This window comes from Peromyscus maniculatus, chromosome 13, assembly GCF_049852395.1.
Source record: "Peromyscus maniculatus bairdii isolate BWxNUB_F1_BW_parent chromosome 13, HU_Pman_BW_mat_3.1, whole genome shotgun sequence".
Lineage (NCBI taxonomy): Eukaryota > Metazoa > Chordata > Mammalia > Rodentia > Cricetidae > Peromyscus > Peromyscus maniculatus.
Window position 1 is genome coordinate 47,224,539 of NC_134864.1, and position 144,179 is coordinate 47,368,717.

Below are 144,179 nucleotides of genomic sequence, written 5' to 3' on the forward strand. Positions count from 1 at the left end.
GAATTAGTAAAAAGTAGTTGATTAATAAGAAGTACTAGATTATGTGGCTATAGGATAGTAAGCATCCTACATAAAATACTTTGGAAACTCACTAAATATTTTTAGACAAATGAATGATTGGTTGTTGCATAGTTACAAGATCACAGAAATAAAGTATGAAGGCCTCATTCACAGTTTCAGGGACAAGAGAAAATGAATCTGAAACACTCTCTTGTAGATGAAAAGCAGTAATCAATTGACTCTAGAATGAAAGAAAAGATATAAATTGGTCATGGTATCATCATCCCAGAGCCTTCACAAAGCTATATTTTAGGTTGTGAGACTGAGTTTGAACATCATTGTGCCCATCAGTACTGTTTTCATCAGCTAAGCGTAGGTCGACCTCTCTTGTAGTAAGACAGGCCGTAGGCTCAGACCAGTTGCCGAAACATGCACATAACATACTTCCTTATGAGCCTACCTGGAGTCTGCCTGAAGGCCTAGTAACAGGCACTCTCAGAGTTCCTGGTTGCTGTCATAGTTTCTAATTGTGTGGAGTCTGCCTGAGGGCCTATTATCAGGTGCTGTCAAAGTTTCTGGTCTCTGTCAGAGTTCCTCATCATGCCCAGCCAATGAGGTATGACCATGCAATGCCACCAGATTGTAACATAAACTGAGTGCTGGGAGGAGGGTACATAAGTCCTTCCCCATTACTGAATAAATGAGTTTATTGTTTGCCTTCAACTAGTTCCTATAATGTCTGTGCCATTGATGCTGCACCTTCTCATGCCCTCCCACAAGGCAGCCTTTAGGATGGAGCAATACTCTGTAATCAGTTACTATTCTCTGTGTTGTAGACAATTTTAAAGCTTAGCATAGGGCTTTGGATGTAACTCAGTGGTAGAGCACTTGCTAAGCATGAGACACTGTGTTCTACCAAACACTTTAGGGCATCGTTACATGTTTATGACAATATTTAGTATCAGACTACAGCCTTACATTTTAAAGGTTTCAAACCAAAAGCACATAGAACCACATAAGCAAACTATAAATTTTATATTGATACTTAGAGCAAGAAATGGACAGTAGAAAAGGGTGTGGTTATAACTACAGATTATTTTGCATTAATATGTTTGTAACCTATACGAAGTCATGTAAGAATAAATAAGCAATAGTATCCTGGCCCCAGACACCTTTTATCATAGAAATGCAGATTTTTCTGTGTCAATATTAATAAATAAATGCAAAAGTTCAACTGATTTTTGTAAACTGTCTTTCTTATGTTTAGGCATGTTCCTTGTGTCCCTAATCTCTCCAGGACTTTTACCATGAAGCAATGTTAGATTTTGTCAAAGGCTTTTTCTGCATCTAGTGAGATGATCATGTCATTTTTCCTTTCAGGTTGTGTATATAGTGAATGATGTGACTGTAAATGTAAACATAACTTATGGTTGTTTGCTGAACCATCCCTGTCTCTCTGGTATGGATCCTCCTTGATCATGGTGGATGTTCTTTTTCCTATGTTCTTGGATTCCATTTGCAAATATTTTACTGAGTATTTTTTACATCTATATTCATAAGCAAAATTGGTCTGTAATTCTCTTCCTGTGTTGAGTCTTTATGTGGTATAAGTATCAGGGTAACTGTGGCCTCATAAAATGAGTTGTACAATGTTCCTTCTGTTTCTATGTTGTGGAGCAATTTGAGGAGTGCTGGCATTAACTTTTCTCTGAAAGTCTGGTAGAATTCTGAGCTGAAATCATTGGCCCTGGGCTTTTTTTCTATTTATATATACTTCTATATAAATATAATATATTTTATAGTCTTATAAATAGACTACTTCTATTTCACTAGGTCTGTTTAAACTGATTATCCACATCCACATCCAATAGAAGACTAATATTCAAAATATATAAAGCACTCAAGAAACAAGATTTCAAAAAAAAACACAGATAATCTAATTTTATAAATGGGTACATATCCAAATAAAGAATTTTCAGTAGAAGAAGCCAAGATGGCTGAGAAACACTTAAAGAGATGTTCAACATCTTTAACCATCAGGCAAATGAAAATCAAAATTACTTTGAGATTTCATCTTACACCTGTCACAATGGCTAAGATCAATAACACAAGTGACAGCTAATGCTAGTAAAGATGTGGAATAAGGGAAATACCCCTCCATTGTTGTTGGGAGTACAAACTTGTACAGCCATTATGGAAATCAATGTGTCAGTTTTTCAGAAAGACAGAAATGGAGCTACCTCAAAATCCAGCTATATTACTCATGGGCATATACCCAAAGGATGTTACATTCTATGATAAGGACATTTGCTCAACCATGTTTATGTCAACTATATTCACAATAGCCAGAAATTTGAAACAACCTAAACTTCAGTCCTCAACAAAAGAATGGATAAAGAAAATGTGGTGCATTTACACAATGGAGCATTATGTAGCTGTTAAAAAAATGTGTGGCTGAAGTTTTTCTGTGTCCCACTCAGTCCACAGCCACTCAGACCCAAGTAAACACACAGAGGCTTATATTAATTAAAACTGCTCACCCATTAGCTGAGGCTTACTACTGACTAGCTCCTACACTTAAACTCAGCCCATTTCTATTCATCTATACATTGCCACATGTTCCATGGCTTTACCTGTGTGCTATTACATACTGCTCCCTGGACAGCAGGCTGGTATCTCCTGACTCAGCTTCCTTTACCAAGAATTCTCCTTGTCTGCTTCTTTGATAAAAATCTGAAGTGCTTTCTGTTCAGCAGATCATGAACAGGAAATCACCTTAGTCATCTGAAGTCAGGGAGGTGATGGGGAGATTATCACATATTTCCTAATGATCTGAGCTTCTGTTAAATTTTACACCTTCAAAGTTGAGCTCTATGCATTAAACAGACACTAGATGTGTAAAATCAGCAAATGTGTCAAAGCTTAGAATATCTGGTTGTGTCCTGTTTAAGGAAGCCACAAACAAACCTGTAGCATTAAAGCCAGACCTCAGTTCTGTTAATAATTCACTGTATTTTGTGGTGAGTAGATCTAGCACAAACTAGAACTGAAGTTTTCTAGAATTACCATTTATTGGAAAAGCCCAACTTTAGAAGTTTGGTAAGCAGAACCAGACAAGCCCAGCTGGCACAGTTTGACAAAGGCCTTCTCTTTTACTGGACTAAGGGAGATGCTCAGGATATGGCTGCTCCAGCACACGACTAGCCCTGTTCTCAGGATGGGCCGAGTTTAAGTGTAAAAGCTAGTCAGTAGTAAACCTGAGCTAATGGCTGAGCAGCTTTAATTAATATAAGCCTCTGTGTATTTACTTGGGTCTAAGTGGCTGTGGACCAGGTGGGACACAGAAAAAACTTCAACTACAAAAATGTCATCATAAAATCTGCAGGCAAATAGACAGAGCTATAAAAAAAATCATCCTAAGATTATACAGACCCATAAACATAAATATAGCATGTATTCCCTTATATGTAGCTATAAGTTTCTAAGTAAATTATAACCAAGCCACAATATGAAGACTCAGAAAGATTAGGTGTAGAGGAAGGCACTAGGATCTTCCTGGAATGGGGAAATAGAACAAATTTTACGGGTGGACTGGTGATGGGGTATAGATTGGGAGGGTGAGTCGGGGAGGGCGGGGGAATGTGGGGAGAGACAGCTAGAACTAAGGGGCATTTGAAAGGTGGTGTAGATACCTAGTGCAATGGAAACTTCCTAAAATATGTGAAGGAAATCCTAATGAAGTCTCCAAATAATGGGAGAGACAGAGTCCCAGCTGGCCAGTTCTTGTCACAAAATGAAGCTTCCAGTACTAGGAGGAGGGTACATTCAAATGAGTTGTTGGCCACATGGGTTTCATGGAAATCCCCAAACAACCCAAGCTTTTGCCAAGACAGTGCTTTACTCTCCACAAACTGAAGGAAAGCCTCCACTGCTGAAGCCAGGACCCACACAACTTATTGAACATGGAGAGGTTGAGCTGGTACCTGCATAGACCCTACATCCCTGTGTTCTAGTGTCCTTCATAAGGGAAATAACTATGCAGGCTACAAAGAAGGAGAGAGAGAGAAAGAGGGAGGGAGAGAGAGAGAGAGAGAGAGAGAGAGAGAGAGAGAGAGAGAGAGACCAACCCAACCACAAACCCTTTGATCTGCAAATGCTGTCCTGCCTGGAAAATACACTAGTGCAATGGTGGCACAGAGCTTGTTGGAGTAACCAACCAATGTCTGATTTGAATTGGGGCCCACTCCATGAGATGGGACCCATATTCAACACTGCTTGTGTGACCAAGAACCAAAAACTAAATAGCCCGGAGACCTAGGGTTAAGACAAATACTATTGGTCTAACATAAATAGATAGATAGATAGATAGATAGATAGATAGATAGATAGATAGATAGATAGATAGATAGATAGATAAAACAACTCCTAATTATATTCTGCTATACTCATAGATCAGTTGTTTGCTCAGCCATCATTAGAGAAGTTCCTTCCTACAGCAAATGGGAACCAATATAGAGAATTACAGCCAGACTTTACACACACACACACACACACACACACACACACACACACACACACACACATACAGAGAGGGGGGATAGAGGGAGGCATTGGAATACACAGCTCTAAATAGGATGTCTCCATCAAATCCCTCCCCTCAGAGCTCAGGGAGCCCCATGGAAGAGGTGGGGGAAAGGGTGTAAGAGCTAGAGGGGATAGAGGACACCAGAACAAGACCCTCTAAATCAACTGAGTAAGGCTTATACGAACTCATAGAGACTGAAGCAGCAAGTACAGGGCCTACATGGGTCTGTACCAGGTCCTCTGCATATATTATGGCTTTCAGCTTAGTATTTTCATTGGACTCCTAAATGTCTAAATGAGTGTGACTCTGATTCATGTGCTCTTTTCCTTCCCTTGGTTTGTCTTGTTCAACTTCAATGTGATCCACTTTGTTTTATTGTATTATATTTTATTTTTTAAATAAAAATAATTCAACTGAATTTCACTTAATAGTATTTTATTTAAAAGTTCACAATTAAAGCACTGTAATAACCAAAACACTTAAAAGCAACAAAGGCTACCCTGAAAGAAAAGAAATCTTGTATGTAAAGGAATGGGGGTCCCATGTTTAATATGTGTGGAATACAGAATGCAGGGTGAGACTCAGCTGATCCCCAGAATCCATCATACAAAAGGAATAGAGACTTCTAAAGTGTTCCAAAATTTAACCGGAGGGTGAATGTCATAACTCTGTGGACATTCCACTTTGCTTATATTAAAATCCAGCAAGACTATCAGAAATATAACTCCCTTTGTGTTCTCTGCCAACTGCCGACATCCTCCAAAACTCCAAGCAAGTATCCATCGAAGAAATCCAATCTCACATTGTGTATCATGGGGAGAAGAAACGATATTCCTAGATTGGCTAAATAAGTGAGAATCATTGTCAAAAAAGAAACACTACACAAACATGATGCCATTCATAAATTAAATCCAAATTTCACATTAACAAATTTTCATGGTAATCTGCCCTGTTGGTGGACTCTGGGTGTGGCAGACATTGCTTTAGAAACAAGAGTATGTTTAGGGTATAGAGTTAAGGAGATAGGGCAACATCTTTTTCTGCTTTGATCACTATTAATCAGCACCATGAAATGTTAAAAGTAAGTCCACAAAAAAAAAAAAAAACAAGGCATGAATGGTTGAATTCCTTGTGAAGAACAAGTGACTAGGGAGGACTTGGTGGCTTTGAAACAGTGACTGACAACAATGTAATGGTCAAAGATACAGACTATCAAGACAGGGGAACCCAAAATAAAGTTTGGCAGCAGCATCCATTTCTGGGGATAGGCTGGGGACGGTCCTTTTGGAGCGGGGTGGCCCGTGCCGACACAAGGATGAATTCACTGCTCTAGGCTGCCTTTCCAGCACCGTGCTGTCTGTAGTGGAACAGACTCTTGGAGTCCACAGTGCGAGACTTCTGCACAGCTTCCGCAAAAAGTTTGGTCACCTGCAAGAGAAGGTCAAGAATGTGAGCGGCCTACAAGAGATGAAAGAGAATGGAGAACAGATCAGAAGTGAAAACCCAAGGATCTGCTCCCTATTTTCAAAGGGTGATGGAATGAAAGATGTGATTATTTTTTCCTCAGGGACTTTCCCCCTGTCTCAGACTCACCATGAATAAACTTACCCCACCCCCAATAAGGATTCAAACTAACTTAGGAGGGAAAAAAAGGACACACAGATCATGAGTGAATGTCAGATATATAACTCCTTCTGTGATGACTGGTGGCTCATAGCCTAATGAAATTGAATGTGCTTCATACAGTCTTTTTTTGTGTGTGTGATGTGGTCCAGCATGTGTGTTACATCTGCACCTTTGATCAATAAACTATTGCTTTCATGCAGTGGCTTTCACTTGGAGACGAGGAGACAGAACTCCCAATCTTCGCTCCCTTCTATACTGTGTCTTTGTACTCACAGGATGATTGAACGGGTCACAAAAGAAACGGTCCTGTTCCTGGCTTTTGATTTTACCAATTGTTTAATCTCCACCTCTTCAAGTAGGCCACCATCTATCGTATTAACACTATTGTTTTAGATCCTATTAAAAATTCCTCTGTTCTGAATGCTCCACAGAAAGCGAGTGAGAGAGAAAGAGAGAGGGGAGGGGAGGGGGGAGGGATACAGAGAGTGATTAACACACATGAAGGGAGACCCAGAAATAAAACCTTCACATGGCTCATATTTAAAGGGAAAAACATACCTGGAAATTAGTGAGGAGAGCAATCCCACTGTCTACTGCTGTCCTCCGAATCACGTAATTATCATGGACAAATTTGGTGTTGTTGTTGGGGAGGTTAATCACAAGGTCAATGCTTCCATCTCTAATCAATCTAAAAAGAAATAAATGAAAACTTACAGTTGACAACGTCTATTTTATAATTAGTTTCAAAATGACTAACACGAATTCCTCTCTCTGCCTTTTAAACCAACGCTATTACTGAGCCACCTGCGGCCTGCTCTTTTCTACTTCTAAGTTGATGTTCAAGTTGCACTCACTGGGGAATTATAATTTTTTATTGTGGTTTTGGAAGAACTCTGGTAAAAAGTCTAACAGGATGCAAAGTATTGTTTTCTCTTGACGATACCACCCAACATAGCAAGAATGGACAATTTGATAGATAGTCACTTTGTTTTTATAGAGAGGTGATCCCTCCAGCGTTGAAGCCCCTCCAGGCTTCTTTCCACACTCTGCATCTATCTCTGCTTGCTTCCCACTGCCTGGCAGAAGAGAGCAGGAGATTACCTGGTTGTGAATTAACCTGTGTCACATTCTGCTGTTGGACTGACTCAACATTCCCTAAGAAACCTTCAAATGCCAAAAGCATGAATTTGATCCGGTTATCATTTTATAAAACTCTTAAGCAGGGTGCTCATAGCATCAGTGGAAAGTTTCTAAGGTCTGTATGGGATGACATTCTTCCCTTCATTTCATAATGATTTCTGAACAACTTTTAATAAATAGCATACTGCAGAGGATTTGGCAGGTTGTAACTATTGTGTAAACTAGAACATTCAAGAGTAACTGAGAAGGATCCACTGTGCATTCATCCCACGTAGCTTTGTACCAACAGACACCCTGCAGTTCCTGAAGCCTCACAGAGTAGGTCTTACAAAAATCAGGTAGTGATGGCCTAAGAAAGAACCATTTAGTTAAAAACATTATCAAAATGTTTTCTCTATGCAGCAAGTGCTCAATAAATTTGACGGACCCAATGATGCACATCCTCAGTGAAATGTAGATGATTAATCAAGTATATAGGAATACACAAACTTTGTGTGTATACATATATGACATCATATAGGAAGCACTGCATTAAATTCTCCATAGTTTTATTTTATCTGTCAAGCACTTTTAACAGAAATATCTGAGAGGTGTTTTTGAACATGTGGACAGGTGCACACATGTGGTAATTCACTTTTTATAAGAATGAAACTATCACCCATAAGTGTGTTCATTTGTAAATTTGTTAACCAACCTTTAGAAAAGATTTGAAAACAAATGAGGTATAAGCTTCATACTGTACTAGCTCCCACCATTTATCTTCTGCTTTTCTTTTAGTTTTTGTTTTTTTTCCCCCAATTCAGAAAAGAGACTATTCAGTTCTTACTTTCTGATGGAAGAGAGGCTGGGATTCTGTCCTTCCTGAGATGGCCATGCCACAGGGGTGGCAGGGACATTGTTGGCGTTGAGCCAATCTGATGTGGCTTCTGTGGCAAACAGCTGCGTTTAGAATAGAAAACTCGGTTAAAATATAAAGGAGAAGCCTTTGTTAATGAAGAGGCATAGGAATCACTTACAACAGAAGGAAGAGGAAGGAACATGGAAGAAGCATGGTGCCAAGGGTAGCCATTCAAACTCAGAATCTAGGGCAGAGGTACCTCAAATGTCTTTAAATCTTTTCAGTGAGGAAACACTTCAGAGCCTCTGCTGTAACGGCTTTTGTAAAAGAATTAGTCATAGCTTAGAAATTATTTTTATGAGGTCAACAAAGTCCATGGCCACAGGCCCAATCTGAGCTGTGGGAGTAACTTTATTTTTTTTCTGAACTAGGCTGTGTGCAGAGCAATTTGCTACAAAGACACTTTGCCTGTAACTGTAACAGCTGGAAACTATGACCTCATACAGAATCAAGAAGAGGAAAAGAGTCAGAAATACACTGCAGAGCATCCTAATTATGCTTCAACTATAGTTTCCAAGATTTTAAGCTACCTACTATTGATTTTGTAGTTACTTTGTTAAACCTAGTCTTCCTAATTATTTTATTCTGTGTAAAGCTTATTTTTTTTAACTTCCATGGTTTGACAGGTTCAAGTGTTTATATAACCAATTTTCATTGTTTTCACCCCCGTTCCTCTCTCTGCTCCTCCGCTCTCCCGCTAGAGCCCTTCTTCTCAACAAATTGTCATGTCTTCTTCTGCGTGTGACCCACTGAATTTAGAGCTTCTTTGCTGCAGGGTGAATGGAAGGTGTTTACTATAGACAGGACAGCTTACCAGCAGCTACAATACTGAAGTAAGGGACACTCTCCTCCCCCAACGACCATATACTACCAATAATCCTCTGGGGAAGTTTTGAAATGATCAAGTTAGTTAGGCCTTCCAAATTAAAAAGGCAGGTGTCCTGTTTGTGCAGTATTTGTTTCATGGACAAATTTGCATGCTGAAAGAAAGCTACTTAAAAAAAGAAGAAGAACTGAGAGAGTATACCTTGAATCCCTCATTATGTAACTGCTCAGCCACACCAAGGAATCTTGGACGGAATGATTGCTGAAAAAGAATGTAACAGAATTCACTTTCTAGATACACATTGTCTCTGTTTAGATGCATTCAATATGATGTCCCACCCACCTTTGCAAAAGAAAATCCTGTATGTTCTTTTTTACTTAATATGTTGTTTATTCTCCAATATAGATGAAATTCCATTTATGTTATTTTGTTTTCTGCCTTCTACCCATCTCTAAGACCTTTCATTCACATTGAGCCCATTGTTTAGATCCACACTGTTTCTTTGTGTGCATGGTTTCTTTGCCTGATTAGGGAGACACTAAGGCTGAGATCAGAACATCAAGTCAACCTTGTTGGCACCTGGCTGTTTTGCTATTCCAAACAATCTGCTCTTGTTGGCCAGTTCTAATTTTTCACTACCTTTAATAACTCACTCACGGTCCTAGAAGGTCATTTGCTAAGAATCCCTAGAGTATTAAGTTCCTTTGCAAATCCTAGCTTTATCATTCACGAGAAGTATATGCTCAGAAAACTTAATACCCTTGGCCTCACTTCTTCACTTCTAAACGAGAGATGATAATGCTCCTGCCTCTTGAGGCTTCACAGCTCACTAGTTTGTGTTTTCCCAGGTGATTTAGTTTTTCTCTGAGGTAGTCTCTTCACCCCTTCAGTGCAGTGGTAATGATACTTGTGGTATTGGGTCATTGTGATTGTCCAGTAGGTTAATTTATTTGCAATCACTACAGAGGTTACTACTCCAGATCAGCAGTTTCTGGGCTAATAACAGTTCTCAAGAAATATTGATTAGTATCATTAAGACAGGTGCTGGTTTTTTTTCCAGCTTCCCAGACACTAGATTCCTGTCCCTGTAACCCAGTATTGAATCCTGGGTTATTCTACCATTTATTATAATTCAAACCATCTTTCTCAGTATTTACACCCATTTCCATACAGTTTTTTTTTTAAATGTCCTCACTCCTTTTTCAGACAGTTTCTATCAGTCTGTTGTTGTACACTTCCTAGGACCCCAGCTGGACCTGATTTCCCTGGATTCCTGCCCATTGTCATCAGGGGTTCAGCACTTCTAAAGATTCCCTGTGTTTAAGAGCTTTGTGTTTTCAAGACAATGTTCAGGAAGACACACAACAAAGATGAGTGATCTGACCAAAGATTAAATTCTCCCTTTGACCTTATTATCATGAATGTCTAAGTCCCTAAGCCATTTAAAGTCATATATGCTTAAAAGCATATCTGTTCTCCTTTAAATGAGATCATTTTGCTGGACTTTCCTCTAAAAGGTTTTGTTCAACTGATGATATAATGTGGTTGTTTCTATAAATGTCCTGTGATTGATTTGGAAATCACACTGGTGATGTTTGAAAAAAAAACATGAATATGATCTTGTTTCTTGTCCCCAAACTAAGAATTGTGATCAAAAACATATCCAGATCCTTGTACAATTTTTATAATGCTTGGCCCCCATAAAGTTTCCTAATATTTACATGCAAAGGTTCTCTGAGAACAGATCTAAATCCTAAGCAATGACTCCAAAGACTGTGTTCAAATATAAACTCTTTTTAAATTCTGGCCCTCTCAATCCTAGAACTTCAGTTTTATGAGAGGAAAACACTGGCAAATAGAAAAGATAAATGCAATGGGATAAATCTGAGCCAAGGCAGGCACAGGGCCTATTCAAGACAGCCTGCTATAACATGAATTGTAAGCTCCCCAGGGTAGTAGCCTTCTATTTCCACTCAGGACTAAACAGGAATAAATGATTTTAGATATCATCAGTTTATGACTCTAAATAATATTATAAACTATAATACAGAAAACAGAATAATTATTACTCACTGACATTAGGAGAATTTAAAGCAGTTTGCAGCAATGTCTTAACATATACACCAGGCAGAATAGGACACTAATATTCTTAAGTGTGATGCTGCTTAGGAAGCAAGGGGCCAGATGAGATAACCCATTATATTTGCCTCATAGCTGAAGGTTCCTTGATAAGAAACATGCATGAAACATGCAAAATGAATCTCTGCATTTTGTTAAATCCCCCTCAGATGAAACATTACATTTGGACTTTCTGATAAACACAGAACAGACTTAGGTTTGTACTAAATGACAGGAGAGGTCTCAGTTAATGCCTGGATAATTGGTGCATTAGTCACGCACTTAACTAATGACTCTCAATCTCTTAAACATCACTTTAGCAAGAAGTCACTGAGGACATGGTGATAATGAACTACCACAAGTAAGGTGTTCCCAGATGTCCCAAAGCAATAGCATCAGCATCATCTGAACTTACTAAACGTAGGAAACTTTAGGCTGCACCCAGATGGATTGCATCAGGTGGGTATCCCAGTCATATATAGTTTTAAAACCCTCAGGTCCTTCTGATGGACACTCAGTTTAGAAATGGAAATGAATGAGGCTGGAAGAGCTATCCTTCACTCATTTTGCAATTTGAGGTCAAGATGTATTAACCTTGACCAAAGTCACAATGAAAAATGTTGAGGGAGGAGTACCATAATGCAATTTTTTTCTTTGCCATTTTAAAATAAAATAAGTCAGCGAGTCCTCTAAGACCTGGAGATACCAGGCAGAACCTTATTACGGAGCTGTTTCACTGCTCTCCCCCAAGTGGAAAAGATAAATATCCAACATGACAGTATTGGCAATTCCCAGCTAGGGAACCACGCTGCCTTCTGGTGTGGGGTGTTGGCTTCCATAGACACATTATAAACTTCTATCAAACATGTATTGAACACTTGTGACACATAAAACAGCCTCTCTACAAAAAGAAATTACCGCTGTCAGCTCGCATCTGAGTAACCTCAGATTTAAAAGCCGATTGAAAAGACCTGTATAAGAATCCATTCCTTAGTAGTAGAGGTGAAAAGTACAAGTTAGTTTATGCTCTGGGAAATGTTTATAAGGGGGGGGAAGTTCTTTTAAAAGTGGAATAAATATCTATTTCCTTCAGTGATCTTTTTCACACTAAGCCAACTTCCGGCTGCAGAAGAGAAAGCCAAGTTAACACTAAGTGATGTCTGAGGATGCTCCAGGGTCGCCTGGATTGACAACTGTGTGGTTGTTCCTAATGATGCCCCTTTGAAGATAAAAGGTTATTCATGTCACTTGGCGTCGTCTCTTCAAATAAACGCTTGCTTTGTGTTTCTGAGCAATGCTGAAGGCCAGATGTCAGGCTGGTGCCTGCCACTTCACCAGGATCACTGAATAGCCCAATCAGAGGGGAAAACACAGAGAGTGCTCTCCATCTCCTCTAGAGTAAATCACTCATTGTTAAAGGGTGTTCTAGAAAACCTCAAAACAAGGCAGATTGCCTTCTCATAGCAACTAAAAATACATCCTGACAGGATGAAAGGTGGCTGGAACGACGGCAGGGAAATCAAGGGTGATTCTGTTGCCTCATAAACCCATATTATGCTTCTTACATTACAAACGCCCTACACTGTGGAAGGCTTCTTGGTAAAGACGCAGTACACATGGCAATTAAGCTAACAAAGGTGCTTTGTTAAAATCTGGATCCTGGCTCTTCCTCTCTCCTAAGTCCTGGGTACACAAGATTGATGGTACAAATATTTCAAACTTCCTGAGTGATTTGGCTCTGGGATCTGACATAAGAAGTGCACATAAGGAAAGGATTACAATGGGGATGAGAAACACAGGTTTAGCCAGAAAGCCACATACAGGCAAGCATGTGCATGTGAACACACACAAACTTTCTACATATTAAAAAAAAAAAAACCTGCTGGTAATAAATGCTTATTTTCAGCCTGTGACACTAAGTGAAGAAGTTTTCCAGCTCAGAGTCACCTTGTCCTCTACTCCGTGTCTCTCTGTTCCCTCAGTTTTTCTCTTGGAACCTGTTGTGCCAGATGAATGAGTCTAAGTGTCTTCATTAAATCTTTCTACTCAGAGCATGTACTTAACTCAGGGAATGTGGAGAAGGGGGACGAAGACTGTCACTACAAATAGGGTGGATACTGAGCCTCCTCTCCATTGCTCCAGGAAGGAATTATAGAGGAATTTCACGGTAATGATACGACTCTCAGGGTTCTAGATAGCCTATGGCAGCATCATACGATGTGGATGACCACCGTAAGAAGCTAAGATACAAATGTGAACTCCTCTCTCATAACTTGATTAAATAACTCCCCCAACCAGATAGATGCTTTCAGACATAGTTTCTAGCGCTGGCCTTCATTTCTATATTAGTCCTCTGTTAAGTCCCTTTCAATTCTGATTATATGTTTAAAGGAGTTATGATGAATCCTTCTGACCCAGTGATAGCATGTACTTTCTCAAAGTATGTACTGCAATACAGAAACACAGTTGACGTCATCTACGCTGCTGTGAATGCTGGGTAAAAAGATGACTGCATCCAGACTACTGTGAATGCTGGGTAAAAAGATGACTTCATCCACGCTTCTGTGAATGCTGGGTAAAAGGATGACTTTATGCTGCTGTGAATTCTGGGTAAAAGATGACATCATCCACGCTGCTGTGAATGCTGGGTAATAAGATGACTGCATCCAGACTACTGAGAATGCTGGGTAAAAAGATGACGTCATCCATGCTGCTGTTAATCTGGGTGAAAACTGAGGTTAGAATGGATCCTTTTCTAGATGAGATAGAGCCTCCAAGACTTAAAGCTATTGACCCTCTACCTAGTCTACCCCGTCATAACTTCAGCATAAGTTATCAGACTAAGCACTTTTTAAAATTAGAATGAATGGAATGGAGAGAGTATATAAACATTAAATGTTGGGAATGGCAGGTGTTCTTTGCCTTATATAAAATAAGTCCTAAATTATATTCCTTCTGTTTCTAGAGGCTTACAATTCTACTGATCAATTTTCCTGAGTTGTAGATATGTCAGTAACTATAACTTTATTAATAATTTTAAACTACATTTAACATTGTATTAAAAATATTTTTAAATCACTAATGATTGCCACTCATATATACACAATATATTTTTGCAACAACTCATGTAACTGCCGAAAGATTGTTTTAAAAATAATGCATTCAAAGGTAGAATTTTAACTGATAAAAGCTCGTTGCTTTGAAAATATTGTTCCCCAATCCATAAGGTCTCCTTTTTCCCTACAAAGCAAAATTCTGTTCACTGATGCCCAAATCCCACAAATATTTCATAGGAACAAATTAATTTTGTGGCACATTTCCCTGCAGCACTGGAACCAAACAAGCCACAATTTTATACATCACTGCCTTCTTAAACTGCTATTTGAAAATGTTAGCAGTGTTTTGATTAGTTGTGAAGATGAGGGCTAAGGGCATGGTCTCCTCTGAATGTCCCCAGGTCTCACATTAAACTTTAAGCCGTCACTGGAAGATGGGCCAATATTCTCCTGGTTGGGACTTAATAATACTTAGTACCCATTTGTAACGTGATGAGTCACTCATATGATGTGATTTGTCTCTAAACTGCCATTAAGCCTCGTGTAGCAAGCCATCTTGTTAGCCTTTGCTCTAAATCCTTACCATCGCCCTTCTGCCACCTTCATAAAGCAAAACCTCAAGTTACTCTTTCCAGAAACTTCTTCAAAGTGACTACCTGTCCAGTCTCTGGAGCCTAATTTGCTAATATTGAGACACCCTAATGAGGCAGCATTTATAATAATCACCCACTGGCTTGAGAATACCTGATTCTCTTCTAATTATGTTTTTATTGATTTTTGTGAAGACATGCAGGGTTTGAGCTTATTAAAGTCACAGTGGGGGGGGCTATATATGACCACTCATTGTTTTTAAAGGATATAAGAATCGCTAATCTCAAGTCAAAATGAATGACCATTTGAGAAGCATATACAATTATTTTTCAGGAAATTAGAAACAAAACATGTATGCACTGTTACAACAATTATTTCAAGGAGTTAAAGACATTTTATGTCCAAAACTTTACCCTAAGATTTATTTACTTGCAACAATAAACCAATCATGTTCTTTTTCTTGTGGTAATATTGATTTATAGTCATCTCATCTTACTTTGGTCTATATACATAAAAAGGATGCACAAGGCTTGTACAAGCTCAAGCCAGACAAAATCCCAACATGAAGAAAGGAAATAGGCATGAAGCCCCAACCCTAGCTAAAAAAATTAATGGTAACTCTTAGCTGGAAAAGAGTGCTAATTTGCTGGAAGAATGCAGTTGGGTTGGGTTGACCACCATCAAGTGAAGGCCACACATCTATGAGTATGTGGACAGCACAAACAGTGGATTTAAAAAGATACAGGACATCAAGTTAGGTGGGTAGAAAAGGAGGGATGGATCTGGAAGGAGAGGGGGTAGATGATATGCTCCATTGAAGCACATTGTAGAAAATTCTAAATAAATTTTAAAAATGAGAAAAATGTATAGAAAAGGTCTAATCAAGGAATAGAGAGCATTGCTTTTCTAAAATAGTCCCTTTAAAAACAAATAGTCTCTCAATAGAGACTTTTCTTTTTCTTTCTTTTTTACTTATGTGTTTGCTGCTGCAGCAGCAGAAGACTAAGGGAGCAATCAGAATGTACCGTGGCCATTCTCATAAATTACCATTTTCCAAGGCATGCAACCAATCCCCCTCTCTTCTACACCACAGTGGACATCCTGGCCACTAACAGTGTGCTACCCGAGAATGTGCATAGCCCCATGCCACTCACCTGGATTCCAATCAGAATGCCTTTCTGTGGTATCTTAAACCCTGTGGACAGCATTGCCTTTAGGAAGGCTGTGTGAATACCCTCACCAAAGCACGCCACCTGTTTAGGATTAAATGAAAAATATAAAATCAAGGAAGGGAAGAATAGTCAAATACACTTACACAAAAAAAAGGGGGGAGAAAGGGAAAAAATGGAGAGCAATATACTAATAAACTCTTTCCCTAGATTTTATCAGTATTTCCCAAAGACCAAGCCATCTGAATCCAAGGATTAAATGGCTGGCCAGGACAGATGTGTCTTATGTTTTTAATTAAGCATAATGAATGAATAAGCAATTTCTTCTCTACTCAACAACACTCAGTGGTACGACATACTGGATTGTGCTGCACGTTATTTGGATACAAATCACAGCTTCTGGTGTGTCATGTGGTGAATTTCCAAAAATTAGTATGAGTTAATGTTTAAATCACGGTATACATCATGTGTACCATGCAGTAGTGCATGAAATCCAGGGTGGGGAGCGATTAAAAAAAATGACAAACTGCTGACCCGCTCGTTCTAAATCCTCTCAGCCCCCTTTAAGACAAGGCTGCCTAAGAGGTGCCAATAAGTACGTGAAAAACCTCAAAAGAGTTTATTCCCTTTTATCAATTTTAGAAACTGAACCAAAACATTCTGCCACTCACCCTGGAAACCCAAGCCATGTATAAAAGAAGGGGGGGGGGGAGGAAAGATGCCAAGCTAACACAAATTGGTAGGGTCTATGGAGATTTCCTCTAGGGTAACTGCTGCACACTGTAATTACAAGTCAAACAGCCACCATTACTGGAGGACAAGTGGTGTATTTTAACACGATAGAAGTCAGTTCTGCACATCATCATCTGGCACACGTTCAGAGTCACCATTATAGTAAATAATGCTGACGCCTGAATTCATTCTTTAAGCAAATGACTCTCTCTCTAGCTGGCCAAGGAAAGTTCTTGTGAGTGTAACCTTCAGCTGACCACAAGTACAGGCCTGCTTTTCACTCCACAGTTGAACATTCTAATCAGTTAAATACTGGCCAATCAACTTGAGCAATGTCAACAGAAGTTAATGAGTCTCACTTCCACTGAAAGGAACCCTGCAGTCTGATCAGAAATGCAGGTACCCAAAAGAGGTCCCAACAATTTTCTGCCTGGCCATTAAAAACAAAACAAAACAAAAAATAACCAAATAGTTCTGTACATATGAGGATGACATCCTCACTTGACTGATGTAAAATAAAATTCCCCTGAATTAGATAAGAAGCGAGGTGCTTACACAGCCCTACAACAAGCCACTTAAACACTGTAAAAGTCGCTTTGAAGCGTAGTTGAGATTTCTAAACTGGATTTATTATTCTGATTTCAGTTGTGAAACAGAATTTAAAACATCATACTTAATGACACTTGGAAATATGACTTTAATACTAGAAGAACTCTTCCTTTTTATAGTTTAGAAAAGGAGACAACCATTAGGAGCAACTTCTAAGTTGTTCATATTATCATCGCTGTGTGAAACAAAGAGGACTAGACTCTGAAAACAACTTGCCACGCTAGAGAAGCAGTTTAAGAGAAAGAGGCCGCTCCCTGATCCACACGACTCTTGGCCAGCTGAAAACAGAATCCTGGAATGGGGATGAGCCTGAAGACAGCATCCTTTAACTAGGAATAATATAGCTCCCATCGTTCACAGCGAGGCTTGCTTTCCAACTAAATCAAAAGAAGCAGCAGAAGGGTCAAGAGCCACTTTCTACAAGTGCAACTCCAACACCAGAGTCGTTTGTTCCTCACCGCCTGCATCCCAGTCTCTGCTGGCTTCTCATCAGAGCTCACGCTTGTAACCAAGCAACCATATAAAACTCCACGTAGTCGCTGCAATTAAATATTCTCCTCTGTAGATTTTTTCCTTAATACCAAGAGAGACAATGATGCCTTACAGTCTGATGTTGCCACTCCAGTGTGCACTGATGAGGATCTGAAGGTTGTAGCGAGTATGTCTGTCAAGGGCTAGGTGATTCATAAAATGTCCTGACACTGACATGTAGAGAACTTTCTAGAATCTGACAGCTCTCTATGAGAAAACACATTTCGCATTCTTAAAGAAACCTTCACTTGACACAATTCCAACACAAGAGAAGAGGGACATCCAGTGGCCAGTCCCATTATCGTTTTCAGATCAGCCTCAAGAGGTGCAAGCTGCCTCAGAAGTGGGCTTGGGATTTCTTACATATTTGTGGTTTCCACTGTTCTTATCTATGACCTTTTTAATGCTGTCATTCTACATATTTCTGGTAAAGATGGGCAGATCTGCTTCAATCATAGCAAAGCAGGGAATGAATTGTTTTTACTGGAGTATGTGAGAGCCTTAAAAAGATTGACACAGGACATACTCAGATGTCTTCAGAAATATATGACTGTTGTTCACGGTGGGTAATGTGCTACAAAAAGAGGTAGAAGATTTTTCTTTAATTCAAACTTCCTAAAACTTTGAGATCCCCTTGGAAAGGAAAAGCTTGTGAAGTTTGAGTTTCTCTACCCACTTACTACTTTATGTACAAGACCATATTCAGATCATAGAACCATAGACTTCCAAGTAAATTTAACCAAAGTATTCATGTATCGTTAACTACTTACCTCACCAGTGGAAGCCATCTCACACCTCAGAATAGGATCAGCATCCCTCAGTCTGGGCCAGGAAAACATTGGAGCCTGTCCGATGTAATAGGGAGGGAAAACGTGAGATAAAGGATAAAAAGAGAAGAGAGGTAAGCACACTTGATGAATCACCTCCCACAGGGTTCATTAGGCCGTGGTGAACAGAAAACAATAAATTCTCTCTGGCCCAAAACTCTGACTTGAAAAATGGCTTTCAAATTCTGTTCCAAGAATATGTTGTACTCCTGGTCCAAAAGTTGGGTTAAGTAATCACAAATGATTTCTGTAAATAGATCCCATGTGACCAGTCTAGACCAGTACTTCTAATCTGGCCTGCACATATTCTTATTGGAGTTATTTCAAACAACATCTAATGGGCATTAGTCTTCCAAACACAGAGTTCAAACACATTTTCCCCTTGATAGGCTTTTGGAACATTCCTCTTCTTGTTCTGTTCATTTGAACTTGCAGCAAGCCACCTTGCCAGACATGGCTGTCTGTAAGCTGACTTCTGAGACATTAGAGTGTTGTTGACACCTCTTAAAAGCTTTGGAAAACATTCTGCTTGGAAACATTTTTCCTGTCTTTTTTCATACCAGCAGGAACACTGCAGTGCTTCCTTTTTCAATTATTTTATCAGCGTGACTCATAAGGACCCAGTTCTTCTTTCTTACATATGCCTATTCATCTGGTCTAGACGGCCCTTCCACTGATACTGGCACTTCTAAGTTATGGGAAAAAGAGCTCATGGTCATTTTATTGGGTTGTGTTAATGATGTTATCATGTGCTCCTGTCCTCCAGCTTTCCTGTTCTGCTGTCTGCTCTTTCCCATCAGCCATACTAGGTCTTCTCAAATTGACAACAAATAGGTACCTTGAAAAAAATTAATATTCATATCATATATAGTGACAATTATGAAGGGAAGATGTAAAATTCAGTGAATTTTGAGATTTACATTTAGTCAGAATTATAACACATTTATATATATATATATATATGTAAATTTGTAAAAATAAATGCATTTCTTATGTTTATTTATAAAAGAATTTAAAATATCTACTGCTGGGTTGCCTTGTCCAGCCTTGATATGAGGGTTTGTGTCTTGTTTTATTGCATCTGGTTATGCCATGATCTATTGTTGTCACTGGGAGGCCTGCTGTTTAGTGAAGGGAAACAGAGGAGCAGTGGGTCTGGGAAAGGGTATGGGGGGAACTGGGAGAAGTGGGGGCAAGGGATCTGTGGCTGGGATCTATTGTATGAGAGAAGAATTAATAATAATAATAATAATAATAATAATAATAATAATAATAAATAGTGTCTACAGTGGAAACATTTTTGTTGACTATTGCCTTCTGATATAATGTGTGTTCTATATCTGCAACCATTAAAAAAATTAAAAATGAAAAAAATAAGATTCTGTCCCAACACACTAAACAATCTAAGGAATCCTAAGTTATTGGCTTTACATTTTTGAATCCTAGGTACTACTTAAACACCTACAACAAAAGTCAGGAGTCGGAATCTCACAGAAGCAGATTTATGGTTGGAGCCACCAGTACCTATAAGAACAGAATCCTTTTAAAGCAGTGGTTCTCCCTAATGCTGGGACCCTTTAATGCAGTTCCTCATGTTGTGGTGACCCCAACCATAAAATTATTTTCATTGCTACTTCATAACCATAATTTGCTACTGTAATGAATTGTAACATGAATATCTGATATGTGGGATATCTGATATGCAATCACTATGAAAGAGTAATTCGACCCACAAAGGGATTGCAACCCATAGGTTGAGAACCACTGTTTTAAAGACATCCAAACAATGTCAGTGTTACATAACTGTATTGCACAATATAAATTAACGTCACTGTCTGTGCTTCATCTAAGAAATTCAAATGTATTTGTATTCTTCATGAATGTTCATGTCTGTCCATTAAAGTGGTTCATGGTCATATTATTGAGTATACTCAGTTTCCACTAGAGGACTATAGTGGCTTTATGATTAATGTACTATTAAAATATAATTTCAATTCCATCAGCCTTGTGGCTCCACTACAAACTATTATTTTAATTTTTCGAATGGAAAATCTGTGCCATGGAAGAAAATACACACTAAGCAAAAGCAGCTAGGGTGGCAAGAATTTAACCAGCCCCTCAGGGTAACCACTTTTATGAGACTCGTGAATTCCTAGAGACTTTTCCCAGCTCAGCTTTGTCCTAAACAAGATTGCCCAGAATTTTAATTTTCTAACTAAACCAGCACCATGTGTCAGCTGCAGAAACATGGGTTATAATTCACTGGGCTAGCTGATGTTGAGGTCAGGTTATCCTTGATGGCTGTCAATGTTTCTGCAAATGCAAATAGTTCACATGAGGTTGCTTGCTGCATGAACTCAGCACGTTCTAAAAGGAAGATGATCATCAGTCCAGCAGGTCTGTTAAGTCCCAGAAATTTTGTGGCAATGGTTTCCTTTCATTTCATCTCTGCTCATAAAATGACACATATTGTAAAATGTTACCTTAATGGCAACATAGTCAGCAGGGATGATGGGCTGCTCCAGTGTGGGAAGACGCCGCTCATCAATGTTCTCTCCAATCATCACCTTTGTAGCCACATCGATGAAGTCCACCCCAAGAGTCTTAGAAACAAAGGGGAAGGATCGAGATGCTCTCAGGTTGCACTCAATCACCTAGAAAGATAAGTCCGAAAGGGGAGAGATGATGAGTGCCAGTAACAACAATCCTCATGTTCATTTTGTCCCTTGGTTTTCTTCTGTTATTTGTTCATTTCCTAATCCCATCCCTTTATCTCCACTGCTTAGATTTTTGACTAACTGGCTTCTTTGAGGACATTATCTTTGAACTTGACCTCTTTTCCATCCCATTTCCCCAGTTCAATCCCTGCATATTTCTGATACATTTCAGTTAATGCAGATTTTGGATAATGTCGCACCCCTAACTGAGAAGTCCCCACTGGAATCCTGGTGGCTTCATATTAAAACCTGGCTGGTGGAAACCTTCTGCCTTCCTGCTTCAATGCATATCTCTCTTATCTGATACCAATTTACTGGCCCAAATTCTACTTTCCAAGATTCAGTTCCAGTCCTCATTCAGAAAAGAAATACTTTCTCTAAACATAAAGATAATGAATTCATATCTCCCCAAATGTACTAGTTATTCCCTGTTGTAGATGATCTTATAACTATGTGTAACACCCTCTCTACCTTCAACCTACCAAAATCCCAGATATTCTGTAAATTCTAATTCACAATATAAAATTTTTCTTGAAGCCTTTCATTATTTTCTCCAGACAAGACATGATATTCAAATATGTGTTCAATATAAATATATATATGTGTGTGTGTGTGTGTGTAAATATACTCATACATATGTGTATGTATATGTGTATACATATGTGTATATGTTTATACATGTGTGTGTGCATCCTGGCAAATATGATCTTCCTGTTCAACTCCAAAGACATCTGCATACCATCTAGTAACTACTAAAGCTATGAATACACTTCTAGGTAGCTGAGTTCATTTTCCTCTCAGTCCTCATTAAGTGAGAGTATCTGCAGGTGGAAAATATGCCTCATACATCATTGTAATCACCACTTGACTCCATCATTAATAGTGAACAGATTTGGGTTACTAATAGTTTGAATAAAATAAAATAAGTAAAAACAATCTAATTGATCTAAATTATATTTTGTCTTTTCAAGATGGTTGCAAAACAACTTGTTCTCTAGGTAAGAAACAAGTCAACCTTCAAGGAAGGAACTTATAAATGCACATGCTGTTCACTGTAAGATATGCACACATTCATCTGTACTTCACTGTGAATGGAATAGGGTGATCTTTCAGTTCATCAAGTACTTCATAATGTTGTGAGTGACATATCAGTGCCACCGAGAGCCCTTGCCTTCAAACAGGAGAGACATTACACACTGCAACATCCCTCTTAGAAGTAGCTGTCAGGTCACAGAGATTACCAGGGTGAGGCACAAGCCAACATGACCCAACATAACCATACAAGATGGCAAAGTCCTCTAAGGTCATTTAGTATTTCTTACCAAGACATCATTTCCTTTGACAAGGAACTGGACATTGAAAGGTCCAGAGATGGCAAAAGCCTTCGCAATCTTTCGGGTTGCATCCTTCACCTAGAGCAAAAAAGACAAAGTCACTGTGATAAAGAGCATCGTGGTGGTTTAAAGAGATGCAGAATTCTATCTAGAGGGCCTTAATTTCTCTTTGTAGAAATCTGTATCTCTATTAACAATGCTAGTCAATAGCAATAATGGGTAATATTAAGCATCAAGAAACAGATAATTTTACAAGAGAATCTGTCATCCATAAAGCACTATCTCTTACAATTATGTACTCTGTTCTTACACTGAAGGCTAAATGAATTCTTTCCTGTCTTCTTCCTCCAGCACCAGAAACTGTAGTTCAAACCATACATTAATCTAATGACCTACTAGCAGAGAAGGGCAGGCTCCTCAAACACATGGCCCTTCAAAGCAGCCAGGGATATTTATTTTATGTTGCTTTTCTGTTACCCTAAACTCTACAAGAGTAGATAGTATGGGCAGAAAGAAATAAAGCTTGCCTGCAGGGAAGCTTTGTATATCTGTATGTCACAGGTTGGAACCCCCATACTTAGCAAGAAACAGGTTCCCATGTCAAGAGGGGCAATGATGACAGGAAGCAAGAACTACCCACGCATCACAGGTACAAGAGTGGGTCAACAACTTAATTGGGTATGAAAGGAAGCACAGTCTATGGCCATGGTTCTCAACCCTCCTAATGCTGTGACCCTTTAATATAGTTCCTCACATTGTGGTGACCCCCAATCATAAAAATATTTTCATTGCTACTTCATAACTGTAATTTTGCTACTGTTAGGAATCATATTGTAAATATCTGTGTATTCTTATGGCCTTAGGTGATCCCTGTGAAATGGTCATTTGACCTCCAAGGGGGTCACAACCCACAAATTGAGAACCACTGGTCTTTGGCATGTCCATTCTGAAAGACTTCAGAAAATCTGCGATTTGTGTTTATTTACCCTGACATGAGAAAATGAGTCATATGTTAAATCTAGGAACTTTTTGAACTTCTATGCTGTTGCTAGTATAAGCATTCTATTGCCTCCATAATCTAGAGCAAAAAATCTTCAGAATACACCCAAAGCAAATGTACAGGCCAGCACAAATTCTTATGGCAGAATAGCAGGAAAAGCTTCCTTTACAGGCCAAGTCAACTTGACCTCACTTAAGTTGTCAAGAGTGACTAAGACAGCAGGCTCTACATGGATACCCTGTCACGCACGTGGGGTGCTGAGGCAGTCATAGTGTGTATTCTTTACAGGAACTGCTCTCAAAGAGTGGTCAAGAGAAATAGCACCAAGTTCTGGCTTGGAGTGGGACTCAGAGTGAAGAGTGAAAGCTCAGGTTCCAGAGGTTGCCAAGTGGCTGCGGCACACCTACTTCTACGCTGCTCAAAAGCGTCACTTCGTGGGGTTCTTAATAAGTGGCTCTCGGCTATGAGAATCACCAATGGCATCCACTCTCCCCACCTGGTCCCCAGACTAGTGGTACTAGTAACTCTAGAAGATTTGCTCAAACTAAAGGTTCAGGGAGGTTTCCAGAATCATGACATCAGAAACTTAGAGTGGAGGCCGGTATTTTAGCAGGTATTTCACCTGCATGGTCTAGATGTACATTAAAAAGTTGAACCAAGCACATAACCAATAAGGCTCTAACCACAGTGAAAGAGAACATCTCCAAGACACTCAGCTGATTAAGGGCAAGGATGTTCCTTGTTAAATTTAAGCTGGAGTATGCCTTACATCACTACCTAGTGTTTTTGAAAATCTAAGGAATTTTCTATCGATATGGTGGTAGTTTTCATCTTTTGCCATTTCCTTTCTGCTTCCATTTATAAATGCTGACCTTTTCAATGGCTCCTTGGCTGATGGTTTGTGTAGGCAGCATCAGTGTGGCATCCCCTGAGTGGACACCTGCATCTTCAACATGTTCGGAGATGGCATGGGAGATGACCTGTCAAAAGAAGATTTTTTTTTTAAAGTTGTGAGACACCTATTTCCAGGCACCACTCCATCACCTACCCCCTTTGACGCTTAACCATTCTGGAACCAGTAGTGGATTACTCTGCTAAACTCCCATTAAGAGCAGGAGAAAGAACTGCCCTACTGTCTGGGCATCAATGTAAGGTGATAAGTAGCCTCTAGAGGGAACAGAAAGGGACAAAGGGACTGTTATTTTTTTCCTCTCCACTGATTACCAAGGGTGTCAACAGAAGAAGACTAAGTAAGCTCACACTAACTAGTGAGATGGGGATAGTCAACTACAGTGGAAGCAGATTTATCTTTTAGACACTGGAAAAGAAGACAAGAGAGGTGAATGTGAGGTGAATGCCATCATACATCACATATCACACACCCACGAATTTTGGTGGATTAGAGAGAAAGATTGAAGATTTGATGCAGAGATCTTTAAAGTGAAGTTTGAGAGACAAGAAAAAATTCTTGTCCTTCTCTATAATAAGGAAGCAAAGGGAATGTAAGGAGGAATGACCAAGTTTGTGTCACAGTGAGATTGATAGAAACTCAAACCCTTGACTGTCAGATTCTGAGGTCTATAACCTCAATCACTTTAGTCTATATGTTAACAGGATATATTGCTCAGGAACTTATGAGGCTTAGTGTGAGGAGAATACTTCCATGGCTATATAATAAGACTGTGGTAAAGCACATAGATTTATTTACTCATCACATTTATAAAAGGCTGAAATACGAGTGACATGGAGTTTCCATTCTTCTGATGTCACTTTTCAACTCTGGGACCTAGGCAAGGCTGTGTGGCATTGGTTTCTAATGAAAGGGAACTAACAATTATGCTTATCTTCACAGAAGCCTTGTAAAACAAAGAATACATATGAATGAGCTCAAAAGTGTGTGCATCTTTGTGTGTATAAGTCTATGTGTGAAAGGGTATTGTGTTAGTATGGGTATGTGAATGCACAGATGCACATGTTTGAAAGAGGCGGGATTATCTAGGAAACAGGAGCAATCATCTGACTGAAGTGAGGAACATTACGATAAATCTGAGTGATATGTCCATTTCAGGGAATAAATGTTAAAGTTGTGTGAGTGACCTGAAATATTTCCAAAAGACAGATTATGGCACAATGTGCAATGTGTTGCAGGGAAAAACCTAGTACACATCCCAGACCCCAGAGCAAACCAAGCCAATGAGCTAGCATGGGCTCCATTGGGAGCACAGTAAAGGAACAAGTGCTCCTGTTTCCAGGACAGTCCCCATTCTCCACTTCCATAGGTGTACAATCATGTATCTCCTGCTTTCTATCTCTAGCTTCAAATATTAAAGGTGGAAAGAAAGCGAAATCTACTAAAACAGGAGATTAGGCCTGAGAGTTCTAGGAAAATAAAGATTATCTCAAGATGGATGATTTGTGAGATGTTCTTCCTCAAACAAAAAGACTCCAATGCAGAAGCTAACAGTTCTGAGGGTGTGGCTTGGTGGCAGAGCATTTGCCTAGCATCTTCCAGGTCCTAAGATCTGAATAAAAATGAAGGAAAAAACCATATGTAATATTAAAGGAATCTGTGCTCCTTGTCAACAATGAGTTAAAAGAACCAGATGAACACCCTCTGAAGATGTTTCAGCCAAAATTTCTGTCCTTGCAGACAGGAGACTGGAAATGTTATCTCTGAATGCTTCAAATCAGGATTATGAGATTCTATGGTTATTAGAAACTATTATGAGTTTAAAAGAAAATTTAAAAAACCTCTACTCTGGACTGCTAATCTGTTAGGGAAAAAAACGATTTGATGTATTTGGCAGTGTTTTGAATTATTTGCAAAACAAAAGATGAAGGCCAATTTTTTTACTTTATCCTTGAGGCAAATAAAATGACATGCCCTCTCTAAAACATAAAGTACTACAATTCAAGATAAATCACAAATGCTTTATTAAGACAACCAGCAAATTGAAGTGAAACCCTCTTCCAGTTCCCTTTCTTGAAGACAGAGGCATTCAGTGTTGCAGCTATTCCAGATGTGATATGGTAATCTAATTTTATGTTATTGTTCAGCCTACAAAATTCTGTTTGGTTGCCCTTATTAATCCAAAGAAAGGGGGGGGGAGAAGAGTGGGAAATAAGAGAAGAAAATCAGAGATTCAATTATAAATTTTAGAAAGAAAAGTATTTGGGTGTTTTTATATAACACTCATTGAAACATAAAAGGAATGTCACAGACAAAAGAAAATGAGAATGAAAGATCTATTCAAAAAGAATGATAAGTGTGGGATGATAATTGATACTGAATATCATCAAAGAGAAATGCTAACAGTTTGAAATTCGAGGAAGGAGAGACCTATGACACTTCCACTCAGTCTTCAGGGACTTCAAGAGTTGGCTTTTAGGGCTGGTTTTTGTTGTTGTTGTTGTTATTAGGGAGGTGGGTGGTGGGGATGAGGTAGTGTGGTGGTGGTGGTGGTGGTGGTGGTGGTGGTGGTGGTGGTGGTGGTGGTGGTGGTGGTGGTGGTGGTGGTTTTGATTGAACAGCTTCCCCACTATGTTCAGACATATGACTTTTAGAATTCTAACCTGTGAATGTTTCAAGATGAAAAGACGAAGACAGGGAAAGGGAGAGGGAGTACCTACCCGTCCTTCTTTGCCAACGGCATCCATCTCCACTTCCCGGGCCCCCTCAACAAACTTAGTCAACACCACTGGGTGCTCCTGTCAACAACAACAGCAACAAATAAATAAAAAAACAGAATCAAAACCTTGAGTACAAATTCCATGCATCGTATCAGGTATCTGTGTAGCTTGAGTAAATAACAAGGCAGTACTTGCAGAAAACTTAAGGCCAAACATACAACAGAAGCTCATTAGCCAGTCTGTTTTGTAAGAACGAGGTCATGTTCTGCTTACAGTAGGAGCAAATGTTTTTCTGCAACTCTGAGGGCACAACAAACTGAAAACGAATCCTGAAATCCCACATATTGGTTTCTGAGCCAGTTTGAGAAAAGAGGATGAGACAAATGTAGCAACTTTCCCTTCTATGAGAATCATCAGTACACATCTACTTATTCTGTACCTGTAGGTTATTATTGGGTTAGATTCTTTCTGTCCTTATTTGTTTCTGCAATGCTACAACTTCCTAGTCAAAATGTGAATTAAATGTTTAAGAAATGCGAATAAACTTAAAAGAGAGTAACAACGTTCAGTTTTGTTTGTTGGTTTGTTTTTAGCGTGAAGATGAAATCCTTTGTCTGAAGTTGAAAAGTCTCATCCTGCTTTTAGAGTGTGACTATGGCAACTGGATATCAAATCAAATCTACTTCTTTATTAACCTTAGCATGTGCTTCTTTGGGCAGTATTTTGGACTGCTTTTCAATCTTGAGTTGCTTCCTGTACCCCGTTGCCCCAGGACAATGCTGAGGTGCCCCTGCATATCCAGATTGTCACTGCTTCCTCCCCACTCAATGAAGAGGATGCCCGATTACCTTGCCAATCTATGTGTCTCCTCCCCTATGCTCTGGGATTCTGCATTCTGGACCACTTGTTGCATTTACCTGTCTCCATGCCTATCTTCCCTATGTGCCCTTCATCTTTCCTCCTCAATGTCATCTCTCATATGTCAGCACACCTTCAAAGCCTAGGCCAGATGCTACCTTCTTGAAGATTTCTTTCGGCCCTTCTGGCCACTATGCTAAAATTCATCATCGTATGCATGTGTTAAATTTGATGTAGCTCCTTGAACACTGTAAATAGAATTTAAATTTTAAGGTACCTTTCACACTTCTTTCCCCGGGGCTTCTCATCATCCCTTATTTTCCACTAAGCCCTAGAATGCTGGTACCCATCTAGTGTCCGTCTTAGCTGCCCCCATCTCCTGTACTTACTCTATCAGTGATTGTCTCCATTTCCAAAGCCTCACTTTAAAGGATAAGCTATTAATTTCAAAGTCAATACTTATATCTCTATGTCTGCCATGTCTACCCATCCTCTTTCCTTTAAATTTTACCTTATATTAATATGTGTATGTATGTGGGTCTGTGTGGGGGTATGTGCATAAAATAGTCATGCCTGTGGAGGCCAAAGGTGATGGATCCCTATGAAGCTCCCCAACATGGATGCGGGAAACCAAACTCAAGTCTTCCTGAAGAGCATTATATATATATATATATATATATATATATATATATATATATATATATATATACACATACATACATACATATTCTTTATCACTAAGCCATCTCTCAGGCCTCACTAACCCATCTCCTCATCCTCAGTTCTAAATATGCACTTCTCTCTGCCCTCACATGATCACCATCTGGGTTCCTCTCAGGCTGTCCCATTCAAATGCTCTACCATGAAATACATTTCTTCTACTAAGCTGTCTCCTTCTCTAGCATTTGTTATCTCAGCCATGTTACGGTTCTCTATCCCTGTTGTCGGGGTCAGAAACTCTGTATTCCCATACCCTTTCAACACTACCCTCTGTCCATTCACCAATTCTCTTCAATGAATACCTTCAATATTATTCTCCATGTCATTCCAAAGCACTGCCATCTCCACCCTGAACTGCCAGAGCAGCTCGCTAACCCTTTTCCATGAATTCAGTTTTGCTCTGTAATTCATCCTTTCCGTACTACAGCAGTACAGTCGGTGCCATATTTTATGTCCTAGATATGTAATGAATGCTTTATCCATATTTTATAAAACCTATGGTCTTTCTCACCTTCAACCTTTTACATATGCTGTCTCTTTCTACTCACACAACAGACTTTAACCCGATTAACTCCGAATCAGTCATCAGACATTAGCTTTAAAAATCCCTCCTCAAGAATTGAACAGCAAAATTTTTACAGTCTCCCTCAGCATCCCACCTCTTCTCTATTGCAATGCTTGTATCAAATTATAATTATTTCATACTTTGATGTTACAAGCAAAGATATGGTGTATGTGTTTATATGTGTATATGTATACATATATGTGTAAATATGTGGAGATAAATACAGATGAATTATTAGATTATCTCTACATGAGAATATTCTTTGATAGTGAGAACAAAACAATATCTTTTAGCTACTACATATGAATGAGTAAACAAATAAAGAAATAATGTATAGCATTAATTTTACTCTAAATATGTAGAGTTGAATATCATGGGTTCTGTTGTAACATGATGGAGAGCCTTGAACTAGAATAGATTCCATAAGGACATCTCTATTACAAAACTGTGGCCCTGTTTGGGTTCATTTGACATGTTGACAGAAAAATAAAATTAAGTCTTCTACTGAGTGGCAGTCCTCTGAGGCTGAAATATTCCTGGCAGAGAAAAAAAAAAGAACCTTAGCCCATTCCTCAAATATAGGTTGTAGTTGCTGGCCTCTCTGAAAAGGAATATAGTGGGATCTTGGACAGATATTAAAGTATAAAAGTTAGTTAACTGACCCATTGCCGAGATATCCTTAAGATACTGACTTCCATACAAATGTAAGTTCTAACACCATTGATTTCCTTTCTTTAGAATTTACCTTTTCTCACTCATTATCTTTCTCTACATTCTCCATGGCCAGGCATGCTTGATGAACAGCTATCACAGAGGAAAAGGGCCCAGGTTCTTGGGTTCAGAACAATCTATGCTCTTTTCCCACTTTGAAATGCCTCTGACTTCATTCTTCAGCTCCCTTCAAATTCCACTTGCCTAACATCAAACTCACCTCTGAATTGTTCTTTTTTTTTTTTAACCCAACTAGACTTTGAAAGCTTTTTAAAGGAAAACATTACTTTCATCCTCCATGGTGCAAGGTCTGCAAATCAATAAACCCTGCTGGGTAAATCTTAAATGCAGCACACCAAAGGAGGGAGTAAAAGCTTGGGGCAGTTAAGAAAGGTGTCTCAGTCACTACAAAATTATAAACATTTTCATTAACTCACAGATGCAGTGTGCTAGAATGGAAGAAGAAATCAATAGGTGAGCGAGAGGACTTACTAATAAAGTTGAATGGTTGATTAAGGCCAATCCCCAGGTGTGAGAATTAAAATCCAAGGAATCTTTCACCAGATAATGGTAAACATATCTGTATAGTCCTGGAGACTGGGAGTTCCAGGAATAACTTGACCAGCTTGAAACTCACAAAAAAGACAAGATACCTATTAAGCATCCAGCATGGGTGCTCAGCCATTCACACTCTCAGAGTCTCCAAACAAATTAATCTGCGTGATCAAAGACTCACAGGTCTTCCTTTTATCCACTCATTCTAAGAATTGAGTCATCACCTAAAGCCTTTTTTTTTCCTTTTTAGTTTTTCATTCGTATGTGTAAGAAACAAGTACACAGAGAGGAGAAGAATGGAAAGTGACCTTACCAACTTCGTGTGAACACAAAATCTGTGTAGAAAACTATGCACCAATTGGTCAGAGTCAGTGAGAGGAAATGGGACAGTACCTGAGAGACTCGAGTGGCTTCCTCAAGGAATCTTTTCATCTCATCCTCAGAGAACACCACATTCATGGCAGACCCACTGGGAAGAGTGGAGAGAAAGGCAGGTGAGTTTTCTTTACCAGTTCAAAAGTAAGGTATATTACAGTTTATTGAACAAGTCCAAGAAATGTCTAATTCCAATATGGTAGAAGAAAGAAAGATATCTTTTTTCTAAACTGAGTTTTTATTCCATGTAATCACATGCTCAATAAATCAAAGTAAAAAGTCAAAGAACTTTTGGAGTGCCCCCTCCAAACCCTGCTGCTCCTAGCAGGTGTAAAGCATCAGAATTATACTGCCTGATTCACAGAGTCAATAATTTCCTAGTTCCAGGTAGACCTTGATGATTAACAGGATTCAGTCAAGAACACAATTTCTCTCACCCTGTTTCTTCTGTGGTTTTGATCCACAGCTAATCTTAACCTATTGGCACTCTGCAAGGCAGGTCATTTTTTAGCCTCTGTAACAATAGAACCAATTCTTCAGTAACATTTGCAAAAACAATATGCAATCTCTGACTGAAATGTATTCACGTGTGTCCTTCCTTCTACATAGCTAAGAGACAATGCTATCATAAATAGATTTACTCTGAAATTTTGACACTTTCAAAATGAGATGGAAAAGGAGGAAAGAACAAGCATTGGAGTAGGGGAGAAAAATGACTTCCCTCCTCCTTGAAAAGGTAATGTTTTCTTTCTCTTTTCTAATTACTATAAAGTTCCACACGAAGCCATTGCGCTATGGCTTGTGCGGGGTTGGGTAAAGCAATTGAGGCTGAGGACTTCAGCACAGGAAAGTGGAAGACAAAGACAGATATGACGTGCAATATTCAAAGACTTTCTTCCAACCCTCTTTAAACACATGCCTGTTGTTTAAATTAAATTACATTAATTCTTCAAAGTAGTATTATTAAACTGGTTTACACAAAATGTCATTTCAATAAAAGGGCACTTTTCCTCTTCTTTTGAAACTTTTCATTATTTGAAAGGATCCCATCTGAAATTCCATTCACACTTCCAAATTGTGCACAGCAAATTGTGTTTCTCTTATTATCCCCTGTTCAGAGAAGTGATTCCTTACATGTGGTAACATCTGAAGAGACTAAGTGATAATTCACAACTTTCCCTTTGATGATAGAACTTAGCTTCAACGTTTAATATAAAGGATCCTCACTGCCCATGTTCCTCGCCATCATAATTCATCTATTAGAAAAACCTGATCTCAAAAAACTCAAAAAATTCAAAACAAAGGCACTATCCAAAGGTGATGATGACAGTAAAAAATGCTATCCATTCTGACTACCAAAAATAGATGATGCCAAGAGATGTCCCAGTATGTGTTTTAATATTTTCTAAGTAAAACTAACCCTTTTTAGTTTGGGAAGGAAATGCTTTTAGCTGTGCTGCTTCTAGATGAAGATGGTAGTGTCTCTTTGTTTTCAATCCCTGAAGAAACGTTAAGCTGAAAAACTGAAACATTTGTCCTCACACTTTCTGTGTTGCTTTAGAGATTGTGGCTGGATTAACAAATTACTGCACACCAAAGCCTAATATTCTTAGCATGCAGCATGCATTTCTCTATCTCCCAGTTTTTGAATCACTGTTCGGGAAAACAATATATTACCTCAAAACATAGGAAGGTCTCAGTAAGCAGGGATAACCCACAGAGTTTGCAAATTCCAGTGCTTCGTTCTAATTCATAGGGAAAAAAAACAACACAGAGGGTATGAATAGTTTAAAATATGCAATAAAAATGCAGACTTGTATCATTAGATCAAGGGGTAACCTAACTCTTTTTATTCCTCCTCTCAAAAGACTCCATTAAAATGTAAATTGGACACCGAGATACATAAAATTCCTAGTTTCTCATTCTAAATATCAAATCTAGTTCAAAAATAGTTTGAACTCCTTTTCATTGTCTGAATCTTAATGAGAATGCTGCTGTCTATTTATAATCAGCATTTAAGTGCAATCATGGAAACACAGCTACTTTACAGTAAGTTCACTAAGCCTGGCGCGCATTCCACCCGCCCTCTAGTTAACTTCGCTAGGTAGTTAACACTCAGGTTAGGACTCTTCGAAAGAGAACATTAAAATGAGACATTGTTCCCCTCCTTACCAATGTGTTAACAGCTTTCCATGGAGCCTGGGCCACCTTTAGCTCATCCAAGACAGCTGAGAAGATGGAGCGGTCCTCAGCCCTATCGATCTGCAGAGGGCTGGTGCCCATGATCTTGACACCATTCTTGTACAGGGGGACCGCCAAGTTGTTTGGAATCTGGCCTCCGACGGATATGATGCAGCCATTACATGCCTGGAAGAGACAATCCACAGTACCGGCCACTGGTTAACCTGAGCAGGAATGGACAGCTGTGCTAATAATATTGACAGCATTTCCTCACTAAAATATTTATCACAATGGTGAGAGTCTCATCCAGTTTACCAGGGGAGAAGAATATTATAGATTCTAACACAATGGATAAGTATAACTTCTTTTGACTTTGCAGAAATTTGCAGCCTAAAATTTATGCAAAAGCTCCACAGAACTATACACGAATATCACGTGAGACATTTACATGGACATTCTTTTAATCAAATAGATGAGCTGCATCATGCGCTTGTCACTATTATCCATGGACAACTAATAATCCACTATAATCCATGATTTCCTGGGACACTCTTGCCATTCCCTAAATAAATACCTATTTTTCAATTTACTCCTTTACTCAGAGTTCTTGCAAAGCTCCCTATACCTAGAGAATAAAGGACACACTCCTACCATTTAATACTTCCCACTCTTACCCATCATTGGTCCACTCAACCCAGTGAGATTACTCTATTCATTATCTACAACTATGTATGTTACTACTAACAAATTCTTGACACCACCAAAATCTCTCAGGCTGTTGGTCTCTTTTTATGCCCTCAGTTATTTAGCCTCTAACCAACTCTATGTTCAAGTCCATCTACTTCTCACCTCTCCTCTGACATCCTAAAGACCATCTCCTTTCTTTGGCTGATACCTTGACATCTCTTCCCTGTACTCAACAAAGCATTTTAGTTCCAATTTTCTGCCTACCTGCTTTATAAGCACATGCATATGTATAGATATATATCTCACTAATTCTTAAGGCTTCCTAACACTGTTGTTGGACTGGTGAGAAAGAGCCGAGGTGTGATAGGTAACAGAGAACTAGACTTGCAGGTAACAGTTCATTTCTATATCATTGCATCCAGTGTACTGATCTCTTATCCTGAGGTTTAGTCATTTTGCCTGTGACGTTGTACCGTAACATCACTATGATTCACATAGGTGGTATGTGGATTAAATAAGATGATAAACCCTCAAAATCCTGTACACCTTGTAAGTTTATAAATAAATAAGGTATTAATATAAAAAATATGACAGCCAATAAGTATTAGGCTTAACATAATTAATATTTGCCCTAATGACCTACCAATGAATATTGATGGAATTGTTGAAGTGATTAATTCATGCCAAATTATTTTATCATGATTTGAAATTGCTTTTGAATTATTCCTATAAGGAATGAAGATAATATATCTCTAGTGACAATAATTTCAGTATTGCCTAAACAAACACACTGCAAGTAAATTTTTTTTTTTTTTTTTTTTTTTGGTTTTTCGAGACAGAGTTTCTCTGTGTAGCTTTGCACCTTTCTTGGAACTCACTTGGTAGCCCAGGCTGGCCTCAAACTCACAGAGATCTGCCTGGCTCTGCCTCCTGAGTGCTGGGATTAAAGGCGTGAGCCACCACCGCCCAGCGAATTCTTAAAGGCATTGTAAATGGTATTGAAAATAATAACCAACCATTCTGTGTATTTATAAGTGTTCACATCTTTCTTTACCACCTTTAAAAAATTCATTCAACAACCATCTTTGCAAAGCCTTTTAAAAAAATTATTCTCTTTACTATCATAATCCTTGCTTCTCAGTATTGTGGGTTTATTGGGAATGCTGTTAAGATATTGAGGCTTAAAAACAAATTTCCCATTAAGCATACACAAAAGTTTCCATGTGAAAGACTTCAAAGAAATTAAAAACGGGATCCATTTTGACTAAAGTAGAGCTTAAAGTTGAACAAAATTGTTTGAATAAATATATCAATATTTTAATTTTTTTATTAAACTCATTTCTCTTTTTCTAAGAAATTAACAACTTTCAAAGCAAGAATAAGATGGGAGCTACTATGCTTATCCCTTAACTGTGTATTCTGAAATGTCATTTTATCTTCACAGTATTCTCATGGGATAGTTGTTACCAACACTCTTGTGTAGCTAAAGAAACTGAGACTCACTGAAAACCAAGTCTCTCTCTCTCTCTCTCTCTCTCTCTCTCTCTCTCTCTCTCTCTCTCTCTCTCTCTCTCTCTCTCTCTCTTGTTTTTTGAGACATAGTTTCTCTGTGTAGTCCTGGCTGTCCTGAAACCTGGCTGTCCTGAAACTCACTTTGTAGACCAGGCTGGCCTCAAATTCAGAGATCAGAGATCCTCCTGCTTCTGCACCCCAATGCTGGGATTAAAAGTATGCACCACCATTGCCAGGCATTCAAGTGTGTCTTATTTGGCTAACTCAGAGCTGACATATGGATTCAATGCTGTAGACTGTGAAGGAGCTACACTCGTGTAATATACCAAATATCGAAATGCTAGACTGACTATACTAGTTGTTTTCAGACATGGTTGACATTAGAAGTTAAGAGAACTACTTGTAAAACATTCTTTTGGAAGATGGTAGACAAAACAAAATCTTTCATTACCAAACCAAATTCTCATCATTCGTCACAGGGAAGTTGACTCATGTCCACAAGAGGACTACAGAGCAAAAATGTGGGGTCTGTGCAGGGCTGGCCCATGCAGCAAGAGGAATTCAATGTGAGAGCATATTTGTTGAGCAAAGCTGATATAGAACCATTTCACAGGCGACACTAATCTTAGATGAGTGGTTTCTCAACCTGTGGGCCGCAACCCCTTTCGGAGTTGAATAATGCTTTCACGGGAGTTGCTTATCAGATACCCTGCCTATCAGATATTCATATAACAATCCATAATAGTAACAAAATTAAAGTTCTGAAGTAGCAATAAAACTATATGGTTGGGGGTCTCTACGAGATGAGGAAGTGTATTAAAAAGTCACAGCATTAGGAAAGTTGACACCCACTGTCTTAGATCATTCCTGACTCTAAGTGCAGGAATTGTAGATATAGACATAGAATCATGGCACTCTACACAGGTCAGCCATCATCTTCTTCATGGTCACTTTTACCTAAATACCCACAAATAATATCCTGGAATATAATGATCTAAAGTTAAAACAGTATTTCACATAGTTATAAACTATTTAGTGCCAAAACAATCCAACAGGCCCTCCAAGTTCCTCTGCACTGAAGATTGGACTTGAACCATGAAGCACATGGGGCAAACACATTACACTTAGGTACATCTCTAGTCCCTCAACTTTATTTTCAGCTTCATTTTCTACTTTAAAACTTGATTTCCCTAAGTTAAGGTAACATGAGGACATTTCTAAACATTATCCAAACTACAATCACACCAGAAATTTATTTTAAAACCCTAACGAATTGGAAGAAAATGCTTCAAATTTATTTGAGAACTTTTTAATTTCTTCTAACCATTAATCATTTTGGTCAGTACTGATTAAATGCTATAATTCAGGCATAATACAATATGAGAAAATGTAACTTATCTTATTAATAGAAATAGCTTTTGCCTAATTAAAAATGGTCTTGATTTCTACAATTTCATGGTTATCTCCAATTTACAAAATTACACTGTATATACCAATGAGAAATATTATGCCTTATATTTTGATACTTTTTATTTTAGATAACATGTTACACTTTATACAGTGTATGCAGTATGCATTTTATGATAACTTGGCATCATATTTAACTACAACTAAATCAATGCTAAAAATGAGTTGTTTAAAGTCTTTCGTATTCTAATGTGTACTGTTCATTACTAATTAATGTTTGTAAGTCATCCATTTAACTTTTTATATTAGAAAAGTACCATTGTCTAGACCTATAGTGTTAAAACTAATACAATTTAACCATTAGGCAGAGTACATTTTTACAAAGTACAGTCAAGCAAAGTATGCATTGTGGAAATGAGAAAAAATAGCCAAGGAAGACTCAAACTATCAGTGATCAAAGGTATTGTCTTGTATTTTCAGATGGAATCTGGAGTGCATGCAAATCTAAGTGTGTGTGCATGTGCACATGAGTGTTCATGCGTGTGTCTGTTTCTGTGTGTTTGTGTGTTGAGATTGAGTCTTTATATGTTTCCCAGGCTGGTCTTAACCTCATGGATTCAACTTGTGTTTTCTACTTCATTTCTCTAAGAATCTGAGAGCACAGCTGCATCCTAATATCACACACACACACACACACACACACACACACACACACACACACACACACACGTTGTTAAATGAACAAATATAAAAAGAATTGAAGAAAGACTCTTAAATGGGATTGAGACATAACTAAACTCAGTGTTTTCCATTTATACTTTTCAAATAGAAATCTAGTGCAAAATAAAGAGATGTATGAATTTAAGCCCAGATTTCTATGACTCTTATTTATTGTAAGGATTTCAAATAATAATCTGCTTCATGTAAATAGATCTAGTAAAGAGAAGCATAATGCATGTTCTTAATTCTAACAATGTGACAATTTCAAGTCATTTACTTCAAGATAATTTAAGAACGGTTTTTCCCTTATAGGGAGTGGTCTAAGCAAAGTTGTACACTAGGAAAGATGCCACCTAGTGAAGCTGTGTCAGTGGTGAACATTGGCATCTTCTTTCCTTGACCCTTGGCATTCACACTGTTGTTAGCAAGCAAACAAGTACACTATCAAAATTCAGATCTCTCCTCCAGCAGAACCTTGACACAAAATCAGAAGAAATAAATGACTGGTACTCTTGGTCAGTCTGTAGAATGAGTGTTCCTTTCCTGAAAAATGGGTGATATACCCATGAGTGATGTCCTCAGTCAAAGGGCTATATTAAGAGAATTGTTTCTAGGAAAAAAAGATATTAAAGACTAGTGGAGAGTGGATGTCAGAACTTCCCTCAAATCCTGGGGTAAAAACCTCCTCAGTGGCAGCCTGCTTTATTCACTGGGCAGGTCACTTCTTAATGTTTTATTTTAGAAGTTCAGCCATGGTTGAAAACAAAACTAAGAGACCTGTCATATTTGTTACTACCCCAGTAACCATGCATTCCTGAGAGCGTCATTTCCTTTAGAAATGGCTTAAGTGCCGTATTTCTGAAAATTGTTAGACATGTTTTCAATTTTCTTTAAAGAAAAATATGCTGTGGAATATGCTAAGACATTCAGCATCTCAAGGCAGGGTAAGGGCAATCTGCAGTGGAGATACATCCATTATCAGATGTGGTAAAGCAACATTGTGGAGCCTGCAGTAAGGAAAGGCAACAATATCATGAGGATAATCACTCATATGTACATCTTTGTATATGTTACGTGACACACCCTATAGGATGACTTAGAGAACATATCAGTGGGATGTTGTCCATCTGTTCCCCAACATAATATTATAATCTGATATGGTGCTATTTATTTTAGGTGCCAGTAAATTTCAGTGAAGAGCCAATGTATTCATTCTACAATTCTTCAGATACATTCAGAATTTCACTAAAAGTCATGTGTAAGTACATTCAAAAGTGGTATAGAAGTTTCTAAATATTCCTTAAACCATTGCACAAGGAAATGGTGTAAAATTTATATGATGATATTGCCTATGAAGCTTTTTAATACTTTTTAAAGAAGTGTTTGATTTTTCATGATAGATCATGGATCCCAGTTTTAATATTAATGCCTTGGAGGTAGAATGTCTGTGCTGGCTAGTTTTTTATATCAACTTGACACAGGCTAAAGTCATTTTGAAAGACGAAACCTCACCTGAAGAAATTCCCCCCAACAGATTGGCCCACCGTCAAACCTGTGATGTATTTTCTTGATTGACGATTGATGTGGTGTGCCCACCCCACAGTGGTGCCACCCCTGGGTGAGTGGTCCTGGGTGGTATAAGAAAGCAAACTGAGCAAGCCTTGGAGAGCAAGCCAGTAAGCAGCACTCTTCCAAGGCCTCTGCATCAGTCCAGGTTCCTACCTTGAGTTTCTGCTTTGACTTCCCTCAATGATAACTGTTATTTGGAAGAGTAAGGTGGAAATAAATCCTTCCCCCGTCCACCTACATGTTGGCCTTGGTTAGGATGTTTTATCACAGCAAGAGAACCCTAAGACATATCTTTCTTTGTATAATTATAAAGAAGCATTTGCATAATGTACTTCTTTTGATGCTCACCTATCTATCTGAGAATATAAAGGAGTCATCTAGAAAACCTTTATCAGTTGAAAGGGCTAAAACCTCTTGTACGTCATGGATGAATGTGACCATATATGAATGTCAGACAAGTAAGTCAGACCTAAGAAGACACCTATGACTATACATAGGTCCTAAATTTATCTATTTTTCTTTATAAACATAAAGTTATCACGTTGCTTCAGCTCTATACATTATACTCTACAGTGCTGTATCATCCATAATTCCACCTCACTTTCATAGTGAGTGCATACGTAGTGCCTTCATCCTCATAATATTCATTAACAAAAAGATGGTTCACAGTGATTTTTAAGAAACTCACACAAGACAGTGAGGTTCTCAGTCAAAACTAGAATTCAATACTGTGGCTCTGATTCAGTGTCTTTTTTCCCACATAAAAGGCTGTTTCTTTGTGGTGAGGAATTAATGAGAATGATATCCAAGACCCAGCTATTGGATATCACTATGGAATTTTCCAATAACTATTTATATAACTATAAGATAACCTGCTCTACAGACTTACAGTAACTTTAAATCACTAGTCCATGGAGAATAACATTCAATAATATTGGCACCAGGATGGGTCAATGACTGTAAGAGAAAGCCTTACAGGAACCAGAATCATTTAGAATAGACTCGCTGATCTCAAACTGAAGGGTAATGATGATTCATATGATTGGTTAAGGAACGAACTGGTCATTGGCAACCAATTGATCTGTCTCCTCTGAAAACTGTTCATCATTAAACCACATTTATTATATGTAGATATGACCTCATATCATTCCCAAAAATATTTATGGAGAGCCCTTTATGCTAGTTAATATGTGACTGGTATGTGTTACCAAGTAACGTTTTCACTATAGTTGGAATGCATGCAAACTAAATGGAGAATATTGCATGAAAATGATCATTCTCTGCCAAAGACCTCAAAAATAAAAAGCCAGGGCAATTGTTTCCTCAGAGTCTCACTATAAAATTAGGCAATGGAAGAAATTGGTGATATTTCCTAAAAGAAAAGCTATAATGCAATTAAATATAATTACACACATGAATATAATTTTTTTTTTTTTTGGTTTTTCAAGACAGGGTTTCTCTGCGTAGCTTTGCGCCTTTCCTGGAGCTCACTTGGTAGCCCAGGCTGGCCTCGAACTCACAGAGATCCGCCTGGCTCTGCCTCCCGAGTGCTGGGATTAAAGGCGTGCGCCACCGCCGCCCGGCTAACACATGAATATAATTATACATAAGCTATGCACTGAATCTCTCTCTCCTCTGTCTCTGTCTCTCTGCCTCTCTCCATCTCTCTCTCTCTTCTCTTCTCTCTCTCTCTCTCTCTCTCTCTCTCTCTCTCTCTCTCTCTCTCTCTCTCTCTCTCTCTGCCTCTCTCTCTGTTTTTACTTTTCTCCCTTTTTTACCTCCTGGTGGTAGATGTCTAGGATTCTCTCCAAAGACAGCTCTTCAAAGTACAGCTTGTCGCACTCATCGAAGTCAGTGCTCACGGTCTCGGGGTTGCAGTTCACCACCACCGTCTTCTTGCCAAGCTGCCTCAGTGTGCGGATGCTGGAGACAGCACACCAATCAAATTCCACACTGCTGCCTGCGGAGACAAGGGTATCGGGGAAAGGAGTGAGAGGAAAAGAAATATTTCTCCAGTCAGTCCAGGCTAAGGGAGTCAATGGCTTTCAATTAAAATTTTAAAATAAAACTTTAGACCTGTTTACAAGCTCTATTACTAATAAGAGAATTGGGGACTAATTAGACAATAATGAAATGCTGGCTTTGTTAACACTTAAGCTTAGTAATAGGTATCTCTATGTTTGAAGAAACCAGGGCCTAAAGGTCAATGGGAAATATTATTAACTGTAAAAAAATAACCTTCATTTACTGAAGGAAATTCAGAGTGAAAACACTGGCCTTGGTGTGCTACACAGCTCAGCCTGGAATTAGAACACTCGAAGTCTTCCCTTAGTCCTTCCACTAAATCACTCTTAGGGGGCTAACCCGGCAGTCCCTGAGGTGACTTGCAGCTTTGACATTCCTTCATTGATTGAAGAGTCCTGTCCTTTCTAAGAGTGAGTGACCTTCTATGAACTAATCTGAGGCATAATAAAAACCTAAAGGACTCAAAATATCACTCTGCTGGGATGCCATAGGAACCAAAGTACATGTACTAACTCTTTGCATTAGGACAGTCTCTTCTAAAAAGTCTTATCAAAATATCCACAAGTAGCATCATGCTCCTTCTCAGTGGCAAGTAAGTATACACGTGATCCTCAGCTCGGCTATTCTTCTCTGAACCACTGCGTAAAGTGGTGGCGGTACATGAATCACATAAAATGTAAAGGTTGAAAAGTTCCAAAGAGAAGAGCTTAGACGCCCATGAAGGTTTTCAGGTTGTAGAGCCATAAGCCAAGTATTGTGTTACAAATAGGTGATGTTTACATCGACATATTGGAAACACAATCCCTTACACAACAGTGTTTGGAGGTGGGGCCTTTGGAAAGTGGCACCCTTAGGATTAGATTCATGCCTTAGGATCAGCCTTGGGAGGGAGTTTAATTCCTTTATGCCCTTCTTTCTTAATAAGACAGAAAATTAAGATATAATGATACAAAAGGAGACAGAATTTATAGTTGAGACTTGTGCTTTTCACCATTAAATCACTTCATAAGTTTGAATATTATTTCTCTGGACCTCAGTTTCCTAAATTGCAAAACATTTTTATAATAACATTTGTTTGGTGAACTCTCAGAAGAGTGGAATCAATATTTATAAAGGGTACTAGAAAAACTGTAAAGCCATATGTAAACATCTTATCACATTACCAATGTGATATGGACCACAGCCCAGCACCATCAATCCATGTTCATCGAATTTGATATCATGCTCCTGAGAGGAAAAATAGGAAATATTGAAATTATATTGTTATTATACCATCTAACTAAAGTACTTGCCCCATCTTTAAGTATGTCTTTCTCACATGCACCTCTACTAGTCTTAAGAAGTGGGGTGGCTTAGGAAAGAGGGCTGGGGAGGAGGGGGAGGGAGAAGGGGGATCTATGGATACTATGTGGAGTGAGTAGAAAATTTCTTAATAAAGAAAAATTTTAAAAGATAAAATAAAATAAATCCCTAACTCTTAAGTGTTACAAAATCTCACAGAAGCTCTACTTATTTCTAAGTTGATCTGCTCAATAATTGCAACTTAGTCTTGAGAATGTAGCATGGTGACGTCTTCTCTTGCTTGCTTGGTTTCACTGTTAAGGCAATTCCAAACAGAATGGGTACAGAAACTCCTCATGGCAGCTGTCCCACATGGTGCCACGTCTGCTACCAAGGTCAGCAGATAATCAGAGGTAAAAATATGCATTCCCTAATGTGGGCTACCCCCTAAGCCCAGAGCTCTCTACATGTGACATTTATGTAGTTCCTACCTGGCCGTTGTAGGTAACATAGAGGTAGTTTGTAACTGATGGGTACTCTGCAGCCAATGTATCAATCTGCAAGAGAAAATTCATTACTTCACAAGGATTTTACTCTTCCCATCACTATTTTTAAAGACTCGGATTTTTTTGTGCTCCTTTCATATTTCTTCAGTGTCTACGACTGTCAAACATAAAGAGAGGAAAAGCTATGTACAATCAAATCACTTACTGATTCTGAAAACAAAAGAGACAAAAGAAAAAAACCAATATAATCTAGTAGTCACTTGAGCAGTACATATTTGGACCTCTCTCGGTGCATCTTGGATCTCTGCAGTAGTACCACCCACATAAAATGTTTATAAGTCACCAGGACTGCTTACTCAACTCACCTGACCTAAAGCAGCTATGTATGAAACCTAAGTCAGACCAAAATAAACTATATGGGAAGATGTCTTTACTTTGCAAATTAACATATAGGATTCAAGTTAGTAATAGCACTAATGGGTGACACAAATACCATCAAGCACAAGCAGGCAATGGGAAACTGGATCTCATTGGACAGAATTGGAAAAGGTAAAATCAATTCTACTCTCAGGGGCCACTAGCTCCGCTTAGTGAGCAAGAATTTGGGGCTGACAGGGCAAGCTGGTGCAACGCTGGTAAGAAAGAAGAAAGGTAATAATCGCTGAGCAGAAAATACTTAGAATCCAGCTTGTGACCTAAGGGCTTACATGTGCGCCTTAAGCCCACAGAGAAAAGTCAATGATTCTAAAGGACAAAAAGCAGCTGGTGGTACTTTAAGCCAAGACACTCCTTCCATTAAAAGAAGAAAAAAAAGCCAACCAAATGGCATACCTATGAATGTTCATGTGTGATTGTCATGAATACTAGATGAGATCATTATGCCTAGCCCCATCACGATGAATACTGAATGAACTATAATGATGGGGCACTTAAAATAAAGTATTGCCCTTTAAAAAGTTAGTGCCCAAAGAGATAATGATTTTTTTTCCAGAGGCTCAGCCCATGTGCTGATCCATATATTATTACACCAAGAATTTCTGTCACTACATATATGTTTGGATATAGGACAAAAGCAGAGATAATTTTGGTCATTTTATTTAAAGCATAGAAATCGTATTTTCTTTACATCCCACTGCCTTTTCATCCTTTTCACTTGATGGACAAGTCAACCCCATGCTGAGTAAACCTAACAATGTCATGGGCATCAGATAATTGGAGTCATTTTCTAAGCACTGTTTGTTAATGATTTTGAAATGATACCTATATTTCAAAATAGAAATCCTTGATAGAGAGGGATTTTCACATTACCTGTTTAACCCAAGGGTGGATGTTTTTCTTTAACCTCAGTTCCCTTGTCTGGGCTTCAGTCAGTCCTAAACATTTGGAAATCTGCTTGTCTGAGAACCCAATCTCCTTGGCCTTTCTCAAGGTTTCTTCTGTAACAGATTCACTGGGATTTAATGGAAAAGAAAGGTTCAAGATTAGACCAAACACACAGCACACAAGCACAATACAAACCAGCATACTGTTTCATTTCAAATGCACTAAAAGTCCTCTTACATACTATCTCCAAGTACATTCATGTCTCTTTATCTTTCAAAAATACATAAATGTATAATCCATAATTCTTCCAGCCCTTGTGAGGCCGCAGACATTTAGCAATGATGACATCTCTGTAAACTCCAGCCTTCACACACACCCCTCTCCCTCCTGATCTCTTTAAAATCTTATATTTACTGTTCTAATGAATTTTCCTGTTCAGGAATAATTAGAGACTTCCTTTTATAAAGTCACACATACTTTCCCGGTGCCCAACTTCATCACTTCACCCTTCTGACACACAATTCTTCACAGTGAGACCAAGTTTACCTTCTACTAAGCAGCATCTCACCCTGTTTTGTTTTGTTTTGTTTTGTTTTGTTTTGTTTTGTTTTGTTTTGTTTTGTTTTTTGTTTTGTTAAGAATGAGTGCTCTGCATGTATGCCTGCATGCCAGAAGAGGGCATCAGAACCTATTATTGATGGTTGGGAGCCACCTTGTGGTTGCTGGGAATTGAACTCAGGACCTGTGGAAGAGCGGCCAGGGCTCTTAGCTCTTGGCATCTCTCCATCCCCTCTCACCCTGTTTTTCTATCCACTTCAGCTGCTGTAACTTTTTATTAAGGCCCTGCTCTCTGACACCTACTCCGGTCAGACTGCATTCTCTCCTTCTGTACATTTAACCACTGTCGTGGGACCCAATAGCCCAGCTGCGTGATTCCTACATCTGTGGCTTCTTTCCAATATCTAACTTCTACTCTAAGTCTCCATGTGTGTGAAACTGATGTCTACCTGACCCGGGTATTCCAACATTACACAAGACTGCACATTCTCTCCATAAACAGCTCACTCATCAGATTATTTCCCAAACCTAGCACATTATCTGGCCCATAGATAGTACTTAGCAAATGTTTATCAAACAAATGAAGTTATAAGTGTAATTTTCTGTGTAACAGAAAAGTCACAAGAGTGATTAAAGCCACCTCTTACCTAAATTTCAAAACCAATAGAAAAATAATTGGTGAAGAGCTAAGGTGCATAAAAAATAAAAACGCTACTGGAAATCATCTATTGCCCAATACCTGAGGGCTGCTCCCAGCAATATCTGATACAATAAAATTAAATTACAACACTTTGCCAGTCAATACAATGAAAACTGAAACATAGAGCTGTGATAACAGAAGCTCTAACTCATGCTAAATAAAGCATTATTGCAAAACTCTATTAGGATATAGTCGAGGAGGAGGAAGAAGTTATCTTCTTTAGTATGATAGCCACTGGTAAACTTCCTGGGTTCCAGTAAATGGCCCCAGTTCAAATTCATGCAAGCAACCATAAATAAACCCCTAAAGGAAAAAAAAACTCAACATGTAGTTAGAGCGATAGCTCAAAGGCTAAGAGCATTAAGAACACTGTGGCCTTTCAGAGGCCCTGGGTTCAGTTCCAGGACACATGGAGGCTCACAACAGGGTGTAACTCCAGACACAGGGGATCCAATGCTGTCTTCTGACTCCCTCAGGCACCAGCCAGGCACACTCATGATGAAACTGACTTCCTCAGGTACCAGGCAGGCACACTTGGAATGCAAATACATACATGCACGCAAAACACTCATACACATAGAATCAAAGTAAGTAATTTTTAAAATATACCTGAAAGGGAAAAACGGGGGAAGAAATGGGTCAACAAGAGTGGGAGGGGATAAGAGAGGGTCATGGATGGGGTAAAAAAAATTATCAACATGTACTACATAATATTTGAAATTATCAAAGAATAAAAAGTTTAAATATTTTTTAAAAGCAAATCATTTCAAGTGGTAAGGTAGTAATATATAACCAAAATTGAAATACATCATTCAAAACCTTGTGCAACATATAAAAATGTTATTACTGAACAAAATTGTGAACAGTTTGTGTATGTCCTATCTGTACTGTGCATTTTAACATGAAACATATGCTCTATGTCCCCAGGACGCATGTGAGCTATTGAGGCTATTACCCATACCTCCCTTCTGTGTATTGTTTCCAGTGCCCATACAGTGTTCTACAGAAAGTTGGTACTTGTCAGTATATATTTCATCCTCTACCACAGGTGAGTGGGTTAAGTCCAAAAGAGAGCCACGTCTAGATACTTTGTATTGCATAAGTTTGCATCCTTACATCTTGCAGACCACCCTCTAAACTGACTAGAGAACGTCTACAAGCAGAAATCAGTTATAACTGTATTTGAAATATGGAAATACTGGGCATCTTAGCTGGAGAGTGCGTGGGAACCTGAACAGGGACAGCAAAGCAAGTTCCTTGTTGTTCTGTCATTGGTGCTTCCATGCTTGGTGAACCTGCGCTTGTTTCAGGAATGAATGACAGGAGATAAAAATCCAACATTTCTACATTCAAAGAGGTCACAGTGTGTTAGAGATGGACAAACAGCCATCAGTGCTCCTGTACTATACAGGAGCTATTCCAAAAGGAAGCCCCACATATTCTATCAGGTGAGAATTTTGAAACGAATATATCAAACTAGAACTGCACAGTGCATGTTTTAAGCTGATTCTAGAATAATTTCATAGTAAGAAAACGAGCTATTTTAACAGTGACTGTTCTGTAACTGGATCGACAACAGACAAGATATTTTGGCATGTCTTGAAAAATTAGAGCTCATCCAGACAGACTGGCATGTTACTACATCTGTGTTCATACCTTAAATGGATGCAAATACTGAGTGTGCTCATATGATGTTCAGGAAGGATTTTTATAGGATTTCACTCATGGCCTCTCTGGTGTTAATTTCTGCTTTTAGATATGAAACATCATAATACAATTTTCAGTCCTTCTGTGGATATCGCTCTGTCCTGACCAGACAGGAAGTATAGGCGGGACAAGGGGAGAGGAGAATTGAGGAAGGAGGAAGGAAAGAGAAAACCGCCTGGAGCCGCCGCCAGGACAAGGAAGATGTAAAGTACTGGTAAGCCACGAGCCACGTGGCAAAGTAAAGATTAATAGAAATGGGCTAAATATAAGAGTAAGAGCTAGACAATCATAGGCCTGAGCTAATGGCCAAGCAGTTTAAATAATGTAAGCGTCTGTGTGTTTATTTTATAAGTGGGCTCCTGGCGGGACTTGATAGGACGCAGAGAAAAAGGCTCTCCAACAACACAGTCCTCTTCAATGAGAAATAGAGGCTAATTCTGACCCATGGTAGTGGTTACAAAGACAGACAGAGTTAGGTTGGATCCCTTCCTAAGTTGCAAGTTGCCTGTTTGCAAGTTGCCCAACCCCAAGAAAGAGAGCAGGATAGCCCTGTCTCCAACCCCAAGAAAGAGAGCAGGATAGCCCTGTCTCCCACTGCTCTCTCTTCTGTGAAAAACAAGGCTGCCTGGCATGTCACTGCACTCAGAATAAAACTGATTGTTCCCAACCTGTTGTGATTAAAAAAAAAAAAAAATTCTGTATCCCGTTACAATAACATAAGAGAAGAGATGGCTTAATGTCTGATTCATTAGATTAGAGCCAGTGAATCAGATAAGGTTAAAGTTCAAATTCAGGATGAATAATTCTAAACTGAGGTTTCTCAACCTGTGGGTCACAACCCCTGGATGGGGGGGGGCAAATGACTCTTTCCCTGGGGGTCACCTAAGATCATTGGAAAAGACAGATATTTCCATTATGTTTCATACCAGTAGCAAAATTGTAGTTACCAAGCAACAATGAAAATAATTCTGTGGTTGAGAGTCACCACAACATGAGGAATATTGGAAGGTAGAGAACCACCATCTTAGATGAACACCGGCCTGGTGGACCAGCCTCAGAGGCACACTGTCCCTCCTTCCTTTCTGCCCACACCTACATTCTGTCTGCTGAACAGAGATTCCACCACCATCACAAAAAAAAAGTTAGTTTTTTCATTTTGGATTTTGTGTGTGTGTGTGTGTGTGTGTGTGTGTGTGTGTGTGTGTGTGTGTGTCCAAACTAGTTAGAATTGTATTTTAGGGAAAGGTAATGTAACAATTTTATTTTTTCCCAAGGAAAATGAAAATCTTCATTCAGAACATACACAAAGCACAATAATTGCTAAAAAGAAATATAAATGCTGAATTTGTATTCAAAACTGTGTTTTGAAACCTCAGTGGGGGATGCTCCATTTATGTTATATTTATTATAAATCAAGGGAGCATTATACCAAGCTAGGAGAGTGATCAGCTGAAGGGAACACACTGCACTGAAGCGCAGGGTTTTAAAATGTGTGCAGTAAACGATCCTTCTGTAATTTGATATGTATGTGTGTGCTGGTATCTGGTTTATTTTCACTCCTCTAAACATACAGACATTAAATCTACATTAGAGAGCTACATCTTCTAAAGTATGCTACCGACACAATTTTGGTTTGCCCAATCAGCTTTTCTTTTCAGAGTTCAAGGTTAAACCCTTCAAAGATTGGAGTCTCATCATCTCATAGAACAATCTACAGAATAAAACAAAAACACATCTCGTGGAAGGGACATGGCCCACTCAAAATCTCTTCCTCCTCTCTACTCAGCAGCACAGAATGAAAGAGTAAAATTTTAGAAGGGAGATAAAGCATCTTATGCCAAGACAATGGGAGTTTTACACACTCTGCTATAATCTTTTGCTGGTTAGACAGCGTGGCTCAGCTTCTCCGGCAGGGAGCCTCTTGTGTGTTCTCTAGGTTATAAACAATACAAGCTTTTCTTTCCCTCTCAGATTCCCAGTGTGGATTTTGTTGTTGTTGTTTAAAATTCTATCCTGTCATCTCGGAAACTTCCTCCACTCACACTTGGTCTTCAATAATAAATGATGAAAGGAAATGGAATAAGTTCTCCTTAATGAGGAAATTTTCACCTGGCTCAGAGGAGCTAGGGAAATCTATTAACAGACTGGAGGAGCGCCTGCAGCCTTGCAATTACCAGGGGAGCTGTGCACTCACGGGGTTCTCTCTGCCACTTGACTGCTTTTATCTGATCTACCAACTCACAAGTCATACTAAACAAATTTCCCTCCATATTGCACAAGCTCTAATGTGGAAATAACACTCTACTAAGCCTACAATTATGGAATGGACCTACAATTTTATTGTTGTCCTTTATCTTACAAAAAACAAAAGGCAGAAAAGCACTCTAGTCCCAGTGCTCAGTAAGTGACCCCAGGTTTAATAAGAAAAGAGAACTGAGTATCATGTTCTCGCCCTCCAAATCCTCGCCTTCTCCATTGAGTTTGCACAACATTGCTAATAATTTTTGGCATCTCAGCGTATTAATACCATGCTACAATCATACTAGTTCCACTGGTGGAAAGATTATGTCTCTTCTCATCTTTTTACCTTTGGGGAAAGAACCCATGCCTTTATCATTAAGAGAACTGCAGAAGATATTTTGCAAAATCATAAGTGGTATTCAGAAAAGCAAAAAATTAAAAGAGGATACAGCTAAGCGAATGTTATTAACCTCTTTTCTTTTCTGATCTCATCATGGTGTGTTCCTGTGTAGCAATGGGGTCAATCAAGGAAGATAACACCTTCATCCTTGTATGTCATACACAGGGCAGATGGGAGCCATAGCAGTGTCCGTGAGAAAGTACAGAATCTTGAAAATGATCTATTGGGATCTACATCTAGCTGTCATCAATGATGCCATCGTATCAGAAGTACTGGTTCTCAACGTGAAATTGCACTTCAGCTTGAAAAACACAAACTGCACTAACAACTCCAACACTTGATGAGAAATTGATACTATAGATGCTTTAAATAGTCTGTATCTAATTTCTCTACTCTATATAATTGCCTGTCTTCCTTTTTACAGTTTTTTGTTTATATTTGTGATGCTGGGGATTGAATCTAATGTCTTGGGCATGCTAGATAAGTATATGCTCACTAGTTTACATTCCCAGCCCTATGTTCATTTTTAAATAAACTTTATAATACCTGGTTATTTATAATACTGTGATATTAGTTATGATCTATTAAGGCCACTAATATTCTATCAAAATTAATAGTATAGTTTCCTATGAATATTAATACCAAAACACTAATTATGGCCAGGTGTGGTGGTGCATGCCTTTAGTTCTAGGGAGATAGAAGCAGGTGGACCTCTGTGAGTTTGAGGCCAACTTGGTCTACACAATGACTTCCAGAACAGCCATGGCTACAAAATAGAGAGATCCTGTCTCAAAAAATAATTACATATAAATTACTAATTATGGAAAAATGTCCCAGTATAGATTATTGTAATTCTGATCCTTAATAAGTCACATCTTATTTGTCAGTGATTATTAATTGAACTCTTTTTGTCTCTGCCTATAATTCAATAAAGATGAAAATCTGTGGTGATATTTTATCTGTATCCCCCAATAAAGTTTCTCTGAGGATCAGAGGAAAAAGCCAGCCACTATAGTAAACAGGGTAATCAGGCAACGGTAGCACACACCTTTAATCCTATCACTCAGGAGGCAGGGATATATCTGGATCTCTGTGAGTTCAAGTCCACACTGGGAACAGAGCCAGGCATGGTGGCACATGCCTTAAATCCCAGCACTAACCATAAAGGTCTGGAGATCTGTCCAGACAGACAGGAAGTGATGTAGTTGGGCAGAAAGGAAATGAGATGGCAGAACAGAAAGGCATCTAAGTGTGGGTATACAGGAAGTAGGTCATTTTTGGTGGAGGATCTCCAAGCAGATAAGAAAGTGCCTGGTTTCTTTCTGCTTCTCTGATCTCTCAGCTTTTCACCCCAATATCCGGCTTTGGGTTTTTTATTTAATAAGACCTTTTAAGATTTGTGTTACAGACATCAAGTAAAAAGCAACAAAGAAGTACATCATACATCTGAGTGTAGCTAAATGGTTCTGCTCTGTTCAATGAAGCAGACTTCTGATGGGTTTCACCTGAGTCAATGGAAGCAGAAGGCATATGAATGATGTCCTACTTTGCTTCCAATTAACAAATTTATTTATAATTTTAAATCCATACTATTCCCCCCAAAAGAAAAAATAGGTAAATAAAAATATTAAGTTTTACAGGAACATAAGTTTCAAATTTATATATCTCAGATAAAAAGGGAGCATTCTAAGATCTGGCATTTTTTGATGTTATAATCTATAGTTTCAATGATAAGTCTATTCGAAGATCTGTTGTCTTTGTGAAAAACTAGGTATTATTTCAACAGAGGGCCTTTTCAAATACCACATATGTCCTACTGAGAAACAAATATATAACTTCAATGCGTACATGATTCTCATTGACTTCTGGAAACTAGCCCAATCCCACCGTCACTCTCAACCCTGCTAAGGAAAAAAGAAAGGGAAGAAAAAGCCCCAGAGATCAAACAATGCACATTCACTAACCAGGTCCTAAGTGGTTCACGGAGGTAAATCCAAGGAGAAAGGGAAGGGAAGTCAGAGGACCAAAATGAGGAAGATGAGGAGGAGGAAGGAAAGCACAAGGACCTCATTAGCACAAACTGGAAAGTCACCAGATCTAGGCCACATCTCAGCCACCTTTGTCCCTTCCTATCCTAGGTAGCATTCTTGTATCCAGTCCTTGAGACTGTCCTTGAAAATGGACATTGAAATTCTGAAGGGAATGCTCCCAGGCATTTTGAGTACCAGCATGAGGCATGGCCATTCCCATACTCAACCTCTGTGACTTCATGTACTGCAGTTGAGTCTCAGGCATTATTTACCAGCTAAGAACACCCTAGAGGTCAACACTCTGAAATTGTGCCTATTTTCCCTGTTTAATTTTCATTTTCCCTTTATTATTTTACTCACACAACAACATCCAAGAGAAGACTCATGCACTATTTTAAATATATATGTATAAGTAAATATGTTAGAACTTACTGTTAATAGAACAAATGTTTTAAAGATTATCCTGAGATCACTGTGCCTTTAAAATTTTTGTTCTTCTAAATGTGGCCTTTGGGGCTTCTTTCCTGTCAGGCTCCCTGTATGTTCCCCCAGAAGAGCTCTAGAAAGGTCATGTTCATTACAATACTTCTGCTCTAAGTGAGGTCAACTATGCAGGCAGGAAAACATGCAGCTCACAACATGACAGCTAAGGAGACCTGATCTCCAACTGTCTGTTTAAAAGGCATGTCTCGAAAAAGCTTTTGAAAAGGATTAGCAACTAGAAATGCAGGCAGAGGTACTGAGATTGAGTCCCTGACTTCCCCTGACTGACATGACACAAAGGATGACACACACCCCACTGTGACTCAGTTTCACCGTCTGTAATGAATCAGACCATGCTATTTCCCAACTGTATCATACATAATACAAATGTGCTTTAAAGTCTAAAGAGAAAATACAGTTGTCTTCATTATAATCGCTGGGTATTGCCTTAACCTTCCTTACCAAGTAAACTAGATCCTTCATTACAACTGAAAATATTTATGAAAATTTCTTGTCAAAACTTCAAAAATGCACGTGTTTGAAGGTACAGATTTTTTCTGGAAAAGTATAAAAACACCTGTTTTCAATAAGTAATAAAACCTTTATTCTGCACCTGTAAGCATTCTAGTGCTTGGCGGTTAGGTGTATATAATCTCTGTTTAACAATATAAAATAATTAGATAAAGCTTCTTTTATTAGTAAACAGCTAATTTAGGGCCCTCCTAGATAATTAGGAAAAAAAATAAGAACCTGACGATGTTGATTTATACTGTCTTCTGCCACACTCATTTATTTCTTAGACCATCAATCTTGCAATTAGTAACTTAGTTGGTCCTTTTAAGCAACCATGAATCGTGTGTTTTATTTCTTTCTCCTTTCTTTACTATAACTGAGAAATTCTGATTTTCATGAAGACCAGTAATTTTTCTTTATTTAATTGTTATGCTATCATATAAATTTTACTAAATGCTCGCTTTAAGCTGATCTCCAAGAAAATAAAAAAAAAGTAGATAACTGCAAATCATTTATATACATTCCAGGACTTATGCTCTTCCTCAGAATGGTGAATTCTATTTTATGGTCTAACAAATTAAGAGAAGTTCTTACTCTGAAAGACTAGTGCAAAAGTATATTAAGCAATTGGGATGGCTCAGAAGGTAAAGGGGCTTGCCACAGAAACCTGAAGACCTGAGCTCAGTCCCAGAATCCACAATGAAAAGAGGGAACTGACTCCCAAAAGATGTCCTCTAACTACACATGCCATAGCATGTGCCTCTACACACACACACACAGAGAGAGAGAGAGAGAGAGAGAGAGAGAGAGAGAGAGAGAGAGAGAGAGAGAGAGAGAGAGTAAACTTTTAACTTAAAATGTTTACTATCTGCATGTTTACTATTATCCCTAGTGGAATTGGTGATTTAACTTTGGAGGATGCTGCTATGCATATAATAAATATAGAACAATGATACTGTGTAGTTTTAACTATTACAACCTATGGTCAAATAGTTAGACGACATTCAGTTTAACTTCTCCTCTTACACTGTCTTCGCTGAATAGTTAAGACTCTCACTTTCATTACACTTAACATAGAAAATAGCAGCAACCTTGATGTTCCACTTGCTGAGCAGAATCCCTGCACTCCCCCACTACAGGCTGCTCACTATGTACCTATGGCTTCCCTCCTACCCCCCTGTAATCAACCTTGGTAGACTGAATTGTCTTCCGTTCTTCTCTCCCCACCCCCCTCTCTCTCTGCTGTATCAGACTTTTGAAAGGGTCTCCCTATTGATTTACTTTGTAGTAAATCCTCTCTTCATGCTGTTGTCCTGGCAGTAGGGTATTTTAAAGGAAAGCATACTTCCTTTGGACTCAGAGTTGACTTCAGCATGAACCACTTGAGAAACCTTGGAGGATCAAGTAGAGCATTCAGAGGTCCTCGTATATAGAATAAAATAGAGATGAATCATTCTCAGACCACTCATGTTGGAATATGAGATGCACATACAAGAGTATTGGGCCTCTAAGTTTTAACCTTCATTAAATTTCCCTGAACTAATGTTTTAATTTTTAATATGCCCATCAATGAAGTCTATCTATGTGTAGTTATCTATACAGACTGTAAGCCCTCTGAAGACAGGCTAATGACAAAATTATTCTTCATCAAAAGATACTGGACTTAGTGCAAGGCTTCACAAAGAGTAGGTACCAAGTAAATATTTATGAATAAATACTAATAGATAAACATAATTACTAATAAAGGAAAAGGGTATTAAGTAAATGCCCAATCTATCATGCTGCCATTAGACACACTGACAATATAGATAATCTAGTAATTATTAATATTTGTACTTTTACACCACTAGTATATGCGCTTTTAAATCAACTTAAAGTTTTATATTTTTCAGATATGTAAGATTAATATACAGAAATACATATATAACATAATATGAATTTCATGGATTATCTATCACTATGAAAAGCTTTTGAGTAAAACATCTTGTCCTTGCCAGAATCATAAAAATGCCTCTACACTTGAAAATTTCACAATTATTATCAAAACTATGAAATTACTATTTAACTAATAAATGAGGTTTTTCTCAGGACATTAAATATTTTGTGTAAATTTTTGTATCATGTGTAATTAAATAGACTCAGTTAAAATTAAGAGAGTCATATTATTTTAATGAGATCACTTAAAATAGCCTTTCTCACCACATAAAATATAAAAGCAAGGTAAAAATATAATGCATTTTTGTATTAGTTTTGAGACATAAAATTTCCCATAGTAATATTCCTGTTTTAAAGAAAAATATTCTTTCTTCAAATTTATTATTCTCAAAGAACTTTATCATAACCAGGCAAGATGGCACACACCTGTAATCCCAGTACCTTGGAGGCAGAGGCAGGAGTGTCAGATCAAGGCCACCCTCAGCCACCTAGTGAGTTCAAAGTAAGCCAAGGCTTCCTGCAATACTGTCTCAGAAAATCAAAAGAACAAAGGAAAAAAAATTTAAAAAGTTCATCATATAGGTATCTAGGAATATGAAGAGGAAAGACACAGAATAGTAATACGTCATGACTGGAAAAGTGGATTTCCTGTCATGTTTAACACAAATTGTTACATATTCAGCAACTTGCATGTCAGCCTAGTACAATAAGAAAGGAGCATTTGCTATAATTAGGATTAAACTAAGAAATACAGTAAGTTGGTACTACTGTGAAGGGACATTTTTCCTGGGAACCAAATCAGGGATTTGCACTAAAGTATCCTATTGCACACATCCTGTTCTACATCCAAAAGAATAAATAGTATTATAAGTGGATGTCATTCTAAAATATACAAATTATACAGGCAAGTATGTTATATTTATATATGTTTCCATGAACTACTTCTATATTTAATATTTTAACCCAGAAATTACAAATTAACACCAGGATCTAGAGTAGAGACATTCTCATTCTTATGTCTAAGTAATAACAACGCTTGGGTGACACTTTCCCTTGAAAAGTTCAATCAAACGTAAGCACAAAGTGTTCCTGTCTGATTCTGCCATGCCTTGTGAGCAAGTTAAATAAAAAGTCAATAGAAACTAGCATGTGTAGGAGAGGGCATTCAAAGGGACTGTTCCGGGTAAGGTGACACCTGCATTATTACATCAGCCAGAAGTTTGTGGCTGCAGGGAAAGGGCCAACTTTACTGAGCTCAATTTAGCACTTGAATGCCCAAGCAGAACTCACTAGGCTGGCCCGAGATTGTCTCCCTAAGCAATAGGCATGCCTGTGATTTTTCAGCACCTACCAATGGATATAATTTATCACGCAAACATAGTAAAGTTCAGATGAAAACCGGACCCTTGAAAATTGTGCTTTCCCCTTCTTTAGTAACTTGACTGTAGCAGTAAGGGGCGGTGAGATGAAAGGGAAAGAGAATATTAATATTATCAGAATTGGCTTAGCATGAAAATCATAGAAGCCCATAGAATAGTGAATAAAAGTAATGTCCGTATTTCCCAGGAAATGTTACATCAATCTTTTATAGAAAAATAAATCCAAATCTTAGCTTCTAAAGTTTGCGTGGTCTAAAATATATCTCACTGGGTCTATACACTATTTTTGAACATCTAAAAGTGGTGGAAAACAAATTCCTTTAAACGGTTATCTCTAACCATGACATTAAAGCCAGAGGGAAAAAACGGACCATCCCAGGAAAACTGCAATCGCCATAAATTATGTGACACCTTCCATCTGGTGACGTAACATGGACAGGCTATCTCTCCTTTAAAACACTCACTTGAAAAACTGTAAGGCTTAATGCAGCTCTGTTGTAGCCAGCTTTTATTAATGTAACGTTCTTTAACTTAGGCAGGTGAAATAACATCCTTGAAGAGCTTATATTAGAAATAGCTAATGAGTCCAAAAGAATAATGTTTGAAAACACACAATTTTAGAGCAGCAGACAGAGGATAGGGGAGGGCTTGGTTTTTTTTCTGACCTGTATATATTTATATAAATGGTATGATTGCCTTTTAACCGAAAATTGTCCAATTCAATTTGATGCTATAAATAAAATGTTTGGGGCAATAAAGTCCTAAAATAGTTCCTGCTCACAAATGAGGCTTCTTATATTTCTCTTTCTTCTTTAGTTATAGCAATGTCATTCCAGCTAAGTAAGCTTTGAGACTATGTTTATCTAGTCATTGCTAATACAATTAAAATAATTATCATAGGTGCTGGTTTATAGTGATAACTACCATGCCTCTACTGGCAAATGTAACTCTGCTGGAGGTTTTTATTGCGTGTGTAGTCTTAGTTATTCCAGATGGTACCTAACACACCTGTTCATACCCATAAACATATGTGCGTCTTTGTCTGTGTGTGCATGTTTAATTTCACTAGAAATTCGAAAAGTCTTAACTTCTCAAATTCCTTGCAAGTAATCTATCATTCTATCAATGATCTATCAATGTGCAGTTAATATAAGTATATTTGAGGAGTACTAGACCTCCAAATTACAATTCAAATGCATATTCATGTGGGGGGGATGGGAGGTCGGTGGGGGGTGCATCCTACGTGACATAATTCATAGCACATTCAGTAAAGAGAAACCACTCAAAGTCTAAACAAATAATTCATATCAATGGTGTTACCTTGTGCTGATTAATGTCAGTGTACCATTTGTTAATTTGATAAACTTCCCTAACATCTTCTTCAGCAGCAATGAACAATTAAAGGCAAAATGAAAGTCAGTGAAGAGAAGTGGAAAAGGGGAAATTTGGGCTGAAGGGGTCTAAATAATGGCTGTCATCTTGATTAGTAAACATGGATATTGTTTTCAAAGTAGCATATATGTCATCATTTCTATGCTCATGGATTGATTACAATGATCGGAACTGAGTACTGATAAGGTAAACACTTAGGGTTAAGACACTGAGCCCAAAGGGTCAAGACACCACAAGAACAGCTCCACAGAGTCAACTAACAAGGGCTTGTAAGGGCTCACAGAGACTGAAACAGCAATCACGGAGCCTGTATGGTTCTGACTTATGTCCTCCGCATATATGTTATGGTTGTGTAGCTTGACATTCCTGTGGGACTCCTAACAGAGGGAGCAGGGACTATCTCTGACTCTTCTGCCTGCTTTGGGGGACCCTTTTCCTCCTACTGGGTTGCCTCATCCAACCTCAATATGAGGAGATGTGCCTAGTTTTATTATAACTTGACATGCCATGATCTCCCCGGAAGGACTACCCTTTTCTGAAAGGAAAGAAGGGGAGGATCTGGGAGAGAGGGAATGTGGGAAAGGGGATAGAAGGAATTGGGAGTATAGGAGGGAGGGGAAACTGCAGTTGGGATATAATATATGATAGAAGAATAGATGAGAGAGAGAGACAGAGACAGAGAGACAGAAGGAAAAGGAAAAAAATAAAATTAAGATTTGGGGAAGAGACACTGAATCCATTACCACAACACATTTCACCTCAAATGACGACACTGATGAAGGCTTAGATTTCACATCCCATGTTTCGCCCTACCCTTCATGGAAGGAGGATCCCTTGCTATCATCCTCATATTACTTATTTCTATAACTCCCACCTTGCTTCAGTCACTTGGCCCTCGTCCCTCTCGGCGGGCATCCACACATATTCTAAATTCATGAGTACACTGCTTTGGAGAGTTGAGTGACATTCCAAATTCCATTTTAGAAGACCATGTAAAGAACGTAAGGCAAAGACTGCCCACAAGTTTGAGTGATGTTTGTTGTCCTCTCCTAGTAAATTTGTTTATTGGATTTTAGAACTTTACAGCATGACTAACTATAGAAACGAACTTGGGCTTCTCATCATAATGGATTGGCCCTTGGTAATGATTGTGTTTGTATCACCAACATGGCTTCCTTAAAAATATGTCTATTGTTAAAACAAAGGGCAATGTATCAGAAACAAAAGTAAAGAATGACACATGGTAGACTACATCAGCAAATTCCAAGTGTATCTCTTAAAAATGAACCTTTAAATGTATATACTCTAAAGTCATTTACAGTTGTTATTTCAAGAGGAAAAAGAAAAACCCTCCTTGGGCACTTGACATGTGCCAGGAAACCCTGATTCTTTTATTATTTGAGCTTCACAACCAAAATTATTATGCATACATTAGCAGGGAGAATATGAATCCAGAGTAAGTAGTGAACCCATAATTCCTCAGTAGGTAGATAGTATAGTAAGGTAATCTATATGGCCCCACAGCCTGGATGTTTTTGATACATAAGAATAAGGTTAAACAACCCATGTCAAGTATTCTATATTTATCCCCTGTTCATGTCTCTTCTCTTCTCCCAAGTGAGAGACCCTTGCCGTCTATTTCCCCAGAAATCTATGTGAAAATTGCAAAAGGCTCTGTGCACATGGGCACCAGAGATATGCAGAGGCAGGAAAATTTTGGAGTCCTCTCAACATACATCAAATAAATAAATACCTCCTGGGCCCACATCCAAAGTCAGATTTCCAACATGGGAACAGTTAAGATTTTAAAACAAAGTAAACCACGAACAAATGAAAATGTAAAAGAACAACTGGTCTTTCTAGCCCTTATCCAAACTGGCAATGTGTCAGTCTACTCCTTGATGTCAATTGGTGATAAGGTGTTTTGGTTGTTTTGGGAATTATGCATAATTTGAGAACTAAACCTTTCTGGACATTTAATAGCTTCAAAGGAAATAAAAGACCTCATAGCCCAGGACAATGCTAAGAACAATCAAAACAGGGCCAGACAATGTAAGTCTCAAATACTTAGAATCAGTCAACTTTAATATCCTTTTGACTTCAGACCCTTATATTCCATAGAAGAATTGAGACAGATAGCCTCAGTGGCCATCCAGTCTTCTTATTTATGAAACATTTCTAACAATCATCACATTGCTATGTGTTAAGCCAGTGGAACTCAAAAAGAAAGTGAACAGTCTCCGATAATTAACACAAAATTTGGGTCTACTGCATTTTGAGTCTCAAGCTATAATAAGTATCAAAACATATTTACACAATGATAATGTTTTAGAACCTTTAAAATTATTTAAAAAGCTCTATGATAGCTTTATGCAGATCATTACGCACAAAGGAAAGAATATTTAATTACTAATGTGCTTATGTCAGGAAATGGAAACTAAAAATGTCAGCTTGACAGCAAGAATCTGCAACAGAATCTGAAGTCAAAGATGATAGCTTTAAGTCGCCTAGGGCAGTGAGCTAATTCTTCTCCTCCAAACACCTGTTTTCTATCAATATTCACCTATTTCTCCTTCGTTGGAATCTTAACCTGAGTTCTGGCTGGAACAAAAGCTATTCAGTTAAAACATTAAATTTGCCCCCAAATCAGACTGCCTATCAAGTTCACACTTCAGTCACAGTATCTGGATTCTCCCCTCGAAGTCTGTTTGGCATACTGTGAGTTTCTAGCGCCCCCGTGTGGCTTCACTGGAGTGCTTGCGCAGGCTTTTGAAATCTGTCGTCTAAAACAGAACAGTGAGACAGGCTGTATAGCTCAACATGGAGGTTCTACTGGTGTCGTAAACCAAGCAAAGAAACCCTACGTCAGCAAAACCCTTAGACAAATGTATAGGCTCCGTTCTGTCAAATTTGCTGACTACCGTTCATTTTACACAAGCTCTTAAAAGGACGGCTACCAGCAACAGTGGCCCTTCTCACCTTTGGCAAAAACCGGTGTACAAAATCGAGAATTTTAACATGGATAATTATTACACAGATTTTTCAAAGACTAATGTTATTTATTCCAAAAGAAAATCGGGTGTTTCACTGCCTGCTGTTATGTGAACCCTTCAATTAGGCAATGTAACAACCTTGCTATCCATTGTCCTTGCTAAACAAATGAGCAAGCCACCTTCTGGGTCTCCTATTGTCCTCAAAATTTTATACAGTTAAATTGTGTGCATTTCCCCCAAGTCATTTGAAAAGAATTTATACTACCAAATCTTTCTGTCTCTAAATATATCGCTAGGCTTGGAGATAATTTCTTTCTAATATTAGTATGTTTTGGTGTATTAGAGAAAGAAGCCAAAAATGACCTTACATCTTAATTTGTTACTAGATGTTCCTCTTTTCAAAGATGTATGTGTAAAATTTGTCTAACCCATGCGCAGTCTTCAAATAAAAAATAAATAAAAGAATAAATTTTAAATATCTGACATTGTCAGAATATTCTTAACATGAAATAAAATTTGTAAATAACTGGCCATGAGGAAATAAAAATTGAAAACTAGTCAGAGGTAAAGAGACTGTTGACAGACACATGAGTGTGGCTTATTTATATGCTGAAATGAAAGCCCTCATGTTAAAAATATCAGTAGAATGCAAGAGGAAGAAATTCTCTATCAATACATAGCAATTTGTAGGTTAATATTAAAAGCAGAACTAGGCTTCAAAACTGAAAAGAAAATGTACATAAAACTGAAATATTGCTTGTTGAATTTCTGATTAACAATATGTAAATTAATACACTTTTATAAAAAATGTATACTAATTATTCTGAGCTCAAAAGATTTAGTTAAAAAATTACACTGATGTCAACAATGAAAGTAGAAATGACTCAAAATATTAATAAATGCCTTTCAAAACATATATGAGAAGCCACCCATCGCCTGTTGGCAATAGCTACCATTTCCTAATGTTGTCTGAAGCAGACTTTTGACTAACTGTATAAGAGGACCACTCAACAAGTGCACCAGAAATATGTAGACTGGTTCGAAACACTCCTCTTACCTGTTGAGTCCTTTCAGGGTCTTGTCCATGTTTAAAATGTCTCTCATCTTGTACAAAAACCACTTGTCAATGGATGTGAGCTTCACAATTTCATCGAGGGGCATGTTGTTTTCCAAGGCCTGCCAGAAGAAGAGCAAACATTTTCCTTGGCAATCATTTTCTAAAAGTCTTATTCAGTTAGAAACGTAAGAGCTGTTCCTTTCCATGTTACTTACAGAGCCTGGGGCCAAGCTATCAACTGAGATATGAGACTGAATCATTGGTGTTCCTTGACATAAACTTGGGGTGCTGTTATCTGCACCCACAAGTGGTATACAGGGGCAATACTTGGAGTCACAAAAATAGTGTGTGCTCAGAACAGTCTTGAAAAGTTCTGTTGCCTCCTACTTAGTTGACGAGATTATTATTTCCTAAACTAGTTGTAATTAAGAAGGATCAAATGACATCATAATCCTAACTCTACTGGCAGCTCCCACCATTTTCTTAAGCTCACTTTAACAATTTCTCAAAAGTAAAATGCTAACTACTCATTGAGCTGAATGCACTAGCAAAAACAGATAACTCTCAAGACCAAATCTTTCATACTCAAAATGTGCCCATTGTTATTATTTATATTTATACAAATGTACATATACCCAGTGAAAAGTAATAACATCTAATATCTACTTCAAGACTATTTTAGAGTGACACTTTCTATTTTTAAACTCAGAAGAGAAATGCATGTAACTAGTAACTCTGCTGTTACATTCAAATGAGCAAATCTTAGTTTTCTAAGTCAGAAAGTCCATGACTGTAAGCTTTAAGCTATAGCATGATTCTCAATACACTTGATTAGAACATAATAACATTTAATGAAAACACTCAAAGTCGTGTTCATTTTTTAACTTTATTCCTATTACTCTTAGTAATTCACAAAAATCACAGCCATATCGTTAAGATCTACATTGGTCATGTTTCCTAAGAGATTAAAAGCTCCCAGCCATTGATAATATAAGGTGCATAGAAAGTAAGTCACTCATACCTTTTACAGATCAAATAAAGATTACACCTGATGATGCGAAACGAACAAGGGCCTAGAATCTGATACCCTTTTCCCTCCAAGGAAGGAGAGTCTACAGTCAGACCCTGCTTCCATCAAGAAGCAAGCCTGACTTCATCTTTTCACACTGCAACTATGCGGTCTCTCCCCACTGCAATGAAGTGTATGATGACCCCAAACACAGGTGAGGGTGCTCAAATGTTCCCCCAAATCAAAACTAATGCCCTGAATTCTCCCCAAATCAAAAGAGGTAATGATCCAGTCATCCTGAAATAAGACTGCTGGAGAAGCCAGACCTCAGAATGCGTTGCCCTTTTCGGAGAATCACGAACGCAGGTGGGGATTTACACCCGCCCTTCATTCTTTTTCCCTTTCAGCCCTGCACTGTCCTTACAATCTTTGTCAAAATCACCAAGTTCCTGGTTGCTGTGGCTATGAACAGTAATGATGGCCTCTAACAAACAGAAATCAGTTCCTTGTCCCAGCACTCCGGCAGACGATAATTTATATCCCCAAGCCTGCACTTTGGGCTTGTACACAGTGTGCTCTGTGCAGAATGAACCTCCACACATTTGCCCTACGTTCCCATCCTTTGTAAGTCTGTTAGGAAAGAATGAGAGATTTCCCTGAGTTTTACAGCCTGGATGGGAACTAGGAAATGCTTTCCTTTTTCATCTGCTTGAAGTAACAGAAACATGATTGCTAGACTCAAGAAAAAAAATCCATTTACTGCTCTTTCCAAGGGGAAAAATGAATATCTATATATAGATATATAGATACAAATTTACACATCCACACCCACACATATGAATGTCATGGATTGCTTTTTAAATAAAAGACTAAAAAAGGAACAATAAATACAGTCAAATGGCCTTCTAGAAAAATCTCACTTTGTTGTTGAACCCCAACACTCCCGAAAAACATCAGTTTTGAAATTTAAGACTAATAGTCTCTCCCAGAAGTTCAACAAGACTTAACTATTTTACAAGTAGAAACTATAAGAATGAGGAGAGGTATATCAGATACTATGAGAGAAATACCCCTAGTTCATCAGCTCTCTGCAGGACTGTCCCTAAATGCTCCTGAGTTGCAGTGATTTCAAATAATAAACTGCATTTTTTTTCTGTTACTACAAAGGCATTCTGTAAGTCAAATTTCTTCTTTAAAGATAAAATTCATGTTATCACTAGCTCATCCCACGTGTACACACACAGATAATGGCCAAGGGAGCTTTGTGGACCCAGTGTGGTTTGACACTGTTGGAGGATTAATGCCTGTGCTTCCTTAAATGTCAAAAAGCCATTGAGGGATTTCTGACCAGACAGATTCCAGCTGCCCAAGTCACCTTTCATAAAATCAGATGAACTGAAACTTCAAAACTCTAAGCACAGTAAATATGAATGGAGATTAAAGTGGCACCTCATTTGCATGAAAAGGAACTAGGGGATGGAAGTGAGAAACGCAGGGCTTTTTGTTCTAAAAGTAACACGAATAAGATAATTACTTGGAAAAGCCTACTGTTGTAGTCTAGATAGCCTGATGTTTAAACACAGAAAAAAACAAAAGGGATTATGTCAGGCAGGGTCTTGGTCGGATGTGCTATATGATACCAATATATGGATCTCCTCTTTAAATACAGTTGCATGCATTTTCAAGGAACATTGATAAAGGTTACAAGAAAGGACAAATCAGTACTATAAAATCTTAAAGAACGGGTGCTGTGTATACTAAAAGGATGGGCCATTTTTGCCTGTGTGGTTTTCTTTTAAAAGTGCAATGTGCCCTTAGGTCTAAGTTTCAAACTAAATTTAAAAAATATACACACATTTTATTACTTAATTAGAAGAATGTCTGATGAAATTCAGAGAGTGTGTGTGAGATCAGAGAGAGGTGTGTTTATATGTATGTGAGAGTAAAAGTGTACAAGCACAGATGTGTGATAGAGAGGTCAGAAGACACTTTGCAACTGTTTGCCAAGCTGACCAAATTTCGAGGCCATTCCAGGAACCTCACCCCATATTACCTTAGCAATGGCGTAGATGCGGGTGCTGGAGGGTTCAGACAGCTCTTTCCTGAGATCCAGGTTTGCTGGCCATTCCTTATTCATTGGGAGACGGGGAGTGAACCCATCCACAGATGGGTGGCACATCCTCAAAGCCTTCTGGAAACTTTCCTCAAAGGTACGACCAATGGCCATGACCTGGAATACACATGAAAGAGCTTATATTGAAAGAACAAGCTCGCATATTTTTAACTTCTGACTAAATTAGGAGTGCAATATTTTCCAAAAACTTGACAACCGCAAAAAGATTCTGAGAGTACTGGTAGATTTTGAGGTTCTGTTTCTTATTTCCTCTTCCCTTTTCTCCATGCTTTTTAATGTAATGAATCTTTAACATTTTACTAGGTTTTTTTTAGCAGTCAGTGAATGTAGCTGTATTTCCTGAGAGTAAGGAAAATATTGCCTGTGCCTGTTCTGAAACATAATAGTATTAAAATGGGGAACAAATGGCTGGGGCATAGGGACCCTCCCCTTAAAAGACCACAAGTCCTTCAGAATAGAGAGCAAATATGGAGAAAAGAAACACATTAATGCAAAAACAGCTTATTTTAAGAGTATCAGTCAGGATCCATGATAGCTTGGCTTTTCTATAGGTAAGTATTAGTAGACCACTAAGAATCATAACACAGATAGGTTACGATTTTTAAATGTAGGTGGAAAATAAATTCCACCATGACAAATTTTCTATGTCTTTTTACAGTCTTTATAGCTAATTGTATCAAAAAAAATGGGATAATTTAGTCTGAACCAATTGGCACAAAAAAAATAATAATTTAATCTGGCCTTTCAACCTACCAAGTTATGTTAGTGGATGAGCACTGTCTTTGAATCTCTCCCTGGAACAGGAGATTGCTATGTGATTTTCGGTTCCAGTTTAAAATATCAGTGGTTAAAACACTTCCTTTCATGATTATCACATTAATGATAGATTGGGAAATTGTTGTGACAACTATGTGAAAAAATACATATTCAAATATCACTAATTCCCAGCAAACAACCTTTGTTCCACTGTAGCAAATGTAATTAGAAGTAAGGGGAGATTCCTGAGAGCATGGGTAAACAAAGTATCAGGACCTTTCAGTTCAGGGGAAGGAGATCAATATTCCACTGTGCTTGCTCAGTTTGGAATTGTCGCCCTTGAAGGCTTGTGAGAGCAAACGGAGTCTGCCTGTCTCCCATACAGATGGGAAAAGGTGCAGTATAAGAAAATGAAAGCCACAGTTCCCATGAATGGACTAAAGTCAAGTCACTGACTTCAAACCAGTTGTGGTTTTGGAACACGGCACCTTTTTTTGTGTGGTGTTTGTATGTACCATATATTTATGCATTAGCTTGTAGGTGTGTGGCATGTACTTGCTGATCCATGTGCTGTGGATGCCAGAGCTTGATATTGAGACGACTCACAATTGCTTCTCCATATTAGTGTTTGATACAGGATCTCTCACTGAACCTGGAGCTGGCCATTTAGCTGAATTGGGTGGGCAGGGAGCCTCTGGCCAGGGGACAGCCAATCTGCCTGTCTCCACCCTCCCTCCTTCTTCCCAACACTATCCCACCCAGCAATGGAATTAGGTGTACACACCATCACATCTGACATTTTGTGGGTGCTGAGGACCCAAATCAGGTCTTCCTCCTTGTGCAAAAACTGTTTTACCCCCTAACTATCTGCCCAGCCCTTATACTATCTTTTATACTGTTTTGTTTCTAGATTTGGTTAAAAAACAAATTTCATCTCAGCTGCATAATATATATAAATATATATATATATATATATATATATATATATATATATATATATATATTTACCCTTGTGTGGAACTCTGAATCCGCAAAAATACCATGTAATAAAGAACATACTAAATCTCAAAAAGAGAGATATTAAAACACTAAAGAGGAGATGAAACTCCTGCATATTCTCTGGCCAGGAACCCAGTTAACCCTATGACTTTCAGTGGTATTAAGGAGCTGACAAGATTACTGAAACCGAATATAATGTGAGTGGAATACTAAGTCTTGGACTCACCTCGCCTACACTTTTCATTGAGCTACCAATTCGGCTGGATGTTCCATGAAAACGGTCAAGGTCCCAGCGAGGAATCTTGGTCACCATGTAATCCAGGCTGGGCTCGAAGCAGGCCGATGTCTTCCCAGATACCACATTCTTGATTTCTGGAAGTGGGATTCCTAGAGCAATCTTTGCCGCAATGAATGCCAGTGGGTAGCTGTGATGCAGGAGACATAGATATTTTATCTCTGTTTTCTTTTTCTTTTTTTTTTTAAATTTGAGCAATAAGTACTGAAACAACTCCAAACATGAACAAATCCTTTAAAATTCCGGCATTAGTCTACTTCAAGGTATAAGACACATGTGATTTTGGCCCTGTATAAATATTTACTAGCCACTTAGAAAACAATCTGATGGATGATAAAGCATACAGCAGTAGTGAATTCACTCTTAATCCCAGTTTGTATAGCTACAGCCTTCAGCTTTCATCCCTTCAACACAAAATCAATAGGTTTCTTGATAAATAAGATTTCACCTCCTCTACCTGCGTTCAACATCCACTCAGATTAGAATCTGCAAAATGTCCTCTGAGAAAACACACATAGCTACCTGTATCTAAGTAGACAACTGGAGCTAGGGTGCATAGGAAATAGGGACTCACAAGTTTGAGCCCTGGTTCTATCTCCAAAAATTTAACTTTGGGCTCTTGTAAAAAAACTTACCCTCTAGAAACATGGCTGTTCTCTGGCATGTCAGTTTAGATGATTTTATTTGATAAAAGTAACTCATAGAACTAGATATGAGTTATTTAGTACAAGTTCATATCTAACGGGAAGAAAACTGAAGGAGGTAAGTGCTATGCCCAAACTCATGTCAGTTGATGAATCAAGCAAGAAGTCGGGTCTTCTGACTCATGCACAGAGCACTACAACCTTGCACCACTGTATAGCTACATAAAATACTAAGGAAGCAAATATTCTCTTCATTTAAATGTCATAAAACTTAAATGCCAGAGGCTAAAAAATAGCATTAGAAACAAGAGGCTTTATTTACTTTCCTTCCAAATTATACTTGCTAGCCTCCATTAAATGGACATCGAACTTACTTATTTGGTTGTAACATTCATCCATGGAAAGATCCTACATTGTTTATTCTTGTATGAATTTTTTTAAATTGTTAATTATAAGTTGATAGATAATTTTGCATATTTTGTTGTGTAGATTTCCAAAATCAAAATAATCTACGCTGAAGTCTTGAGTTAAATAAAGTATATTTTATCAACCACTTGTATAAGCAGTCGAAAACTAAAATCAAAGATCAATGTTCGCTTTGTAACAACATCTGCAAAGTGCAATTAAGAAGCATATTTTTCACAACCTGCTTTGACCAGCCAGATTTTGATTGGTTTATGATTAGCCAGCAAACAAAGTCAGCTAGCAATATCATTTGTCTCAATCCAGCAGTGAGCTCATTAATAACCATGTCTTTGGGATTCTCTAAATGTTCTGGAGCTAGCACACAGGAAGTGGGAGGGGGTATGTTTTACAGAATAGTCTTCCACTAGCAGTCAATTTCCCATTTCTACCTGCAAAGAAATTGCAAGCCTGTGATCAATCATTCTGGTCTTACCCAGTGGCCTTGGAAGCCAGGGCAGAGCTCCGGGACAGCCTGGCATTCACTTCAATGATGCAGTACTCCATGGAAGTAGGATGAAGAGCAAACTGAATGTTACACTCGCCCACAATGCCCAAGTGGCGAACAACATTGACTGATGTGCGTCTCAGCATCTGGAACTCTGCATTGGAGAGTGTCTGGGCAGGGGCCACGACAACTGAGTCACCTGTTAACACAAGCAGTACTCATTATTTAGTGGCACATTTTAATGACCAACTTGAATGACTTAATCCACTAAAATGATAGAGGGCACAGAGTAAGCTGAAGATTTGAAGAAAGGTTTAAAATTAATATTCACATTCATATGAGTGAGACATCAGGTATTCTCCATAATTCTTGTTTTGCCTATGTGATTGACACCTTATTTATGGAAACCCGCCTAACTAAAGCCACATTCATCTAAATGGTAAAGCTTAATTATCAGCTTACTAGATTTTTATCAGTCCCTTCAGCTACTCTTTCGTCTCAAATTGTCTCTCAAGTTTTTCCTTCCATAGAATATTCTCTCCTTACATCTCTCTTTTTTCTCTTCCCATTCTCATTCTCAAACATGAGGCCTTTGAATCTTCAGCCCCAGCGTCCTGTTCTCCCACCTTCTGCATGCAGATATACTCAGTAATCCTCTCCTCAAGAAACCCATTCCCAACTTTGTCAGACACACAAACTTTTCATTCTCCTCATCACTAAACATCTTGAAAGCTTGTCAAGTTTCATATCCCTCCTTATCATATAATCCCATTCCATATGGGTTCCATAACTTGAGGTATCTAATTTTTCTTCTTGAACTTCTAAAAACCCAAATTAAATCTTGATTCTTGACCTAGCATAGGAATTAATACTTCCACAAAGAAAGCTCTTTTGTAAAATAAGTTCTTACATTGCTTTACATGATATTATTCCAGCTAAATTTCCTTCTAGCTTTCTATTTATCCCCCTTGCTTCAACACTAATTCTCTTTTTATCCTGCCCTATAAATTGAATTGTTTTCCATCTTATCAAAATTTGACCCTCTTCTCACCTCTTTCTATGCCTATAACCTTAAAAGGGTGTGTGTGTGTGTGTGTGTGTGTGTGTGTCTAGTTTCAATCATTTCTTCTACACTAAATGATTTCCAATGACTTTGTGTCAACTTTCTAATTTCTGTATTCTCATGTATCCCATTTTAGAGCCCCAACTCCTTTCTCCAAAGTTCCTACCACATCTTCAACTTAGCATTTCTGGAATGTAAGTCATCATCTTTGTCTTCTATAGTTTAAAACCTGTTTTCATCATTGTGGAGACTATTTTCTCAAGCACTGGGAGACTAGCACATCAGTGTGTTTTAAGGCTTTGCGGGCTGTCTTTACTTTCAAACACTGTCATAGCTTTCACTCAAATTCATTGCTTATCTGACTTTCCCCAGTTAAACTCAGGATAATAATATCTGCCTTACTGAAGAGGGATTGTGTAAATACCAAACTAAAAATGAGACTATGTGCAATGCTATAAAATACTCTGTAAAATGTTAAGTGTTATCATTAGTCCATCAGCTAAGAGTGGTACTTTATGGAGGTTGCTATGGTGATCAGAGTCTTGAGCCAAAGGCATAATTCTTATAGATTCTTTGCCTACCTGTGTGAACACCCATGGCATCAACATTTTCCATGTTACAGACAGTAACACAGTTATCATCCGCATCTCGGACAACTTCATATTCTATTTCTTTCCAACCTGTCACTGACCTCTCCACCAGAATCTGGTTGGTCATAGCGAACGCCTGGAAATTGATGACACAGATACCCAAGAGTTAAGGAAAGGCACTGGTTTAAACAAGGACATCAAAGAAAGTGCTCTGACCCAAATCCTGGTCAGCACTAAAGTCTTAAACCCATCTCCACTCTCCCCCACCTTCCAGAAGGCGTAGGGTGTCAGAAAATCAGTGAGACCAGGAATAGTATCCTGCAGTGAATATGCTTGATTTGGGTTATTGAGGCTTGCCATTCAAAGTGCTGATATGACATTAAATCAAACTAATTTGGGAAAAGGAGAAAATAATTGAGCAATCAGGCAGAGGGAAATGAAATTATTTCAGTAACTAGGCTTCTGTGAAGCCAGAAAATGTGATAAGTACAAATAAATGTGGAAAAATAAGTCTAAAGACTCTGGTTTTCTCTAAAATGACTGAGGGTACTTTGTACAGTGGCACACACAATAAAAGTTAGTTGGTGTTGATGAGGAAGAGAAGCGAGATGATGATGGCTGTAAACAGTTAGCCAAGATGGCATATGCAACTTGGGAATTAGAAGAATCATATGCAGCTATTATTATGGCTAATCACTGCCTAAGTGCTTAAATACTCTGAGTCGTATATCTTACATGGCTGATTAGACAGATATGAATTAGTGTAATTACCATTTCATATTTACTGCATACCCACAGTGTGGTAGAATGCTGAACTCAAAATATGAAAGAGGCCATCTCTGACCTTAAGACATGTGGAGACTGACAATTGAAGACAAAAATAAAAATAAAAATCCCTTTGTCTCATAATATTTAATTTTGGCTGTCAGTAAAATGGAAAGAACTTTCATTTTATTTTAGATTATTAGTAGGCTGTATGATGAAGTGACAACTCAATTAAATTTTCTGTAAGGTAGCTCAGCACAGGGGTTTCTGCAGCCTCAGCTGTCACCATAGACTTCAACACATGCAACTAAAAACGCAACTCTGTTGTCACTGCATCTGCCCATGACGAGGTTCTCAAAGCTGTTAGGACACTCTGCAGCTACTGTTAACAAATGAGTAATGATTTAATTTGTCATTTGGGTTGTTTTCAAAAAGAAGAAAATCCTGAGGCAGGGGGAATAAGTCGTGTATTCTAGTAAACTATGATAGATATTTAAATACAAGGAAAATTGGCATCATTTCAACCCAGCTCCTAGCCTTGATTTTAAGTTTTTCAAGTCTCCAATTTTACTCCAAAGTTAACTTAAGTACCTAAATGATGCAGCACAGCATCTAGTGGCTCTAATTAGAACCTCAAGTGAATAAAAGGACAGATTAAGATGTAATGATATGACTAATTAATCTCAAGGGGGAAAAATAAAAGTTTTTCAACAAGGAAAATTATTCAACAACCATTGATTATTTTACCAGAATAGAAATAATTGAAAATATTTCATTCCAAAAACTGTCTTCAGACTGTTAATGCTCTATATAAAAATTGGTAATTCAGAATGCTTCATTTTATGGAGAAAATATATTTAATACAGGAGAAATGTATGCTCACTGTCACTAAATATATTGCTAATATTAAGAATACTCATAACATGTAAATATATTTTATAACTACATAAACATATTTTTGCCTTAAATGAATAACTCTGAAGTCCAGAATGGGAAAAAGAACCTTTCATATTAAATGTGTTGTCTTTTGCATGTATAATTTGGGCAACTTTCGAGAACAATCTAAGTTGTTAGCTTGCAAGCTTGTCACTACGAGTATTTGAGACTATTTAATTGTATTTATCTGCTTTCAAATTTCAATGTCAAAAACTCAAAAATCTTACTTTGTTTTAGTTCAAAAGTAAGAAGTGAAAGGCTAGAAATTGTGTGAGATGAAGACCCCCTCCAAATGGCTACACAATAATTATGTCAAATTCAGCCCCACACTGCACCGATTTCCCAAGTACAACGCATCTCCTCATTCAACGTCATTTCTGAGTACCCTGTGTAACCTGATACGGCTCTCTAGGAAGCAGAATACAGACAAACCTTTCTGGAGCAAGTTCTGTGTGCTAATCTCTGTTTCATGGAGAATATCTTTTTTTTTTTTTTTTTTTTTAGTCAAGGTAGTTTTATTAAATCTCTCAAAATGCATCTAGTGATGCATGAATGTGCTTTTGCAAACTCTAAGTATTCCACTCTGACTTGTGTGTCTTCACTCACTTTTTTAAACTGAGAGGCTGATCCCCTTTGTATTTTGACATCTGCACTTTGAGGAGAGACTGTGTCCTTATCAAATTTTCTCAAAAGTAGTGTGAAAAATGAGGCATTTTATTCTGCCCTTCTCTTAGCCAGTAAAACATATTTTAGCAATCTGGGTGTTTTAGAGTAGACTGAAATAGAGGAAGATAGAGGTGGATTTAAAGTGAATTCAGTAGCACAATGAAAATGGACGGATAGGTAGAGTGACCACTTGTTTACCTCAAGTCCTACGGGTTATGCTGTGTTCTAGTGCAAGGATTTGTGCTTGTTTACCCCTCAATGGCAGGGCCATTTGAGGATGCTTGACGGGGATAGGGGAATGGTCAGAACTTCCTCTAAGTGAATAGGTTCATCAAACCGGCTTCTTTGGTTGGTAAGAGTATTGCTCAGAAAAACACTTACCTTTGTGCCAAGGTCCACTAAGGTCTCTTTATTGGGACAAATGCCAGAGCCTAGCCCACCCAGTGCATATGCAGACCGGATCATCACAGGGTAGCCGATGGTGTCTGCTGCCTTCAAGGCATCCTCCATCTGTGAACAAAGCAAGGATGTTGAAGCTGAAAACCAAACCCCCTCCTCTCTCTCTCTCTCTCTCTCTCTCTCTCTCTCTCTCTCTCTCTCTCTCTCTCTCTCTCTCTCACACACACACACACACACACACACACACACACACACACACACACACACACACGAGGGACACACAGAACCACACCACGAGAGCCCAGACACCTAGGTTAATTAGTTGAATTTCAGAGAAGGGAACATGTTCTATTATCTAATGCACTTCTGAAAAATAATGTTGCTGAACAAAAGTTATTCTAGCAGGTGTGATTTTTTTCATGTTTATCGGGTAAATTTTAAGTTGTTTTCTAAACACTACGCTATGGTCGAAGCAGAAATAAGCATCACTTAGTTTAGAATGAAAGGTACACAGAATAACAGTTTTAGCTTCAGTTTGAAAGTCTACCATTTAAAGAAAAAAATGTGATTTTCTATTCAAGAGTCTAACATGGTGATAAAACAACCTGCCATTAGGAATACTATATAAAAGGAGATAATTTATTTATCAAATTTATTCTCAGAACAGTCTCTGCAGCTTGGAATTTTTTTAACTTACCGAATATAACATATGGTGTCTATATTTTTCTGTCGTGGAATATTACTACACCACCAATGGGGATGTAATTACACCTTTCCCATATGCCTGTTTCTTATCATGGGGATGCAAGGACATAATTATATCTGGCAATGAAAGTATGGATGTACGGCAAGAGCTTCCCAAAGCATTCAGGGGAGCTCATGTGGGATTGTTCTTGACTGACAGCTTTGTAGTCTGGAATGTACTTGGTAGCATCTTTTCTGAGGCAGATACACCCAGTTTTAGTCATCTCAGAATTACTCACCTCGCCCCGAAGGCTTTGCCTATTTCTACAATAGAGAGATTGTGTTTAAAGCTTCCACCTCACCAAATATATGTTTGAAATCAAAAATAAAGTCAGGGCAGAAAAAAAAAAGCCAGTTGAATTTTTCATGGTGATTGGTAATATCCTAAAAATAAGAATAATGTATGATAGAAAATGAGTATAGAAAAAGTCAACCCAGATCTGTACCAAAAATATATGCATCCAGGATGAGTCTTGCTGACTAAATTCATTTCACTCTTAGATGTTTATTTCATTCCAAGAATCCAATTTTCAGGGTATTAAGACTCACACTCAACATGTGTGACTTATCCCAGGAAGATTCAAGATGAAGAGAAGGCAAAAGGCAAAAATAAGTTTGCTATCAGAAGTCAGTATCATCGGATTTTTGGTTCCAGAGATCATGGGTGCTTTAGGTATTCCCCTCTGGGTTTGTATTTTCCACTGCACAGAGTGAAACATCAATACCTATTTCTAAAATTTTATCACTGACTGCTGCCATTAATACATAATGAATGTCTGTGATGCTAAAATATTTTTGAAGAAAACATATACAAGTATAAAGATTTTAGATACAGTTATCAGGCATGATAAACCATTCTTCCTCAGCCCGAGATGAGTAATGCCCCCATATCCCAAGGACAAAGTTTCTTACTGATTCCACAGCAAAACTGGGAGCAATCTTCTCATTGATCTCATTCAGCTTGTCTGAGAAAAGCTGCCTGTCTTCTGTGGCCATAATGGACTCAACTGATGTTCCCAGGACCTTCACACCATATTCCTTGAGCACACCCCTCTTGAATAACTCCACTCCTACAGAAGAATCAAACATATGGTTTTTATAATCTCAAACCTTATGTCTTCTTAACAGACACTGAAGATATTGTTTACAAACAAAAAAAATATCTGAAAGCTAGAGAAATGGCTCAGAAGTTAAGAGCACTGGCTTCTCTTGCAGAAGACTCAAGACCCACAAGATAGATAACAATGACCAGCAACTATAGTTCTAAGGGTATCTAATGCTGCCTTCTGAAGTCCTAGGGTACCAGGTACTTGTGTGGTATATATACACACATGCAGGCAAAATTACCCATATATATAAAATAATTATATCTAAAAAAATTATTAAATAACTCTTAAGAATGCATCCAAAGAGTCATAACAGTCAATAATAGAGCAGTAAAGTCAAGTCTATACCGCCATGTGAAAAGCAAATGCCACAGAGTTGACTCATGAGCATGATCATTAATTCTCATTTTTTATTCATAACAGTTATGAGTTTCAATGTTAACAATGTCCTAAGATGGAGAAGGAAATCTTTTAAATCCATTTGGCCACTCCAGAACCTTTAAGTGAAGATTTATTTGTGTCTCTACTATTTTGTGACATAAACTAGTACAATTTACTACATGGTATTTAAGGCTTTCATTTGCTGTTTCCTTCTACATTAAGATAAAAACTTTATGAACACACAGAACACAACTGTTAGATGACTACAAGCAACACGCATTTCACATTGGGGCCTAGGCAAAATAATCTATACCTGGATGGAAAAGAACTCACCGCAGTTCAGAGCTGTCTGGCCACCCATTCCCAGAATTAACCCATCAGGTCGCTCAGCTTTGATAACTTCTGTGACGAACTGGGGGGTGATGGGGAGAAAGTAGACCGCATCGGCCTGCTTCAATCCCACCTCGTTGGTCTGCACTGATGCAATGTTTGGGTTCATCAGGACGGTTTTGACGTTTTCTTCCTGGAAGGAAGCGGACAAATCAAGCGTCTGAAGTTATGGTCTACAGAAGACAATGGCAATAACACTCAAATGAAGACTCGTTGGGCAGCAAAGCTTTTAGATGCGAAAATCAAAAGAAAATCAAGCATCAGGCCCAATGAAAGAGGAAAATGCTTTAAAATAATGCTAATGAGAAAAACAAACACTTCATTGAGATCATCACCATGAATCCTTTGCCAGGCAGTGGCAAGTCAAACTGGAAATTGTTTCTAGACAGACAGTCTAGAGATCATCTGCTAAACTTTAGGGCTCAATTGATCTTAAAAGAAGGAAATGCTCCCCTAAAAACTTAAAATGAGTAAGCACACACACATATGTGTAATATATATAATAAAAATTACCACGTGGAAATAAATTAAAATACAAACCTGTGTCTATGTGCAGGCAGGCATGTATGTGTGTGCTCATGTGCAAGTGTATTTGTAATCTTATCTCATTGCTTACATCTGGAGAGATTTCTTTTAAAATGATCTTCACTTACTAAGAATAACGTTTTTTCTGAATCAGGATGAGTGAACCATAGCAAAATAATGTATTAAATATGGCTAGATAGTTCATATTATTTAACAAATTATTGTGTAGATTTCAATTTCTTCTAAAAAAAAATCAGCAAAATATTCAGATGAAAGTCTAAAACTCACCCTCGAAAGCCAAATTTTTCCTTTAAGGAAGCTCTCAAATAAAGATAAATACGGCCTGTGCTATTTTAAATGGCACGTAGTATAATAATTATTAATGTATTTTGGTGTGCTAATCCAATAAGAGAGATGTCCATTTTTCAGTTGAAAAAACTGAGATTTAATGAGGTTACAAGGGTTATTAAAGGTCACACAGCTGACACACGACATTGGACTCTATCTACATAAGACCACCCAGATGCACTTTTCTCTGTCCTCAGTATGAGTTGTCAGTCAAGATTTTAAGAAATTATTCAGAACAAGAGTCTTATTATTAACAAAGTGTCAGAAAGATACATACAGTTAAGTGAATGTATTTTGGATATAAGTTGTAATTGAAATAATTGAATCTAAACTGTAAACATGTCATTAACAAAGGTATGAAGAAAAGTTCACTCCTGAGGTACTAACAAACTTTAGAATACCTAGAACATGTTATATATAGCAAATATAACAAATTTTATGAATTTTGCAGAAAAATATCATGCATACATGCTAATCATTTTTAAAATCCATTTAAAACTCCTCACCAATTTTAATTTTACATGAATTTTGTCCTAATTCTTTCCATAATATATAATATATATTATATATATTACATCATTGTTTTTAATGTGTTTTAGCTTGAGTTTATCTAATAACTCATAATTAATCATATGTTATTACCTAATTCCTATTTTTCAGTTACAAATGAATATAAAACATATTAAATTAAAACTATGAAGAACTAAATCTTTACAAAATTTCCAAAGAAAATGTATACTGCTGAAAAGAATTCTAAATCCTGAACATAGTAACATTGTCCTAATCAAGCTAAAGTGTTGAAAACCTCTAATCAATCAATAAGAATCTGAATCATAATATAATGAAATGAATCAATATTTTTATTGATTTTAGATAGGTAAAAAAAATGTGTGCACATATGAGATCATCCATGAATAAATGAGAAGAGACCAGGTAAGAAGGAAAGGGAGGGAGGGGAGAGGAGGAGAGAGGAGAGGAGGGGAGAGGAGGGGAGGAAAGGGGAGGGAAGTTGGGAAGAAGAATTAGGCATCAGGGCTGTAGTAAAGCTCTTTTCAACAAACACTTATCAGGGAAAATCTTGGGCCATAAGAAAACTTTAGCCAGCTGTTTCCTGATGTTTGCTGTCCCGCTCTCACTCTGACATCTCGGTGCTACTCTGTGCTAGCCAGGTCTCCATTGGATGGTTTTTACATTGCAATGCCTGAGGCAGGGTCACAGAGCCACTACCTCTGCATGCCCTGATACATCACCAAGATGTAGAGCTTGTGGGAAATAGAATTAAAGAGAGAGCAAGTTATCTTGGCAGTGAAACATCTTAACCACACACACACACACACACACACACACACACACACACACACACACACACGATAATTTCTCTAAAGGTTGATTTTGCTATAATGACAATGGGGGCCTGGAGGAATCGAAGATACGTTTACCTTTCCCAACATGAGTATTAAATCATCTTTCCCACTTGAAAATACAGCTGTATCATCCAGTTTTGCAAGTCAGCAATAAAGGGATAGGATTCCTGAGTGACTGGCGCTAACGTCTTATGCTTGAACAAATGTATTGTTACCCTTGCCCACTCAGCTAGGACATTCCACTTCCACTACAAAGATGCTTGAAGCATCTAACACAGGATGTGAAGTAGCCTAAAGCCCAAACTCCCTCCTTCACATCAAACACAAGTATACATTGCAACTCCCTGTAGAAACGGAAAATAAATTTATGTTTTCAGTGTGAAAAGACAATAACATAAATAATTCCCAGTGTTTCGCTTGGCTAATGTGCACATTTGAAACATATAAAATTTTTGGTTTTGACCAAACTTTTACTACAGATTTCTAATAATAGCTAAGGATAATAATTATAGTGACTTTGAAAGAGGCATCATAAATCTAAATTACAAAATACTAATTAGACTCATTAAGGAGAGTATATTAATCCTGGGGAAGCTCATGCTCTCTCACCTTCATGGCTTTTACAGCTTGAGATCCCGAGTAATCAAATTCACCTGCCTGACCAATGGACAGACCTCCGGATCCTAGGATGAGGACTTTGGAAACCTATAGACAATAAGAAAGAAACATTACTGTCATTTCTAAGTGATGAACATAAGGCATTTGCAAGAGAATAGTCAAGCTCTGTTGTGTGAGTTTATACGCCTATCTCAAAGAAAAAAGATTAACAACTGAAACATATCTAGATTCAAAGCCCTTTCCAAAGTTCATGAGCATTTTTTTTAATTTAGGCAAAAAAAAAAGAAAGAAAGAAAAAAGCTGATATTTGACTTAAGAATATGCAAATACCAAATGCATTTTCTCTATAGAAAATATTTGGATGTAAACATATTTCCATATATCTCTGCACATTTTTTGAAAAAAAAAACAAATGCATTCTTATATAATTAAAAAGAAATAGAGAGAAGCTTTATCATATCAACATAAAAATTTAAATATATAATGATTTGAATCTTATACACATTAATCTTTACCCACTTGCCTTTAGAGGTAAATAATAAAATTTTGTTTACTATACTGAATGATGATTCATCTAATTTTTAAAAAATGAATTCTATCAACTGCAGTGATTCAGTAATCTACAGTATATCTCAGGATTACAAAAGACTATGGTTTGGGATGGGTAATGGAAAAATACCAAATTATAAATCAAAGGTAACACTATTTTTATTAAGTAGTCTATTAGAAGGAAATTTTATAAGACAGTATTTTAAACGAAAATTTCTTATTCTCTGCAACTCGACCAGGTGTGAGCATCTCTGTGTGTTAATTGCCATCTGTTGCAAAGAGGCTCCTCTGATTAGGGCTAAGAAGTGCACTAATCTGTGGCTATAAAAATAAGTCATTGGAAAAGAGTTCAATACTATGTCCATTTAGCAGAATAATAATAGTAGGTTCTCCCCTAGGTCCTGTGATTTGTCTAGACAGAGGTTCTGTGCAGAGAGTGGGAGACGGGGAATACTCAGCCCTAAATGATATCTATGTAACACATTCCTCCCAAGCAAGGTTCATGGGTCATTATGGAAGAGGGGCAGAAAGACAGTAAAAGCCAGAAGGAGGGGGTGACTACAGTCACCACCATTTCATAGACACATCAGGGCAGTTGCACGTATGAACTCGTGGTATTGGTGACAATATACACAAGACCTGGGCAAGCTCAGGAGAGACAGAATTCCAGAACAGAGGGAGGAAGTGGACACAGAGTCCCACCTTTAGTAGAAGAGCTATTGGGAATTAACTTCAAGGAGAAGGAAACTCTGCTTACCTTAAGGGGGCCATCCTAAAAGGAGGGCCTCACACTCAAGAACATATGGGCACCACAAATTGTTCTTGGCAGATTTAAGAGAAAAAACAAATGAGGACACAAAGCTGGGTGGGTAGGGAAGGAGGGTGGATCTGGAGGAAGTTAGGGGAGGTGTGTCATTATAATGCAAATACTTTAAATGTTTTAATGTAAATTCCAATGAATTATCCAAGAGCGGATAATAAAAACATACGTTTGGCATTCATTTTTCATAGATATTCGTGAAATTTTTTATCATTTTCTTTTTTAAAAAGTCATCACATATTAGAGAAAATATTGTGATACACAAACCAAAACAGAGTCCGCATCTACTGACCTCAACTCGAGATGCAACCAACGCTGGCTTTGGCAGAACTGAGGTAATGGTGGTGCCTTTCCCCTTCTTTATCAGGGAGAAAAAGGAATCAAACAGGTACTAGAAAAAAAGAACAGAACCAACAAGTTAGACACTTCTACACTCACAAGGCCTCCGAACACATTGAGTAGGAGCTTCAGAAAAAGAACTGTTTGTTTGTTTGTTTGTTTTTGCTGTAACTTCCTCCATGAATATTGGGAGTATTGATACTTAGTGGTTTCAGTATGAGTTTTGGGTTTTGTCCAATAACTAAACGTCTACTCATATCTAATTAAGCCAAATAAATACTTCAGGGATAACTAGAAAAGAGTCAACTGGATGATGGTTCCATAACACAATAAAAAGAAAAAGAAAAATACAAGTCTGGCCTCTAACCTTCTGGGCTCTGTTCACCTCAAGTCCTATAAGATGAGACAGTTTCCATAGACAATAAACACGTCCCATGCTGCCTTTTGAGAATATCAAGTTTTTAATTCCTTCATTGTATATCATCCGTAGGAATCAAATTCTAGTTGAACAAAACTTGAAGCTACTGCACATGCACTTTAGAGTCAGAAACAGTGTTCTCTCATTTCTGTTGGTGCTAAAAAATGACCCCTAAAGATTATTGTTAAACTTTACCAGTGAGCTTTCTTTTCTTGCTTCACTAGACAATGGCAAATGTCAAAAAAGTACTCATTTTGCAATTATTTGGCAGGACTGAAAAATAAAACAGCAAGTCATAGTGCTTTGATTATATATACTCATCATATCTTTCCTAATCTGAAGTGCTAGCAGAGTCTAACCGGTTAAATTTAAATCAAAAGAAAATGCTTAGCATGAATTACATGAAGACAGTAACTCGTGGATTGGTTTGTTTTGTTTTGTTTTTTTCAGGTTCATCATGAGTATTTAAAACCATATTGGTTTTGACTATTCTGAACTGATACTTCCAAGTAAGAGTAAAACAAAAAACTGCCATGCATGTATCTAAGAAGCCACTCCCAGATGAAAGAGCAGGAATTTCTAAAAGAAACTCTTCTTCTCCTACTCCTTTTGCCTGGGCACCTTTTCTGGGAGGGTCTGCTGACAGGGATGAACAGCCCTGCCCCTGGAGGCTCCTGGGTGCAGGAGGAGAGGGGTCACTCCAGACATGCAGGCTTTTCTGGGAGTCATTGCGAGCTTTGGTTGGAAAGATGTGCTTGAATACTGAACCCAGAGCTCACATTTTAAAAAAGAAGAAAAAAAAATATCGAGGTTAGAAACACAGTGCTCTAAGCATTCCTCTGGGTCCTTCTTTAAAAACCATATGAGTCACGTGACCAAGCAGGCGGGCTCTGCCCTCCCCCACTGCCCCCTCTCCTGCCCCTTCTGCTGTTTATTTTTCCTTCTGTGGCTACACAACCAGTTGCCATAGGGATTTTTTTTTTTAACTCACAGATGGGGGATTAAAATTTCATTTCAGTTATGAGACGGAAAGAGCAAGAGGGAATTCATTTGCATGGCACAACAATTGTAAATTTCAGGACTAAATATATTAGAATGATAATGCGTCTAAGTAAAAATAGCATGGTAGCGTTGCTTCAAGTTTCTTATGGGTTTGCCCACTTTAAATTTAAGAAAAGATTAAAATTTTCTTCATGATCTTCATGGGGGAATTTAATACAAAATGCCTGACACCGAAACACACTCCTTGAGAATATTGTGCACCAATTATTTTGGTTTCTTGAGTGTTCGCCCACAAACGTCTCTGACTTTTTTTTTTTTTTTCAAGTATAGAACAGACATCGTCTGGCTGGCATACCTCAGTGTCTGTTGGCCCCGGGCTGACCTCCGGATGGAACTGCACAGCGAAGAAGGGTTTGCTCTCATGCATAATCCCCTAAAGGGAGAAGAAACAGGGAGAAATTCCTTCTCTGACAACAAATGTCAAGTATGGCCATGTATTATTCAGTAGATAATAAAGTTCCAATAGGAAACCAAGTTAAGTGCTTAATAAAGTTCTGGAAAATTCCCAGTACTATTAAGTAACATGATGGGAGACATTAAGGATTCATTGGACTATTTAAGTAAGAATAGGAAAAAAAAAAAAAAAAAAACAGCCCGACAAAGAGGAAGCTGGATGAAGGTCCCATAAGATCATAAAAACAAACAGATTTGGCCCAGAACCTTTGGGGCCCTTCTGGGCACTCTTCAAAATAAAATAAAATTTTCATGTCCAACTCTTAAATGACTTCCCCAAAGGTCTTAAAGGCCACTCCGGTGCTGAGTGAGACTCAAGGACACACCCAGGGCTGGGCACAAACGGATGTGCATCAAATGATCCCTAATAATGATGAATTATAAGGTGCATTCTGAAGGAGGGCAGAATTGCTAGGTCCTAACAAGTCAACTAATAAGAAAGTGAGAAAGCAATTACTTTTTTGAAATGACAGCCTGGCTGGGGCGATCATCCCATGGATTAAAGCAAGAGGGACCTGAGTTTGAATGCCTATCACCCATGAAAGAAGCTGGACCTGTCAATGCATGTGCTTATAACCTCAGCATTAAGGAGTGGAGCTAGATGGTTCCTGAGAACTTACTGGCCAGCCAGCCAAGGCAAAATGGTCCAGGTTAATGAGTGGTCCAGTATGATGTGAACAACAATACAAGAAGATGCGGGGTGTCCTGCTCCAGCATCCCCATGTGCACACAACTGCACAGTTGCATGCAACACACACACACACACACACACACACACACACACACACACACACACACCATAAACATGGAAAAGAGTATACATAACAGACTGTGAAAAGCCCTTAATTTCTCACTACCAATTGAACAGCTTTGTTGAGAGCGCTTACCTCGTTTGTTTGATCATTGACATTCACAAACAGTGGCTTCCAGCCAGCAGGGAGGGTGTTGTCCAGAGCATAGCCATGATTCTGTGCAGTAATGAAAGCCTGTCTGTTTGTGATATTCAAAACAGGTTGATTCTGTCCTCTGGAGAGAGATGGAGAGCAAGAAGAGAGAAAAGGAAAAGTGAAGAGAATGTAAATGTTACTCATAAAGTCAAATTCAGACCTTTCAACGGCTTTAGTGAAAATCACTTTGTGAAAAGAGTCACAGATTGTTAATCCCAATAATTTCAGCTTCAACATAAAAAAAATCAATTCAGGAAGCTTTGTTGGGTCTTAAGTAGCAGGTCTATTTAAACGTCTATAATCAGTTTTAGAAAGACACTCATAACAAAAAGAATTGCACACTGGTTTAACAGAAACACAAATAAGCAGCTTATTTTCAAGGAGCTACAGTAATTTTAAAACCAGAGGAGAACTCTCAGAGTTAACAAATAGACGGCTCCTGGACCAGAATCATTCTGAGTTGCTCCTTGTGTAGAGGGAGGGAGGGCACCTGGCATTGAGTAAATCAGCGACGTTGGGGGCAAAGAAGTGAAACTGAGTCTCTGATGTGTCCTCCGATCTTAAGTCATTCTAGCTCTTTACAGTGATGCTATCAGTGTTCTGAAATGAAGCTTGAAATCAGAGCAGTTTCCTTTGGAATACCATCTGATTGAGCATTATAACTTCAATTCATGCCAAGAGAAGCAAAATAACCTTAAACTATGGCAAAGTTATCGTTAGAGAAGGCTGCCTCTGAAAAATGTAATAAAAGGGGTATCAGGTGGTCAGACAACTGTGAACTATGTAATAGGAGGGCTGTTGTTTGCTCTGCAGAAACGGTATGTAAATTCTCTAAGCCTTTTGTGTTTGGTTACCGGTGGTATTTCAGAAGTAGTCTGACTGCAGACAATCTCATAATTGCCTTACCTGTTTGCCATGGACATCTTGTAGGACTTGGCACCAGCAGCCAACCCTGTTATGATGTTTCCTGTACTGATCCCGAACAATGGCTCCTTGCGGTCACTGTCCAAAATCTGCATCAGGGAAAAATTATCAAACAAGTAAAACAGATAATGAAAAACACTGTCTCTGAAAGAACGAAAACCAAAGCATCACCCATCCCTCATTAGCAAAGTGAAGGAACTAGGAAAAGACTTGCCAGTTAGAATGTAAAGAGGGGCACAATTGATGGGTCTGTAGCATTAGAATTCATTAAGACGTCCTTGCCATTCAGATTAAGCGGAATATAATTTGACGTTTTAAAAACTTGAAGGTCTTATGGGTTCTGCATCGACGAGGTAAAGAGCCTGGGTTGTCATTTTTCAATTATGAGGGATGTTATAGGTGAAGACTGGACTCCATCCAGCCACTTTTAGTGAAGGAAGCCATGACAAGGTTCCTCTGTTCCAGAGCAAAGCAACACTTCTCAAAGTCCTCACGGGCTTCTCCCTAAAATACTTACGCTAAAATTGCCTCCCAAGTCCTAACGTAAGTTCTGAAGACACATGAATAAATGAAACACAACCTCTTTGAGCTACAGAGCAGATGCCCTTCACCTCCCAGGCAGTTAACACTCAACCCCCAGGCCCACAGCACCTTCTTCACATTCTGAATTAGCGGCTGTGCGAGGGCTGGGTTCCCGGGTCCCCCGGCGATCAGAAGTCCATCATACTCCATCTTCGTGAAATCGTGATTCCAAGGAACCAAATGCACTTCAGCTCCTCGCTGGAAAAGAAAGACGAGAAAGGTGAACTGCATGCTTGCTTGCTTTGCTCACGTGTGTTTTTGCTCAGTCTTCTTTTGAAGAACTAGCCCCGGAAAGAAATTTTTAAAAGAGTGTGCAATCAAATAACACTGAATAAAACGTTATTCTGGTAGCTCATTGTGATTTATGTGGCATAGGGGTGCCAAATGGTCGATCAGAAGCATTGAACTGTTATTTATGAAAAAAGCAAGAGGCACACTCCCTTGTACAAGAGTGTCTTCAGGGCCTAAGCTCCCCAGGATAGGACAGCAAGGTTTGTATTGCCTCGGTAGCTGCGGCACAGAACAGCAAACGAACCCCGCCTCAGCAAAGGTGTGACCGCATCTCACCCTGGCACTTTTTCCTCTTTTTTTTTTTTTTTTTTTTTTTTTTTTGTCTGACACATTTTAACTTTCCTTCCTAGGATTTTCTAATCTATTTATATTCTGAGTGTGTGGGGGGGGGATATCAAAGTGATTTTTCATAAAAGTAAACAGGGCGAGAGAGAAGTGGGGACCTTGAAAAGGATAACTCCTGTCCTTCTGGCTAGTTGATGGAGTGCCAACAGTTGCCAGGCAAACTGCTGGAGAACAAAGTCCTCAGTGGCATTACCTAGCACTGCTGGACCTTGCATGCTACAATGTTGACTGGCTGGCAAGATGTAGCCACTATTGAAACAGTGGCATTAAGATTATGGAGCTCACCGACTGCTTTCTGATTGGAGATGAGGCCCGTTCTACAGGAGGGATTTTTGGTGACTGGTATAAACCTGGTCAAAGTCTCAGGACTTGAGGATCATGGGCCCTAGGGAGTAATTTACTGTTGTTGTTTTTGCTGAATAGTCATAATTTCAAGCATGTATGTTTATCCCATAGATCTGTGCTGCTCTCAAATTCTGGTCAGAGAAGCTTCTTTCAGGAGTGGGCAGTGGGTAGTGCAGAGACTCAGCACTCCTCAAAATGCCAAGTGTAAACAGCACTCAGTGTTCAGCTCTAGGAGGGTCATGTATGCCAAGCTCCCTCTATCATTTGTGGAAGAGGGACAGACTGTAAGAGACAATGGATGTCAGGAGAGCTTGGCATAGCTGTGGCATACATCAACTCACAGTAGCTATGATAACCTACATAACACCAGCAGAAGATCAAGCTAATTCCAGGAATGTCAAAATTCCAGTACGCATGAGGGAGGGCACCTGAGGACCCGCCTCCATCAAAGGAGCTATGGGCAATTTAATAGGCAGCTATTGAGGGAGGAAGAGTCCCTCTCCTTTGGTCCAGCTGAAGGTAGACATGCCCCAAAGGACAGGAAGACACTCATGTGGGCATAATCAGTACTGACTGGACTGAAGAAGTTATTGACAACAAAAACATAATCAAATGAAAAGAGGACATGAAGCAGAATGGAGATGGGGAAACAAGAGGCAGTTGAAGAGGAGGTAGCAGAGGGTGAATCCAATCTGCACACATTGTATACATGGATAGAACTTTCCAAGAGCAAAAATCTTACTTAAAAAGGAAAGATCACAGACCAAGAGAAATGGAGGGTAGATAGAGTATAAAGAAAATTCCAGCAAAAAAAAAATCTAATTATTTTATACCTTTGAAAGTTCCCCTAGCTTTCCCTGAGATGAGAATTTGGAGGTTTATTTAGAAGGTTTTTCCAACAGACATAAACGGCATGGAGAAATGACACCACAAGACACCCCAGTACAGTAGACAACAGTTACCACAGTGGGCAACCAGAGTGTGAGATCCTTGGGGAACCTGGAGCCGACATTGAGTACTTACACATGACCCAGGCCTGAAGTTGAAGCAGAGGAACTTCACACTGACTCTGGTCAATGGTTGTGGAGAGTTCTAGGGAAAGTTCTATATATTTCTTGGTGACAAACAGGCTCTAACTAACTAGCAAAGTCCCTTAGTCAAAAATATCTATTATTCTTGCAGCTAAAAACAGGCAATGTGAATCAAAATGGCAAAAATAGGAGAATATGAATAGATCCTTCATGTATCTACTACCAAAAGTTTCATGAAGTATTTTGCTAATAAAACCGATAATTTGAAATCATATTTCAATATTGCTGATAGTTTCTCACAATGAGAAAATGATGATGAGTTCAAGAATTCCCTTGTAGCTACACTAATTTGATGTTATGCAAGTATGTACAAGTATATGCATATATATTTGTGGAGGTGTGGGATGGATATGTGTGTGCGTGAGACAGACAGACAGACAGAGAGACAGAGAGACAGAGAGAAATTGAAGGTGTAAAGGTTATAAGAAGAAACTTTACAAAAATAATACTTAATAAAACACTGGTATATTAGGGTTAAATTGTCCTCAAGGACTTTAAGATTCAAGTTTAATTGATTTTCAATAAGTTTACATAATGCTCTATGGAAGTCTTACAATTTCAGGACATAATCCTTGCAAACATATGGTGCATAATAAATGTAGTCCAACAGAAGCACTGTCAGACCAACCCTGGCTTTCTTCCATGTCCAAATCTCAAAGGAATGTGGACTGTCTCAGAATAACTGATAAGGAAAGTCAATATGCTTTCAGTGAAGTAACCAAGGCTCAGAAGAATAGCATGTGCTCTCTCTCAAGTGTGGATCTTAATCCCTCATTTGTGTGTGTGTGTGTGTGTGTGTGTGTGTGTGTGTGTGTGTGTGTGTGTGTGTGTGTGTGTTTGTATTGGAATGAGTGTGGGTAAAGGTCAGAAAACTAGAAACAGGCCAATGAGGAGGGAAAAGGTGGCTTTTAAGAGTAGAATATGGAAAGAACTACAGCATACCACAAAATTAGAAGCACACTAGCATTGTAAGGGAATAAGTGAGGAGGAGATCAGGAGAAGGAGGGGGCAGCCCAAACTAAGCATGTACCAAGATGCCATAAGAAAACCTCTTTCTTCATTTGCTAACTAAAAGGATAAAATGAGTAAGTTAAAATAATAAGAAACAAATGGTAAGAAAAGTCAATTTTTTCCATGGGTTTTGGTTCTTGAGGATTTTTTTAAGGACATGGTTGTCTGTATCCTTAATTTGAACAGGGATATATGTGTCGTTTTGTGGATCAAAGGCAGCAAGAAAAAAGGGGGTTCCTGACATTCTGAAGCAAGCCTTCTCTTAAACAAAGGGTACAAACAATACATGAGCACTACAAACCTCAGCTTCTAGAGGGGGGAATCACTTACCTTAACCAGCAGGCGGATGACATTGTTTTTTATCCCGCAGTCCACAGCTACCACTTTGGTGGGGTTTCCTTTGCCAAATACCTTGACATCCTGCCATTTAAAAGAGCAGCCATTGAGGGAAGATTCCCAGCATAAGCACCAGGTCCAGACCGTAAATTCACTGAGGGTGTTTTGTACTTAGATGGGTAACAGATTGATTGCTAACTGCTAGGCAGTGACTGGCAGTTAAAAATCAATTTGTAAGTAAAGCACAGCAAATACCACAGACTGTCTCTTTTTTACGAGAAAAAAAAAGTACTTTGGTGTTGTATATAAACTATTCATTACAGTGATAAGAAAGATCTTTAAGAAGTTGGCTGCTTCCATAGTTAACCATTGTGGCCATGTTTTGCCTCATTAGCAATAAAAGTCTCAAATATTACTGCCTGATTCAGCAGAAGGCAGACGAGGTAATGGGTACATCATGCCTTAAACGCCACTTGATCGTCAAATTGCAGTAGAGATCAGATCGGATACCACTAAGTCACTGTGTATTAGGCTTATGGAGAGAGGCTGAATGGGTAAAATCAATATGAGAGTCATAAGAATTCCTCAGCTAGTACAGACCACCTGGTCCCTTTAGATTACCAGGTAGTCGTTTGCATTTAGATGGTAGACTTCATAAGAAAGATCCCAGAGCATACCATAATCATTATCTACATCTTAAGTACTGCTTGGAGGCAGATCGATTTTCACAGGCATTTGCCCAAGAAGCAGTTCTCCAGTCATAAAAGAAAAAAGAACAAAAGAGAAAGCAAGAAGCCTAGAGCATCTGGTGGCCACACTGGTCCTGGCTCCAAGAGTGAGCCAGAAGGCTCTGAATTTAGAATGGCTCCATGGCTTGTCAAAGGTATTTGATGAATGACTCAACCTGAATATTTGAAAGAACGTTTGCTTTCACTGAAATGTCTACTCTCCACAAAGCCTATATATAGCATACATTTGTAATTCTTAAAGTGTGCTTGAGGAAATGATATAAAAAAAGACGTTGGCCATTTGTTTTCTCCTTCTGTGGCTATTCTGGGGAGGAAACACTGAGTCTAGGGAGTTATTGCTGAACCCATCATTAATGACACAAGTAAAGTCTCTCATCAGATAATTTGTAAAAGTACTGATACATTCTTAACCTTGGTCTCCTGCTAGAGTGTAAAACAATGTTACTAGCTAGTTGTATCTTTGTCAAATTGCAGTAAGATAACAATGAATTAAATGGTCAATATTTCCAAGGCATATAATCAAACAAAACTCACAAAATTTATATAACTTCCTGATCCAAATAGACATTTTATCACAGCTGTCATGACATTATTCAAATGCAAAGGCATTAACAGAACCAGCTGTTGCCACTATGATTTTTCCCTTTCTTTAATATGGATAAAAATACAGATCTGGTGAGATGACTTGGTAAATAAGACACTTGCTGTAAAAACCTTAAGACCTGAGTTCAATATTTGGACCCCCACATAAAGTGGAAGGAGAAAACAAACTTAATTCTACAAAGTTGTACACACACACACACACACACACACACACACACACCAATAACAATAATAATAACAAAAATAAAAAGAATTAATTTTAGAAGAGATTATAGATGATAATCATAGGTGATAGATAGATAGATGATAGATAGATAGATAGATAGATAGATGATAGATAGATAATAGAAAGAGAGAGATGATAGATAGATAGATAGATAGATAGATAGATAGATAGATAGATAGATAGATAGACAGACAGAGGTAAATATGCTAATTTCTACTGTTCTCTACCTAAGCCCATTTTATACATCTAGCCATCCTCACTGGAAATTGTATCAGACACTCTGAGGACCAAAACCCACAGATTCTGAAACCTCTTTTCTAAAACCATGTAATATTTTCATAGAACTTGCACACTTTAACTGATCTTTGACTTACAGTAACCAATAAAAGGTAAATTTCATGTAAATCATCATTGCACTGCACTACATTGTTAGGGAAATGGTAAGGGGAAAAGGAGGTGCACATTTATATTATATGTAACAATGTTTCAGTACTTTTGACTCGTATTTGGTTAGATACTCAGACATGGAGCCTGCAGATATAGAGGGCCAATTGTAAATTCCTTCCATATCAAATGCCAGAAGCTATACAAAGCATCACAGACACCTAAATGTGTGAAGTTTCCTTGGGATTCTGAAAATGAATGTATCATACAGTGTTTTCAGTTGACCACAGAATTTTTTTTAAGGTGAATTTCTCTAAGCCAGTGTTCCTGATGTTTGGGAGGGGGGGGAATGCCATGATTTTATTTTCAAGTTACTTGACATTTTATCCACCTACACGTTGCTCCCAAAACAATGCTGAATCAATTTCCCATAGTTCCCAGTACTGCTCTTCAGTCAACAATACATCGATGCCGAAACCTTCTAGATCTAGTAGGCATCCATCCGTCATTGGCCACATGTATTAGCCACATATTGAATCTTTTGTTTTCACATATCAAATATGTATAACTCATCAAACAAGCCTAGCTGCCACAAGTCTCTGCCTTTCAACACATGCCATTCTCTCTGCCTGAAACAGCTTGATTTCTGTTTATCTATCTATAACGGCTAGCTCTTTGCGGCCGCTGTCAATCTCACCACCTCCACCAAGCCTTCTATGATACACCTGTTTCATTTCAGTGCTGCACCATGAATGTGTCCTGTGAGCATTCCAAGGACAGCCTTTATCACAGGCTTCTTTCTGTACATGCCTGCTGACTTGCTTGCTTCTCCCACCAGACCTTGTATGGTCTTTGAGGTCAGATAGAGTAGCACAAAAGATTCATTCACACCTTCATTAAAAGAGGCCAAGAGGCATGGCTCTAAAATTCTCTACCTTCTTATAAACAAAAGCTCAGCATTCTTCACTTTGGATTTACTTAGACATCATTTTGAGCATTAATCCTTTAGCCAAATATAGCACTTTTTTTTGTGTGTGTGTAGAGACATTTTCTTGTCTAGTTCTTCTTATTCTTATTCTTATTCTTTTTTTTGTTGTTGTTGTTGTTGTTGTTTTTTTTTTTTTTTTTGGTTTTTCAAGACAGGGTTTCGCTGCATAACAGCCCTGGCTGTCCTGAAACTCCCTCTGTAGACCAGGCTGGCCTCAAACTCATGGAGATCTGCCTGCCTCTGCCTCCCGAGTGCTGGAGTTAAAGGAGTGTGCCGCCATGCCTGACTATTATTTTGTTTAATACGTATAATATTCTCTCATTTCTCTTTAGAGGTTTTTAGCTCTGACTCCTGCTCAGTGTTATGTCTATTTTTAACAGTTTTATGCTTTTTTTTTATTTGATGTGGTCAAAAGCCTTAAACTAAGGAAAAAGTAAAAGACGAGAGGGGAGCTAAAATTATAGGGGAAAGTCTCTAAATGGTGGCATGAGATGGCCAAGGATGTCTGTAAGAAAGAGCTACTGACTTCACAAGCAAAGATTTGAAAGCATATGTATCAGCTGCTGCGGGACTACTTTCCCCCTTTACCTTATGGAAGATGAACTCTGTAAAGATAAAGATTGTAATGTTATAAAACCACTAGGCTTACAGTGAATAAAGCAAAACTATAAAGTAACAAGAAAATTTTCTCACCTTAGTTGAAACCTCTGCAATCAAATTCTGCTTATTGGGATCCACAAAATCCACAGACTGACCATCAAATTCGATCTTCCCAAGCATGGTACCCTATTGAATTAAAACATACAGTGGGACCCTATTCAATTACAAATATATATACAATGTTATGTTGAAAGGATAAACCCACGGAGACTATGTACATCTGTCTTGTCATTTAGACATCTTTATAACAACTTATAACCATCATCAGGTTCTTCATTTTCTCAAACGCAAATGAAAGGAGTTGGCGGCTGCATTTCAGGAAATGCTCAAGGAAGTATAATTAGTGTTTCTTTTTTTTTCATGTGAGTGGAGGAGGGTGAACAGGTCCATATGTGTTCAGGTGCTCGCATGGATGTGCAAATGGAGGCTACGTGTCAACCTCAGGTGTGACTCCTCAGGTGCTGTCTACCTTGGAAGCAGGTCTTTCATGGGCCTGGAGCTAGCTGATGGTTTAGCCATAGGGATCTGCCTCATGCATCACCACATACAGAATTTTTTACATGAGTGGGACTCAAACTCAGTTCCTCAAAGTTTCAAGGAAAGCATTTTACCAAGTGAACTATCTCCCCAGTCCTATGAGGAGTTATTTTGGAGCTAAGGCCATTGTCTTTTGTGAGTAATGTTAAATGGCATCAGAATTCAGGTCAACAAGTTCCAAAGTAGCAGAGATTCATCAGAGACCCAGAGATCTTTGTTCATTGGGCCTAAAACTATTACACAGGAGAAGTAGACAAAACAATCTGTTAGAAAGAAAATATGAAATCTAAAACTACCAAAAAATAAAAGAACCTATTATATAACTTGATAACAAATTTGAGCTTCAAAATGAGAAAAAATAAATTTTATATGTCAGAAATTTCTAGAAGTCATAATAAAAGTATTTCACTATGTTAGACATTTCAATATGCAAGTGTCCCAAACTACCTGAGCTATAAGGAGTGTTTAACTCTGCAAACTTTTCCCAATCACCCTTGCAAGATTGGACATGGCAATGTTGTCTTCTTTTTATCAGCTGCCTAGTGAGATTTTTTTGTTTGTCGGGAAGTCTGCTTTGAAAAATTAGGAAAATGTCGTGCAATATCTATTTATCAGGATTTTCCCTACAATAGTATTGCATTCAAGGAAATGAAAGGCTTATTTCCCTTTTAAGCTGATTCCTTGGAGAGTCATTATTTGAATACATAATTCCAGCATACCATGGAAGCATCATGGATATTAGTGCTATTGTTAAAACCAGGGTACTGTGTTGTACAATATTATTTTAAGATGTGTTACATTTGTCTATGCTGTGAAATATTTGTTTGATGATGCAAAGATGTTTTTTATGTTGTATTTGTTTAACTCTGTGAAGCTGTGTCACTGTGCCTGTCTAAAACACCTGATTGGTCTAATAAAGAGCTGAACAGCTGGTAGCTGGGCAGAGACAGGAAAGGCAGGGTTGGCAGGCAAAGAGACTAAATAGAAGGAGAAAAAACAAAGAGTAACAAGTAATAAAACAACCAACTACAGTGCTGAATCAAAGCCTTGGAAAATTAACCGAAACCCCATTTTGCTTTCACACTGAAGTGTGTGGTGATTTTTACCTACTTTTAAATCCAAGTTACACATTTCTATATTTATGCATCCCAAATTCTGAAACTTGTTTTTCTCCTGATGCTGTATGAAATTCAATTTGAGTTTTCAAACAATGAGTGACGAACGTGAAAGTGATAATATGTGTTTTTAGAATAAGTATCAGCCACAAGCAGATGCTATGTGCCTGTGGGGGCCCACAGAGGCTCCCTAGTGAGACTTTACTCAAGGTCAGAGAATCTGGGCTTGCTTTACCCAGCAGGGCTGCAAAATAGGATTTGGCCAAGAGCGTGTTTACCAGGAGTTTGGAAGGGTCTACACTTGGCTGTATGGTGTGCTTTGATCTTGCAAAGGGGAGGTCTTTTGCCTCTCCCCTTGGTATATTATAAAAAGCCTTTTGAATAAACCTCTGGGTGACTGGGTATTGACCCAAGGCCCTCCCGAAGCTATCATGTATCTCTGTCTTTCTTATCGTCTCTTTCTATCTTTCTACCTAATATTTCCTCATTCCTCTCTCCTCTACCCAAGAACCCTTCAAAAGGTGGGGGCAGGTTAGATCTGGACTCTGGCAGACTTGCACATGTGCTCTATGCTATTCAGTCAGATTTTAAAATTTGAAGTCCCTACAATAAAAATAGAGTTCATCTGAGCCCAGCACACGACACAGAAGATGCAGGGTCATCTTAGAAAGAGTTCTCACAAGTCATGAGACCTGGCTATATTCAACCCAGCGTGCCTGGCTATATTCTATCCAGACTGCCAGTTCTGCAGCCTGAATTGCATTCTGAATTCCTTCTGGTCCTAGATGCTACATCATTGTTTACAACTCCCACACACTATTAAGCAAAGAAAACACAAAAAAATCCACTTGGAATACATAACCTCACTGAAGTCTCTTCCTGCGAAAATCACTGAAGGGATAATGAGAAGCAGAGTAGGATGGCTACATGAACTCTCCCTGCCATCTTTCAGGTCACAGGTGCTGCCATGCTCTCACATTCAATACCATTCCTCCTTTCTGTTTACAGACAGCCTGTGTCAATACGCTTGCCTTTGATATCCTTGGGGTACTGGTTCTAGGAACCTTCTTGAATACTAAAATCTGCAGTGCTCAGATCCATCATATAAAATAGCATTGTCATTGGGCCTACATGTATCTATGACTTTAAATCACATTAAACTACTGTAGGTCACTTACAGTAGTTAATACAATGCACACATTATGTGACGAGCCCTTACACTGTACTTTTAGACAAACTGATAACATGTTTATAAGAAATTTTAAAAGCACTTTTTACCAGTTTGTGCAAAACTTACAGATGCAGAGGACTGATTATAATCTAACAAGGAATCCACAACCAATTTTCTGGAAGGACCTGCGTCAGTGTGTACTACCAAATCATACTGTTTCCTTTTTAATGGGTTAACGTTTGTGAGAAAACTCAGTTGCATTGGGGGAATTTGGTGAGCCCTGGTGAGGGAACGTTTATTTCTGATCTGGGTTAGGAAGACGCACATAGCAAAGAAGCAGCAGCAGGAAGAAGGAAGCAATTGGTGATGGTATTCTCAAATGGTGTGGGGGGAGCAGATGTTGTAGCCTTCAGACAGGACAGCAAAGAAAACCTTGCCTTGAGGAGTCTCTCTGGTTATTAATCCCGTCTTAGGAAGAACTCTCTCACTGAGGTAACCCACACTCGTGATATAAAAGTCACTAATTTCACAAATAACCCTTCTTGGAGACCTGAGCAAACAATAGTTTGCTTAGTTTCTGTTTTGCATTCTTTGGCATGGAGGATTCTGGTTAGGCCAAATTGTTACACACTCTACACACTTTTTGTTCCACTGCAGCCTGTCTTGGGAACAGAATTATAATGTCTTGCCCCATTGTCATAATCAACACATAGTAGGCACTCAATAAATTCCTGCCAGGGAAGTTGATCTCAGGTCCACCCAACTGCAAACATGGTAGTCAAATATTCAGTCCTGGAGACCACATCCAAAGAGTAAAGGAAAGGGACATAGGACTGAGCAGAGGGAGCTGGCCAGGTTTTTCTCCTTTGCGTATTAGTGAGTCCTTCATGCACCGGGGGAGAATGAGAAGCGACAGAGATTCAGCTAAAGATGATGATCGTACCTTATCCCGGATTATTTTAGTCAGCATTCTTGTATCCACTCCATAAATTGCAGGAACCTGTAAGAAAAAAATCACAGTGGCAGTGAGAGGGGAGAGATTAGAGCCAGCATATTGTTTTCGAGTTGCACACTTAGCCTCATCTATCTTCTTGAGCGGTAAATAATTCCCCCAGTCCTTCCTTTCCCTGACCCAGGGTGACAGTGCTGTCAGTTCCAGGGAAATTGCTGCTCTACTTAAAACCCAACCTCCTACTGCCCAAGACTGTCCTCAGAATAAAAAACAAGAACTTCTGCACATCAATGCCCTGCAACAGCTTTGCTGCTTAACCCCAGATATTAAATAGGTCACATTCCATACAAATATTCATTTTGAAATGAGATATGTGTGTGTATATATTGTTTGAAATATGTGTATAATTTTGTATTTTAGGTACAACATATTTTTTTTAAAAAAATCTGTATTTTAAAGAGCCAAATCAGTTAACTTTAAAAGAAATAATATACGAATATGTTTTGACCCAAATATTCCTGGCACACAGTAGGTACTCAACACATTTTTTTCTTAAGGCTTGTGTTGTACAGTCATGTTTTCCTAATATTTGTCCATCCTGTTCATCAATGTGGCAATACATCCTTTGGTTTTCTTTTCTTTTCTTTTTTTTTAACTAGGTTGGATAATGATAGACATGGTCTTCATATATTGAAAGCACACTCTAAGAAGGTTGAAACTAAAATTATTAATTCTAACATAAAGGAAATCAGATGTGCTAGATAACACAAAGAGTACATGTGCATGTATGTGTGAAGGAGAGACAGAGAAAGGAGAGAGAAAGGGAGACTAGGGGACAGAGAGGAGGAAAAAAAGAAGGGAGGTGGGGAAAAATGAGACAAAGAGACAGGCAGACAGAAAGACAGGGAGACAGACAGACAGAGGGACACAGAGGAGAAGATTGAGTGTTAAATAACCATTACAGAAACTAGATATCGTCCAAATAAAGATAAATAAAGATTTAGTGGCTGAGAATAAATCAGTGGTGACCCAGGACATGGCAGAATGCCTTCTTGCCTCTTAATTTTTAGGAACTGAGACCTCAGAATCTATTACCAAGATTTTTGTTTTGGATTTTTATTTTGTCACAAAGGGGTAATGTTGATTCCCAATAGGTGGATACTCAATGGAGAAGCAGAATTTCCTGGGCATAGTAGTCTACCAAGTACAAGATTAGCAGCACTTGACCAAAGCCAGCTGCAGTAACAGTGAAGATGAAACGAAATGTAGCTGGTCTGTTAAGATTAAGAATTCCAAACAATCGGGGTGAATTCTCTGATGAAGTATTAACATTTAAACTATGGTAAGATTGCAAGGTTTAACCTTTTTTCCATATTACTTTAAGTGAATTAATTTATCATAATGTTTAAAACCCAAAAGACTTAATGAGAATCTATTTGTACTGATAAGAATTAAGGATGGCAAAAATATTGGATGGAATGATTATACACCCTACACATACAGCTCCGAGTAGACTTTGTTCTAGAACCCAGACCAGGAAACGAAACTGTAGATGAAATGGTGGGAATGACTAATATTGCTCAAAAGAATTTCTAAGATGTTCCTTGTTGTGTTCTAAATGAGAAACACTACCACTCATGTGCGGGAACCACCTAGTGGATAAACTGAAAATATGTAGTTCTATGTATTCAGAGACTGAGTTCTGGAAAGACTGCAAAGTATACAGGGTGGTGGTGGTGGTGGTGGTGGTGGTGGTGGTGGTGGTGGTGGTGGTGGTGGTGGTGGTGGTGGTGGTGGTAGTGGTTAAAAACCCTTATCTACTGTAGAGATATCCAGAGCTCCACAAGTGTCCTCATCCTCTGAGTTTAAAATATCTAAAGACCTCCCCAGTTTCCCATAGACCCAGTAACCAGTCATGCTAGAAAGGCAACCAATCCCACTTCTCACCTTCTCCTCTTGCAGCCATTGCCCCAGACTCTTGGTAGCCAGCCAGTGGTTATAGTCATTACTGTAATTCAGCACCAGCAGACCTGCCACCTGGGAAGACAGACAGATGCTTCAAAGGGTGGTTCACCAAACATATACTTCCTGTGACTCAATTGGAAGGTTAAGTTTGTATTTTTTTAAATGTATTTTAGCCATCGATAAGAGTCTTAAAATTTTAAAGACATGATATAAGAAAGAAGATAAGAAATGGTTGTCAACACTTTTATTTAAGTATATCATTGTTTCCTTAATGGTCCTTTGGGACAGTGGGTTTACCTTTCAGGCAGATCTCCAAATGAAGGGACTGTCTCTTCCAGACACACTGTGCTTTTCAACTGTTTAGTTTATCAATAATATAGTTTGCAATTCATTATTTAATGTATATAATAGATAAAATAACCTTCTTAACATGCATGCAAAAAAGAGTGAGAAAATAGGAAGAAATTGTGAGAAATGTGAGACCCAAGTCACTCCAAAACAGAACAGTGGAAAGGAAGTGGAACAGGAATGTAAATTTTAAACTGTTTATAAGATCCATTGTCTAAGACGCTACCCAAATATCCTTGACTAGGGTATCTGAATATGCTAATTATCTAATCATATTATAAATTACCTTTCGTTAATACTTAAATTAAAAGGCAATAAATAATACACAGTTGATTATCAAACTTATCTCAAAAGATGATTCTTCCTCATTCATTGTCTCATTATTTAGACATGTAGCAATATTTTATGTATTAAGATAAGTTTCCTCCAAGGCACTAAAATCTAAACTATCATAATAAATAGTTAACAAATAAATGAATAAAACTTGAACTTGTCGAGCTGAAGATTATCCCCATGCACTTAGGAATAAGGTTGAAAATGCGGGTTTAATACATGGTTTTGTGAGAAAAGCTTTGCCTTTCTTGGATCCCTAGAAATCAATCAATTGCACATTTTCAAACAGAGACTCTTAACACGTCATTGTGGGTGCTACCTTGATTCCATCAGACTCCATGTATTTGTTAAGTCCCAATTCATCTCGTGCGGTGGTGTCGGGGGCACCGCCATTCCCAATAATAGGGTTGGCCATGGTGAGGATCTGCCCCTTGTAGGCAGGATCAGTAAGTGCTTCCGGGTACCTGGGTAGACACAGCAGAGTGTCTATTAGTAAAACACGCATGTAAGTGCAAAACTACTATGAATGTACATATCCTGAGTCACTGAACCATTGAATGAAAAGACTATGAGGAAAAGCTCCTATAATCTGTCTCTAGGCTTCAGCAATTCTAAAGAAATTTCCCGAGAATACCAAATTTTATCCATGATATAACTAATATGAACAGAAAAGCTGACTCTGATGCAAAGACAATTTTCATGTTTTTATTTTTTCATTTAAAATTTGTTGAATTTCTCTAATAATATTTTAAATTTTGGAGGTTTTTTTGGGTTTTTTGTTTTGTTTTGTTTTTGGTTTTTGGTTGTTTTGTTTCGTTTTGTTTTTGACAGGGTTTCTCTGTGTAACAGCCCTGGCTGTCCTGTGTGGGTGCCCAACTGGGAGATCGGCTCCCACATTTTACTTCAGGGTACCCTTGAGAAGAGAGGGGTAAGAGATTTAGACAGAAGGAGAGAAGAGAGAGAAACAGATAGAACACAGGATAGCTCAGGAGAGCCTGGATCCTTATCCACCAGCCCTCTCTGTCCCTTCTAAAGGGCTTTCTATAGGAAGGCCAAGGGGTGGAGCCAAAGACCTCCCCCCAGCACAGCCAAGTGCGGACCCTTCCAATCACCTGGTTACCATGCACATGGTCAAGCAAGCCTCTAAGTCAGCTCTGCTGGATAAAGCAAGCTCAGATCTCAGTAGCCCCTTGGTGGGGCTCCACAGTCCTGGAACTCACTTTGTAGACCAGGCTGCCCTTGAACTCACTAAGATCTGCCTGTCTCTGCCTCCCAAGTGCTGGGATTAAAAGTGTATGCAACCACTGCCTGGCCAATATTTTAATTTTTCTATACTTTGTTGCCAATTTAACATTTGCAGATATTTTTAAAGGCTTCCATATCTACTAGATAGTGAGAAAAAAAAGTGATACTGTCAAAGACTGAAAGTTTCACAAACATATTAACCATCAAAAAGCTAAAGATGGTTTTTCAATATACATTAAGATACTGAAGAATAGCCCATTGTGACAGTAATAGCTTTGGTAATATTTTATTTATGTTCTAACAAATAAAGCTTGCTTAGGATCAGAGGATAAAAGCAGCCACTATATTAAATACAGAGGTCAAGCAGTGGTAGCACATGCCTTTAATCCTAGCATTTGGGAGGCAGAGATTCATCTGGATCTCTGTGAGTTTAAGGCCACACTGAGAACAGAGCCAGACATGGTGGCACATGCCTTTAATCCCGGTACTAGTTAACCATAAAGGTCTGGAGGTCTATACAGACAGACAAGAAGTAATAGAGCTGGGTGGAAAGAGGAAGTGATGTAGCTGGGCAGAGAGAGGAAGTAAGATGGCATGGCACAGAAAGGTATACAGGCATGGGTATACAGGAAGTGGCCCTCTCTGGAGGCTGAGGAGTTGGTAAGGTGAGGTTGGCTGTGGCTTGTTCTATTTCTCTGATCTCTCAGCTTTCACCCCAATGTCTGGCTCTGGGTTTTTTATTAATAAGACAATTTAGCAACTCCTGTTACAAATAGCCACATGAGTGCATATGCATATTAGAATTCTATAAAGAATTAAACAAAGGAGTTAATGCACATGAAAGAATAACTCAAGAATATTGATTTTAAGATCATTTAGTATTAGTATGAAGCTTACAAATTTGATAGCTATTATGAACTTGGAAAAATATCCCTTACCTACAACATAACTGGCTTAAAATTTAAGATTCTAAATAACTTTTTTACAGTACTGAAAATGGAATTTGGAAGGAATGCAGAATTTTAAAGTTGGAGATGTGTGTGTGTGTGTGTGTGTGTGTGTGTGTGTGTGTGTGTGTGTGTGTTTAAAACATTATGTGGAGAGGGAGATATTTTCCAATAAATACTAGGCATTCGCAACACTTTTTCCATGCACTTGAAGACACTATAGCTGATTTCTTCTTTCCTGCCCTCTTACATTTTGTCTTCCTGCAGACAGAGTTAAACCAAATCTTTCTTGTGGATTACTACTGAAAGTGTGAATTTAGGTGCTGAGCAGGACAGAATCGACAGCCTTGAAACCAATCCAGTACAGCTCAGATAGCAGTCAACATAAATACCTCAACTCCATCCGAACTATGTCCTCCTAGAACTAACTCTGTCAACAGAACACTTTGTCTTCCAGTTCCCCAGGGAAATGCAAGTACTCAAGCTTCCATCAGCTTATTTCTCAGATGCCTCTCACCTGTCAGCAACTGATAATTCTTTAAGCAAGGCTTCTACACAATATAAATGTATTTCTTGAAGACGAAAAAACACTTAATTATAATCATGTTACTGAGTGAGCCAGACAATGGATGAAATCTACATATTTCAATAAAACGTCAGGTCTGTGGACTAACCCAATACATGGATGTCTTTCCAACACCAAGAAAGGCATTGAATTAACTTTATCTTCTTTGGCTTCTTTCTTTCTTTAAAGGACTTGGCCTTTCCCTTAAACATAGGCTTATGGTACTCTCCAGTGAGTTCATAAATGTAGCATGTGCTAGAGAGCTACAGTGTTGGAAGCAAATTAATCCATCAGGTCCTGTTTGACTTTTGTGATGTGACAGGATTTATTACCCCTAATCTATCACCAAGAAGAAAACTCTAGTGCCCTCCATCATTCTGATCTATATTAAACAGTTGTTTGTTGGCAGGTATATTAACACAGCTAGTAATTAGTGTTGTCGAAAAGCTTAAATAATTGCCTGGCGAAGCAAAACTTTGCAAACAGGTTTTATATGCTGTAATTTAATGTTCTCACCACCGGGGCTGATTTAAAAACCACCTAATAGTCTTCATTTTACACGTGGAGGTGAGGATTTAGGGAAGCTGCACATTAATAACATAATGACAGGCTTGATCTATCAATACAGTCAGGATCAGCTAACCCAATGCTCCTTCCTCCTTACAAGGCTAATGGGAATGTCCCCAAAGTGTTCATCAAAATCGCTCACAGAAGGTGAGCTGACTGACTCTCTAAAGGAAACCTTTCAAAATAATCAAGTCATGTTTTTCCTGAGATAGATGGGGTTTAAGTCCACAGAGGCCAATTTCTATGCAATCTAGCCCCCTTACTTTTTAAACAGGAAAACTGAAACTCCAAAAGATTAAGGAAGGTTTCAATATCCCATTCTCGGCTATTGCATTCTGAGACCAGAAATCCAGCCTCCTGGTGCCTGGTCCCCAGCAGAACAAATGTTTGTTGTCTAAGTAAGATCAACCACATGAATTATATAACAATTCTCCTTCTCATTGTCACCCATTTGCTAGTAAATCTTAAACACCAAATTGGGTCAAAATGAATAACTATTAAAAATACTAGGTGGGAGGATAGAGAGATGGCTCAGGGGTTAGGAGCACTTACTGCTCTGGTGGAAAACCTAAGTTCAGTTTCCCAGAAACTATGTTAAGTGACTCAAAACTGCCTGTAGCTCCAACTCCAGATAGATCTGTTCTCCATTCTTTGGCTACCATGGGCACCTTTACACACACACACACACACACACACACACACACACACACACACACACACACACCCTTAAATAATAAAAAGGAATAAGTCTTGAAAGGAATATTAGATGTGTGCCTTGTCGCTCCTTGCCTGTCTTAATTCATCTTTTCTATCCAAAGGCAAAATTACACAAAATACTCAAGTGTTTCTTGTTAAATGTGCAAAATTAGGGTTTTACTTCACTGAGATAATGGCCCTGTATTGTGATGCTTTGTCTTTTCCATATTTCAGGTTTCACCAACATCAGATCAATACCTCCCCATTTGGTAGTCTCTCTTAACTGATGTATTCACAACATGCTAAGATTAGCTTTCTTCTGTTTTGTTTAAGGGGCCACTGAAGCATCCATGTTATATTTCTTTTGCAGGAACAGCAAGTATGTGTCTATACCTGTCTTCCAGGCTGGCTACAGCAGGCCATACACAAAGCCCCACGTAAATACAATATATAATCAAATGATGTGGTGATTTCCACCTGTTGCCATGAGTTACATCACTCAGATATTCTTCTACATAAAGGAAAAATAAAGCATTCAGACAGAAGTATACTCACCCTCCTAAGCCAGTATTAAAAACCACTTCACCAGCAACAGAGGATGGATGGCCAAAGGAGTAACCTTTCATCTTAGTTCCATCTTCCAGGACAATGTGTGCTGTCTGTGCCTAAAGAAACAGTTGCATGAATCTCAGGAGCAAAATACAAAACACCAGACACACAGAGAAAAAAAAAATTCTGAAGATCAAGTATCCAGGCATAAACAAATGCACAACAGATTTACTGAGACTCTCCTACCCAGGCACTGAATTGTTCTGTGTCACCTGCAACTTTTCTTCAAAATGGATGGCTTTTGTGGCTGGTGGGTATTTGGTTTTGTTTTGCTTGGAAGAGGAACTGAAGCGTGGCGACGCATTGCCTATTCTAAGTCTACTTGTAGAGTTGTTGACAAGCCAGAAATACTTTAAGTTAGCTGAAATGCTACCGTTGGTGACTTTTTCTCCTTAATATTCCCTAGCTTTGCTCAAGTATACCTTCAAGGGAAGTCCGTGAGCTTACAAAGGCATCATGAATTACACCACACAGCTCGGTTTCACTCAGAGGTTTAGAGCTAGAAGGAATCCTCGAGATTACCTATTAAATTATGCTCGGCAGAGTTCTGGTGTTTGATGGGGTTGTCCCCAGGGCTGCCCTCTCCACACTGTGTCATGGTCGTGGAGAAGCTAGAGCTGTATCATTCTCTTAATACTGATACAACAGCAAGCACTGGGGAACACTCTAAAAGCATATTGTGTTTTGCCTTTTATTAGAGTTAATTATATCCATGTCTGGTTCTTGCTTTTGGCTATGGGCATCCTGAATTCAATTACTTTGCTGTCTTAATCTTTGAACTAGCTTCTATAAAATTCTTGGCTAAAAGAAGGCACAATTAGAGAAACTTATCTAAGAAGCAAGCAAACATCACCCACTCCTCATAAATACTATAATCCTGTTGTTGAAACAATTTAAATCTCAATTTCCTCACAGGGCAGAGAAGAGAAAAAAAAAATGTGTTAAACCACAGCTCTAGGAGATACTGTAGCCCATTGTAATACGTGTCATAAAAAAACTCCATAGCAACTGAGGAAATCAGAAGGACAAATTGGTACTTGGTTACATTAGATAGAATCTCTGTTAGGATTAATGATAGTATTAGGGTTATGTTTTTAAGGTTCTGTATCTTTTAGTAGATACATACTGAGACATTAAGTCAGAAAGTAATGTATCTGAAATTTGCCCCAAGTAATTATGTCAGAGAAATAGATACAATTATACATGAAGCACTGAATTTGGTGAAGAAAGGCTATCGTTTCTGTGAGGTTAAGTGAGGTCACTGGAGGGAGAAGTCCACCAATTCTCTACTTTCTGTCCCATTTCCAGTTTAGGGATGGAGTCATAGTGTCTAATCCCTCCATATCTTGCTTCTCTCTCTCTCTCTCTCTCTCTCTCTCTCTCTCTCTCTCTCTCTCTCTCTCTCTCTCTCTCTCCCTGTCTCTATGCATCTCTCTGTTTCTCTCTGTCTCTCTGTCTGTCTGTCTGTCTGTCTGTCTCTCTCACACACACAAACACACACCATGAGATTTTGAATAATTGATGATGATAAGACCTTTGTTCCTATATTCCTCTAGCTTGGTAGCACACACTCAGCTTCACAAGTGTTAAAATACAGAAGCCTGATATTTTTCAATAATAGTCTCTGGAGAAATATGAGACTTTTTTAGAGCCAAAGTACTCAAGTCTCTTGTCATTAGAATGATTGTTCTTGCATGTAAAATAGGGTTTTGATTGCCTTTCATCCAACACTATTCTTCTAAATTTCAATTATGTATAAATGTGTATATACATTATAATTATATACAGAACTATTTAAGTGTTTCCTATTAAAATCACATTCTTTTAAATAGGTAGTTTATTTATTTTGTTTTAAGTTAAAATAAAATGCTGTGGGATGTCTTTCTGATGCTGTGACTATGTGTTGCTGTGATTGGTTAATAAAGAAGCTGATCTGGCCTATGGCAAGTCAGGTGATAGCCATGCAGGAAATCCAAGACAGAGACAAGAAGAAGAAAGCAGTGTAGGGGACAGATGTGAGCCAGCAGCCCAAGGAGCAACATCCCAGCAGACTGGTAAAGCCACAGAACATATGGCAAAACATAGTTTAATAAAAATAGGTTAATTTGCTGGGTGGTGGTGGTGCCTGCCTTTAATCCCAGCACTCGGGAGGCAGAGGCAGGAGGATCTCTGTGAGTTCAAGGCCAGCCAGGGCTACAGCGTGAGATCCAGGTCAGGCACAAAGCTACACAGAGAAACCCTGTCTCAAAAAACCTAAATAAATAAATAAATAAATAAATAAATAAATAAATAAATAAATAAAAGTTGGTTTTAAAAAAAATGGGTTAATTTGAAATATAAGAGCTAGCTAGCCAGAGGCCTGTCATAGGCCATACAGTTTGTAAATAATCTTAAGCCTCTGAGTGATTATTTTATAAGCAACTGTGGAACCTGCAGGTGGGAGAGATTCATCCAGACTGCGGGGCAAGGTCGGACTGAAGAAATTTCTGGCTACAATACATGTGGATTTCAAGCTTGTTTTCCTGAGAAAGATGGAAAATGTTCTAAACTGCTCATTGGAAAGATGTTTGTGTGTGGAAATGTGTGTGAGAGAGAACAGTAAGGGTCACAAATTGGATGGCCCATTTGGTTGGTTATACTTTGTCTTTCCAGACACTACATTAAGGAAAGTTTGGGAATTGCCCACTGCAAGGAAACCCCAATGATTGACATCATCTGATACCAGTAATGATGAGATTTCTCTGTCAGGGATTAGCTCAGTACACATCCGAATTTTGCTCTGTACTTCGAAAATCAGCTCTCCCTGTCACATCTAATAACACATTGCCATTATTCCATAATTTGTTTTGATTTAGCAATTACTTTTGTGCAATTACAATTCGAGACAGTGGCTAATTATTTTAGGAAGTAAGGGTGATAGCGTTCAGTGTATTTCCAAAGATTGTTATAGGATACTCCACAGAGATGGGTCTCAGCAGGGGTGTGTTTATTGGCAAAACTCCCCAGGTAACTCTGACATGTTTCACTAGATGAAACCCTTTGGTCCAAGTAATGAAAATTCACTGTCAAAAAAATTTTTTTTCTACTAGAAATGTTATTTTCTATTGTTGAGGAACTCGTGTGTAACTGACATGCCATCACAAAACAAAAGAAAGGAAGTATGTTCTTAAATAATATGTAAGTTAAAATAACTTTACTTGGGAAGGCTTGGCTGTGAACTGCAAATTCAGCTATTACCTATATCCCAATTTATTGGCCTTATTTTGAGCTTGTCTGCCTGCAATGTCACCTTGGTTTATGTCTTCTTCCTTCCTCTGACCTACTCTCAACTAAGGCTTTCTGACAATCTGATCTGCAGATTAGATGACACTTAAATATTTTAGAGAAAGGTAAAAATTCACAGAAGCAAATCCTACTCTTATTATCTTTACCTACAGTTCTAGTTGATATTGTTTTTCTCTTCTCTTCATGGAACTAGTTCCCTGCTCTGCCTTCCTTTTCTAAGACACATTTGGAGAGACATTTACTGCTCTCTGAAATGGTCCCTGAGAATGTGTTCAATATGTCTTTTGCTCCCTTAATTATATTTTTTGTTCTTTTTTGGCAGTTTTTATAGATCTTCCAATTCTCTTTCCCACTACACATTATATTGTTACAAGGCTTCTGTTTATTGCCTGTAGTACACTTTATATTCCTCTTAACTATACTAGCCTCCAATGACTAAAATGATGAGTGCCAATTGACTTATCTATGAATTGATGGTGAACTCTGAGCAAAGAGCTACTATTTAGAGTCCTCTCTCCTAGATAACAGTCCCCCAAATGCTGTTTCCTTCCAGAGACATCATGAGAATTCACCTTTTACAGCCATAAGATACTTTTGGGGCATCCATCCTGTCAAACAGAGGTGCATAGCCTAGGTATTCAATTTCCATTTATTAAATTATAATTTAAATGCCTACTACCAGAGCATGTTAATCCCTTGAAAATGTGGGGAGAAAATCTTAATTAAGGGAAGTTTGTGTGCTTGTAGAATGTCATGAAAGGCTAAGAAAAATCAAGGACCTTTTAAATGATATGGTCCCTTTGTGCTTAATAAAAATGAATATGCCAATAAAACTGTTAAGACAGTCAAGTCAAAAACATCACTGAGCCTCTGCCACAAGCTAGTACTTGTGCTCTGGAGATTCATAGTGAGTGTCCCTAGACTCTCTCTAGAGTGAAAGATCTAGGTACTTTCCTGAATTGCAAAACAGAAAACCTTGAGAAACACAACATGGAAGTGTTGCTGAAATGCTTGGAAATACAGATACATAAAATAGCATCCTTTTCTTAAGGGGATTTAAAAAAAAAAAGAATTCATGTTTTCCTCCCCATGCTTGAGACGAAATCAAATAGAACTTTCAATAAAGAAATGCTTAGCAAATTTTGCATTTCAAGTCTTAAATTTGAAAAGTTCTTCAAGACCTTGCTCTAGCATCACCTTTTTGTAGGCCCCCCTTGATCTTTGCTTTTAAAATTACAATCTGCCTCTCAGCACCTTGTGTCCTTGGCCAACAGTTTCACCATGATTTTCCTTGCTTTCCAAAAGCCCATACAATGCCTTGTTTGCTGTCTTGTTCTTGCTGAGAAAGTAAACTTCCTTTGACCAAAGTGCAGTATCTGTTGTATTCACCCATGAGCCTCCAGATCATCTATTTGATTGCTGAAAACATTATAAATTTATTTTTCATATGATACTTACTCCTTGCTTTCAGCATTTCATAGTTTTTTGTTTGTTTGTTTGTTTGTTTGTTTGTTTGTGACAGGGTTTCTCTATGTAGTTTTGGTGCCTGTCCTGGATCTCACTCTGTAGACCAGGTTGGCCTCGAACTCACAGAGATCCACCTGCCTCTGCCTCCAGAGTGCTGGAATTAAAGGCATGCGCCACCACCGCCCAGCCATTTCATAGTCTTAATTCACTTGTCTAAATTGTTCTTTCAAAGGGAAATGCCTAATGCTACATATGTCCTCCAGATGTAGTTATTGTTGCTAATATTTCAAACTCAAAGATATTAAACATCTTAGAGCTGCAATCTCTGCCTTCATCATCTCTTCATAGCATCTCAGGAGGAGCCACTTTCAAACCACATCTGGTCCTATAGGTTCAATAATAAAGTCACTTAAATAGTACACCAATTAAAAGATGCACTAGGCACCTAATATCTAAAAACTAGTAATAATGACAACCAGAGCTAACTAATATTCACCCATTTCCTTCTACACTTTTTTTCATTTTTCTTTATTAAGAAATTTCTACTCACTCCATATATCATCCACAGATCCTCCCTCCTCCCTCCTCCCTCCTCCCACCCCCCAGCACTCTTTCCCAAGCCACCCCACATCCCCCAAATCGAGGTCTCCCATGGGGAGTCAGCAGAACTCAGCACACCGAGTCTAGGCAGGTCCATTGCTTCTACACTTAACTCTATATTGCATGAAGTTATGCTACTGTCCAAGAGAAAAGCCTTTCCATATTCTATTGTGTCTCCATTGTTCAACCTACCTTCAATACCTCCCTGCCTCTACCTATCCTACCAGGACAGTTAAGGCTTTCTCAAATATTTATTGGAGGACAGCAGTACACATGCATGTACACATATGTGTTGTGTGTGCATGTACATATGTGTGTTTTGTGTGTGTGTGTCTTTGTGTTATAGTTGTTTAAGGTGTGCATTCCACTTCCTAGTGACTTTTAAAACAGAAAACCTCAACCTAACCCACACTGTAATGCTACTTTCCTAACTGTAGTTCACATAAAGTTGCAAACTTTGGAAATATATAGAATTTGGAGTACTATGTTATGATATTAGAATGCTAACACATGATGTTTTGAAGTCATTTTGATGCCTACTGAATTCTGGTTATTTTTGTCAATCTTTACCTTTACTTGAATGAGAACATACATTCTACATAGACTGATACTAAACAACAGAAGGAAAGGAAAGACTGAATTGAGGCTGATGATAACTCTTGACTGCATGTAACACCAGCTTTACATACCATCTAGGTGTAGTATAGGTAAAGCTGTAGGAAAATTCTAGATTTCTCAATCTTATTTTCATATTTTGCCATGACTTGATTCCACTGGTAATATTAGTAACTAGCTAATCTACCTAGAAATCTAATGCTCCATCATTAGCCAAAAGTAATAAAACTGGATTCAGTATACATAACCCAAACTCTTTTATCTACTTTTTATATAAAATGATGCTAAGGATCTTTGTTTTAATTCACTAAAAAGGTCTCATATTGAAATATTGTTACTTCACCAAGTTTCTAAGTAGCAAATAATTAGTTCCTTTTTCTCATTCCATTTAAAATTGAAGTTGCAGGGGCTTTATCATTATTGTTGTCAAGGCCAATGCAGAGTGTTTGATACATTGTTGTCACTGATAAATATTTGCATAATTAGTTTTTAAAATAACGACTGAAATAAACCTATGCTTGGAATTTTCTCTAGTGTGATTCTGTGTCGTGAGGCTCCTCTTAAGGCTTGTGAACGTGAAGGCTTACCATTTCCTCAGTGTGTCTTTTAAAGGTAATTGACCTATCACTGTAGACCTCACGCTGCTTTAATGAGAAGCTAGTATAGCGTAAATCTGCTGAATGTAGTTGTCTATGTTAACTGATGTCTGTATGCAGCTGCAAACAAATTGAAAATTTAGATTTGAGAGCGAAGTGCCTCCTGTTCAGGCAAAGGTAGCTAATTTGAAGTAGAATCATGACGCCCTGTTGGCGCAATAGTGTATGACAGAGAGCATTTTGTGTCACTCAGAGCTCCACCCTGACCCTCCTGAGACAGCTGGTGATGGTTAGCAAGAATGTGCAAAGCAGTGCCTCTATAGTTACTCATGGATTTGCTTATCTAATCCTCACGAAAAAACAATGCGGTTGATAACATGAAAATCTCCATTTTACTCTTGAGTTGACAGAGCCTTAGGGAAATGAAAATCATCACACTGGTAATTGAGGAGCAGTGATTTTTTTTTTTTTTTAGCCCAGTCAGCCTTACTTATTACCCTTTCTGCTTTATTGTTTTTTAAGAAGAGATTAAAAGTAATTATATCACAAAGTCTAATCTATTTGTAAGAAACTTTAGTTCAGAATTCCTGTGAGTAAGCCAAAAGAAGACTGGGGCCAACTAAGAATTGACTGTCTGAATCTGTAAACAGTCGGAGTGAAGTGGGCAGTTGTTGATTACATCTTATAGTGTCGGAAGATTCAGTGCGGTTTAAGAACTGTTCATACCGACTCCAGACCCTGAGTTTTCAAGCTCTGAAGACAGCTAGGCTCAAAGATACTAAGGAAGGTAGGATCCCCACCCCCACCCTCCCACCCCTGGCTCAGGCCTTCTTCCAGTAAGGACCTGGCCTGCTGTGAGAAACCAGGCCAGGGGACTGCTTCCTGTGGTCAGAAACCCATGACCTTCCTGAAGATTTTTATATCTGGAGAGTGAGCCAGGCAGGGGACCAAGGAGCATACTCAATGAGGGAAACTGACAGATGACAGCTTCCTGCTGGGTGGACAATGGTTTTGTCACACTTGTCCCCCAGTGTGTCTCTGACAAAACGCTGTTTCTAGAAACTTCAATTCGCTGAAGCAATTCCAAGTCAACAGCGGCCTCCTCAGTATTATCCCAGTGGCTTTCCTAGAGATCCTAACTCACAGGAGGCATTTCAACCAAATCAACGATCCAGGCTAATACTGCTCCAAAGTTGATCTATATATTTAAGGGTGGACACACAGATGGATAGAACCAGCATGAAGCTGGATGTCGTGATTCGCACATGAAATCGTAGATTCTGAAAGGCAGATGCAGAAGGATGGTGAGTTCAAAACCAGCCTGAACTACATAGTGAGAACTTATCTCATAAGATAAAAAGTGGAAGAACAAAAGAAAAGAGTGGAGATAACATGTTATTTGAATAACATGTGTTATTTGAATCACTAGACCCAAGTATAGCGTGCACCTCCTTAAAGTTTATATGTACATGTGCAGATAGTTAATTTTCATGATTGAACTTGAAGCAATGTTCACATTATATCTTAATTAATAATATTCTCTCTGTTTTCAAGATCATATTTGTTTTCTTCCACCCCAGTAGTTATATTTGCAAAATATACAAAGAACCGAGAGAGAGAGAGAGAGAGAGAGAGAGAGAGAGAGAGAGAGAGAGATCACGGATCAAGGATTTGGACCAATATGGATCTCAAGGAAGATTCGTTTAAGCTAATTTGACCTCTTTAATCTAAACACTGTAGATACCATGGGTCTGAGAGCCAATGAGGTTGTGAATACATTCTCACAATGCATATTCAGGTATCTGGGGAGATTGCTCAGCAGGTAAAGTGCTTATTGTGCAAGCGTTGAGGCTGGAGTTCAACTCCTCAGAAGCCTATAAAGCGCCAGGTATGGTAGCACGCCTCTGGTGCTCCAGCACAGGCGTGTGCATATGTGTAAGTCCCAGAGGCTCTCTGGCCAGGCAGTCTAGTAGAAGCAGGATGTTCCAGGTTCACTGAGAGACTTGACTCCAACAGTGACGTGGAAAGCAGGAGAGGATGACACTGCTTGTTGATCTCTAGCTGCCACATGCCTGCGCACAGGGGGATGCGCTCAGAAGTAAACCTGCATTCTGTTGTTGTTTGATAGGAATTTAAAGGCTTAAGAAACAATGCAAAACTCTCCATGGCCTAGTAATGCTAAATGCTAGTTTTAACTACAAATTTTTGTATGACTTTCCATGAAGTGATAGCTGTTTTTCTACACATCTAATACTTTACTTCATTTCACTGCAATTTAAGTGATATCTAATACTTTACTCCATTTTAATCCCCTGCCTTATATAATACTCATCTCCATGAAACTGCATTATATAAATATCCATATAATGCCCATTCTTACATTACCTTTAGGTTGAACATCCTATACTAAGTCTAATACTGTGTCTTATAATATTGTGAACCTTGGAATTCTTTCACCATTTAGAAGGAATTTTTATGAAAATATAATTTTGTGCAAGAGATCTGTCTATAGCTAGTAACTCCATTTTCCACATTATTTTTGGTTTGTCTGCACAAATTTCAGTGTTGTTCTACCATGCCACAAAATATTTTAATTCCATTAAAGAAATTTTCTGAAGTATGATTATGCAAATATTATCACATTACTCCCAAACCACTCTTCTCTTTAGGGCTTTTAATTTGTTTTCAAAATTAAAATTCATTTTGAAACTACATTTACAGGTTCATTTTCATTTTTGCATGAAGTAACTGATTGGCTGGAATTCTTTACTTTAAGGTTCTCAGAGTCAAGGCTTTTAAGAGAGGCAACAATTTTCCAGAATAAGAACAATGTGACAACTAACAATTGAAATCACACAGTTAAATTTCTCTTCAAAAAACTCCTCAAAAGTGTCCCTGGGATTATGCTAACATAATTTAGAGAGGTTAGTCCTAGGAAGTATATTAAAAATTGAGACAGAACTTATAATTAGCCCATAAAATTTCCATTCAGCCTCATGTTTATTACTGCTGGGTGTTTTGGGTTTTTTTTTTTTTTGGTTTGGTTTTTTGTTTGTTTGTTTGTTTGTTTGTTTGTTTGTTTGTGGGGTTTTTTGGTATTCATTATAATGTTGTGTATAATCACCCAGGGATGCTCCTTCAAGGTTGTGCATCCCAGTACTGTTCCACTGGCTTGGGTGATATCGGTCCTTTACTTTGAATCAGGTACTTTGTGGGTTTGTTGATGTTTTGAATCCTTTATTTCAAGACACAGGAAACAAGTAGAATGAATCTTTTCTTGTATTTGAAAATGGCCTTGGCCTTTTGCATTTGGGAGCACACTGGATGAATTTTTAAAAAAGGAACTATTTAGAAACTGAAAAGCAGCACATATTGTAGCAGCCACACAACAATGATTTTATTGAAGGGGAAGGGAACTATCCACTCTAAAGATAACTGTCCTGAAACACCCTATTTGTATAATTTCTGACACCCCGGTAGAGCGGGAACCCTTATTGACTTTTTGATCTAAACCTATTCTGAACGTCCAATAAAATAAAAGAAAGGAAAATGCAAATTTATGTGCTATTGGGATAAAATTGAGATAGGTGGAGGCTCTGGCATAAACAACAAAATCCCAGCAAGGAAACTGATTCAACAGGTTCTGGTGATGGCGTCAAGGGCTGCAGTCCCAGAAACACAAGCATGTGATAAAATGTTAGGTTGAAAATATCTGTCCAGGGGGGAGGAAAGAGAAGGGGGGGAAGCTGTGCAGTTAGACTTTAGTCTAGAAAGAGAAATAACAAAGAGGAAACATTTGTCTGATGATTGGGGTCTGCTTGAAGTTCCAACCACATTTTCTGAAGGACATCTCAGTCTGTGAACAAGAACCATCTTGTTAATTTTGGTACTTGCACATCTGTGAAATGGGAGGAGAGATGAAGCTGCTACCTCTATGTATTAGTATTTGCAAATCAAATGTTTTGTCTGTAAAGCTTTAAGCTAACTGAGTAATACGGTCCACAAAAGATTTGGATATAAAGCATTATAGAGCTAATAATCGCCTTAAGCCAGTAGGAGAAATGAAAATGATTTACTCTGGGGATCTGACTATATTGCTGTTCAGTCATTTATCTAAGTAGGCCATTTGCATATCAGAGAAAATGGAGGCCCTGTGTGTTTATTTCCATTTTCACCACAGCCTCAAGCTATATAATATATTTGATTTCTGGCTTACCTGATGTTTCATAGCTATTAGTTCACTTCAGTACTCAGCTTCCTAAAACATATATCTGAACTAAGCTTTGGAAAATAGGAAGCCTAAAGCCAGGTTTTTTTTCAGACAATTATTATGTAAATAATACAGTAAAAACTTAAGATCAGGAGGTTTTCTTTTGGGCAAGTGAAATCTTATCTTTTCATTCTTGGAGCTATGCTTTCAAAATATAAATATTTAAATTCATAATTACACCACAATTTGCTGTCTTTAAAATATTTGATGTACTTCTTTGTCTTTATGAATGCTTAACATTTCAAGATATCTGAACATTGTAACTGTAGCAATCAATTAATACTTCCAGCGTCAAAGTCCTTTGGTTTTGGTTAAACATAAGCTAGTGTAGAAGATAAAAATCACAAGGTTAATTTTGTACAGCCCCATGTTCCAGGCATTGATGAACAAAAAAGCCAGATTCATAAATAATTTTTGTTTTAATTGTATTTCTCATAAAGTATAGTATTTATAAAGATTCCATTACAAATCTTCCTAAGTTACGTTTTTAACAATCTCTGACTGAGTATATGCTATAGGGCAAATGGTTTTGAATTTGGGAGGATCTAAAATAGTTTTGGCAAATGTTTACCTTATGTTTATAAATTAATATGGTCGGATATTTAGTTCTATAACTTAGGTGAAATATAGCCAGTAAAATTCTGTAACCATGTACCATCCCTGTTGACTAATTAATGACAATTGATGACACCAAGTAGCTTCCTTAAGGAATTTAAGAGCTTCCCAGATGGTGTTTAATAAGTTGAAAAGAATAAAAAAGGGAGAATGGCCTCAAAAATATGATCATGTTTTGAATTTGTTTGTGCACGTGAAGAAAAGCAAGTGTGGGGCAGAGATTTCTAGGCAACAAAGTCATAGCAAGTTTGACCCTGGCCCATGGAGCCTTCTCTGAGGCCCCATCATTGTATAGACATTGGAAAATACTGGTGACATCCTCCTGAGACTTGAAAGAGAGATCCAGCGAAGGGGATACCAACAGCACCACTGCAGCTCACAATCTCAAGTTCAGAAATACAGAGATGGTCTAATAGAGATGTGATGGCGTAGAGATGATTTCCATTTCCACAGCAGTTAAGCCACCTCACTTCACCTATAAACCATTAAGAAACCTTCTCAAGCATGGGCAAAGGAGGCCTTGAAGAGAAGCTAAGGAAACATATAGATCAAGACCAGGCTAGACCATTAGACTCTTCTTAAACCAGAATTCATAGCTCCTGATCCAGACCAGAACGATGACAGGGCCAGGAGGTACCTGAGGCTCAGCAGTAGGAGAAGCACCCTGTGATCCTAATAAAGAGCCCCTGCTCCCGGAAGTTCTGCCCCTGGAGTCTCACTCACTACCCTGTCTTGTGACTTTCCCAGTGGTTGTATGCAAAGATACTCAAATGGACAAAACATGGTCAAAGATAAGCAAAAGAACGTGGCTGCAAGGAGACGAAATGTGGATAACATACACAGGAATGTAAAAGAGAGGATGCCTCCCAGTTACAGAAGAAGTGTGCATCAGAAACACATAAAGTTACCTCTCCTCTGAACTAATTAGACAATACCTACTTGGGGCTTGAACATAATTTCTATTGCAAAATTTGCATTACTGTGGATGAAATCCATCCCTAACATATATGTAATAAGATCCTCATAAAATAGCAAACCTTGAATATGTATGATAAGTTACCCCTCTCTTGATCCTTTCCCCAAATATTGTACAAAAGACTCCAACATATTAATAAATTTTATTTTTCATGGATGATCCTTAAGATAATTATACACTAGCTAAATGATTCTAGTTGTAGGACAATTTGTAGTTATCAATTTCTACTCAGATGACAATGGCTCCTCCTGATTGAGCTAAAGAGGGGCTTCTGTGTTGGAATCAGAATATAGTGTTACAAAATGATACCCTTCAAAGGATTCTGTCACATCCAGATTTCTAGAAAGAATACTCAGATATTAGGTGCCTGGCTTAAAAGAACACAGGTCCTGGGGTAGATTAAATGTGGGTAGATTCATGTTATAAGTGGTATTTATTGTACATTTTTCCTATTCACAGGAAACTTGGCCTCTTCAGTTGAATACCTTTGGTTCCCAAATTGATTTATAAGTACAAGGAAAATGATTCAGTCTTGGTGTCTTTAAGACATGTGAATTCAGAATTCTTAAACCTTTAAGTTTATTGAAATCAGAGACTATACATTCATTACCATCTGGTTTTGCCTATTCCTCTTCCTATATTCTTCTACATTATATATTCTACATATTATTCTATATTACATATATTCTTCTATATAATGTGGTAATCTGTCCAATAATTAATAACAGGATAAATTGTTGGACAAAATTGGACATTTTGGTATACATTTTGCCTTTTAATATTGCATTATTTATAATAAAAATGACCATTTTTGGTCCTTGAGTCATACTCGTTATAAGGAACATCTTCTTAGGGATAAGTTTAATATTTGAGAAAAAGCAAAATAATCTTCATAAATGCGTACAAGTTCTTATCAGGTATCATGTCATTGAAATAATTTGTAGTTGATGAGGACATCATCTAACCCTGTACTAAGTCCTTCTACTAAAATGAATGGAACATAATTTTTAAGTATCCATCTTTCATTTTAAAGTGTCCTATAAGCCTCACTATTGTATGGTGCTCATGCATTCCCTTTCTACACTACCTATGATAAAATTTAAGTCTGGAGAATAAGTGAATTACCAAGGTCAAAGTAATAGGAAATGTATAACCGAGGCTAGAATCCATATTTTATTTTATTTCCCAGCCTCAGTATCTTCTACAATACTGTTACAACTGGCTGAGTATAATAATGCGCACTGGGCATTTTCAACACTAATAGAAAAAAGATTATGGTCTCTAAAACTTTCATATGTTATGGTTGTTGATCATTTATACCCTTGATACCAACTTCTTTTAAAACAAGGAACACCTTGAAGTTCTTTCTTCTTCCCTATGAGTGAAATGCAGTTGTGTCCAGTGGCAAAACTCACTCTGCAAATATTAACCGCATGCAAATATGTAAGGAAGGGTCACAGAGAAATACAAGTGTGTGACTGCTATACTCCCTCCCTTTATCACCACAGGGGGAAAAATGACCTCCACTGACAATGGAAAGGCAACCTGGCTCACAGGGTACTGCTGTCTGGTCCGTGTGTCTTTCACAATCCATTTACTATCTGTAACCAGCTGCCATGTCACCAGACTTTCAAAATTGCTCCTATGCCCTCCACTGACAATTATGTAAATACCTTCTCATGATTTTTAACTATCTTTAAAATATTGTGCCTATCTCAAAAGAAGAAATTTGGTTATGCATTTCTTAGAGAACTGGGTTTTTTTAAAGAAGGTTAAAAAATAGAGGACTATTTCAAAATAAATGAATAATAACACAGGTTCCCCCTTGAACCTGTTGGGATTTTAATTCCCTAGTGCGAAACTTAAGAACTTCCATTTTTCATGCCTGGCATTCCTCCAAAATTCTGGCCAGTAATGACTACCTGTGAGTAATGGCTTGTACACCTTGAAATGATGGCTTGTTCCCCCCGCAAATTTGTCATTCTTAGCTGTGAACTATGGAAGACCCTTGAAACAGATCTACCACCATGAGCTAGAACTGCTTTCCCAGGGGACTGTGCACATAATTAGCTCATGTTGTTGTGTGGTTATGGCTGTGTAGAGTGCTCGCTGAGTCCGAGGGGGGCTGACTTTTCTAATCACCGTTGCACCTACCATTTTAACTGGTCACTTCATCGCTCTATTTTGGGTGTCTAATGGCGACATGCTCATCCTTACCTACCCACTTCTGTGAGAAGAAAATGGGTCCCAAGAGACCCGATATTAAAATACCGCAAAGCACTTTAACTGTAGGTGATACTGTTGCCATTAGAATCTCTTCTCTTCAAGGTGGCATGTGACTGTCTCCAAGGCATTGAAAACACTTAACTAAAATCAAATCATCACTCTCAGCCTGTATCTAGTCACTGTGCCTTGGCTGGAGGTTTAGAACATCCATTCTCCTTTCTGGCTTCCATCTTATAATCAAAATGAATCCCAAATGGTAATTTCTTAGGCTTTGTTAGGATCTTCTCAGGGTAGCAGGCTCAAGCTGTAAACACACCATTGATATGAATATAAGTTTCTCTCTCTCTCTCTCTCTCTCTCTCTCTCTCTCTCTCTCTCTCACTCACTCACTCTTTCTTCTCTCCCACCTCTCTTCTTATCTTTCCATGTCTCCCCCTCTCTTTCATTTTGTTTCTTTTCCTGCACAATTCCTATCCCCAGAAACTATAAGAACCTATGGAAATTGCTTGTCCCAGCAGGTACCAGAATCCAAAGCCCCTGGAATCCCGACCAAAGCAACATAAAGCAATAGCATGTAAGGAGCACCAGGACAATTTTTAAATCAGCCTATTATGCATATGAAGTGTAAGCAGAATGCCCTATGATACTCTGACCTGTTTTTACACAACATTGAAAAAGGATTTTTCTTCTGCTTTTTTTTTCTTTACAGCTCCTTATACTAAAAAAGCAGTATGTTGAAGCTACTGTGACTTGTCAAACTTTGTATTCAATAAAGAAGCTCTTCATTGGCCAAGTTCCCACAAAGTAATTCAGACTTCTCCAGTAAGAAATAGCTTCACAGTGTGACAGGAAAGGGTGGAGGTTCCTATAGGGATTTCATAACCAGAGGCGGTGGATAGGAGAGAAACTATGCACTGTTCCACTCTGGACTTGACCCCTCAGCTGTAGATACACCTGCACAGACAGAGTGTCAGCTGCTGTTTGCCTCAAAATCTGATTCTGCAAAAATGAAGATCATAAATTTGTCCTCTGATAAGAAAGTCAAGAAAGAACATGGAAATGTTGCGTTTCTCCCTGTACTGTGACTTCCAAAGTTAAAAAATCCATAGATAGTTCCCTTCTAAATATTTAAAATCTTCAAAAGCTTCTCTCTTGAGAAACTTTTCCAGTGGTCCATTATATAACAAAGGCTTAACACGTTATGTGTGGGGGCTCAGCTTATGTACATAGGAGCTGCCCCATTCATTCGAGTCACGATAAAATCAAGTCACAAACCAAACTATGGTAACTTTTAAGATTTTTATGGCACACTTACATTTTATATGCTTGTAGGAACTGGGGTCATTCTCTATTTGGTAAAGATCACTGTAATTTTACTCAGAGAAGAGAAAAATCATGCTAAATCAATAGATGCTATGGCAAAGCAGTTGTTAATAAATAACACTTTGGAACTGTATTCGAAGCGGTACTTGCTCTGTCAGCTCCCCGCTGGCTTCACTGCTAAACTGTGCCCTGTGCGGTGTTATCAGAAACAGCAAACAGGGGGATTACCTTCACAGAGAGGAGCCTGATGCCAGGTCTGGAGAAGTCCCATTGTCGCTTCGCCGTCACATTGGCAAAACCAAAGCCACCCTTCAGTGTCTTCACCACCTTGCAAGCTGTCAAAATCCTCGTCATTTTGAAGAGATTTTGTGGCTAAAATTAAATCACAAATATTTTCATGAGATTTTTGTTATCCCACTTGTTTTTAGCCAATGTGAAAGAAAGCTGTGGTGGGGACCACGCAGTTGTGGCTGAAAGGCTGACTGCACAGCGATCTTTGACTTCCCATTCATTCTGCCATTAAATGTCCTACCCACAGCTCCTCCTCCCCTTAGCCCCTCCCCACAAGCTGATGTCCAGAGATGTTCTAAAGGACATGTCATACAAATTGCAACACCACAAATGCAACCTTCCCCTGTGAAAATAATGCTAATGCTGTAGCAAGCCAGCCAGCCCATCAAAGGAGTTGCTTATGCAGCTGAATAAGATGACCAGCCTTAGATGTCCCCCTCACTCCAAGGGCAGTAACTTTCTAATAATGCGAAAGATCAAACACTTTTCTGTGTTGCAAGTGACGTAGGATTTGACCCCAGAAGATATTTGGATTTCAAGAAAACCCAACCCTAGACATTTTCTGATTGGAAAAAGGTGATGGAAACCACATACAGTAAAGAAAACATCAAAATGAACTTTTCCCACAGATATACAAGAATGCCATCTGGATTATTTGGGAAGAGGGGCACTGGTGAAGTAGTGTATTATATTCTTCTTACTTCACCAGATTTTAAAGCTATCAATGACATTAATCAGAACACAGTTGGGGCAAAGGCACCTACTATATTATATAACTCTAAATCTCTCAAGCTTGTAAAACGTGAATGGAACAATGGAAAATGACTTAATATAAACACTCATCTTAATTATTTAGTAATTAAAATGTCACCTGGAATAATCCAAAATGTGCATTCATGTTTTGACCTATATAAAATTACTCAGTCCATCCCTTAGCCAAAGGTAAAAATAGGTAGTCAAAGGGTCACATTGGCTGGCAAGGCATCTCACTTAAGCCAAGGTCTGTAAAGAGCAGAAAGCCCTGCAGCATCATGCTCAGATAGACTTGAAGGCAGAGCACGGGAGACTTATTCATTAGGATTTCCATGATGAAAATGATGACACAAAGATACGGCAATTTCACTGACATGGTATCAATGCTGGAATGGGGAATACAAGTCTAAAATAAATAAATAAATAAATCTCAAAACAGAGTTTAAACTAAATCCTCTGTCTTGATGCATGGATGTATAAACATTCTTTAGGCTCAAACCATTTGAAAAAAAATTGGTTAAATATTCTAAACTAAATTCGTATGTTGTGACTCCATAACCAACCTCTCTAGATTGGAAAGCCCCACAACGGATAGAATTTACAACCAAACTGCCAAACCCCATGGCATGAGGGAGGGAACCTGCATTTGGGCAGGTCAGAGGGGTGGGGCTTAGCAGGTGATGGGTAGGGAATCACGAAAGTCAGGCAATGAAATTTTAAAAGAAATAGTACACGGTCACAAAAGACATTCTTCAGGTTTTGATTTCCTCCTCTTCTTTACTGCATTCTTATGATCATTTCTTCACATAAGCTGCCTACATTCAGCTGAGGGGGCTGACCAGAGTGCATCACAGACATGGGTAAATGGATGGAATTGTTTTAGAAAATTTACTACTAATGAGCAGGGTCATGGTGGGCAGGTCCTCTAAGCTTATATAAGTTATTTGTCTGCAAAAGCTAAACTATTTTGCATGGACTTGCCCTCTTTTATTTATGAACTTACCATAGCTGCCACTGTTTACAGCTTTGTTATTTTCTTCTATATAATCCCATATTGAAAAATTAAATCAAGGCAATTCTCGCATTTGAAAGAGTTAGAAACATTCTAGCACCTTTTAATTTAATGCTTTAAAAGTGTTTTATTCCTTCCCATAAATTGAAAGAAAAAGTCTTGAAATGTTCTCTCTCTCTCTCTCTCTCTCTCTCTCTCTCTCTCTCTCTCTCTCTCTCTCTCTCTCTCTCTCTCTTTCTCTCCCTCCCTCCCTCCCTCCCTCCCTCCCTCCCTCTCCCTCCTGATGGGGAAGACAGACAGTTCAATGGGTAAAATGTTTGCTGTGCACACATGAGTACCTAAGTTTGGAACCCCAGAACCCATCTAAAGCCAGACAGGACAACTTGCATCTACAACCCTAATGATCCAACAGTGAGATGGGAGATGGAGCCATGAGAATCCCAGGAAGCTCATGGATCAGCTAGCTTGGCACACAAGGTGAAAAGCAGCAAGAGCCTGTCTCAAACGAGGTGGAAGGCGATGGCCAACATGTGAGATTGTCTTCTGACCTCTATTCATGTACTGTAGCACACAGGAACACACACACACACACACACACACACACACACACACACACAAATAAATAAGAGTATATGTGTACAATATACATATGTGTGTATATGATCATTGAATAATACAATTACTTATCATCTCTTTATAAAATAGAAGCATTCAGTCTTCCAAAGTATTTCATTTTAGAAATTTGCAACTGGGGTATCTGTTATTGTAATAGCATTATATTGATTACTGTGATTAATTTATTTTCATTTTTATATTTAAAGAAATTTGAAAAATAACTGTTTTACCCCAAATATTACCTCAATCAATAATTTTGTATATTTTCTTATAACATCTATGTCTATGTAAATTTCAAAGCTACAAAGACCTCAGTGAAGTTACATAGTGTTTTGTGAAGCAAAATCATATCAAAAACATGTTTATTATTGTTATAAAATCCTTTATAAGTCTTAACCTGAAAAGGGTGCAATGGTTCTGCTTTCATTTTTTTCTTATTGCTAATGCATTGCATATCAATATTGCCGTTTTGATCAATATTGTTAAGTTTCTTTCCAAAGGAAATATGTCCATTTACTTACCAATTGCAAATGAAGTTCTCCTTTCAAAGCACACAACCACTACCCTTAGTGTTACCTTTTCTATCTGTCTGTCCTCTCATGCAGTAAATAGCATTTGGTTTCACTTAACATCAAGGTTCCTGCTGAGGCTGAACACTTCTGGTCACATCATCTTTGTTCCCATGAACCCATTCATGGTGATGATCATTTCACACATAAAGCAAGACTGACTGCCACTGTATAGATGCTGACCATGTCTTTTCTTCATTTGTCAAAAGAAGAGACCTCCCACCAATCGGAAAAGTGAGCAACTAATTGTGGAAAATTAAGACCAAAGGTTTAGAATAAATAATGGTATTAGCAATTCTTCTTCAAGTGTACAGAAACTATCACATGCCAGTCCTTGAAGCATGACTTGCCAGGTAATGAATCAGAAACAATTCTAAGAAAGAGAGCTTCTGTTTAAAAAAAAAAAGACATCTAGATAGCAATTGTGCAATAGAGACTTCGGGGACTTGGATGAATGAATGAATGAATGAATGAATGAATGAATGAATGAATGAATGAATGAATAATGATGATGAATTTATATGTACTGAGTTCCTGGCTGGTCTGTGCCAATTATTTGAGAAGTAGCAAACAAAATTTTACATCAATAAAGCCAGGATGAAATAACGATGACTAGGAATCAGGAAAAAAAAAAAGTTCTAGTTTTACAAAAGTATCTTTAGAAAAAAAAATTAGTTAGAAGCAAGGCATGACTGGAAGGCAAAAAATTCAAAGTAAATGAGATGTAAAAACTCCCTGAAGAAATCCCCACTCTTGTGTTTAAGTGGGAATGCATGAAAATGAAATACACAAGGAAGAGTGGCCAAGTCAAGTCTGTGGCTTCATTAGCCAAAGAACACAGCAGGCCCACAGTCACAGTAAGGATGTGGACAAGGAAGGCTATGCTTTGAAAGAAAAAGATGACAACTATACCCACATAAAAGGCACATACTTTCTTTGCTCAGAAGTGAGGGCATGCTGATAGAATGTTCCCTCAAGTTTAAACAGGAAGATTTCAACTTGTTTTAGAGCCTTGCTAACATGTCAGATGTTGATAATGACAATGGACAGATATCAAGTGGTTTAAGGAAGGGTTTTGTTTTGTTGTTGTTGTTTTTTTTTATAATACCCAGTGTCTTTGGAAATTCATTCAAGTAAAACATGTCCATTAAGATCCCATTGACAAGTTGAGGGCTAGAAAGCAAGGAACCAATTATGATGAATGTGTTTATCAATCTAACATTTGATAACATAAATGTTGAAGTGATATAAAAGAACTTGAAAAATGAACCCAGAGAAGAGACCTTGTAAAATTGGTTTCACGCAATAAAACCCCAAGGTACATGTGATTTATAGCCTATGATAATAAAAAAGCAATCACTTATAAGCCCCCAAGTGTTTGAAAACACCTTAAAGAGAACAAGTTCATCCACATATGCAACATGTAATTATATTTAACAACATTAAATTTTGTTGTACTCATAATTGTGTTAAATGTCGTTACTGTTAGTTGAAATAAAAATATCAGATGCAATCTAACTTAATACAAGAGTATCAGATTTATCCTAGGCTGACATTGGGTGCATGTACAATTTGTAGAGAATGTATAAAAATAAGCTGTTGCAAGTGAGTTAGCCAAGTATATCGAGGACAAGTGAAAAGAAAAGAGAGTAGACAATTCCTTAGAAAGTTGGTTTGGAACTCAAGTAACCTTGGCAAAACAAAGACAGTAAAACATAAACACAGTGAAGTGAAGTCCAAGTGGGGTCAGATGTCAGTCATCGCAAAAGATGAAGGAAAACGTCTGTGAATAAAAGCTGTGGAGGATTGATGTGGGGAAAGAAGGCATGTGTGTGGTAAACACTGAACAGCAAGAGGCCCTAAGTTAGTCATATCTGACAATACTTGCATAAAGCATATTTAGAAAACAGACTCTAGAGAGAATTTAAGAAACAAAACTGAAAGTTTATTGGAAAGTTAAATATTGAATAAAAATTTAAAATTACTACTCTGACAGTGGCTATTAAAAGTTAAAATCAAGGCATGTAGGGTTACTAATCAAATTCAGTCCTCCTTAATGCTGAAAAAAGGAAATTATCCAATGATAAATTTAAAGGATATTACAGAAGAAGCTAAAACATTGGAGTTTATGATTACGGTGTTTTAGCATATCACACATATTTATGTAAAGAAGTGGGCATATGTATGTATAAATACATATTTAAATAAATTTAATAGTTCCAGTCACGAATAATGTTGAGCAATTTGCCATTTATCTCATTGTTGGGCACCTGCATACCTTATCTGTAAAGCTTAGAGGCAATTCCTGGAATTATCAACTGCTGTTCCTGTTTTATAGCTAGTCGTGTGCCCTAGCATTGTGAGTAGTTTGTCTAACAGCACCGAACAGTGGCAAAGCCAGCATCAGAATTCAGCTCTTAGCCAGTGCTCATCCTCTCCCTCCGTGTTGGTTGTACTTGGAGAAAGCAGGCATAACAGCACAGAATGTAGTTGGAGAGAGTGGGCTGGGCAAGAACCAGCAAGACAGAAAGCATGCCCAAGAGTGGGAGTGCAAAAATCAGACTTCAGAGCTCAGAAGTCTTTACACCATCACATGAAATGAAGATAATACAACTTCAGTAAAAGTCAGATCATGAGAGCATGAAGCAGTTGCGACTCTGGATATTACATTTAAATATTAAGTTGAGGAGAATAGTGTGAGAAATACACTAACAATCTTTCTTCTGCAATCCAGGTCAAGCAGGTCAGACTGAAACATGGCCAGACTTAACTAAAATAGCAAATCATGTTCTGTAGTTTTCTACTTTATAGCTCATTGCTTGTAATTCCTTATTCTAGAACCAAAGAATTAGAGTCATTTAGTGTCATTGAATTTTCATATTCATCTGGAAATAAGATGTAGAATAACCAAAAAATAACCAATTCAAGAAGTATTTGATAAAAAAATGTGCCAGTATAACCAAACGATATATATCAGGAAATAGAATTGGCTTTAGCTAAAAATGATCTCAAGAAAGTTGACAACATTTAAGTGCCTGACCTGAATTCTTAAAGGCAAATAATATAAACTATATAGATAGCTTTATATAGCTAGAAGAAACCTTTAAAATATTTTTTCTGGTTCTTTTATTTTGTGTATTTTTTTTTTTTTTTGGTTTTTTGAGACAGGGTTTCTCTGTGTAGCTTTGCCCCTTTCCTGAAAGTCACTTGGAAGCCCAGGCTGGCCTTGAACTCACAGAGATCTGCCTGGCTCTGCCTCCCGAGTGCTGGGATTAAAGGCATGCACCACCATTGCCCGGCTATTTTGTGTATTTAAGAAACTGACATATAGGCAAATATATAGTCACTTCATTATTCTTGAGCTATTCATTACTGAGGCCTTTAGTAAAAGCTTTTAATTTAGTTTTGAAAAGAGTCAATGTAGACTTGAGCTCCAAATAATTGCCAAATTTTAAATAAAATAATTTTGTGAATAATTATTTCAAATAAAAATAATGTTTTGAATATGTAGTGTTAATACTAAATAGCAAGAGGAAAGATGATAATAACTACGTCAGTTGAGCTAATCTTGGTCAAAGCATTTTCTTAAAACTTGACCTAAACATGCTTACAGTGGAAATTTCACAGAGGAGAATGGCTAAATCATTGGATGTGTGCTTATTCTAACCGGTAAAATATTTCTACGAAAATGTAAAAAAAAAAAAAAAAAAATGAATTCATCAGCAGCCTTCTTTGCACAATGATTATTATTGCCAAAAGCCTCCGATCTTATAATGTGCTGAACAGAACAAACTGCTCTGAAGGACTTGTTTTCTCAACTTGTCAAGAGTAAACACAAATGATTTTGCAAGACTCTAAAGAGCAACCTTCACCATGAGGAGAGGTGGTAATTCGGGTCATGTGCCAGGACACTACTGGACCCTTTTAAACTAAACATGTGTGATGATCACAGCTTAGAAGTATGTTGTGTAATGGGCTTGAAGGTACCGACTTAGTGAAGCAAGAGAGAGCCATTTACTTTAGAATGACGTTGAGGACTTTTTAAACAGGCCATCTACGCAAATTTCTATTCCACTCTATTCAACGGGTCAGTTTATATATCAAATCTGACACCTTCTGAGGCCTCCTACTTTCAAGGGAATTTAATCTAGGAAGATGTGTTTCACCTTCTCGGAAACTGGATGAATGCTTTCACAAACTTTAAGTTCCATTATCCTAAAATGTTATTGTAGATCGCCAGGAAAGCAATGTACAATTATTTCTCCCTCCAGTCTTGTAGGTTGTGAATGGTATTATTATAAAGCATTGAGTATTGTGGTGTTGTCATTGGTGGCGGTGGTGGTGGTGGAGGAGGTGGAGGTGCTGTTGGTGATGCTGTTGTTTATAGAGACTAATTTTTTTTTTTTTAGAAAATGAATGCTCTGAAAGGAAAATGATAATAACATAGAGATGAATAGCAACCAAATGAGAAAGAAAGAGAAACCAACATGCTGATCTTTGAATTCTATTAACTGATAGAAATTAGTCAACGTCCTCCTTGAATGGCAATTTCTGGTGTGGCTGAATGTTGGAGAATTAAGTGTTTTACTCTGGTGTTGTTTACTTGATGTCATTCATCCATAACCTGTGCTCGTCTTCATTAAGATCATTTACAGCTCAGAAAGAAGAAAATATATTTCCATCAATTGATCCTGGATTAGGAAATAAAGGGTGTTCTTAGAAACTCCAGAATCTGCAAAAGCAAAGGAATCATTTTTTTAAAAGTTAAAAACTATGAAAAGATTTCAAAGTGTTATGTTTAAAAGTTAACTAACTAGCTTGGAATTTGGGAATGTGCCTGTAAAATCCTAACACTTGGGAGATGGGAAGGCCAGGAGTTCAAGGCCAGTCTCTGCTACATAGGAAGTTTACGGCCGGCTGTGCTGCAGTAAACCCTGTCTCAAAAAAGAAAAGTAAATTTAATTGACTGTAATGAGATGCTGAGGTTGAACAGTAGTTCTAGAAGTTCAACAAAAAGAATAATTAGACAAGTTTTAAAGAGTAGGAGAGATGGCGTGATCAAAGACTAAGTAGTACTGTGTTAGTCTAGATGGCTCATTAATGTTGCTTGGAAAAAGAAAAGTTTTTCAAATGTGAGTAAGACCTATACTAACAATGGTGAATGCATTCTTCAAAAATTAAATGTTCTGACTCAAAAAGTCACTTGCCATGCCTGGTTTTCTACTATTGTCTAACCAATTCATTTGTAATTGATTCACTTGGTAGCATTTCTCTTATTACAATCTATATATGTTTAAATCAAAGATAAATGGAGGACTTTGGGGGGGAAAGGCTTGTAATATAAGAATGCAAAAGTCCAGGTATGAAACATTGTTACTCTCACAGAAACTGAGGAATCTCTCAGAAGTGGATCCAACTTAACTCTAAATCTCAAATGTCCATACAACTGTAGACAGACTGATCCATAGACAAACCTTTAAATAAAAGACAAACATACTTTAAATTAAATCACTTCTTAACACTTCATTGTTCTTTTGCTCTTTAGGGGACAAGGCTAGAAAACTTGAGTCATAATGGAAACCCCATGCCTTTGCCCAGGTACTTTTCAGGACTGTAATTTTTATTCACAAGTGAATCAAAACATTTCAGTGGTTCTCTGAGCACAACATAAAAGCTTTGCTGTCTGCTAGGTTTTTATTTTAGTTTCCTTTTCAAAACACAAAGTAGTTACTTACTGCAAAAACACAGCACAACTTGTCTTACTAACAGCAAATCAAAATGCTGCAGTGGCCTGAGAAACAAGAATTGCAAATATGGAAATAAACACCTAGATTGTCTCAGAATTAAGTTCTAAATTGTCTACGTATACAAATTGCACTTGTAGCTAATTAACTATGAGGCCAGACTAAGTGCCATGAAAGTCCATGTTTTAAAGAGGCAGCCCTCTCCTAAATAATGATTACATTGAACTAAATGCTTATATAATACAATAAACACGTGGCAAATATATTCATTTAGCATCATTCCTTTGTTTAAGTGGCTATTTTTCAGCCCTTAGAGTTTGTAAGTAGAATTTGGGCTCATAGTCTAGGTGTGGGCCGGGATGGTGACAAGTCAAAATGGCTCTCGAGCATGACTGTTAAGTCAGGTTGCTGGCAGAGACTAGGGGAGGGGAGGGTCCAGTTCTGTGAATTCTTTCACCTGCCACTAGGGCAGCTGGCTGGACTCCAATCTGTCCTAGTACTCAAGATCCCCGATGGTATTTTTCTCTTCTTGCCACACAAATTTCACCAGAGAAAGTACTCAGGACATGGTAGACCAAGTAGAAGAAAGAAAAAAAAAGTCCAAGGAAAAGCGCATGATTATAAAATAACACATATAAAAGACATAACTCAGTCTTCACCGGGGCTTGACACTCACTGTGTCAAAAACCATCCAACTTGTGTTTACTAAAGTTTTCCCGGTACAAAACGGAATTGACAGAGGAAAGACAAATAAAGCAGACTGGGACTCCCTTAGCCAACATAAATTAATGCAATGCTTTGCCCTATGAGGAAATCTGAAGCTAAACGATAGTGGACTTTCTCTGTTTGCCTGTATTCTATCAAACTTTCAAATTCCTGCAAAATCGTGCTCTTTTTTTTTTTCTGAGACACGTTCTTCATGAACATCATGTGTATATCAGTCACCACATTATAACATTATGTCCTATGCTAACACTACTATCCTGAATAAAATTAATAAATATCTCCATGCTGTTTTCTAACTACAGGGCAAAACTAAGAAATGCAAGATGTTCCAGTTTTCCAAAGCTTTGGTCTGATTTCTTCCAAATTTTGTTTGTGTGATCCTAAATTAATCTTTTCCCTGCTTCTGTTTAGCATCAACAAATAGGAAATAGTAGTATGTATCACTTCTTATGAGCCATGAGGGGTAATCCTTAATCTCTCCTTCCTTCAGTGTTGACTAAAAGTTTTTTACAGGCCAAGAGTGGTGCTAAAAATTCTGAGAATAAAAATGAGAATGGAAGATAGGCTTGCCCCTGCAAACGCTCACACTCAAAGAGGCTTTAGAGTTTATTCTCAGAAACAGACACATCTTCTCTGGTGTCAACAGAACAATAAAGAAAGAAAAAGAGAACTGCAAACCTAAGAAGCTCAAGACCCCCAAGACCCAAGGACAACAGACCAAATCAATATTCCTCTCCAGCGGCCCTGCGAAGATGAAGTATGAGCACATGTCTGTACACTTCACAAAATCAAAAAAAAACCCACATCCCAAAGGAGTTGACCCACACCCTAGGAAGCTCCTCAGATCCCACAGCATCTCAGAAAATAAAAAGAACCAGATTTTGTAAGCAGACAAATGTGACTGAAAAATCTGATTATCAACACGGGGCAAATTAAACTTTTGGCATATGCAGGACTAAAAGACAACATGTAAAATGAAATCTCATATGAGTAATTAAAAAAACAGATGTTTTCTAAAAGTATATGAAACATAAGTCCAGGATAAGTATATGTCAGTATGAATTTAGATTAATATTCAGTGCTAGAAACACATGAGTCAAAACATTTAAAAAGCATCAAATCTTTAAATAAAACCCCAAATACACATGAAAAAAATAAATCTTCAGTGCTTGTCCCAACCCACAAATACACCACAATATAATTACCAAAAGACATAGAGAAATATAAAGGTTCATACCAAAGTTATATTAAAGTTATAAGGATTTGTAAGCTCAGTAATAATCAAATTTCTCAAGAACTCCTCATCAGAATCTAATGAAGTACTCAGCTCACCACTGTTCCTTCTTTTCCAAATCTTGAATGTGAGCAGCTAAGAAAAGATGGGCCACATCAAAGTCAAAGCATGCAAATTTTTGACTGTTAAAGCTTAGACTCAAGATGGCTGGAAACAAGACTGCCATGTCCAGGCCCAAGTCAGGACAGTCCTTTATAAAAGCGGATTAATCTTTTTCTTCAGGCTTGGAAACTCTGGGCTATGTCTGGGAAAATAACTACTCCACTACCTGGATACTGGGCTCCCGTGTTTCTTCCAGACCTAAGATGAAACACTTTTCCTTATCTCATCTGGAGAAAAGAAATGGCTTCAAAGTCCAGGAGACAAGCCATATTGCAGGTGCCAATAGGATCAGAGCCCTTGTCGGATCACCTGACTTACAATTACCAGAGGAGGGAATGTGCCCAACACTTATCCAATTAAAAAATCCAAAATTAGCATATTTCCTTAGTGAAAATGCTCACAGATGTCTTACAGAATGTCACTATTAAATGGCAACTATTGGTCTGCCCATTAAGTGTGCTTCAGAATGATTTAACCAGCAGAAATATTTTCCAACTTGCAACTTTATCTCAAACCTGATAAAAAAAAAAATTCACCTGAAGGAATATGTATGTTCTTATACTAATAGAAGAATTCTAATTAGGTGGGGTTGAATATTAACATTTTCATGGCCTTAAAATGTTTTAAGTAACATGTACATGTATAAATGATATTTAATTAAGTAGAATATACATAAATGTTTCTCCTACAGGAAGCAAGGCATCCTGGTTTCCATTAATCTCCCTTTGATATTATTAAATCTTGGTGATCAGTAGAGTTAGGCGCTTTTAATATTAAATGTTTAAAATGGGGGTTAAAAGCATGACCATGTACTTACACAAGTCAACAGTACATCCTAAACCTGAGCTTTCCTATGAATTCATTCCCTTACAGTGGTTGAGTTCTTTAACCTTTGTATATATCACCTTCTTGTAGGAAAACTGAGAAAGATGAACGTTCATGGAGAAAGAGTCAGGGGCATAAGGTAATCTCACCAGATCTAGGTGTGTAGAGAAGGAATGGTTACAGTCACACGTTTCAGAAAGGAACTGCCAGTATCACAAATTTAATATAAAGTCAGTCCCACAATGCTTTTTTTGACTACTAGTAAGTAAGCCAGCATAGTATGCTAGTCAAAAAGTACAGGTTAGCTCTACCCCTGGCTCTCTCATGACTCCATTCTACTCTCAGCCAAATCAATTCATCAGCACAGAGCTAGCTTTTCTAGAATCTGAACAAATCAACGTCACAAAATGACAGAGATACATAAGTTGCTGAGATAATGTCTATCATTTTCTGTGATCTTGAGAGAAAACACCAAAGAAACAACAATTTTTTGAGTTGCTAAGGATTGAATGCAGCATCTCTCACATGCTAGATCAGTGCTTTACCATTGAGCTGTGTCTCCACCCCAAGAAAAACTAATTTGATAAAACCTCACCTGGTACAATCTATGTTGAACTCCTTCATAGACTTGTTAAGGAATAATCAGTGAAGATAAATAGTTTTGAACCTTTATTTTGTTTGTCTAACTCATTCATTCTCATCTTCTATTTATCCATACATCCATTTCAACCAGAAAGTTGAGTAGCCTTTACTGTATACCAGATATTCCATCATACAAAGGAGAAACACATTGGCATGCTCTCATACCTCCCACCTCATGGGTATTAACAAGTATAAGTGAATCAGAGTGCTGAGATCAGACATGGTTCGAGTATATCCCCTAAAGGTTCATATGCTGTAAGCTTGTCCCTGGTTAGGTAATGTTGGGAAGCTGTGAGGTCTTTAACACGTGACACTGAGGAAAGGTGCTTCCTAGGCCCACCTCAGCTCCTATCACTCTGGATCCTTCCGTAATACAAACCACTGTGGGAATATCACTAGAGCCAATGCCAGTACCATGTCTATCAATCTCTAAAACTATGCGCCAAATAAACTACTTTTGTAATAAAGTATTCAATCTTGGGTATTTTGTTACAGTAACAGAAAACCAAGTTATATAGAAAATGGGTACTGAGCCGGGTGGTGGTGGCGCACACCTTTAATCCCAGCACTCGGGAGGCAGAGCCAGGCGGATCTCTGTGAGTTCGAGGCCAGCCTGGTCTCCAAAGTGAGTTCCAGGAAAGGCGCAAAACTACACAGAGAAACCCTGTCTCGAAAAACCAAAAAAAAAGATAAAAGAAAATGGGTACTGAGAAGTAAGATCATCACTGTTACAATACCTGAAAAATCTGGAATTGGCTATGGAGCAATGGGATAGACAGTAGTTGGAAGAGTACTAGAAAAGGCAATACAAAGATTCTGGGTAGAAGACTTGGAAGATTGAAACCTGTAGCAGAGCTCAGATCATAGAAAGAATGATCCTATTGAAAACTGAGGAAGAGACTCGCTTTATTAGGTCCACTGAAGAACAACTTAGCTGCATTGTAACCATGCCCAAAGACTCTGTAGAAAGCCAAGCTTAAAAGCCATAGAGTATTTTGTCCAACAGAATTGACAACAAAGCACTTGGATATCAGCATTGGTATTATTGACCATGTTTTGTTAGACTGGTAATGAGTTCCAGGAGCAAGAGAAAACAGAAAAAGAAACCTCTGAAGTACTCACAGCCTGATCAGAGAAAGAGAAAATGGCATGTTCTGGAGAATAAAACCATGGTCAGTTCAGCAACCTGTTTGCTAAAAAGAAATTTTCCCAGAAAAAAAAATGGGTGTCATTAGCTTCCCTTCAGCACAACTGGAAAAGGTCTCAAGTGCATCTCCAAAATCTTCAACGTTCCACTCCAATCCTAGATCCAGGGCACAGTTGTTTCTGGAAATGGCCTTGAAGCACCCTCCACAGTTTCACAGTCCAGAGCTACCTCAAGATACACCTCATGGGTTTTCAACAAAATGTTCCACATATCCATAGTTCCAATATGCCCAGGCACTGGTAGAGTGACAGACCATGGTGGCATCCATACAGTGCTGATTTTTCAGGTTAAAGGGGCAAGAGTCGTGAGGGCAGGCCAGCTTGCATTTTAACTTCAAAAGAAAGTCCAGGTGGAAGCTTAGCATGGAGTCAAAGCTCCTGCAAGAGGGTCCCCAATGGGATCATGCATAGCAGAGCCATGACAATGGCGACCCTAGATTAAGAGAATCATCAGCAACCTACTACAGGCTCCAGTCATGGAACATTGTGCAACCCACATAGCCACAGGGGTGGGTTTTCCCAAGGCTCTGGGGACCCACTCTTCATCACAGGGTTCTCAATTGCAGACTTAGGGATTTACTGTCTGCTCTGCTGGGTTTCAGTCTTGCTTCTGAGGCAATTTTACTCTTTTGTCTTTGACCACGTCCCCCTTTTGGAACAGACATTCCTGTTCCCATTGCATCATTTCCTCTTGGATTTATATAAATTGGTTTTGTATTTTACAAAGATTTGTGGTAAAGTAGTTTTCCTTGAACCTCAGATGGGACACTAAACTTGTACCTTTGAATGATGTGCAGATAGGTAAGACTTTGATCAGACTATGGATAGTGCAGATTTTAAAAAAAAAAATGAATTTTGCTGTTTAAGATCAGGAGCATGGGAGGCCAGAAGGAGAACTTTATATGATTCGAGTGTATCTCTCCATGTTTCATAGTTTAGAAACTTGGTCTACAATGTTGCAATCTTAGCTTAACCTATGAGAGGTTAAGTTTAGAAGGCTGGTGCTAGCCCCTCTCCACATCCCTGATTCTTTATTCACAATATGGTCCTTCCCTTTTATGCCCACTGTGATGTCTCCCTCAACAGAATCCACATCGATGCCATACTCTCAAACCTCCTGACCCATTAGGGAAATGATTATTTTATAAACTACCTCTGATATTTTGTTACAGAAATAGAAAACAGCGTTACGTGGGGATGCCAGTGTATTAAGAGAGTTTAATAATCAGTCACACCCCATATTATATTTGATTATAAACACAGCAAGAAAAATTGGGGTGTTTTGATAGACAATAGTAGTGGGAACAAATTTTATCTGAGTGGCTAGTGGCAGATGACATGGGGTGGTACATATTAGTTAAGTGGGTACTGTGGAAAAGAAGTCAACCCAACTAGAAGAAAAATCATGTGTGAAGGGTTTGAACTAAAAGTTGATGGCTCCTTCCAGGCACCGTTTGGTGGGACGGAAAGATGGCAAACAAGGAAGGGAAAATGATCAGGAACTATGAAGAGCAGGGGGAAAAGTGACTATTTCTGATAAGTGGGTTATATTTCCATTAGTTATAACTGGAGGGTAGAGGGAATAGATGACTGCTCCTTGCTGGAAGTGATACATTCAGTAGTGTAAGGAAGAGAGCACGACTACCTTACAGCTTCCACTTTTGAATGATATCTTTTTCCATTGATGGTTGCAAGGTCTAAGAAAACTCTTTGGAAGGATGTGGCCCCTGATAGGCTACCCATGAGTACAGTAGATGACTCTACTCAGGCACACACTGGCAGCACTGAGCAAACTCAGTAAGTTTTTAAAAAAAGACATTGGGAGGGACTAGTGATGGGAAAAATAGAGAAGGAATTGGAGGGAAGGGAATGGGGATAGACAGATCAAAACATATTATATGCATACCTGAAATTCTCAAACAGTAAAAAAAGAAAAGAAAACTCCTCAGAAAAGTAGGATCCTGTGCTCCTTACAGTATGACAGCAAGACCCAATAGCATCAAATTTTCATCTGACATAGTGATAGTGACATCAGAATATCCATGAACATGATTGTCAGCAGATATTTTCTAAGACATGTGTGCAGCCTAGCAGATGGCATATTCCTCACCAGTGAGTAATTGGTAATAGCATTGCCTGGCTAGACAGAAACAAATGGGACTGTGAAATGGGAGGAAAAGAATAACCACAATAAACCTTAAGTTCTAAGAAAAATGAGAAGATTGCTCAAAGGTGAGATGTCTCAGTCAGCAAAGTCCTTGCCATCCAAACATGAGGACCAGAGTTTAGATCCCCATCACCCACATTAAAAAAAATAAAAGCAAATTTTAAAAATGGCAGCCAGATGCTGGTGGCACATGCCTGTAATCTCAGCACCAGGGAGGTTGAGGCAGACAGATCTCTGAGTTACAGCCTGGTCTACAGAGCTGGTTCCAGGACAGTCAAGGCTACACAAAGAAGTCTTATCTCAAAAAAATTTTTAAAAAAAGTAGTGGTTCTCACCTGAAATCTCAGCACTAGAAAATCAGAGACAGGAGTCTCCCTAACACATGCTGAGTGCCTAGTCTTGCCAAATAGGTGATCTACAACATATAGGTGATCTACAAAATCAATGAGAGACACTATCTTAAAAAGCAAAGTGGAAGCCAATAGAAAAAGACACTCAGCATCAGTACCTGGCTTCCACATGTCTGTATATACAACACACACACACACACACACACACACACACACACACACACCCATCACTTTCCCACCGCACACAAAAATATGCTCAAAGAACTATTAAGGCAGATCTGAAGAAACCATACAGCGAATACAAGAGTTCAAAAAATAGGGGAAGGGATGAGAGAATAAAGATGTTTGGATTTTTTAGAGATGACTCAGTTTCTGGTAAAGGTGTCAGGGTGTGCCTGTGGGAGTTGGTGGGACATGATTGTGCTGGTTCACTGACAATCTCTTCTCATTATACAGTTCGTTTTACACAATTCCACTTCTCTCTGGTCAAACAACACTGGCCAAATACTATGAATTCTCTTTATAAAAACTAGCTACAAGGCAATCCACATGATGAGTAGATTATAATAAACGAAGCAAAAGGTTTTGTGTTTTTTTTTCATTTTTTGTCCCTTTGGACAAAATTGAACTTCACAGCAACATTAGCTTAAATAAAGTTCTAAGCAAAATTTTTGTGTTTTTTTCATTTTACGGGGTTAACAGTACTAATGTGGCCTTGGACTTCTCTAAGTCAGCACACTGATCAATCAGCATTTCGCTGATTGCTTCATTCCTACTTCTCTGCATAAGGGGGGGTAGGGGGCGGGGAACCCTTGCAAAACGTGTTTGTTCTGTTTGTTATTCTGGATAAAGCCGATAACGAGCTGCAGCCACTGAACAGGGTGTTCTACCTGCAGAGGCCACGGCTCTAACTTATAGATAGAAAAAAGCAGCCAGAGATGTGTGTGCCTCAGGCTGGAGCCGGCCCTGCAGATAGGACACACTCCGGGCTACAGTACGTGCATTTCATCAGCCGACAATTTACTCCTGGAGGAGCTTGATAGGCGCCAGGCGACAGACCCGAAAGGAGAGATTTTTAAATATCACAGCTCAGTTCAAAGAGTTTTTCTCTTTCTCTGATCTGAAGAATTGGCTTATGTCAGTCTCAATTTAAAGAAAAAAAAAATGCCTGTAGTAGTTAGTGTGTGAGGCTGACTTCAAACAATATGGGTCCCTTGGGACAGAGTACACCCCTCACAATTCCAGTTTCAGGGCAATGCCTGAGGTCTCACTGTCCCTAGTGCTGAAACTCATCTCACACCCAATTCAACTGAGTTGTGTGCCTTTTCCCTGTGTACTGGAGGGCTGTGGGCCAAAAGGACGTGCGGCCAACAACCTGCCCTTGACCACTAAATAGCTATTTAAACTGAGCTCACGGAGGACATTGTTTACAATATGATCTTCCACTTTTATCTTAGATTATTAAGTTGTGAGGGAAACAGTAATGGTCGAGGTTGTGAGAATTTGCTCAAGGTGACAACGTGTTTCCTGTATGAAGAAGAATTAGTATAATTCTTAGGCTTGGTTTGAAAAACCTCCCAAACTGGTCACCCTTCAGCAAGCTGCTCTAACTCTTCAAACCTCTGTTTGTTAATATGTAAAATGGGAATATGATGATCACAGATGTGGAGGGTTGTTTGGAGACTTCTGTATGAATACATTATATGAAATGTCTAATGTTAGCAAGCAACATTTTAGAAACAGAGTATCAAAGTGGTCTAGCCCAGCTGCTGAGCTGGTTCAGTGGATCAAAGTTCCTGTCACCAAGTCTGAAAACCCTAATTTGATCCTGGGACCCACTTGATGAGACCAGAAGCCCACAGCTGCCCTTTGACCTCCACATGTGTAACACACACACACACTACAAAATAAAATAAAATTTTAAAAAATGGTCTAGTGTAATTTGCCATTATATAGTAAAATATCAAATATGCATATCCTATGGTAATTATACTTCTCAATATGTAACTTAAAGAGATACAAAAATATTGCCGGGCGGTGGTGGCGCACGCCTTTAATCCCAGCACTCGGGAGGCAGAGGCAGGCGGATCTTTGTGAGTTCGAGGCTAGCCTGAGCTACCAAGTGAGTTCCAGGAAAGGCGCAAAGCTACACAGAGAAACCCTGTCTCGAAAAACCAAAAAAAAAAAAAAAAAAAAAAATATGTGCACAAAATTATAAATGTATATGCAATATGGATATATGTGCATTGTGCCAGCAATGACTCCATGCAAATAACATTTAAATGTATTAATGTTCTTTTCTGTTTTGAAACTAGTCTTACTGGCCTTGTCCACCCGCACACTCATTTATTTGAGCTACTTTAGGATTGTAATCATTGAAAAACAGGACTAAAACAGTTTGTGCTTCTCTTCTAGTTTCCCATTGGTATTTCAGCCAGAAGGCAATAGTTCTAAACAGTCAGACATGCCCAGGGAGAAGGAACTTTCTGTACCTTAAATGTTGTTAATTTCTCTTGACCCACCCTAGATCATTGAAATTAGTTAGCAGTCTTGCATATCACTAAAAGGCTAGTTAATTACTTCCTACTTCCATGGCAAGGTCTTGGAGTAGAGGGTAGAAGGAGATATGGCATAAATGAAGCATGGTCCAAATTTACCACTTCTAGGCAGTGAAGGGAAATGAAGAATGGAAACACAAGTGTCAGATTAGTTCCTTTATTTACACTCCTAAACCCAGCCTGCAAACAAGGACCACTCTTCAGAGAAGTAAAGGATGAAGTTAACAACGGCCACAGACCATCAATAGTGGAGATTGATGCCCATGGCAGCCCAGGGCCAAGAAACAAATGGAGCTCCCAGAATTATCCAAGTCCTCAGTGTCACACCACAGAGGTTCAGAAAGAATAAGAGGAATGGAGAGGCCTGGAATCCAGATAAAAAGACTCCTGGAGGCAGATCACTTCAAACAAGCCCAACCAGAATCCAGTATCACCGCCAAAGAAACAGACTGAGCAGCGAACAACACACCGAGGACCAATAGAGAGTCCCTGACAGCTCGTTCATCTCTTTGTAGAAATCATGGATGGTCCAGCAGACGCCGCTGTTCCCCAGCGCCTTTCCCTTCTCTGCCTCCCAACAGCATGAGCTAAGGGACTGTCATGAAGAGGAATGGGGGAGCCAGTTACCTAAGCGGAGTTCTTGAACCACAGCACTACACCTCAGAAGAGAATTTAGCACGTTAAATGAAAGATGTGTTTCTAGTCGATGAAATAGACCAGATAAATTATTTAAGAATCTACAACTTCATTGCTCATTTGAGCCACCTGCAGGGAATTCCAAGTCTTACTTCAAAGTAATCAATAGAGATGTTTCTATGAAAAAAATAAATAAATAATAGGACCACGCTGAAATGTTCTGCAGCATATCACAAATTCAGATTGGACTTAAACACTGGCATAATACTACTGTATGGCAGCTCTGTTCTGAGGGTTTCGTAGACATTAACTAGTATTATGCTTCAATAATATGACAAGGTGGACACTATTGTTATTCCCACTACACATACATATGAGGGAACTGAAGCAGAGACGCAGCTAAGTTGTCTTCTCAAGGTTCCCCTGTCTATTATGATGGAACTTGAATGGAAGAATCTCTAAGGCACACTGATGAGTTTTTTTTTTAAAAAAGCAATTAGAGTGATGTGCATGGTATAACATTAGTAAAGCATTCAGACACATACCCACATTTTGTAATTTTATCTGTGAATGACTAGGAAAAAAATCTAAAAAGATGTGCTAAAGATAATCATGTTTTCCTCTGTACTTGGAAGAATTATTGTTTCATGGGCAGATTTATTTTTTAACTTAGTTCTGACAACTTAATTATTCCACATGGAGAATATAGCAATGTACTGCTCATGTGGCTAAAATCAGATAAAATAAATGATGCTAGATATGATAACCAAGAGTATGGTGATATTAGTAATATTTTATACTTTATTTAAATGTTTTATTACAGAACTATATGTAAACATGGGGAAGTATTTGAATGCTGTTGAAAAATAGTGCCACGGTGTTGCCCTAAAATTCCCAGTGGTTCCCATTGATTTATAATTACAGGATAATAGTTAAATAGGGAACAATGTCAATCTCAATAACATTAACACAAAGTGGTTATGATAGACAAGATAATTTCCATTAAAAATAAAAGAATTGGGAGTCAGTTACTAAAATTAATTGCAGAAATATGCCTCACTTTAATGAATTAGTAAGTTTTGCCATTATAGAATTATATTTTCCTAATTTATCAAGAAGAACAGTGGTACACACCTGTCATCCCAGCACTTGGGAAGTTAAATCAAGAGGATCATGAATTTGAGGCTAGCCTGAACTCCATAGTAACCCTGTCTCAAAACAAGAGTTTTGATTTCTCATAAAGAGCGATTGGACCCTCATTCTGTATGGGTTCTACTATGTAATTTGCAACATACAAAACAGAATATATTGAAATGATAGTATTGTGAATTTATGCATAAAATGGAAAGAAATGAAGATAAAGCTTAATTATTAAATATAAGTTCTTACAAAATTCAAATGTCTTTTAAAATGTGAATGATCTATTAGAACAAGAAAGAAACCTAAAAAAAAAAAAAGTCACCTCACTAATTGCAAAACTAATTTTGATATATAATTACATGATCTTTATTCCTGTTTTAAGTCCTGGCACAAAGAAAAATGACTGATGTATGAAAGCTAATGAATGACAACACCATTGCTCAGAGAGAAAAAAAAGGCCACTTAAGTAGGTTATTCATTTACATTTTAAAATTACATTTTAAAATTGTGCCTGTTCTGTACAGCAAGGAGATACAGGTAGGTAGATAGATAGATAGATAGATAGATAGATAGATAGATAGATAGATAGACAGATGTTAGATAGATAGATGATAGAATAGATATATAAGTAGATGATAGATACATATATACATACATGATGATAGATAAATGGATGGATGGAGGATTTATATATATATTGACAGATGGATAGATATATGATAGATAGATAGATGGATAGATAGATAGATAGATAGATAGATAGATAGATAGATAGATAGATAGACAGACAGACAGATAGATAGATATGTGTTGTTATTTCAGCCAGAAGAGATGAGTAGTTCTGGGGAGCAGCATGGGAGAAGAAACAGCAGGCGTTTGATAGGCTGGTGGATTACTTTAGTCTCCATGCAAGGCCAGACAGCATAAGCACATCCTCTGCAAACAAGAGCTGATGAATCACACCACTTCTGATTCTAAAATAACCACAGCTGACTAATAATTCCTATATAAAATGCCACATTGTTTAGGGAAGTGGGGCAGCTTACCACAAATTGGTGACATAGACACGCACTTTTGAATCAAGGTATCCTACTTGATTAAGACTGCAATTGAACAATGATGCTGTAACACCTAGAGAGCGGGATGTGTCAACACTCAGGACTTCAGAGTGCTGCTTTGGTAGGTGTTATTTGTGTTATTTGTGTGTGGCAGACAGCATTGGTGGAACATGACAGCTCCTTTTACAAGAGGCTCACCAGCCTTTACCTATCACTCCAGCCGGACTGAACCAGGAAATTGCCATTCCTCCAGAATACATAGGAAATGTAAAAGAAAATCATTCACACATAAAGATTTTTGCCAGTTATAATTGCTTTTTTTTTCTCTTAACACTAGCCCTTCCTACCACTCATTGGTTTGAAAATTAACCCCTTAGCAATGTGCTACAATTGAACCTTTTGGTGACTTGAGGAAATAAAAATCCAAAACTGATAATTCACCTTTAGATAATAGGTAATACACCTTGGCAGCTTATCAGCATTTCAAAGGTCAAAAGCTGAAGAAATTCCCATCAAAATGCTTCTGGTATCATTGGTGAGAATGGTGAATGTCAGAATTTTCTGGTTTTCTGGTGTGTTCACCAATCTTATTTAAACTTATCACAGTCTTTCAACAGCCATCATTTCTATCATGAAATGATGAAACAAAGACCTCGCCTTTTGAATGCTTGTTTCCTTGTGTTCATTTGCCTCATGCTTTTTAGCTTTAGTTTACAAAGCAATCCAGAAATCAGTCAAGGTTCCCAGGCAGTCATTTGTTTCTGTGTTCTTTCTCTTTTACTCTCATGTCTTGCCTGTTGGATACAAGATCTATTCAGCAAATTAATTTATTTGCTACAAAAGCACTGTGACAAAAGATACCCATAGTTGGGTCCCAGTAGTCTTTGGGGACCTACTGGCCCATTTTGGGTTGTTAAACCATTGAACTTGTACCAAAACAGACTACACAGATAGATATTTTTTAAAAATTGAGATTCTTAGTACTAAATAATGAATTTCTTTCAAAATAGGAAGTTATGTGCCGTTTTCAAGGACTGTGTGTACATAAAGCCCTTGTGTGGGAACTTGTCCCTCATGGGATATATTCAAGATGTGTGTGGTTAACTTCCCTCGGGGTGGACACAGAATTACACTGGTGATCATAGTGTAGGTTCAGTAGACACACGTTTGCCCCAGGGTGAGTGAACTTCAGCATAATCTCTCTGAATCATAAGATGGAGAGCTATAGACGAGCACATCTCAGGTCTCCTCTGGTGGGGGGGGGAGAGGAGAGAGAGAGAGAGAGAGAATGAATGAATGAATGAATGAATGAATGAATGAATGAATGAATGAATGAAAAGGGGAAAAGAGTCAACTCTGTTTACTAAGTGTATGTAGTAAAAAAAAATGACTGCTTTATAGCTGGATGCTATTTTTGAAATAGTAGCAAATGTGTTTCAGTCTCAGTGAGTGTCATGTTTCCTACCCTACCCACTAAATGAAACAGCAGCAATACTTACTTCCTGGACAGAGTAAATGCAGCAGAGAGCCACAATGTCATGTCACGGCTTTGGTATTAAAATCTGACACTTTAAAGCCAGTAACTTAGATAAAAGTATAGAAAGCAAGACGTCCAGGTAGTAAAATAAGAAAATGGGTTTGTAAATTCCAAGTGGCCAGAACTCCAGTGACTCAGTAAGGTATTTTTTAGAAAAAACTTGAAGCAAGAATATAAAGGAGTCCAATATTAAAAACTGCTTAAAACCTTTGTGGGGAGGGGCAGTAGGAACTGAGTCTCTGTTGAAGAGGTTGAGTATATTGCTGCATGCTAATGTGGGCAGATAATGACTGTTATGTACACATTTCCCTTCCCAGATTTGGAGACATCCCAGACACTTAGAGAAGGGATCTAATGCTTTGTTTCTCAAAGTACAGCCAGCAAGTACTACAGGCTCATTCAACATGGCTTCAGAGCAATACAGCATGAAAGCCACCCCAAGAGCTCACCACATATGAGCCAGGGAATGTTTCTTGGAGGTTCAGAGTTCACTGTCTACACCAAAAGCAACCACAAACTCCTGAGTATGCTTAAGAAAAAACAAGAGAGTATTTAGAGGGTGTGTCCATGAAAGCCAGCCAGAGTTTGGTTATGAGGTATAATATAGATCCAGAGACCTAGCCAAATTCCCACGCACAAAAAACACAGCCAGATGCTCACTATGAAGCTCAAAGGATGCAAGAGGAGTTCAATGGTTCAATAAAGTCAGAAGAAAAAAAACAGAAGAGGCAGAGGAGACCAAAGGGATAGCTCACTCCCCCGAGTGCCAGTGTGGCCTTCGTGCTACCTGGCAATGTGTGGCTGAGATGATCTTCTCTGAAGATTATCACAGAAGAGACAAAGAAGAGAACTTAGCGTGGGACCGAACAAATCCAACATAATTAAATCAAGTCAGACTGGCAAGGGTGACTATTTCCAGGCAACCAGGCAAACTTCAATAACAGAAAAGCTCAGCCTCTCTCTGATCCCCATGAGTTCTGAGCATAAATTCAGAAGCCAGTATGATGACTTCTCATTTGTGTATTCCCTGGTAACATCACCCACTGAAACCTTACTTTCTGATCCTTCTTAGACACTTTCAAGTTAACAGAAGCATGCAATCAGGCGATATACCAGAGTCAATAATTGTCACTGTGAAACAGTACTAGAAATGAACAAATTGAACATGCAATATAGAGTAATGGTCTAGGAGAGTTGCTACAGGAGTGGGCATTCATATATCCTTCAAGAATGAGTGTGCATTGAGCAGAAGAAAGATGAAATGATTACCACAGTCCCTCCTCTTCCAAAGGTGCCCTTCATTCCTTCCCCAGCACAAGCGAATGTGCACCTGGAGGGAGCAGAGTACCCATCAATCACTCCCAGGCTGGCTGCGTGCCTAAGCGACATGTGCAACCACGGGCAGCCCCTCCATGAGCAGTCTATTTGCAATCAAAACACTGCTTATTTCCCCACAGGATAGCATGATGCTTCCTTTAAGAAGCTGTGTGACAACAGCAGCATGCTAACTCATCAGAACATGTGGCAGGAACATCCAACATGGCTCTACCACTCAAATTACACTTTGACTGATCAAAGAGCAGCTAGAAAAAGACAGCAAAGGACACAAGCTTAATTGAACAGTTTACTGTCTGATCAAACCAGGGGTGGGCAAGCGCTGGAGGTTAGTTACCTGTTCTTCAACCACTCTCCTTGAAGAACAAGAAAAATGAATGATTGCTTCCTGAAATGAGATAACTTCCAGTGTTCACTAATAATCATTTGGCCAATCTCCCTTACCAAGCCCTATCTGTCACAAGATCCCTGAGCTTTCTTCTAGAAGCAGATGTATATAGAACATCCAAGAAGCCCCCAAGTTGCAAGCAAGAAAATTAAGTAATTAATTTTTTTAAAAATCAGCATTTATTTTACAAAGAGCTGATATAAACCTGTTCTTTCATGTCCACTACAATGAATCTAGATGGGCAAAACTTTAATTGATATATGCATATCTTAAGAAACTTGATCTGGGGAGGTGCCTGTCAGGAAAGTGCTTGCCATGTAAGTATGAGGCGGTCCTGAATTTGAATCTGCACACAAAAATTGGGCATGGTGGCACATGCCTATAACCTTAGTGCTAGAGAGGCAGAAACAGGAGGATCCCTGAGGACCACTGGCTAGCCAGTCCAGCTGAATCAGTAAGCTCCAGAATCTGTAAGAAACACTAAAAAGTAAAGTGGAGGGCGTTTGAGTGTGCTGGCTAGTTTTATGTCAACTTGACACAAGCTAGAGTCATTGGAGAAGAGGGAACCTCAGCTGAGAAAATGTCTTCATCCAACTGGGCTGTAGCCAAGCCTATACAGCACTTTCTTAACTAATGATTGGTGTGAGAGGATCTAGCCCATTGTGGGTGGG

At 38.3% G+C, this 144,179-nt stretch overlaps 1 protein-coding gene across 1 annotated transcript; it reads right to left on the reverse strand.

Annotated features, from left to right (window-relative positions):
• Positions 1-5,003: 5,003 nt before the first annotated feature.
• Positions 5,004-119,177, reverse strand: Cps1 (carbamoyl-phosphate synthase 1). Its single transcript, XM_006974961.4, has 38 exons — positions 118,789-119,177; positions 102,534-102,643; positions 98,278-98,422; positions 97,260-97,349; positions 95,304-95,360; positions 91,571-91,663; positions 87,922-88,011; positions 84,578-84,706; positions 83,909-84,015; positions 82,943-83,081; positions 81,898-81,975; positions 80,076-80,174; positions 78,406-78,501; positions 75,503-75,692; positions 74,595-74,752; positions 72,921-73,049; positions 70,164-70,308; positions 68,508-68,718; positions 66,897-67,095; positions 64,835-65,011; positions 61,773-61,891; positions 44,370-44,511; positions 43,047-43,112; positions 42,438-42,501; positions 41,028-41,209; positions 33,346-33,540; positions 32,851-32,918; positions 31,192-31,267; positions 27,390-27,467; positions 24,632-24,739; positions 22,748-22,837; positions 21,192-21,362; positions 18,652-18,726; positions 15,995-16,093; positions 9,277-9,336; positions 8,178-8,290; positions 6,770-6,899; positions 5,004-6,013 (listed from the first exon to the last, which is right to left on the reverse strand). Exons 1-38 carry the CDS (start codon positions 118,912-118,914, stop codon positions 5,915-5,917), a joined length of 4,503 nt encoding a protein of 1,500 aa, XP_006975023.1. The 5' UTR covers positions 118,915-119,177; the 3' UTR covers positions 5,004-5,914.
• Between the last annotated feature and the right edge of the window lie 25,002 nt (positions 119,178-144,179).

Coding starts and splice junctions, on each gene's coding strand:
- Cps1 (XM_006974961.4), bottom strand. CDS start 118,914: ATGACGAGGATTTTGACAGCTTGCAAGGTGGTGAAGACACTGAAGGGT. Junction 9,337..15,994: donor GCATTCTGATTGGAATCCAG/GTGAGTGGCATG, acceptor ATTCTTTTTCAG/CAATCATTCCGTCCAAGATT. Junction 6,014..6,769: donor CTCTCCTCACTAATTTCCAG/GTATGTTTTTCC, acceptor CTTCTCTTGCAG/GTGACCAAACTTTTTGCGGA.